The sequence below is a fragment of the Stegodyphus dumicola genome, chromosome 1 (genome assembly GCF_044657685.1).
Source record: "Stegodyphus dumicola isolate Sdum_Otavi_A_Nest chromosome 1, ASM4465768v1".
NCBI lineage: Eukaryota > Metazoa > Arthropoda > Arachnida > Araneae > Eresidae > Stegodyphus > Stegodyphus dumicola.
In genome coordinates, this window is record NC_140768.1 from 14,333,164 (window position 1) to 14,477,342 (window position 144,179).

General features: G+C 34.3%; 1 protein-coding gene across 1 annotated transcript; it reads right to left on the reverse strand.

Moving 5' to 3' along the window:
* Positions 1 to 17,484: 17,484 nt before the first annotated feature.
* LOC118181021 (uncharacterized) lies at positions 17,485 to 119,442 on the reverse strand. The gene is made up of 2 exons (XM_035350094.2): positions 118,844 to 119,442; positions 17,485 to 18,519 (listed from the first exon to the last, which is right to left on the reverse strand). Exons 1-2 carry the CDS (start codon positions 118,873 to 118,875, stop codon positions 17,898 to 17,900), a joined length of 654 nt encoding a protein of 217 aa, XP_035205985.1. The 5' UTR covers positions 118,876 to 119,442; the 3' UTR covers positions 17,485 to 17,897.
* Positions 119,443 to 144,179: the final 24,737 nt, after the last annotated feature.

Consider the following 144,179-nt stretch of genomic DNA (forward strand, 5'->3'; position numbering starts at 1 on the left):
TATACTATTATATTTTATCTAGAATGCTAATCTATCACAAAATATAATCAATAATTAGTTACAAAGGATACAATAAGAATAACTTTAACAAGTACTTAACAAAATTAGTTTGTTAAATACTTGTTATTCTTGTTGGTATTATTTTGGTACTATTTATAATACCGAAGATATTATCGATTAACTCATAGAAGTCAGATGTTTTCTGATTTCCTGTGGGGTAGAGTATACCTTTTGCGGTACTTTTTGAAAATAATGTTTTCTCTGGAGCGACTTTTTGTCTCTCGTTTCCTTTGACCATTAAATAATTTGGTTTTAGTTTGTGACACAATTTGATTTCTTCTCAATCTCTATTTAAAACCTCTTTAATAATATCAAAATTTAAAACAGTTACATCTTCTAAAACAAATCCTCTATCTAAAACGCGGTTTCTCAGTAATTTGAGGCAGAGTGCGAAATGAGACCTCTGATTAAAACAAGCTGCACATTTTGAAATGAACCAACTTAGTTCAGTTTAGAGTCATAGCAGAGTTTTCAATCTATATGTATTTCGTCGAAACTGAGAACGCATATTTTTTCTACAGAATACAAATATTCGCCTCTTTCCTTCTTTAGAGTAAGAACATTACTTTGAATTCTTGGACTACACTAAAATTTAGAAAACTCTAAAAATATAAAATAAACACCATTTCTTTAATTTAATAATACTATGTAAAGATATTCCAATTTTTTTCTTTCCAAAGATCATAGCTTTAAGATGACAGAGCTCTTATGACGATGCAATATATTAATATACGTCTTTATAAAAATAGGCTTTAGACATTTTTCCAAATTCTCTGATTTGTGCTCCCCCTCCCCAAATTTCGCTATTTGAGATTTTAATTTCTGATACCAATTTCTGTTTAGATGTCGTCCACCTTCTTTGTCGCTGAACAAACATTCTAAAATTTTTCTTTTCTCTATTTTTCAATACTTTAATACAATTTAATACGATTTTCTAAGGATATTATTTTGTTCTTCAAATTATCAATGCATTCTTGTTTATCCTTAAACATTCAAGATGATCTACGTTTTCATTTGGGAGTTTTATTTTAAAATCATTAAAATTTGATTTATTATTGTCATCATCAATTTCGATTTATTATTGTCATCATAATTTACTTTCGGCACAGCATTCCATTTCAACAGTTTCTTTTTGTGGCTATCCAAACAAGCGATTTTTCATATCATCTTCATAAACACTGCATAGAAAATGTTCGCTGCAGATTTTTCCGCTCTTCACATTAATAGAATCTTCTCTTTGACATTTATGTATCCATTCTTTCGTCAAAAGCAAACTCTCATTTGGATCCTTTGGTCCCACGAAATAAAATATCTCATCCTTTCATACTTCTGTAAGTGCTACGGCACGTTACTGCAGCGCAAAAAGCCATATTACGTAAACGATACTTTACAATATAGAATTTAAAATAAAAACTGACTAAAATTAGATATATAAATTATTTTAAATATATACATTATTAGAAAACAGATATATATATTATTAAAATTAATTTGGGATATGTAACCTCTAGAAAATCGTCTCGCAGCTCAGTGAAACTACTGTTTTAAACGCGGGAAATCAGGACAGGTGGCATCACAGTGACGTCAGATTATTGCCTGTTACGTCTCCCCATTAGGCTCGCGTCGGCGAGGAGTCGAACAAAGAAATGAGCTAGCCCTTCTATTTATCCCTGACTTTGGAATGTGTTTCACGACTTAGAAAATGTACATGAGAAATGTCTTATACAATCTCCTGTTAATCTAGTTCTTGGAAGAAATTTTCTAATCATGTTATTAGTAATAGCATTCAATATCGATGCCATCTATATATTACTTTTCAAGGATATCAACAATTTTCTGAAGAGCTTAATTTCTGGTAACATTTTTTCGTTTTCGTATACGTGCGAACCTACCAATTCTGTGATATATTACTTTAAAAGAAACTCTTTTCGTTTGATTTCGGTTGTATTTAGTTATTGTACTATTTTTTATTATTTAATTATTGCACTTGTGTTTGGTTGTATTTAATAAGCACTCTAGGGCTATCGGCCTAACGTGGAGGACTTTGTAAGGCTAGCAGCTGGCTTGTTTACACATTACACATGCGAAAAAACACGAAAACGTTCTTTCAGCCATCCCGGTCCCTGGGTTTCAAATCCCGGACCGAATTACCAGTGTATAGAGAATTTACCGCTCGGTCGCTTTATGCGCGAAACACTTAAGGGAAAAAGGATTTCTCAGGATAGATAATTAGCAATCACTCGCACTTTTCCTTCCTGCGTGCGACTTGTCATAAGCACATTAAACCGGTTATCATACAGACTGCTTTTTACCAGGTTTGAGAAATGTCCAAATTAGCTACTTTTCTTGCCGTTTCGGATGTTTCCCCTCCTTCATGATTAAGAGTCTGGTCTGCAATTGGTTTATTGGTCCGAAATGCCCAGCTGCGGTAAGATAGCTTCCCCACAAGGCGGGTTTAGGGTTGCCAGAGAATGGCAAAGGAGAGCAGAGTTCCCAGATTTGGTGTGAAATCTCCCATTTGCCGACAAAATTGTCGATATGCCATAGACGGATGAAGAACATTCTGGAACGAATTCTTGCCAGTAGTTTGGCCCAGAATGTTCTCGAAAGTAGCCCAAACGCTCTATGTAAACCCTTTCTGTACGCGGAGTCTATCGAGTGTCTCGTAGATTATCGAGTCGATCCCGACTCTAGCAGATATCGACAGTGTAGGTCGAGTTGGCCGTCAAGTGCATCGCGAGTTTCGGCGTGGAGAGTCTCGATAGTAGAGTTCTGAGAACGACCGAGTCGAGTCGGGGGCTGTGCTCTGGTGCTTTGCCGTGAAGCTGTCTTCACCGTTATAGCCCGATAGCTTGAAGTCTATGTTGCTGATTGTTTCAGCGTGTTTGTCTTAGTTTTTCGACGCCGTAAACGACTTTTGGAACTGCCGTGAGTAATACTGGCGAATAAATGGTGTTTTTTTGGATACTTCGTCATTTTTGTCTTCGTTAATCACTCCAAATCCGCGAACCCGTACAAAAACGCAACATTAGTCTACCGTTCCTTTTTTACGAGTAGGATCCCTGGTGAGAAGCTGCAGTCATTTGAATGATTTAACTGAGTTTAACATTCGCATGATACTTCGGGTCTCTTGATAGACTTCTTAGATACATTTAGTAAAGCTATTTAAACTGCTGTCAGTTTCTTGTGAATTTCTGTAGCAATTAATTTGAGGGTGCTTTACGCACCTATGGTTATGAAATAGCCTCCAATCAATGATGAGCTCTGTAGTATTTTTCACGCCTTTTTAAACTGTTATAATAGTAATAATACGCGTAGTGATTGATGTGAATAGGAGTTCTTGTTTAATGAAAGGGATGCTTTCGTGGGACTTTAAAGGACTTTCTAAGGGCAGTCAGTTTCTAAGCAGAGTTCTTGCAGAAGAGTCGAGATACTGGGAAGCAAGAACGCTTATTAGGCAATGACTTTTTTTCATAGTTCTTTTTGTCACAGTTTTTTTTCTCTTTTTTTCATAGTTCCATTGTTTGTAACCACTGTTTACAATATTTTAGTTCTTTGTAATTTTTTGCTTAGCCATTGGAAATAAAAAAAAAAAAAAAAAAAAAAAAAACTATTATACCTTTTATCTGAAACATCTTTTTTTTTTTTTTAAGAAACATGGTCTATGATTGGAGTATTCGAAAAATAACTATGTAGAATTTTTTCAACTTTTTTCTTCATTTCTGTCGCTTAGTAAAAGTACTTGGAGTTGAGCTCACTTGTATAAATATTCCCTGGAAAGTCAGATGATTTGGTTTATTTGACTCTGACAAAGCCCACTAGGGCTATAAGCCTAAGGAGACAGATGCCTTCGTAAAGGACTTTCCAAGGGAAACTGGCTCGTATACGCGTTACACATGGGAAAAGAAACCAGAACGCCCGTAAAACAAGCTTTTTCGTCTGGATTGGTTTATATGGTAAGGCAAAGCCTCGAGGGCTATCTGCCTAATGGGAAAGATACCTTCGTGGAGGACTTTCTAAGAGTAAATGGCTTGTATACACGTTACACATGGGGAACGTGCAGGCAGCGCATGCAGCCCATTCGCGGATTTCGAACCTAGTACCGAACTACCAGTGTTCAACGACTTGTGTTTCGATACGACCGCTGGTGGGCTTTTTCGTCTGGAATCGAAACCGGGTTGGAACTACCAGTGTTCAGTGATTTTACCACTCGTCTGCTGCTGGCGAAAAAGTAAGAAAAGACTCTGCTAGTTTTCTTTGTCCTGAGGACTTAGTAATTAAAATTATTTCTCAGACTCTAACATCGCTGCTTAAGATTTATTTTTACATACGTAATAATCCCACTTTCCAGAGTATTAAAATAATGATTCAAAGCTTTTAAATTATCTTCACATGTTACATAAATTTTAGTTGAGAAACAGTTTTAAGCGAATGAAGTGCACTTTTTCGATTTTCCAGGAATAGACTGTCAAAAACAGCATTAATTCCAAAAATAGCATTCCAGAAATACACTGGCGTGCACTTAGAGGTTTGCTTATTTGTTATTGGCTATACGTGGGAAGATTTTATCTACGTCATTACGCGTGATGCATTAATCGATAGGTTAGGCCTAGATAATAATAATTTGATGTTCTGGATATCACAGATCCGTGTCCGATTGATAAGAGTAACTGAGAGACTAAATAAGTCATAAAATCCTTTTTACCTTGGTAAAGCTATTGCCGAAAAAGTGTGTTTTGGAAAAAGACTTTTATAACAATTATCTGAGTAAGTCTTAGCCTTGAAAGATATTTAGGCAGAAACGAATTTTGTACACTTGGGGAAAAAAAGAGCGCACTTTTTAGATATGCTTAGATGCATGGCTAAGTATCACCAACATGGCGAAGGTTTTAGAGAGTATTTTTTGTCGCCAAGCTTGGCGACATTTTGGTCTGTCTCCTGTGTAGCTGTAATAGATATTGTAATTGAATAACTAAGTGATGCTATGTGTAGCTGTAACCGTACCCCACCCTCATATGACTTATAAAAACATACAAGACCGGAGAGATTATCAGTTTGGGAGTAATAGCTGTTTAGTTCAGTGTGAGTTCGGAGTATAGGGATATCTCCGTGTTAGCTTCACTCTTTAGATGCTCTCTGCATTCCATTGTGTTTAACATTCTTGGTAGCTTGAAGTGTAACTACTGATAGTACTCTAATACTGTGAACACCTGTACGTGTATGTGTGTGATTATGGCAAATCCTCGAAGGCTATCTGTCTAAAAGAAGGAATGCTTTCGTGGAGGACTTTCTAAAGGAAACTGGCTCGTGTACACTTTACACATGGGGAAAACCACGAAAACGCCCATGCAGCCAGCCCGTTCGCGGGATTCGAACCTGCTGTACGTGTATTTTTATGGACAGCTCCAAAACTGGTCAAGTGTTTCTTTTGGCAAAAATAAATTTGATCAAGCTGCCATTGGTTCTGGGGTCATTCATTTTATTAAGTACTCCTACGTATAGAACAAATTCAACATTTGATTTGTATTGGAGATAACTCCGGTTGCGTAACAATAGGCCGGGTTTCTAACTGATGGGACTTAATAAATTTAACGTTTAACATTGTATTGCAGCTAATTCCGCTTGAATAACCGTTAACACTTTGTTGCATACAAATAGCCTTTAACACTTTGTTGCATAAAAATAACCTAGAGAAGTAAAACGAAAATGTTTGTATTTTTTCTACTTAAAATAACCTTAGTAATAATAAAAATAGTTAAGTTTATTCAAATTTCGTTTTAAATAATTGCTACGGTTTGTTCACTACAGTGGACAGTATGCATATACGTACATGCATACAAATCTCTTCCCAATGATTTACGGTCATTGCATTTGAAATCATTTCCTGTCTTGTTTGCAATGACCATTACCATCTTTTAAATGGTAAATCTACAACTGACATGTACATACAGATCCCCCAAAATACCTTCATTTCGTCGATTGGGATGGAATTCATTTTGCTACGATTTTGTAACCTGTACCTATTGGATTCAAATGTCAAATGTTCTAGAAATTCCTTGCCAAACATAAACATTTCCAGTGGTGTTTTGGCTTGGTAAGCGGTTCATTTGGGTTTCAATTCACTCTTTTCGGTAGATCTTTATCGACTCACTCCACAATTTTTCAAACTGACATTTAAAATAAAATGTCTAAAATGACTAATTATGGATAAAAAATGGCAGTATAAGAAAATGTAAGCAATATTATATAATGTTTACTATGAGAAATTTTACTAACTCCGAAACAGAAGTAGCAGCCATTTTCCAAATAGCAATGCTTTACTTAGTGATGCTATACAGCCATCTATGATCGACAGTTGAAAGTTCTAATAATACAGAATGAATAAACACAGGAATGGAATGTGTTAAGGCATTTACTGAAGAATAAACAAATTTAAACTTTTGTCTACAAGAGTGGACATGATGCAACGAAGGATTGAGACTTTCTCCTTCCTTCAGCATGCCTTCGTGGTGTAAAGGTAGCACACTCGCCCCGTATTCGAGAGGCCAGGTTAGAGTCCCAGTGAAGGCATTGCCCAAATTTTAAGTCTCTAGCACTGAGAAACCTAATGACTTTACAGTGACCCCTGACTTAAAAGGTGGTAAACAATAATTCGTCACCACCAGGATCTGGTGAGTGGGTCTCCTAATCTCCAGTCGCCCTTTAAAAGGGCTCTCTCCTTCCAGCATGTCTACTTGGTGTAACGGTAGCACATTTGGCGCGTATTCGAGAGGTCTAGATTAGAGTCCGGCAAGGGCATTGCTCATTTTTCACGTCTCAAGCATAAAACACCTAATGACTCCACTGTGGATTCTTTCCATTGTTATTTTCTTCATTTGAGACTTCTTTCTTGTTTGCAATAGTAGGGTATCTGTATTCAGGTCTGGTATCATAATGCCAATTAGATTACAGAGGCTGATCACACATTTTTTACACGATGTATATTGTATTCACAAAACTAAATTACATAAAATTCTTGTGTTTTAAATGTTCTATTTGACATCCCTTATTCGGAACTATCTTTCGACACCGCAGTTTACAGGATAATAATGCCTTTTGAAGTGGCAGAAGAGGTATTCTATCCCTTTTCTCCGGAACAGCTTTCCAGAGACCTGTTAGGTTTTGGGGACAACGTTTGGATAATGCAGTTTTTAAAAGTCCGAAAGCACAACAATCCATAGGTGACACATCGGGAGGTTTAGTAGGGATATCAGTGAAGGGTATGGCCTTAATACCAGTTTTTTTGTTCCATTTCTTTTAGGAAATTAACAGTGGATTTTGATGTGTGACTGCTAGCTTTGTCCTGATGGAGTCTCACAGATGGATGGCACTGTGTGTAAAGCGATGGTATTTCATTCTGAAAAATTGGCGATAAAATATGTTCGTGATAGTATTTGGAGTTAAGCTTGACATTTAGTTGCACTCTCTTTATTTTTAATTTGCCATTATAAGAAAAACCAGCAACAATCATGAATCCCATAGAAAAACTTTCTTTCGATTCTTTGAACCATGTACTTAATTTCTTGTCACCCCTTTTATGATAATAAATGGCTCTTTTTTTGTTACAATCATTTAAATACACCCATGCTTCATCTATTGTGACAATTGTTTTCCCTTTTTCTTTGGATAAGTGTTTCTCATATAGAATTCTGCAGCGTGTCCTCGTTGAGCGATATGCTTTGGAAGAAGACGATGCACATTGCGTTTTTTCGCTTTCTTAAGATTTAAATCAACGTTTATCATTGTATTTACAGTATACCCCGAGCATTTTAATGATTTTGCAACTATCCTCTGACTAGGGGGATTTTCTTTTAACATTAAACAACGTGCCTTTGCAATAGTCGAAGATGTCCGTTTTTTTCTTGGATACTTGTTTGGTATTTTTGTCTCACTCGAGGCTCCAATTTGACGGGTTTTTTTTTTTTTTTTTTTTTTTTTTTTCCTTTCTTGTTATGATATTATCTATCGACGCTTTAGATATCACAAAACCATGACTCTCACATCGTTTTTTTATAACGGAGTATGCATATTTCTCTTCGGAAAGAGCGTAAATGTGGTCTTGGAACCAGTGCTTTGTTAAATTCGCCATTTTGAGTAAAAACAAAACTTTCAAGCCACAGAGGATAATTTTGACTTTTTAAAACATAGTACAATTGCAATTACTTCTTTTGCAGCAAACGATATTTTATTACTGCTTACGAAAACCGTCTAAAAAATGTACGAACTCCCTCTGTATTGTATTTTGATTACTAACTCTGAAAAATGCAGCCCAGGCGGTATTGTGGTTAGGTGCAGGGCTAAAGAAAAGGTGGGTTAGGTGAGCCTGCTACGGTGCCGAAGGGTTCGAATCTTGGAGAGGGTAGCATGTTCCTAAAACGTACTCGCTGTACCCCCTGCTGAGAAAATGCTGAATCATTATTGGCTGATCGGCTTTCTAGTAAAAACGTCACTTGTTTGGTCACGTGACAAGCCGATTGCATGGATTCTAAAGAAGTGTTATGGGTAAAATGTAACTTCCCGGATAAAACGTAATAAATATTGTATGCATATACAATTCCGAATTAATAAAACAGGTACCATTAAGAGGTACAGTGGTAAAGAATATAGAACGCAAAGCTCTTCAGACAGAATGCATGAAGTATTTTATTTGGACGGCATAAGATATGATTACGAGGAAGACAAATTTCGTCAAACGAAATATATAATTATGTAAAAAAAATTTCGTTACTGGAGCATAAAAGTATTTATTATTATACTTTATATTTTCAAATAACAGAAGTTGTGAAATAATGTAAGAGATTTTTTATTTAAGATAAGAGATTCAATTTCGGGGGTGACATGAAGGGATTTTTTTTTATTTATTTTATAATAAAACAAGACTGGTTTTGTATTTTTGAAAATTTTTGGCAGAACGTTCTAATATTTCATTGGTATGTTAATATTTTCTAGAACCAAAATTATAAAGTGGAGGACTGTTAATATTTACAGTAATAACCGATATTCTGAAAAAGAGTATTGTTTTCGATCATTTAAAAATATAGAGCAACTTCTGATGATGTCCGCCTTTTGAAAAGGTACAAAAAGACAAATTAGAACATTACTTTGTCATTGTCACCAATAATGTATCAAAAATCATTGTTTCAGTTTTGGATGTGCGTATTCTGTTGCATACTAAGTTATGTAAATAACCGGAAAAAAATAAGCATTCAAAAACTTGGAAACAGTCATTATGATATTTCTAGGTAGAGTTTGGCATGATGAATTAATAATTTTAAAATGTTTTGTAGTGGATTTGTCATTCAGAAAGCACTTTTTAAGTTGGAATTTGCTCAGAATATCATGTTATGCCTTGAATAATAATTTGAAATGCTTACCAGCAAGTGTCTGAATTCGATAGAGCCAGGATTTTTGCCTATTGAGAGTGTGATTATCACTCTGTGATAGCGCCTGTTGCACCAGTCAACATCCAACCACTGTTATGCGAATATGGCATAAATGAAATGCTGAGGATTATACTGAACGGCATGCACTATGACTAACGCCCGAGAGGGCAGCCCTGTGAAATTGACAACCACATCACGGACCATTAGTCAGAAAATAGGCATGTTTGCAGCCCGCCTATTATCTGCTTGTATGGTGCATCAACGTTTGCATCAGCATGGTGTCCATTACTTTGGCTTCCTTTAACAATGCAACATAGAGAGGGACGGCGACTCTGGTGTGCCCAACGACAAAGCTGGATATAGGAGTGGCACAATGTCGTCTTTTCAGACGAGTCCCGGTTCTGCGTGCAGTATTCTGATGGCCGTATAAGTGTCTAGAGGCTCCGAGGAGACTGCGCATTGCCTGGTTGCATTTGATATCAATATAGAAAACCTGGTGTGATGGTTTGGGCAGCCATTGGGCACATGGCACATCTCTAGTTCGGATCCACGATAATTTGAATGCAGATCAGTGCATTTCTGAGATCTTACGTCCAGTGGTAGTGTCTTTGAGGCCTGCCAAATGCAATCTTCCAACAAGATAACGCAATACCACACGTTACAAGTTGTGTTTTCACCGTCCTCAATACACAGTGTATTTGATTGCTGCCCTGGTCTGTACCGTCTCCAGCTCTGCCACCCATTGAAAACACCTGGTCATGGTTTGCTGAGGACTGGCCCGGCACCCCTCTCCATCTAATAGGGTTGATGAAGTGTGGCACAGACTTGAAGCAACATGGAATGAGATGCCGATTTCTGTCTTTCAAGCCAAATTCTACTCAATGCCTAATTGGAAATGGGCCGTTTTAGCTGCCACGTGTGGCACCTGTTTCGACTGATTTCGCATCCCTGTAAACCCTCAAACTGCTTACAAATTTAATCATTTTGTCTTCATGCCATACTGTTTACATAATATATATATATATATATATATATATAGGTATTTGCTTTTCTTCATGCTGTTGCAATTTTAATTTAGTGTATTATTGATTAACACTTATCTAAGAGCCTTCAAGAGTAAGTCATTTACATAGTTCATATACTATTGAATTTGTCTGTATAAAAAAATTATGGTACTATTCTGTTTTGAGGGCCGTAAAAAAATTGCAGCGAAAATGTATGCGCAAAAGCGCCAAATCTAGCAAGCGCGCCCATTTAACAGCGTGCCAAATCTAGCATACGTGCTGATTTCAGATTGCGTAAGTTTATATAGTTCTATATTTCGTAAGACGCAATTGAAATACTGGTATATTTTTTAAATACTTTTTTGATTTTAAATCCTTTTTTGATATCCTATGGATTTAGCAATTGCCCATGACGAAAAGTCGGCAATAATTTTGGATAAAGTGCAGAATCATCCACTGCTTGACGCGTTTTTAAGAACTGCTCATACTCGGTATCCATGTGCACATCGACCTATTTTCATTAAAAAAAAAACCTAGAATTGCACAAAAATGGCACTGCGCATACCCTTGACATTATCTATGTACACATCGACCTATTTTCACTTAGAAAGTAAAAGAAAATTGACAAAAATCCAATTGTTTTTACCCTTCTAAAAAGCGGCGAAAAAATAAGTGAGCGATTCTGCACTTTACCAAGAATATTTTCAAAGAAAAGGCATCATGCATTATAGAAAATTAAGTTTGAACAACCAACGAGATGAAATTATGCTTTACCGATAAGTCGGTAGCGAAATAGAGATGCATGCATCCATTCAGTTATGTTTAGCAATTTTTGTATAAATTACATTAATGATCTGAAATAGTTATTCACTCTTATGCTTTCATTCAGTCATGTTTAGCCTTTTTCATATAAATTATAATAATAAAAAAAGTATTATATGAAATTAACCTTTCATCTAAATCAAAACATCAATCTTCATTAGTTATTTACTATTATACTTCTTTTCTTGCCGCAATTATTAGGGTTGTCGCAATAATTTTTGGCAGCATTGGCATCAACAATAGTTTGGCAATTTTTTACGGCCTTCAACTGAATAGTACCAAAATTATTAATACAGGATAGATAGCTCCTCTGAGTCAAGTGCAGAATCGCCCACTTATTTGTTTTGCACTTTTTACAAGAGTAAGAAGAATTGGATTTTTGTCAATTTTCTTTACTTTAAATACTTACTTACTTTTTAAATGAAAATAGGTCGATGTGTACAAGGATAAATTCAAGGGAGTGCGCAATGCCATTTTTGTGCAATGCTGGGAATATTTTTAAGTGAAAATAGGTTGATGGATACCGATTTTGTGATATACTTAAAAACGCGCCAAGCAGTGTGTGATTCTGCACTTTCCCCAATTTTCTTTTATACTCTTCCCACCCACCAGTAGATTGCAATTAAAAAACGAAGTGACTTACAATTACAAAATAGCCAGACTGTCCTGAAGTAAACATTAGCAATATATGCAACGCAAAAATAATTATATTCGCATCAAATATGTGCATGATACTTTGTTACTTATCAATATCAGAGTGTCTTGGATCAAATTATTATTTTAACAGATGGGAAATTAAGTTCGACACTATGATAAGCAACTGCAGTTTTTCATTATCATAGTGGCAGGGATATTGTTGAGGATATAATAAATGGCATCATGTATGCTCATTACAACAAAGTGAAGTATAGTAAAACCACCCGGCTACTGGACAGTTACAGGATAGCTAGATATGTCTACAATAGTTCTCTGTTTCGAAATCAAGGAAATAAGGAACTGTCTATTAATGGGGTATATCTGACAATGTGAAGTGTCCATTGCTGGAGGCTTGATTTACATTATCATCTTGTTGGTTAAAAATTTTGCATCATGATATACTTCATGTGCATGATAAGATACATAAAACTGTTTTGAGCGATATCAGCTGTAAAATTAGACACTCGGTACTTCCTCATTAAAGTGGCTATTCCACAGGTCTCGGGCATTGTGTAAGATTACATAAAGCAGTCAGGTTGATTCGTTATGAATTATTAACACTATCTTAGATTTTATTATACTTATGAAACCTACAGATCTGATTTAATAAAAAGCACCAGAAATAATCATTGTCTTACTGACTAACCATTTATTCCTCCTCATACCATTTGCAATTGTGCATAATGATAGTATACATACAATAATCAATTTATGGAAATGAACTAGAAACTAAAAAATTACCTCGCATGTTACATACATTTTATGAACATTGATCACATAGCACACTTCCAAATGGCTATTGATTTGACATTTTTTGTACGAGTTTCCATACTGCATCATCTATCACATTTGAAGTCTTCCATTATGCAAACATCAAGGAGTACATTTTTATACATAATGTACTGTTAATACATTATGTACAAAATGCACCTGGTGCTCACATAACACAGCAAAACATTTGTTGTACGTAATGAAAATTTGGATAATTTCTCATTCTTTACTTGGATTCAATCATTATAATATGCATAATATTTTCGATATTAGAATTTTTAAATGTGATAAATCATTTACAATAGCCCTAAACAATGGCGCCTGTTCAGCTGCACATTAAACATGGAGGCTGTTTTTTGGGGGGATGTTTAATTTATTTGATTACAGTGTAGTAACTTGGCTAAGGGTAGAGATACTTTCATGGAGTACTTTCAAAGAGAAATTAACTTATACATATTTCAGATATGCGGAAAACTATGAAAACACACGTGCAACCAACCTGTTCGCCAGAATGTAAACCCAGGTCGAATTATCAGTATTCAACTACTTTACTGCTTCGCTGCTAGCGAAGCCAGAGCTAGACATTTTATCACCTAATAGAATAACTGTTGCTTGCAAATTATGCCTTCCAGTTCAAGCCAAAATTCTATAAATTTTGACGCTTCTATGTCTTGCTGCCCATTGCACTCATACAGGTTGCCCTGGCCACCGATGAGCATTAAACGTGAAGGCAACTGGAATGTAATGGACCATACGATTACATTTGGTTTCAGACTTGTATGAGGATGCATAATGCATGACATAATGTGGTATTTTTTTTTATGCAGACCATGGATGTGATCCTTGATGGTGTTGATGTATTAAAATTCATCTGGAAAAAATAAATGTATATTATTTATCCTTCTGTTTGTAAAGTTCTATGCACAACTATAGCTGTAGTCACTTATAATGTTCTAACGAGGGTTTGGTTAGGTTACTTGAACATGGCAAAGCACCTAAGGGCTGCTTATTTTTTCTGCCAAAGTCAGCTGAAACAATGGTCACTTTAAGAAAACTACTTTAACTTCTTGCTATGTAGCACCTACTTAGTACTGAACTGAAAAATAATATAACTGTAACAGCCATACATACAGATTATGTTATATTAATCAATGAGTCAAACTAGTGAGTTCATTCAACAGCTTTAGGAAAACCAGATCAAGTAGGATAGTGCTTTTTTTTTTTTTTTTTCCCTTTTAACATAATTAAGTATCAATGTGCTTTAAAAATGATAATTCAAATTGTGACAAAGGTACCTATTTATTATTAATACATCTCAGATTTTTAGAGGTAGTTATTTCCCAGCAATGTCTGTGCGTTTTCTTTGGTGGTAAAGTAAAAATCTCATAGATTGAAATAGTAATCATTCCAAAAGCATATTGCAATAGTAAAGTTCTGATATATGCAAATAAATCATTATGTGGAAGAAAGGAAATTGGTTTGAGGGAAGCACATCTTATTAATTTTTGTTCATCAGAGTTCACAAAGTGTATAACTTACTCAAAATAATTCTCAAATGATGAATTTTGGTACTTTCTAATTTTCTGAACCTCACCAGAATGCTGTGAAAAAGTATTGATGGTCTAAACCATGCTGCGAAGAAAAATTTATGTGGCTACATATTTCATTAAAAATCATTTATATGGCTACCAAAGTATACACAAAGCATTCTCCCAGACAGCACTTCTCCAGATGTTTTCACCAGTGTGGTTGCAGATTATGATCCCTCCTGTGGGAATTTCAGTACTTCAGCATTCGGGTGGACCACATACCACAGTTTGGTTACAGCCGAAAACATCGCGGCAAAAACATCGCGGACGAAAACGTCGCGGAGAAAACAACGCAAGGCGAAAACGTCGTGCTACAAAACATCGTGGGAGAAAACATCGCAAAGAGAAAACATCGCAGTTCTAAAACATCGTGCTACAAAACATCGTCGTCGAAAATAAAGCGGTTCAAAAACTTCGCAGTTTAAAAACATCGCCGTCGAAAATATCGTGGTAAAAAATAAAGTATCTACAAATCATCGCATGACGATAACATCGCAGACATGCTTTTTTCAGGCTTTAATAACTGTAAATAGATATTCCCATGATTTGTGAGCGCAAGTGATGTAAGGAAGGATAATTTTTACTTTCACATTTTTTTATTAACTAATAAATTTTTGCTGAAAAAATAAGAAGGAAACTTAAGCATGGAAAATTAAATGCAACTTAATAGATTATACTTTTTATGAAAAATTACCAGTAAAAACTTTATAAAAAATGATTTATTAATGGTCTTTGTTAGTTAACTATGTCGGTTTAAAATTCTATTAAGTGCTATAAGTTGCATTAATTTTCTATGCTTAAGTTTCCTTCTTATTTTCTCAGCAAAAATTTAATATTTAATAAAAAATATGAAAGTAAAAATTATCCTTCTTTACATCTTGCGCTCACAAATCATTATGGGAATGTCCATTTACAGTTATTAAAGCCTGAAAAAAGCATGTCTGCGATGTTATCGTCATGCGATGATTTGTAGATACTTTATTTTTCACCACGATATTTTCGACGGCGATGTTTTTAAACTGCGAAGTTTTTGAACCGCTTTATTTTCGACGACGATGTTTTAGAACTGCGATGTTTTCTCTTTGCGATGTTTTCTCCCGCGATGTTTTGTAGCACGACGTTTTCGCCTTGTGTTGTTTTCTCCGCGACGTTTTCGTCCGCGATGTTATCGGCGGACACCCCACAGTTTCTGTTGTCTCTGGTAAAATCTTTGGCGATGTAGCTTTCTGCATGCATACAACATAAAAGGCATCACATGCCTCTCTTTCCTTTCTCGTTTTAGGATTCTGGTGCCAATTTTTTACTAAAAAGATTTATAGGGAAAACAACGGTGAAAAAAAGCCTAGAATTGTGCGTGTCTTGTATTGAAGAAGAAGAATGTAAAACAATAGGTGGTGGTGGATGCATCGTTGAAATAAATTTAAAGGTATGCAAACAAACATCCCTCTCCTAACTCACCAACAAGTTTGCAAATGCTCTTCAAAGTTGCCAACGAGTTCATGACTTTTCAGTGCCAATGAATTCATGACTTACCACATCTGTGGTAAGAGTTTAAATTCCATATATTTTACGGCTCTTGTTAAAGATGGAATTAAAGACAGGAATTTTAATTTAAATATAGGAATTTTAATTTAATAACTTATATTTTATCTTATATTATTATATTTGTTTTCCTTAATGGGAAAGCAAACATAAATATTGGTGCAAAATGTACTTTAAAATATTAATGGTAAAATTTAAATACATTCAAACTGCAATTTGTCACACTAGATCAATCCCATCTTTTTTTTAAAAAAAAGGTAATGAAGTAGAAATAGATAATGGAAATGACACTGTGTATTTTAAAATATCAATGAAAATTTAGGATAATCCAAGCAATGTTTATGTGTCTAAAAAGTATATCCCTTACTACCTAATGCATACTAAAGGTTACTGATAGAATTAACTGACAATAGTTACTTTTAAAACAAGAATAATATTAAGAGCGATTCAAAGGTAATATTTAATTTAATGGACAGTATGCAATGTAGGCATATATATTTTGCTGTAAATTGACTGGCAAATGTTATTCAGTAAAGGAAAAGATCCCACGTGTGCTTTCTCTATATCACTACTCTGATTTAGTCCATCATTAACAATATTTTTCCTGGGATTCCATCTCAGAGTGAAAACTGAGATAAATTTAGGTGTATAATTGTACACTTTGTAATCTTGTTCTTAAAAATGTGGTTGTATCACGATAAAAGATTAATAAACTATGTTAAATATTGTTTTTCCAACATTCCATTAGCAAAATACAATATTGATATAACCCTCTCAAGCAAATAACCCATTTTCCTTCCTTTGTAATGATCCGGTATTTCTCAAGTGTGTATTGCATAAAGTGAAAATATATATTAACATATGAATTAATTCAGTTGTACATAAAATCACCTCTGACTTCTTAACTGATTTTTTTAAAGGATTAAAACATACTCGCTGTACGCCATAAAAGGTTATTTTACGAGAAGTTTTACCACGTGACAAAACAAATGACGTCGAAAGCTCTATGTTACGTCTATATTCTTCTAACCAATAGCAGCGAAGCAGTTCTCACAGCAGGAGGTACAGCGAGCATGTTGAGAGGGTATGGTTGTTTGCATGGATAGTGTCAGAGGCATGGGGGGCCAATCTAAATATACAGCTAGCTGAAACTTCTCTCGTGTAGTTTGATAGAAGGGGAGAGGGTTAGGAGACCCTCGAACCCTTCCCCCCCACACAGCGGAGTGCTAACCCTCAAAATTGGGTTGGACGTAGACGTCCTTGAGGCTCTGGCAACCATTATTCCATGAAATATATAGACAGTACTACAAATGTGAAAAATTAATTAGTAACTGATTTTCTGTCATGTGTAACACTAATATGAACCAGGTTAGTAACTATTCCGCGATAGTAGATATATAAATCCTCTTCGTGTTTTGCATTAATCAATCATTTTGAAAATTAACTATAATTTCTTTTTATATATCTTAGTGGATTAATTTTTTAAAAACCATAAAATACATAAAAAGAAAGCACTTAAATATACAAACCACGAAAAAAAAATCTGCATAGAATACCTAAATGAAACAATACAAGGAATTCATCAATAAAAGTATTTATTTCAATGCAAATAAATGTTAAGTATGAAAAAACAGGTTACTGATACATTAAAGGGTTACTGATACATAAAAATTTTAAACGTTGTACCTTTACTTTTAAATTATCTAGTTATACATTACTTTTAATTTAAAATTTATACATGATCACCGTACTTTTTTTTTTTTTTTTTTTTTGGTTACCGGAATTTAAACACGAATAAAATTATTTCACATTTAAGAAAGGATTGCACGTTGTGAATCATCTCTCTTCTTCAATAACTTTATTTCCTCAGTTTCTTCCACCGGTAAGATATTTAACTTTCAGTCCTTTACTTTGACCACGGGGATGTACGAACAGACACTTAAGCAATTATCAGATCATTTTACATTCAAGAAGAAATAGCAAATTACGAATCATTCAGTTTCATCTTTTTCGATGGCTTTATGTTCTGTTTCTCCCACCACAAAGATACGTTCTAATTCCTTCTCATCCACCTCGACAACAGGCGTCGGATGAATTCTTCTAAGTTTCCGAAATTTTCTTGAAACTGTTTTTCCAACGGCTGTTTCCTGTTGATTCTTAGCGCAGCCATCTTGAGGAACTACGGTTTCTTTCGGACGAAAGATACTGTTTGGTTCAGAACTTCCAGCTTTCACCTTACAGACTGCTGTCGGCCTTATTCTTCTGCAACTATGGATCTTCAGCTTTAATAAGTAATCCACCTCCGCTTTGTAATCTCTTCCAGAATAATTCGGCAAAGGGAATTTTAATACACGTTTTACGTTCCTAATAATTATCTTTTCCATTTCGTCTCTTCTCACAGAGGTATAATGTATCATCTTTCCTTGAAACATACGCTGGGATTTGAACAAACCAATGGCTACATCCTCTCCTGTTTCCAATGAAACAAATGCATGTTGACCGTTTATAAATATGCCACCTTCTGGGATTTGGAAATGCCCAAAAACCTTCCTAATATCTTTATGAGAAGCTGATTCGGGTAAATCTTGTATGTAGATAAAACGTGGAATATCCCTGCAAATGAAAATGCTTTCATAAGGAAATAAACAATGTGAAAATTAATGAGTATGAAGAACATGTACACATAAAATACATTCTTAACGAAATCATTAAAGGAAGATTGCGTTTTCACTCAAGTATAAACATTTAAAAAATATCTTGTACTAAATGAGGTTACTGTAGTAGTTTGAGTGTTATTTCAATAGACATATTCTGGAGCTTGCTTGTATCTCACACATATTGTAAGGATCTTAAGTTTTACTAACGTTTATTTTATTTTAAATCTTTACTATCACTTCTTATTTTCTACTTCCGGCCAGAATTATAAGCGTGAAGGAGTTTATGCAAAGTTGTCTGGCGAACGCCAAGTATTTAAGTGTGGCCTTTTTGCCAAGCAGAAGAGAGGAAGCCGTGAGTTCGAAGCAGGCCGCTTACCTTAGAAGTTACGCAGTTGCTACTTTGCCTTCCAGGCCAGAGGTTTTAATCCTCTTGATAAATTAAACGTATTGTAGTGTTCACAGTCTCTGTGCTACATACGCTTCCTGTTATTATAAGGCCAATCTTATTCTAAAGTTAAATTAGAGTTTAGTTTTATTTTGATATCTTTTAAGTTAGACCCCGAGTGGAGGGTCATTGTATTCCGAAGTACGGAAGTCATTGTATATAAAGAAAAAAAATAAAGGGTTTTGTATACCCTTCGTCTGTATCCTGTCTACTTACTACAATTAGTGAACATAGCTTTAGTAAGTTCTCTGTTCTAGTCAGGTCATTGTATGTTTCCGAAGAAGGTTAGAAGAAACATTGAACCTGATAATATAAGTAGAATTATTTGATCTGTCAGTTATGTTTCTCCAGCTATGTATTTATTAGCTCAAAAGGGCATTAGCTGGAATGGGATATTATTCCCCGCATTTTGTGTAGTCAAGTTTAAACGGCGAATCGCTTTTTTGCCACCAAATATTATCTCCCTGTATTAAATAATGAAAAAATTAAAATAATGAAGAATCTGCATGAATGTACCCTTATATTTTGAAAAAAACGACGGCAATTAGTTATCAAATTCTGAATAACGTAGTCCTCCACCTGAACATAGACACCTGGAAGCCTGAGTTTTGATTATTGTTTATTTCATATTTTCTAATTTTTTTGGGTTATTCAATTATGGCAAAGCACACGAGGCTTTGCCATAATCTAATCTAAAGGGAGGGATGCCTTCGTGGAGGACTTTCTAAGGGAATCTGGCTCGTATACACGTTACACACGGGGAAAAACCACGAAAACGCCCATGCAGCCAGTCCGTTCGCGGGATTCGAACCTCGGACCGAACTACCAGTGTTCAGCGTCTTAACAGCTCGGCCGCTGGTGGATCCTCATATTTTCTAAAACTTTAACGAATTTCTAATTAATCAACTCGATGATCTGAAAGGTTCCCCAACTTATGATTTCAATATCTCTGAAATTGTTGCTCTGCTGCCATTGCTAAGCCTCTTAATATTCAGGGCGGTGGCACAACCTGGAAAATGATCAGCGACGATGGGACCGGATTCGAATACTGAAGAAGGCTTGGATGTTTGTAAATATATAGTACTGTGCGGAATGAGGGCACTCTAAATTTGCGTCTAGCCGAATGTTCCTTCGAGAGGTTGTTGGCAAAGAAAAAAGGGTGGGAGATATTCCGACCCGTCCATCCGAGTGCTCTCCGTCACAATAGGGGGCGCGGAGGTGAGCAAAATCGTGCTGTCCCCTGTATGGTGCTCAAGGCTATTGACAGGCACAATGTTATACTCATTTTGACGATGAATTTTGTCTGCCTGTTCGGATGTTACTCTCAGACAAGTGATATAAGTCACAAAACAAGACACATATTCAAAGGGGTCCTTTTTTTTTATGGGAAGTGCATATGGAGGACTGAAATTACGATTGCTGGTTTCAATGAATGTCTTAGTCTCATGGTCCAACCACATTCACATCAATAATTACACGTATATGATTAAATTTATTAGATTCTGCTTGTAATGGTTGGTTGGATGGAGATTTTTGGCACAAAAACCATGGGGCTTATGTTGCGCCAGACAAAAAGTTGTGTATTTCCAAAACTTAAGATAATAGAGAATACGAGTGGAAATTTAAGACAGGTATGTATAAAACAGCAAGCAATAAGATCAAACACATAAAATTATTTTATGAAAAACCAGGATATTGTTGCGTTATTTTCTGACACCAGTTGTTGCGTTGTTTTCATCCTTTACGTTACGTACGTACGGTGTTTCGAGTGAATAACGACAACAGCACTCGATGAAACATCGAAACACACTTTACTGGCCAGTATTTTCAGGACAATACTGACTCGTTCGTTCTCGGAAACTCCACGTACTCTCGAGACTCTCCACGCTACAACTTGCGATGCACTCGACGACACACAGAGCACAGCTCCCGACTCCTCGGCCCAGTCGTTCCCGGAGCTCAACACACTCTCTCGACAATGCACTAACCGCGATACACTAAGAGACTCTTTCGATGCATTCGACGACCCACTCGGCACTCACTGTCCGGCTGTCAACTCGATCGGTTCCGCACGGGCTGACTGACTGACTAGACACTAACTCTACGCGTACAAGCAGGGTTTATATAGCTTTTGGCTTGTGTTCGAGAATATTCTGGGCTAAAGCGGTAAGAATTCGTTCCAGAAGGTTCTCCATCCGTTCATGCCATATCGCCAAATGTCGCCAAATGGGCGATAGCTCGCCAAATGTGGCAACCCTGCATTTTATGGCAACCTTAAGCCTGCTTTCTGGGGAAGCTATATCACCGTACCTGGACATTTCGTAACAATATGAAATCCATGAAATACAGATAGAAAAATGTATAGTTAAATGATAAATTTTGATGATATGAATAAAACTAGATACGGGGTAGATTTTCTGAAACCCATATTGGTGTTGGTGTTGGTGTATTTAATTATGGCAAAGCACACGAGGGCTATCTGCCTAAGGGGAGGGATGCCTTTCGTGGAGGACTTTCTAAGGGAAACTGGCTCGTATACACGTTACACATGGGGAAAACCACGAAAACTCCCATGCAGCCAGCCCGTTCGCGGGATTCGAACCTCGGACCGAACTACCAGTGTTCAGCGACTTTACCGCTCGGCCGCTGGTGGGCCCGAAACCCATATTGGATTCAGGGCATTCAAAAAATATGGTAAAACTTTGTAGCTTTCAAAAAGTTAAAAAATGTTAAAATGTGGTTCTTTACCAACTAAATCTTTTGCTGAAATTTAACAAGTATACAAATTTCGAAAGCGATTAAAATTTGGACAACCAATTATAAAGTGTTTAACGGTTAAAATAGTGTTGCATTCAGATTATGCTTGTTAATTTTTTTTTAATAAAAATTTTACCCAAAAGTACTTTTACTGAGATCTGTGCTGGTACCCAGAGCCGAGTTTAATCGTGACTTTTTAATTAGGCTTACTCTCTTTAATTCTTTCTCAAAAAGAGATGGAAAAGACTGATTTCTAGTAAATCTGCGGGGTGTCTGCGCACCCACAAGCGCGTCTTGCGTGAAAGCGTCGACAAACGAGGACAAATTATAGGACAAAAGCGCCCTGTAAGTCGACAAACTGCTAATGTTTTGACAAATTTCTGCCAAAAGTTTCTGCCAAAAGTTTTCATCAACAACCAGCACATTTTTACAAGCGACACCGTAAATTACAATAAATAAATACGTAAAGTTTCATATTATAAAAGCATAACAACATTATAAAATGTGAAAATACACATTTATTATAGAGAAGTAAAACATCCGCAACAATAGACTGAGAAATACACACAAAAATGTGATGAGAATAGTTTATGAGAATAAATAAACCTTACCAAAAACAAATATAGGAATCTAGAAATCATACTTGAAAGCTAAATTTCGTTATTTGTCAAAATTTATTTTTTTGTTTAATTTAAAATTGCCAAAATATGAATATTTGCCATTTAAAATTCTGCTGTAATTCGAAGTATATGACTATGACCAGCGATTGCGAAACTCAAGGACGGGTAAGGATTTTTGAGCCACTACGGTTGGTCTACATTATTAACTCTTTGAGTACTGAATTATTTCAAGATTTTTATGCCCATGAGACGGATTTAATTTGTCGCTATATGGATTAATATGTAAAAGTAATACATTTTATTTAGAATATACTTGTGTTGGTGATATAATCAAGCACAGCAAACATCAACGCCTGCTTCTTAAATTCAGATGACGAGTCAGACTCGTCCACCGTTACTTCGTCCAAGTAAACATATGACGAGTCTCACTCGTCAAATGTACATAAAGGGTTAAGGCAAAGCACTCGAGAGCTATCTATGGGGAAGTATGCTTTCTTCCCTTACAAATTTCTATCTAGAACACACAGAAATTATATAAGCTGTTTATTTTCACGCCTGTCGTAATTAATTTACATCTATTCATTACCGTGCACTGGCAACACTCTTTCGCGTGGTCGAACTTGGAATATAGTTCTGACCTGTAACTGTTAAAATACTTAAGAATACTTAGTTTTCATGGAAATGTGTTATCGGATTTTTATTAGATGTTTATGTATGGATATTTAATTATTATTTATTTACAATCTGATTTGTATGAAATGGGAATATACGAATTTATTAAAGAAATATAAAAAACAAAAACAAAAAAGTCATATTTGTATACGCCTACTTTTGGATCATTAAATACTTTGGAAAAAAAAAAAATCTGAAAGTTTTGAGATTTTTTTTGTATTACGCCCAAAGGGGTTTTTTAACGTTTTCTGTGTTACCTTTATTTATTAAATATCATTTTCTTTGCACTTACCCGTCAGAAGTCGCAACAAGAAAAGTTACAAGAGTTGGAACGTGGGGTATCACATACCCAATATTTAAAATACGATAAAAATAGTTTTATTAGGTTTTAAAGCTGTTTTTCTTGTTCTTGTGTATTATAAATACGTGAATAATAATTGGGTTTCAAAAAATTAATTTCCAAAATAATCTTACAGTTAAAATTGCGATAAATGAAAATAATAATAAAAAAAATAAACATCATGCCTCTAAGTTTCATTGCATCTCTAATACACAATGCTTATGTTATTTCTTCACACTTTGAACGAAATACATTCATGCGTTCTTGGCACAGAATGTTTTCACATTTTAAACATTGCATTCACGTTTTTCTGTCCTTGGCGCGAGGGCAATTTATCACATCTTTCATACTTAGTTGTTTCGAATTTCGTGTATTTGTTTTAATTCTTCGTCGAAACTTCTGCTTTTGTTTTGCATGCAGTACGTCAGTTTCTTGGTAATCTCTGATCTTTGTTCAATACTTTTTTTCATTAATTGTAATGCTAAGTCCTTCAAAAACAGACTTCTGATTCTGGTTGGTGGATTAGCAGTTGAATGTAATATAATTCAAGCATTTATTACAGCAGCATTCAGTGCAGGAAAGAAAATTACCATTGGCCACCTCCTTAATATTCTGGCAATTGAATAATTGGTTGACATTTCATCCCCCATACCCACTGCTCCTTTAGTCATATTATTAAAACATACAATTCCTGACGTTTTATTTTCTCCAATAGTATGATCGTTATATAATGTTGAAAGCATAAGAACAGTTTTTCTTTTTTTAGGAACATCAGGAATTAATCTTTTATTTTTTCGAAACCAAAACATTGTAGAGAATATTCTTAGTTTCATCTTCATTTAAGAATATAATGTCAAGTACTTTAAAATCACTTGCCAGTGGAAATATTTTTTGTTACACTCTAGAAATAAATTTCTGAACTAAATATTCAGTCAGAAAAACACTTAAGCGGACAGGCACGTGGGGTGTGTCATACCCCAGTTCCAACAAAATACCGATAAGTTTTTTTCTGAAACACACGGGCAAAGAAAGAGCGGTTCTGAAAGTCAACCACAACTAGAAACTCAGTTACTGAATGTAGCACAAAATTTTAGGTTTACAAGTTAGGAGTATTCCACTTTTATGTAGCGGTGGGCTATGACACACCCCACGCGCTTTCCCGAGGGTTAAAGCCATAAAATTCAATTCAACACCAATATCACAAAAAAAAAAAAAAAAAAAAAAAAAAAAAAAAAAAAAAAAAAAAAAATATTATATCACGTTAAGGAATAAACGTGATTCTCGCATGGAGACCATGTTGTTCAAGTTTTTCTAATTTTTATTCGTAATACATAGATCAGTTAGACTGAAATTTAATCAAAGTATAATTAATCAGGTAGTCCGAAAAATAGAATAAAAAATAAGCTAAACTAGTAAGCGAAAAATACCCGTTACATTCCGAAGTCTAAATATTTGTTTACATAAACATTTATCGCAAGGCCTGTTGGGAAAAAAGATATCAGACAATTGCAAACGCACGATCGCCGTAGATCACATGTTCATTTAATTTTCAACAATTTTCAAAAATGCATCGAGGCAAAATGCCAAAACGAAATTAAGCCCTTCTGGGCAAAGTTCTCCTTCGGGCTAACAAAACGATCGCAGGTAGTTAAATACAGGCACTTATTATATGATAAAATTTGTTACTCTTTCAATTCGAAGTCCAAAAATAAAGCTTCCAGACAGTACGCAGAAAGCAGATTATATACTTGGTTTTAGCATAAATATATCTGACCCTTTTTGCGATCTTTGAAAACTGAATAGAAAGGCAGACGATGAAGGTTTAACTCCTTTCAGAGTAACTAAAATCCTTATTTACATAAACTACACCAATCATTTCTGCGGAATAGACCGAAGGAAAGGTATTCCCTTCCATCTGTAATTGCTATTCTGTAGCTTCGCAATTTTCCGACTTTGTTTCCCAAAATTTGGAGATTAGAGGAAAAGAGATCAAAATCTAATTTAAAAGCCTACTTTGGGCAACAAGCAAACGTTATTGACAAGCCATTCAGAGAAAAGGCTTTTCTCTAAAAATACCCCCTTTAGTTTCTCCTAATTGCCATGACGCGTGCGGTTACAGTTTCCTTGGAAATCGTTTCCTCTGTTGCCACTGTCTCTTAGTAAAAGAAAAGAGCTGGAAACTGAAGTTTCTGGCAGAAAATAATTTGGTTCGGCAGTGTTTGTTCTCCTTCGCAAATCAATTTTAATTAAATCCGAGAGCTCTATCTTTGCGATCAGCGAACATCGTGTTGCTTGTTTTCAAAAGTTACGCGAGACAAAACGTTTCAAGAAACCGCATTTAATGTGACGTTAAATCCAAACTAATAGGAAAGAAAAACCGATTAAATGCAATAAGGAATGCAGTTTTCCACTTTCATTTTCGCCACCAGACAAAATTAAAAAGAGTTTTGAAATACCATTTCTTCCTTTTTGCCAGTGTTGCTGTTATTTTGAGTTAGTTTCCTGCACAACAGTGAAGCCGTAATGCGTTTTCCACCATGGAACGAAAATTACTTCATTTTCTTTTTTAGTTTTCTTTTTGATATTCATCTTGCGCATTCAATTTTGGTCTTTCGGCTACTGAAGAGCGATGATAGCTTTCCAGTTGCTAAAAATAAACCACGTAGTATTTTAGAAGATAAAATTCAGGTTAGAATTTTGAAGTTACGGAGTATTTATTTTAAGCGAGTCAATTCTTTAACCAGTGCCGAGTGAATACTTAAGGTTCAAATTTAGCTCAACGGTTTCAGCATTGCTAAATTCATTTATAAAAAATCTGATGTATACACCACGCGACTTTCTTGTACGGAATATTAAATTATACGCATTTTTTCCGCAATTTCATTTAAGCGCATTTCCTCGAATTTCATTAGAGATAGTTCTCTCATTCAACAAATTTAGTTCTCACTTTGCGACAAGGAAAGATATTGGGTTGGCAACTAAGTAATTGCAGATTTCACTTGAATTTTTAAGGTCACAATTCAGTTGAATTTTTAGGGTTGCAGACGTAGTACAAATGTAAAACACACTGTTATTCGATAGTTGGCAATTCAGCTGTCAATCAGTAAAAAACGTTTTTTGGTCGGTTGCGTAGTTTTCGTTTGGCGTTCGTTTAAAAATGAAAAATCAACATTTTCGTCATATTTTGCTTTCTTATTTCCGCAAAGGGAAAAACGCATCGCAAACTCATAAAAAGTTATGTGCTGTTTATGGTGACGAAGCATTAAAAGAACGGCAGTGTCAAAATTGGTTTGCCAAATTTCGTTCTGGTGATTTTTCACTCAAAGATGAAAAACGCTCTGGTCGTCCAGTTTAAGTTGACGACCTAATCAAAGCAACAATCGATTTGGATCGTCACAGTACAACACGTGAGACTGCAGAGAAGCTTCATGTATCACATACATGCATTGAAAATCACTTAAAACAACTTGGCTATGTTCAAAAACTCGATACATGGGTTCCTCACGAACTGAAAGAAACGCATTTAACGCAACGCATTAACAGCTGCAATTTGCTAAAGAAACGTAATGAAAATGATCCATTTTTAAAACGACTGATAACTGGCGATGAAAAATGGGTTGTTTACAACAATATCAAGCGGAAAAGATCGTGGAGCAGGCCAGGTGAACCAACTCAAACAACATCAAAAGCTGATATTCATCAAAAGAAGGTTTAGTTATCAGTTTGGTGGGATGACAAAGGAATTGTCTACTCTGAACTCTTACCACCCAACCGAACGATCAATTCTGATGTCTACATTGAACAACTAACGAAATTAAACAATGCAGTTGAAAAAAAGCGGCCCGAATTGACAAATCGAAAAGGTGTTGTATTCCATCATGACAATGCAAGGCCACGCACATCTTTGGTCCACACACATCTTTTGGTCATCTTTGGTCACTCGGCAAAAATTATCGAAGCTTGGTTGGGATGTTTTGCTACATCCACCATATAGTCCTGACCTTGCACCATCTGATTACTTTTTGTTTCGATCTTTACAAAACTCCTTGAATGGTAAAAATTTCAATAATGATGATGATGTCAAATCGCACCTGATTCAGTTTTTTGCTAATAAAAACCAGAAGTTTTATGAACGTGGGATTATGATACTGCCTAAAAGATGGCAAAAGATCATTGATCAAAATGGGCAATACATTACAGAATAAAGTCATTTAGTTCCATGAAAAAATTGTCTTTGATTTTCTAAAAAAAATTCGCAATTACTTAGTTGCCAACCCAATACATAAAAATCTAAAAAATACCTTTAATAAAAATTGTAAAATATGGAAAAAATAAAATGGAAAAATAGTTAAAAGCGATAAAAAACACAATTTTTATAATTCAGTTTCATACACAAACAATTCAGCCAGCGGCTAGAAAGCGGATTTTTTGGTGGACAAAACTAAGAGGTTCCTTTTGGTCCTGCTTGGAAAAAAGACACTGAAGATGCAGAAACTTAATTCACCACTCTACCAAGTTTCAAATGTAAACAAATATGGCAGCTATGGTAAAATATTAGGCTTAGCCGGACTTAACTTTTTAATTGTTCATAACTCTACAACTATTGCATGCAGATTAACTAAAGCATAAAAATCTTAACCGGAAGATAAGAACCGCAATATTCAATCATTTTTAAGCAAAAAATGCACAATTTACCAGCACGTAATAATAAAAAACTGACCTGATGGAGCTGAGTAACAAACTAGGTACATATACAAGACTTGTATATAATTATATAATTCTTGTGCGGCCGATTGCAGCCGAAACGAGTGGTGCACAGCTACATGTTATTGCAGTCCTGTATACAACATTTCAACGTTCTAAGACTACTCGCTTTTGAGTTATGCGAGATACATATATATGTACGTACGTACAGATGTTACGAAATAATATCTTCTGAATCCATTTTAAATCCTTTTTGCAACCAGTTTTGGGAAAAAGAGTCTTTTATTCTGTCCTTATGTACAGGTGCCAAAGAAAAACATAGTTAAATTGCATTCGATAGCTGTCAGAAGGGATATTTAATTTGAAATATGATAGTCAATTTCATGTTAATCGTGGACACATCAGCATTAGATCTTCATGGACAATAATGTTAGCATTAAAAGTTCACATAATTTCTTTATATTGTTGGTAAAATAATTACTGTTAGAACTCTCAATTCAGATACGTCTTCAAATGGAATTAAATGTTACTTTTGGAAAACCGGTAAAAACGATTGGGTACGAAAGATAAAAACTGATGGATTATTTATTAAGAATTGCCATGGTAACTTCTTGCTATGATGAATTCCGTAGACTTGGTCTGATATCAGACATGCGAAATTAGTCACAACAACTTTATGAACGTAAAAACAGTTCAGCAAAAAAGTAATTTATCGTGGTCTTTTCGCTGGATTAGCAAGCTTTTCAGACTTAGTACGTGTGATCGTGATGATATTATCAACAATTCTAATTTTATCATAGGCAGTATTAGTCGTTATATTTATGGTATAGCCTACTAAAATGATACAAAGCTGTGCTAAGCGAGTTCCCAAATTCTACCCATTGCCTACATGCAAACTAAGGATCGGATGACTTACATAGAAATTAACATAGAACGACTGAAATATTTCACCAACAAAGCGTGAGTGAATGGGATATTAAAAAATCTGATGTGTACACCACATGACTTCCTTGTACGGAATATTAAATTATACGCATTTTTCTTGCATTTCGTTTAAACTTATTAGATTGAATTAAACCTACTTCGCCGACACCGCATAAACCACAATAGAATAAATGCATTCTTTAAAATTCACTTTGTTTACCATAGCGACACTCAGGCGCTAGGTTCACTTAACTGTATTATATTTGGTTCATATTATAACTCAGAATGCACAAAATTTATATCATTTAAAGAATTATACAATCGTTGCCACGTGCTCTATTCAAATACTATAATAAAGCTAGAACGATGTATAAAAGAAATTAAGCAAACTAAACAAAACAAATCAGAAACAGTTTTTCACAGACGATTGAGTATTTCTCTCTCAATTAATTCAGTTTTCACTTCGCGACAAGGCAAAAATACATAAAAACTCAAAATATTTGTATTAAAAATTACGAAGTAAATCTTAAACACTTATTTCCTCGAAAAAATTCCAGAAAGGATTAAGCATGATTTAATTCGCAATAATAAATGAAGGCGTTATTTTTGTTGTTGCGAAGCTTACTCTCTCTAGATTGGCAACAAATCTACAATTCTGCTGTTTCAAATGTAAACAAATATGTCCGCCATGTTATATAAAATTTAACCGCACTTAAACAGCTTTTAAATTATTGATAATTGTAAAAATGTTGCTTCCAGAATTACGAAAGGCATAAAAACCTTAACCGGAAGATAAGAACAACATAATTCAATCATTTTTAAAGCAAAAAATGTAGAATTTACAAACATATAAGAGTAAAGAAACTGAGATCACTGTGACGAGTAACAGAGTGGATATATATATAGTATTTATATACGTTTGATGCGGCCGATTGCAACCAAAATACGAGGTTCACATCTAAATGTTATAGCAGTCCTATATACAAAATTTCAACGTCCTGAGGCTACTCGTTTTCGAGTTATGCGAGATACGTACATACGTTCGTACAGACGCCACGAAAAATTCTCTTCAGAATTCATTTTAAAGCAGTTTTATAATTTTTTTTTGAAGGAAAAAGAGTCTTTTATTCTGTCCTTACGTACAGATATCACGCAAAAACATCGTTAAATTGCTTTCGATAGCGGTCAAAATGGAGATTTTCGTTGAAATATGCTGCCTGAAACTTTTCGCGATTACAATACTTTCATTTTTGCTTCGTACAATGAAGTAAAAAGTAATAAATAAATAAGTAAAAATAAATAAATTAATTAAATAAGGAGGGCAGAGGTGCTTTCTCAAGCCAGATTGTCATGTGGTGTATAAAGATTTGATATCTATTTCCAAATTATATTCAAAAAAAAAAAAAAACTCGCATCGCGTCTCAATGCTCGTTTCTTGTCGTTTCAAATTCACCTTACCTGTAGGTGTTTAGTATACATCAGAAACCCTACTATGTCAGAGAGCCCTTTGTATAGAAGGTGTTGCATCAGGTTCTTCTATTTACAATAAAATTAATGTAAAATTCCTTACCTGCTGCATCTTCAGTGTTCTCGACGCCAGGCTTTCTCGAGATTTTTCTATAAACTGGATCATCTCGGATTCTTTGTCAAAACTGGCAACAACGTTATCTACGTAGAAGCTACGCAAGAGTTTAGCTATTATCTCCGTATCATATGAAGAATTTTTCATGTACTTTTGTAGATGGAATTCTATAACAGCTGCCAAAAGGAAAGGACTACTCTTAACCCCAAATACTACCCTAGTATGACGAAATATTTTCGTTTTCCTTTCTTCCACATCATTCCACCAGAAAAACCGAAGCCAGTCTCTATCTTGAGGCCTTACACTGATCTGTAAGAAAGCCTTTTCAATGTCTGCTATAGCAGCAAACTTGCCTTCCCGAAATCTCAACAAAAGAGATGGAATTAGTTCTATCAAATTTGGTCCACACTCCAAACACTGATTTAGAGAAGGAGACGATTGTTTCCTCGCAGACGCATCAAACACCGGTCGAATTGGTGTTGAGCTATTTTCTTTGATCACCGGTCTATGCGGTAAATAATGTCCATAGTCAACTGCAATATTTTCTTTAACTTCTTCGATCACTCCTAAGTTACACCAGTCATTAAAAACTGCATTGTATGAAGAAAATAAATTTTGAGATAAAAGTTTCTGGGTGGTAGATTGTAGACGTTTCAACGCTAAATCCTTGTGGGTGGAGAGTGGTACATGATTCTCCGCCCACGGAAGTGCGACTTCATAACGCCCTTCTTCGTTTAGAGATACAGAATTTTCGAATTGCAATTTTGCTTGCAAATCCCTTTCCTCTCTAGCCTTTTTTGTAACTGGATCTGTTATTCCGATAACATCAAGCCTCCACAGTTCTGACAACGTGGCATCAGAAATATGTAAAGATAACGAAAGCGTGGAAAAGGAATTTTCTATTTCATAATTGTCAGTGTTCGCTTTCCCCATGACTGTCCACCCAAGTCTTGTACTTACAGCAACTAATCTTCCCCAAGGAAGAACTTCGATTTTACCTGTAAATAAATTTGCAGCAACATCTGCCCCTGACAACAAATGAATCTCTTGGGGGTTCTCCTGGAATAATCTGCAATTTCCATTTTCAAAAACATCACTGACGTAAATTCCTCTTCTTCTAAGTTCCCCAATCCAGTGTATATTTTTGATTTTAGGGACCGAAGAACATATTTTTCTTTCATCCAATACATTGATTTCGCAATTATACCGTTTATCTACGCTACCCAATTTTATTCTATAACGTTTATGTTTTTTCGAAACTTCTATGCCACCGAAAAGTCCGTGGGTTACACTTTGTTCACCTAAGCTTCTTAATTGTAACCTTTCTGCTGCATACCTGCTTATGTATGAGTTTTGACTTCCGGTGTCAATTATCGCTCGAACAAATTGGTTATTCCCTCTTCCATATATGCGAACAATTAAAGTTTGCAAATATACTTCTGAACATCCTGCTTGATTTGAAAGTACTTTATTTTCTATCTGTTCGTCTTTTTTAATTTCCGAAACCTCGACAGAAGGATTTTGTTTATTACACATAATAGTTGCATGTTGTTTTTTACAAATAGAACAAGTTATTTTTGTTCTGCAGTTTTGAGCCAAATGGTGTAATTTTAGGCATTTATAGCAAGCACATTTTCTTTTTAAAATGTCCCTTTTTTCTTGTAATGATAAGCCGGAAACGAAACTACAGTCATAAGTCTTGTGAAATTGATTACAGAAGACGCAGTTCATATCTTCCTCCCTGCATTCAGATTTTGTAAACAAATCTGTAGCGGTCGGAATCTTTGGTTTATTATGTCTATTTGAGAAACCATATGCGCTTTTCGTTGCAGGGGGGAAAGAAGACTGTCGCCGATCGGATACTTTTTGCTGTTGCGAAACCGTTGACCTTGTGCGTTCGCGGGATGAAAGTTCTGCGTGTAAAAATGACATTAAATCTTTTATGTTATAATCTGTGCCAACATTTTGTGTTCTATGAAATTCAAGCGTTAATTCTGAAGGCAATAACTTCAAAATCATCGGACACAGCAAAGCGCTGTAAGATTCCGATACAACATCTAACGCTTCGAGACATCTAATCTGTGTTTGTACTTTATCATACAGGTTACGAAATGTTTTTATGTCATTCGCATTTTTTAATGATTCAATATTCAGCAAATTATTCATGTGCGCATTAATAAGAGTGTCTCTCCTTCCAAAACGGTCGTGTAAGATTTGAATTGCTGAATCATAATGTTTTGGCGATAACGGAAATCCTTGAACGCAGCTAGCAGCTGTTCCTCCTAAATATGCTTTCAGGTAATTAAATTTGTCTACTTTGTTCAATGATTCGTTATTATGTATTGAGGACTCAAAACTATTCCAAAAAGTAAGCCATTGACTACTGTTCCCATAAAATACGGGAATCGAAAGTTTTGGTAATTTAACATTAGGTGTATCTTTTATATTTTGCTGTGTGTTCGGTGCATTTAAGTCATGATTAAGTTCCTTAATCCGTTTCTTAAGCCTGAATTTCCATAACGTTATCTTCTCGCGATATTGTTCTGTAATTTCGAATTCATTTTCGAATTCATCTACACTCAGAATTGGTTCAACTTCCACATCGGCATTAGATAGCGTTTCGGTTTTAGCATTAAGCTGTTCTAACAATTCTTCGAGCTCATTAATACTACATTCAGATTTATTTAATTCACTTTCGATTTTCTTAAATAGTTTTGTAACGGCAGTTCTTAAGATACTTCTTTTCTTTTTTAATTTATCTACTTCAGCCATTATCTTTCTTAGATTCAAACACTTACACAAAAAATATACGTCTCATGAAAAACAAATATTTAACTCTTACTTAGAAAACAAAATTATTCTTTTGCTGAATACTTCAAGAACAAGTATTAAAATCTTCAATTTTAATATTCAGCTTTTGAATTCACTTTATTAGAACTTTTCAAAAAACCTGGCGTCCCTGTTCGGGCGCCATAAAAATGTTGCATCAGGTTCTTCTATTTACAATAAAATTAATGTAAAATTCCTTACCTGCTGCATCTTCAGTGTTCTCGACGCCAGGCTTCTAATAATCACGTTTTCCAGTAAGAGTTTCTATTACAATTAGCAGGCCATCTTGTCTTTTAATTATTTATTGAAAAGAAAAGCTAATATACACTATTTACAAGGTAGGTGATAATTATTTTAAGACAGTACATTTTTAGTTCTGAGTCTTTACGCTCCTCCGAGCGGTTCCAATCTCGACTGCTTCTCGGAACTTAATTACAGCAAAAGTAAAGGAAGAGATGCCCGCCACCTAGTGGCAAGAATGTGACAGAAGGGTTTGATCAAAGCTAATATAGGGAAACCCAAGGAATTTGTTTCTAGTGACAGAAAACACCGGACATCGTCCCAGGAATTGAAAAGGTGTTTCCTCTTCTTCTCCTCAAGCGGGGCAGAGAGGAGATTCGACAAGACCACATTTGTGGAGATGCTTGGCCAGATAAGCATTTCCGGTACCAATTTGAATCACCTGGCGTAAGTTAGTTCTACTGAGGTGTATTAGTTTACTTGATAAGTTAAGTGTACTGAGCACCAATTTAGAATGAGCGCAGTCTGGTAGCATAGACCATATATCATCATGTTTGTTTTTTATCCAGCTTCTTACTTCTTTTTTAACACTTTGATATGAAACTGGGTAAAATGGTTCTGGGCCAGACATGGGTAGATGTGATGCATCTTTAGCTACTTTATCAGCTAGTTCATTTCCAGCAAAATCGCGATGACCTGGGACCCAGACTAAACTAATGGTGTTATGGGCCTGAGCCAGATAATTGAGATCCTGAGTACAGTTCAAAACACAGTTTTGTAACTTGACACGATTGGCTGATTGGCTGTCAGAGAGAATAGATATACTCTTATCAACTGTATTTTTAGCTAAGAGCTCCCTGGCGACCATATTGATCGTCAGTACCTCTTCTCAGCATAGTCACATACATAATTTTCCATGCTGCCAAACCGGTTTTATGGTTATCGTCGCTGACTGCTTTACCGAAGGGCCCGGGTTTGAATCCCGTAGAAGGCATGGATGTTTGTAGATGTATAGGTTCCGTGCGGCATGGGCGCTCTAAATATGCTCTAAATATGCGAAAGTCTTCACGAGAGGTTGGTGGTAGAGAAACAAGGGTGGGAGACGGGGAGGACGGGTCCGAGGGAGACCCGGAGGCTCTCCATCATGATTGGGGGGGGGCGGAACTGAGATAAATCGCACTGTCACCTGCATGGTTAGTAACAACAATAATTTTCCATTGATGAAAATTTCCAAATAAAATTTAGTGAAAATTCATTGATATAAATGCAATTAATGTGCTTTTGTTTTAAGAACGCTTTTGTACATACACATGCTCTATTAATGCTCTTAAAACTGCAAAATAGTAGCACCATCCGAGCCAGTTTCCCTTAGAAAGTCCTCCACGAAGGCATCCCTACCCTTAGGCAGATAGCCCTCCTGTTCTTTACCATAATTAATTAAATACACCACACCATCAGTTCGTCAATTGAAGGCTTAATATTTCCTCTCGCTTTTAATGGTGTTCTCTGATATTAGTGTGAATTTCTCTAAAACTGGCAAACTTGTAATGGATTTTCTAACGAAGAAGCATTACTAGTAAAAAAGAAAATATTAGTAACTAATGTCAATTAACTAGAATTGTCAAATGGAGGGAAAAGTTACGGTTTAATTTATTAAATCACAGCCTTCGAAAAACATGAAAACTTTATAGTCAATAAGAATAACTGCAAAATATATCCATCTACTGTGAGGGCAAATCCACCTTTTAACCGGTTGTTATTCTAGAGATAAAAAAACGCTTCTAACTTTATCCAGACTTTATGATATGACTGCATACCTCCGACAGAAAAGCTCTGCATCAAGTTATTTTCTTTCCATTTGTAACTTTTGTTTTTAAGAGACGATAAAACATTCACATAATGCTCTGAAGCCAAATGTTTTCTTTTAAAAGCCCTCAGGCACTTCGAACACATTTATGTGTCTGAGGTGTTTGAGGGTTTTCCAATAGTTGCATTTATTTGCTCATAACTCTAAAAGAAATACAACATTTTATAACAGCAATGCTTAGAATGACATGAATTACGTAAAAGCAAAACTGTATATGCTTAACAGAAGCCTCATTGGTGTGTCTGTGCATTTTCTATTGAAATCCATGCATATTCTCATTGTGTATAAATAATTAATAATTTATTCTCTGTGCGTATTTCACACTGAAATGTTCTCTCCTTGCATTTAGATTTGGAATAAATTCACTGGACTGTAAAATTATGTATAGAATTGTTCAGACGCATTTAGAATTCATTGCTGCGCATTTATACCATAACGTTTAAAAGAAGTATTAAAATGTTGGTTTTTGTAGTGTGTGCAAATAAGGTTAATCATGATTGAGAACTCAAACTCATATGTATAGACAATAAAAATATGACATATATATGTATGTTTGTAATAATAAAATTCTATAGTCAAGAATATGGTTAAAATTCTAACTGTATGTTCTTTTCATTTTTAATGGCGATGTTCTCCTATTTGAAAGTACGTGGAATTAAATTCACAGCCCCGTAGTCAAGTTGTTTTTCCCACCTTTTCTACACGTACAGTTTTAGAATGTTCTGGAAATATTTCAAGCGAACTGGATTGGCTGACGTCATTTCTTGGAAGCTCCGCCTTTCCAGAGGCTATAAAAAGACTCGTAAAAGAATATCGGGGCTTTTTTTCTTAAATGTCACGATGCAGTAAACTTCATACAAAAAGTTATTAGTAATTCTTTTTATTTACTCCGGATATCTGATTTTTGTAACTGCTATTACTCCTGAATAATAATAAACGGATCCTCTTTGTTAAACTTATCGTCTGATTATTTAAGTTACGACTACATCTTCACAAATCTATTTATTCTGGACAAAAGCTGATACATCACATATATATATATATATTACAAAGACTTGGAAAACACCCACAATTTAATATTTTGCCACTTAAAAATATCAATAATTTTTCTTCGCAATTAATTAAACAAAATTTTTAAAACAAACGATTTGTATGATTTTTTTTTTTTTTTTTACGAAACAATTGTTTTTGTCTTTACCAAGGCTTACTATTAAGTATGTGTAAATGCTTCACCTATTTCTTAGTCAATAAAGAAAAGCAGTAAAGCACAAAAAATAAAATAGTTAAACTTTCATGTAACTGTCATTATCAGGTGGTGTCTCTTGCCATCCAGCTGCAAGTGTATTTATCCATCACACATAAAACTTCTGTTTTAGAGGCATGAAAATCTGGTGAAGCTGTGTTTACATACTTTAGATGATTTTTGGAAAGTAATTGTGTTCTCCAATAATCAAATGAGATGGTCGTCTGGAAAAGCATATTTGCTGATACTATATATTTGGTGTCAGTTTGGTATCTTATCTATTTATTTATTATTTACCTTTCACGGGAGTTACCATTTAAAACCTTTGATTTAAATGATCAAATGGCGGAAGAGCAATGGGCAACATTGCCTAAGCTCTTTTCCATCTTTTCATAAGAAGGAAGCGCCACTAATTTTATGTTATATGCTGACATGGACGTTTTCTCCTTTATTTATCATTACAGAAAAGGAAAATAGAATCGAAATAAAGTTTTATGTTCTTTAGTCAAGGTATTTTGTTCTTTAATGAAGCTTTAGTTCATTTCGTTTAATTAAAATATTCTTTCTATTCTATTCTTCGTATACTGCGATTAACAAACCGAAAAGTTGAAGTATAAACTAAATTTTATACTAGTTTCTTTACGATATTCGAAATTAAATTAATAACCACAAGTGGAATGATTTTCGTCTTCGGGAATTACATTTAGCTGGCTTAAGAACACTTATCCAGAATACTATATTGATATTTATGTCTCCATAACTTTGTATTTGTATGGCTTCCGGAGCAGCTTTCACTTTAATGATTACTGTAGATTATGGATTTGATTTAGTTTATTATGGCATAACACACTAGGAACAACTAGCTAAGGGAAGGTATGTCTTCTCGGAGGACGATCTAAGGAAAACTGGCTCGTATACACGTTACACAGAAGGAAAACCACGAAAACAGCCGTGCAGTCAGTTCATTTGCCTGGAATCGAACCCAAGTCGGAACTACCACTGTTCAGCGATTTTACCGTTCGACCCCTGTTGGACGCATTATAGATTTATGTTTGATTCAAAATATTTTCGAGACACATTCAAACTCAAACTTTATTCAAGCTATCAAAAAAAGCTGTTTTAGTGTACGATCACTTTTAATTTTAAAGAAATAATTCACTTTTAAACTTATTTATGATGCAAAGCCCTCTTTCCTTCACTTGATTTAATATTTCATTCCAAATCCAATTTATTCTCGACACATTACTAAATGCAAAAATGAATATTATCTAATTTTTATACATATTGTTATTTGCATTACAAGATATGTCTAAATTCTTGGTTCATTCGTAAGAGCACTGCAGTTATGTTCGGTGTGTTGAACATTATGACGCGATAAAGCGTGTTTTGCTCCTAAGCTATGCGGAACATATTTTGTAAAATTTGATTTATATTGGCATATTTGGGTTTTGACACATACTTCTCAATTTCGTTTCCTTGTAGACAAGGGTTTTTAAAATACATTGGTTTCTAGATTATTTTTTATAAAAAATTAATTTTTTAAAAATTTAATTTTTTAAAAAAAAAGTTTAATTTAATACTTGACTTTACTTGCTTGTTTCTCAAAAGACTTCATTAGTATTTTCCTTTTAGAACTTTAATTCTTAAATGCTAATTTCTAAGGGTACCACTTTATTATTGGTATTTCTTTTAGGACATTCTTCACTTTTTACTTTTGGTTTTGACTTTTACCCTTGCCTGCATGAATGACGAAACACGAATTGAATGATTGGAGAGTTAGGTTTGGAGGCAACTTCCCCTTGATAAGTCTGTCTCCTGCCTGCTCAACAGTCATTCACTTATGCAGTTTTAAAAAATTGTTTGGATTAATTTTAATTTGCTAAATTCGTGAATTTATTTTCATGGATTGTTTTTGCACTTGATTTGCTTATGCTTCTGAATTTAAATGATATTGTAGATTAGTTCGAGAATTAAATCTTTTATATGTTTACTCATTTTATTTTTATTTATTTATTAACTTTTTTTTGGCTTTAAATTTGCTTTTTTACTTTTATACGCGTTTGTTCAAATTTAAATTTAAATTTCTTTAAATTATTTAATTGTATTTGTATTTAAATTAAATTTAATTAAATTCAATTATAATACAAGACTTATATATAGATATAAAATATAAAAAATAGGACGGCTTTGTTCTTTACGAACCAACCAGCAACCTTTAATTAACTTTCTGCAATTCTTCGCCCTAGACAAGTACTTTCCAGAACATTCGCGCCTATTACGTAACCGCTACTATAAATAACGAATGCGCGCCATTTTGCGGAGAGAATCTCCTTTTTCCCTCTGCTAGTAAGATCTAAGCTGCTCCGCTTCTCAACTTTCTTCCCTTTGTTAGAATAGTTATGACATCAAAACCCTATATTTCATCGTATTTCGTTTGAAACACTATTTGATATGCAATTAGGAGAATTCCATTTAAAGTAAATGTTATCTGCCATTGGAATTGAATAAAGATGTGACATTAAAAGCAAAATCCTTCTGCGGCATCATTCTGCTGCCTTAACACTCAGCCACAGCAATACCCGGACGCGTAATGGCAAACCGCACATTGAGTTGATCAATGTTAAAAGAATTTCGCTTACTGCGCATGCGAATTTGGCGCAATTACGACTTTGGCGCTATTTTAAAAGATAAATGCAGTATGTGGTTGATATTGTGTTATCTGGGCGTAAACAGTTCGTGGTTTTAAAACTTGCTAGGCTTTAAGTTGCTTCATTACTTAGAGTGTAAATATCGATTGTAAATTAAGCAAATTTTCCCTTAAGAAGGATTACAAAACGGAAAACATTATTAAAAGATATATTAGCTGAATGTTTATTGATTATACTTCTGATGAGTAAAATCAGTTGAGTATTTACCATACGTTACATTCGTATATACTTTAACAAGGAATAAATCCAGTTTAAATTACCAGTTTAAATCAAAGAAATTAACTCAAAGAAATTATTATAAGTAGCTGATATTAAATGTAACGTTTATGAACAAAACAATTAAGCAGAAGTACATGCAATATGCACACACAAATATCCGTAGTGCTACTGCAACTGTAAACAGTCGATAAGACCTACATGAGTGACAGGCTTGTGTAGGGTTGTTTATGCTCAGTCGTCGAATGTATTTCCTCCCAGGCCAACAGTACACTAATGAGCATGCGCAATAGACGAAATTCGTTAACATTGATCAACTGAATGTGCGGTTTGCCACTACGCTACCTGGACTTTAATGCCAAGCTTCGTCATTTCATGTCTACGTCTGCTGAAATATCACATATATACATAAAATCATAATTTATACAAGAAATACAAGAAATTTATATAATTAAGCCCAAAACAAAACGTACTCATTGTATCAGCAACGCCACGAAAGCATGCGGTAAAGAAGAGAAAAAAATCCTTACATTCTCTCCCACTTAAAGAGGAGACTGATCAGACATGATCGGCAAATCCAAAGTGGTGATGAAATATAATCTACCATATTTCAGGTTATCATAAATTAGGTATTCTGTTAAGTGCATCAATCTTGCTGCAAACTGAAAAATTCTTGCCAACATAAATTTTAAATTTTTCGTTAAGTTTCTCGCCAAATTTTATAAAGTTTAATATTTAATATATATAAATTAGCTTAAAATTTATTGTACTCCAAATAATACTTTCTGTGCTTGAAGAAGAGTCACGTTACACTTTCCAAATACACATTTCTTTACAAACTTCTCCCAAATTACTGTCAGAAGTTTTAGTTCATGAAAGCTTAGATTTCTGTTCTATTTTGGTTCAAAATAATATGTAATTTGACACGAACAAGGAAACTGCTCTTGTTGCTAAAATACTGTAGCTTTGTTTTATCAAACTGTTCATATCACAAAAGGGAAGTGATTTAATGTAGAAGTAACGAAATTCCAGCTAAGATATTAAACTGACTGCAATGGTATTTAATGTCAATTTAGACTTCAGGTTTAACTGCAAAGTTGTATTTTCTTAATTGTCTTAGACATTGCATTTGGCAAAAATGCTTGAGAGAAAATTTTGTCCTGCATATATTGGAAATAAGTAGGATCTAGAAACTGCAAGTATAAAGAAAAACAAAAATCTGATTTATTATTGATTATTTACACTGTTATAAGACTTAAATGAATCCATTAAAGATAAAAGAGGAGGGTCATGAGGTTATACTACGCGCAAAGGAGCTTTATTTAACCTTTACTGCCTTAACTTTATTTATTAAATATCATGTTCTTCGCACTTAAACATTAAAATTCAGGTGATCAACAATATCGGAAAACAATTTAAAAAGGGCTTGTGTTTATAATTTCTGATACACAGTCCTGCGCGCTGGATATAAAACTTTTTTTTTCGTACAGTGCTGCCATTTGCTCACACTGAAACTTTTGACTTTGTTAATCATAAACGCTTTACATTTGTGTGTGTGTGTGTGTGATTATGGCAAAGCCTCGAGGGCTATCTGCCTAAGAGGAGGGATGCCTTCGTGGAGGACTTTCTAAGGGAAACTGGGTCGTATACACGTTACACATGGGGAAAACCACGAAAACGCCCATGCAGACAGCCCGTTCGCGGGATTCGAACCTCGGACCGAACTACCAGTGTTCAGCGATTTTACCGCTCCGCCGCTGGTGGGCCCATAAACGCTTTACAAAATATGAAATAGATAATAAACACATTGATTTCAAATTGGGTCTTCCAGATGCCCATATTCGGGTGGAGACGTACGCTATTCAAAACTGGATGGATCTGGTGTTGGTGTATTTAATTAAGGCAACGCACACGAGGGCTATCTGCCTAAGGGGAGGGACGCCTTCGTGGAGGACTTTCTAATGGAAACTGGCTCGTATACACGTTACACATGGGGAAAACGCCCATGCAGCCAGCCCGTTCGCGGGATTTGAACCTCAGACCGAACTACCAGTGTTCAGCAACTTTGCCGCTCGGCCGCTGGTGGGCCCTGGATGGATCTAGATACCGTTGTTTTATCACAATGCGAGAAGCGTGCATACATTTACGCAGATTCCTCTTTATTTAATTTCATTAAATATAACACAGGGAGATAATATTTGGTGGCAACAGTTCCAAAAGTGAAACGGATATTATAAGCTTTCAAGAAAAATGCCAAAACGAAATTAATAGTCCTTCTAGGCTAACGCCCTTAGGGCTAAAAAAATACATAAAAAAAGAAAATCTGAAAGGTTTCAGATTTTATATTACGTCCATTACGTCCAAAGGGTCTTTTATAACATTTTGTGTGTTACGTTTATTTATTAAAAATCGCGTTCTTCGCACTTAAACCATAAAATTCAGTTCAAGAGCAATCTCGCAAAATAATTTTAAATTGAGCGCATCTTTAGAATTTCGAATACACAGTCTCGCGCGCTGGAGATAAAAATGTTTTTCCTGTACAACATTACCATTGCAAAAAAAAAAAAAAAAAAAAAAAAATGAAGAGCACAGGGAAATAAATATTCTCCTACCATTCTTCTGCTTCCGACAAGACATTTGGAGAGCAGAATGATTGATAGCTTCGAGAAAGTTTCAGAAATATTGCAAAATAAGAGATACTTTATAATGTTATGGAAGACCAATCTAAATTCAAAATATTTGCATCTATTAGAGATATGACGATTATTACGCTTATGAAAATAGGTGATGATATAAATTTGACAGACGAAAAAAATAACAAACAAAAATCTGAAAGATTTCAGATTTTAAAATACATCCAAAGGAGAGTTTTTTTAACATTTTGTGTGTTATCTTTATTTAATAAATATCATGTTCTTCTCACTTAAAGCATAAAATTTAGTTCAACAGCACTATGCGAAATAATTTTAAATTGGGCTATCTGTAGAATTTCCGATACATAGTCTTACGCGCTAGAGATAAATATGTTTTTTCTGTACAACATTGCCATTGCTCGATTTGAAATCCTTGAGTTTGTTAATAAAAACATTTGCTAAAATTTTTCGAAATATGAAATCGATAATAAAACAAATTTCAAATTTGGGCTTCCAGATGCCCATATTCGCAAGAGGATTACGTCATTCAAAATTCGATGGCACTATGTACCGTTGTTTTATCACCATGTGAGAAACATTCATACATTTATGCAGATTCTTCATTATTTAATTTCTGCAAATATAATACAGGGAGATAATATTGGGTGGTAACAGTTTGAAAAGTGGATTGGATTGGATTATTGTAATTTGGCACAAAACATGTCAAGGTTATCTGCGCCAGACAAATGGTAACAATGCAATTAGTCATTTGTAAAAACTTCCAGCTTAGGTAAGAAAAGACAGATTACAGTCTATGATAAGAACTGATATCTTTTAAAAAAACAGGTTAAAGTCTATTATAAAAGCCAATATCTTTTAAAAACAGAAACAAATTACGATGATGTGCTTTTCCAATTAAATTTCCCAAGTCCAGTTCTGAACAATTAAAATGTTTTTGGCGAAAGTAATTAAAACTCTGGCATTCCACCAAGATATAGGTATAGGTAACGGGGAGCACGGGCACTGTCCCTTTACCATAATGGTTAATCGGTATTGCACGGTGCCCACCACTGTCTAGAGCCAATGTGTAGGAGCCACATTTGCGCTCAGCACCAGAAGCCGAGGCCCGACGCTCGGACCATCCAGAAGGCAGTCAAACGGACCAAAAGCGCCCTCCACACAACGCTCACCCAACCGTCCAGGCATTAGTACAGTCAGACCCCGCTTAACGCGGGGGATACGTTCCATCGAAGTAGAGCGTAATGCGAAACAGCGCTAAGCGAGGCTATCTTAACATGTAAATAATGGGGTTAGGGGAAGGCGGATAAAAAATGGTCAGGCATTAAATTTAATAATATTTTTTTTAATAAAAATAAAATTTTTTTTAATAAAAATAAAATCAAACATTTATTTCTTACAAAAATAAAAACAATATAAACGCATATACTTTTAAAAACAAATAAAATTCTCAGTCAGATCATTCAGTCTATTCTGGGTTTCCAATTTTCTGCCTTTTTGTTAAGAAGGCATTATGATAGATTGACTTAATGGCATATTGCGTTCAATTTCGTCGTCAATCCATATAGACAGTCGTTTTTCCATTTCCTCTATAATGTTATTTCTAGAACGGGTAATTCTAGTTGCAGAGCTTGACGTAGTTGCAGTTGCCGATGACAGTATTTTTTCTTTATTTAAGAATTGTCCTTATTGTTGAAGTTGCCAAAATCAATGCAGCACTAATTTGAGATTGACGTTCACCAGAATCTAATCTTCTAATCACTTGCATTTGAGTTTCCAGTGAAATGCTTTTTCTGGTTGCTTTCTTTTCTTGTTTTTTATTATCACCCATGATAAAAACTAAAGATCATAATATTTGTCACTGTATTAATCGTTATAGTATTATACAAATTTAAACTTACAATAATGTCAACAAATGTTTCAAATGATAAAAATGCGTCCACCAAGCAAGAAACACAATTACACTGTTTCGGATATGTTATTTGGAAACCTAGCGCTGCTAACCGAAACAGCTTCGGTTTAACGCTGCTAAACCGAAACAGCGCTAAACGAAACAGCGTTAAGCGGGGTCTTACTGTACATATGATAGCAAATACTGGGACTGTCAGATCTGCATTGCAATTTGGGCAGCTGGGATTCTCTTCTCCCTTCAGAAGATACTCATGGGTCAGGCGACAATGGCCAATTCTCAGTCGAGTCAAGAGGACATCTTCCTTTCTATTAGCCATACATGGCCAGTATTTGAAAAGTGAAACGGACATTCAGAGTGATTCGACGCAAAATCGCAAACCGAAAATAGTAGTCCCTTACTGACAAAGACTCTTTGGACTAACGAATGATCTGCATAAGGGTTTTCCCTGGCTTTAGCGTTTTTGTCTCAAATAGCTCAAAATGCATTTACTTAAAAATATTTTGTGCTTGCCTGTTAAAAACCGTAGTGATATAAAGCGGCTGCAGCCTATCAACTTTACAGTGCAATCAAAGTCTTGTGTAATTGCAAAATCAATGAGTGATCAAGCGAGAATTGCCGCCTATAGAGCACTTCATGCCCGAATTATAATTACGACAGAGACGATTTCTGTGAGGCTTCTCTTATCGGTAACGCTTGATTATCGATCAGTTACGCACGTTCGAAACCCCTGCGTCTTTTGTTAGGGGTGAAGCCTTACGCTTCCATAACATTGCTTGTTTAATTACTTTACAAAACTTACGCAATAGAGGAGAAATTATTGTTCTCATTCTAAATTAAGAGTTTGCCCGCCAATTACGTTTGATGATAATAGCTGAGAAGTATTCTAACAGGAAAGGAATAAGGGGCATTGAAGGGATATATGAACTCTAATGGACAAAACGCTCGGAGAATTGAGAGGATTGCAATTTTCTATTGGGGGGGGGGAATATTCAGCGAAGCGATTTCTCGACAGTATACAGGAAACAAATGAAATGAGAAATCTCCCATTATGCTTTTATTAATACATCGAAAACTGCCATCAAAAAACAACAGTTTATGAAGAGCATTGAATAAGATACGTTCAATTACATAAGAGGTTTCTTCCCCAATATTGTTATAATTTAATATTTTATTTCGCAAAGAAGCTTCATTGACTTTCGTTTAGTCATTTCCTTTGAGGTGTTGACTTCTATAATAATCTCTTATACACCATACGATTTCCTTGCACGGAATATTAAATTATACGCATTTTTCTTACATTTCATTTAAACTTATTGGATTCAATTAAATCTACATCGGTGATAGCGCATAAACCACAATAGAATAAATGCACTCTTTAAAATTCACTCTGTTTGTTTACCAGAGCGACACTCTGGCGCTAGCTTCGCTTAACAGCGTTACATTTCGTCCATATTATAACTCAGAATGCATATAAATTTATATCATTTGAAGAATTATCTAATCATTGCCACATGTTCTGTTCAAATACTATAATAAATCTAAAACGGTGTACAAAAGAAATTAAGCAAACAAAACAGAAAATAAACAAATTTTCACAGACGATTCAGTATTTCTGATTCAATTAATTCAGTTCACTTCCCGACAAGGGAAAAATACATAAAAAGGCAAATAAATTTCAGAAGTGATTGGCCATTTAAAGTGGATTAGTGGATTATTCAGTTATGGCAAAGCACACGAGAGCTATCTGCCTAAAGGGAAGGATTCTTTCCTGGAGGACTTTCTAAGGGAAACTGGCTTGTATACACGTCACACATGGGGAAAACCACGAAAACGCCCATGCAGCCAGCCCGTTCTCGGAATTCGAACCTCGGACCGAACTACCAGTGTTCAGCGACTTTACCACTAGGCCGCTGGTGGGCAGCAACTAAAAAGGAACTTGCATATTATAGCAATACTATACACAAAATTTTAACGTTCTGAATGTACTCGTTTTTGAATTATGCGAGATACATACATACATACGTATGCATGTAGAGACGTCACGAAAATATCTCTTCTGATTCCATGTATATTTTATCATGTTTATTTAATTTTAGTACCACTATTTTATTTTTGAACTTAATTGTTCAGTTAAAGTGTTTATTTTTATAAACTGGCGGAAGAAAGTATAGCTATGCCTGGAAAAATTCCTTTTCTCTTTCTCTTAATGCAATCATCCTTAAATACTCACAGCAAATGCTTTCTTCTTAACGTTAAATAAAAAGGAAAATTTAAGTAAACCTCTTTCATATTCGATGATGACATCTTTATTGTTTCATATGCAGGCAAAATGCGGTCAATATATTTTACGAACTCAAAATAATATAGCTTTTGCACGTCTAAAACCGATAAGAAGACTTTTTAGCAAATGCTCAGGTGATAGCTACATTTTTCACAAACACTGTGTCATAAAAGGAATGTTTATGGCTCTTTAAATTATCCATTTTAATCGCCCAACAGAATCATGAATACCTAAAATGCGTGGAAGGAGATAAAAGTATAACCATTTCCTCTGTGGTCTGAAAAATGAAATAGGTTCAATAAACGTGAAAAGGTTTTATATCGAAAATGTCTTTTTCTTATGATTATCGCGCCACATAAATATTTATGATGAAAAGTATGGAGAAAAATTAGCTTTAGCTCATATTATGATAAACAGCCAGAATCTGACTTACTGATTTGAAAACAGTTAAAGTTTTAGTAATAAATTCTGCTATCCATAATGAATTATATTACAGTAAATAGTTTTTATTATAAAGGATATATCATAATTAGATCAGTAAAGAAGAGACGGAAGTAAAAATGTTCGTTTTTAAATTTTAAAAAATCTGATGTGTGCACCACATGACTTCCTTGTACAGAATAATAAATTATACGCATTGTTTCTTGCATTTCATTTAAACTTATTGGATTGAATTAAATCTACTTCGCCGACAGCGCATAATCCACGATAGAATAAATGCATACTTTAAAATTCACTCTAGTATTTGTTTACCATAGCGACACTCTGGCGCTAGGTTCACTTAACAGTATTATATTTCGTTCATATTATAACTCAGAATGCACAAAATTTATATCATTTAAAGAATTTTCTAATCGTTGCCACATGTTCTATTCAAATACTATAATAAAGCTAGAACGATGTATAAAAGAAATTAAGCAAACAAAAAAAAAAAAAAAAAAAGTTTTTCACAGACGATTCAATATTTCTCATTCAATTAATTCAGTTCTGACTTCGCGACAAGGCAAAAATACAAAAAAACTCAAAATATCTGTATTAGAAATTACGAAGTAAATCTTAAACATATATTTCCTCGAAAAAATTCCAGAAAGGATTAAACATGATTTAATTCGCAATAATAAATAAAAGCGTTATCTTTGCTGTTGCGAAGCTAAGTTTCTCTAGATTGGCAACAAATCCACTATCCTGCTGTTTCAAATGTAAACAAGCAATGGCCGCCATCAAAAAAAATATTAGGCTTAGGGGCACTTAAACAACTTTAAAATTGTTGATAATTCTAAAAATACTGCATAGAGATTTACTAAAGGCATAAAAACCTTAACCGGATGATAACAACAACATAATTCAATCATTTTTGAAGCAAAAAATGTACAATTTACAAACACATAAGAGTAAAGAAACTGAGATCACTGAGCCGGGTAACAGATCCATTTAAAGTGGACGATTCAAATATTCAAGACCATTAGCATTTTTAGGCTAAAATTTAGTACGATGCAATGCTAAATTACTCAATAAAATAATTTAATTAAAAATTTTTAAATAATTTTTTTTTTCTGTAATTAAAAATACAGAAAGAAATTGCGAAATTTCAAACAAGTTTCCAATCGCTTTCCTTTGTTAAATTAGGTTCTGGTTTTCGCACAGTGCTTTCGATGCAAGCGACTTATAGCAAAAAAATAAAGGCAAGAATACTAAAACATAATACAAAAATCATTAATATTTATCGCTTAAAACACTTAAATTTATGACACTATATAACGTAACTTATCACTTATAAGAACCTGCAAACGGTAAGCATACCCTAAATATAAACCCGTCTTGTGGCTATACAGTGGCCAAAATTGTGGACACTTTTGGAAATTTTTACGTTTTTGAACTTTGTATGCTTATAGAAAATGTTACGTTTCGCAAAATGCAAACTTGTATATATCATTCAAAGAGAATTTATTACTGAATTCAATACAAAACACAAAATCCTATTATTTGCAATACAAAAGAGTTATATGTACTTTAATATAAATAAAAAACACAATTATGAAGTGGTTTGTAACGTCTAGCTTTCCTGGCCAATCACTGTTCTTGTTCTGAGAAACAATCAAATGTTAGTAACTGCCAGTAGAAGCTGACATCATGTAACAATTCATTATTTCGCTTTGTTCTGTAGAAGGAGGACCTGCTTCTTATACACTGCAATTACAAGTAGGAATTTTTGTAAAAAATTTTCATATGTAGTCAAGAAGCAATGACATCAAATAAAAGAGTAGATTGGACACCTAGAAAGAGATGTAATATTATTGTGCTACGAGAAAGTGGTCTTTGCTATGCTGAAATTGCAAGACAGGTGGATGGTTCAGTGACTACATCTGGAGTCCGAAAGTTTTGTTTACGATATCAGGAGACAAATTCAATAAAAAAACAAAGAAGGAAAAGGCCGAAAAAGGTGCACCACATCTATTGATGACAAAAGAATAAAAAGACTCTGTTTCCAAGATAGAAAAATGTCATCAGCGGCCATCAGAAGTGATCTGAATGATGCTGGTGTTTCTGTCAGTTCAAGAACAATCAGGAGAAGATTAACAGATGTTGGAGTGAGAGGTAGAATTCCACGAAAAAAGCCTTATCTTAATTTTCAGCAACGAAAAAAAAAAAAAAAAAAAGACTACAGTGGGCAAAGGAAAACATTAATTGGACAGATGATCAGTGGTCACAAGTTATATGGAGTGATGAAACTAAGATATCGTTATTAATCGAAACTAAGATATCGTTATTCGGTAGTGATGGGCGAAAATATGTAAGACTTAGAATAGAAGAAGAGCTACATCCTGACTGCATTCAAGCAACTGTGAAGAACCCATGATTTGGCCATGCATGTCAGCAGATGGTATTGGTCGCCTTCATGTCATCGATGGGACACTAAATACCAGAAAATACATTGACACTATTCTAGAACCAAAACTTCTACCTTCCATCAGAGATCTCTTTCCCAACAATGCTTCGTTTATTTTTCAGCAGGATTCTGCTCCTTGCCACGCGGCCAAAATATCGAAAGAGTGGTTTCGTACAAAGAACATTAAATTGTTGTCATGGCCAGGAAACAGTCCTGATCTCAATAATATCGAAAATTTGTGGCACCGTTTGAAAACTGTTGTCCGAATGAGGCGCCCATCAAATAAAAGAGAACTAATTGAGGCTATAAATGTTTCCTGGCATCATGTAATAACGAACGAAGAGCTTAAAACTCCATGTCAGCTCAATGAAACGCCGATGTGAAGCTGTAATCAAAAATAAAGGTTACCCTACTAAGTACTGATAACTCACTGCAATTATCACTATCTAATGTATATCGATAACTATTATCGTTTAACTTTTTGTATTGCAAATAATTGAATTTTGAGTTTTGTATTCAATTCAGTAATAAATTCTCTTTAAAATGATGTATACAAGTTTGCATTTTGTGAAACGTAACGTTTTCTATAAGCATACAAAGTTCAAAAACATAAAAATTTCCAAAAGTGTCCACAATTTTGGCCACCACTGTAATGCAAACAAGCGAAACTGTACACAAATTATTGCGAAGTTAAAAATTTATAATTAATTAAGGAGTTCAACCAACAAATTAATTTTATCATACAACATTTGAAAGATATACGTAATTTTTAATAATTCACTTATTTCGAAACACTCAGTGTCAGATTTGATGCTTACTTGTAAAAAATAAACATCAAATCAAAGTAAAATATATTAACTAAAAAAATATAGTAATTCATTAAAGACAAATTAATATATCAATTTAATATTCAAAGTACTGAAAATGAAAAATGATAATGACTGAATGATAAACGAACATTTTAATTTACTACAATGAAAAATATGAACAAAATTTTAAAAAATCTGAAAACAGAATAACCTGACAAAAAGCACAAAATGCAAAAATTGAAAAAAAACATTGAAAGTTTTCAGATTTTATATTACGTAAACAATGGCTTTTTTTTTAACGCTCCGTGGGTTATCTTTATTTATTAAATATCAAACCATATTAAACTAAGTTAAGTGGTTTAAGTATTGTTTTAATTAATATTTTAAAAGAGCGCATTATTAGAATTTCCGATACACAGTCTTGCGCGCTGGAGATAATTTTTTTTTTTTTTTTTTTCGTATAGTGTTGCCATTGCTCGGTTTGCAATCGCTGTGTTTGTTAATCAAAAATTCATTCAAGTTTTACAAAATATGAAAAAGATAATAAAACAAATTCCAAATTCGGGCTTCCTCATACCCGTATTCGTGTGAAGACGTACATTATTCAAAATTTGATTATTCTAAGTACCATTGTTTTGTCACAGTTCGAGTAAAATACATATATTTATACATATATTTCAATTTAATTTCTTTAAATATAATACAGAGCTCTTTTAATTTATATTTTATTTAATTTATATTTTTATTTATTTATTTAATTTATATTTTTTAATTTCTTTTTTATTTAATTAATTTTCTTTAAATATAATATATTTTGTGACCAAGAATTTAAAAAGTTATTCGTCGTTTATAGTGAATCAACGCAAAATGCCAAAAATGATTTTGACAAGTAAAATGAATTAACTCCTGCCTCGTGCTTCTCAAAAGCACGGAATCTACAATATGCCCAGCCACGTGCAACTGTAGTATACTTTATATATAAAAGTATACTACAGTGCACGTGGTATCATTAAAATTAAAAAATAAAATTCAAATTTAAAATTTTACTTACGATTCTTGCATGTTTTTCTAGATGAGAACACTAGTCAACTCTAACGGCTTTGTATACGGAACTGAAAAAAAAAAAAAAAAAAAAAAAAAAAAAAAAATGGTTCTTATCACTTCGAATCGGGGCTGCGCAGAAGTTCCAAATCTGAGTTCCTGCACATGCTTTTGTCCTACGCCGTGATGACAAGCCAACAGCTGGCTGAATGAGGGTGACGCGTCTTAACCTGAGGGGACGTCAGTGTTTACACTTTGTGACGGTAGCGTCAAGTTGCAAATAGAGAATAAACGCTCTAAGAAAGTCCAGTTCATTTATTATGATGTATATTAGCATTCATTATCCTGACTTTTAACAAAAACTGAAAGAGGCCATGTGCCATATTTCGTAATTAAAAAAAAAATGGTTAAAATTCACTTTCTGTGAAACTCGACAGATAAATAGGAAAGTCGTTCGAAGATCTCGCTGGATTGAATGGGATTTTTCTCCGTTTGCATTTTCGGAAATGTTTTTGCCTAATGGTTAATTCTTAATAAAATTCGAAACTGTATTTTACTTCGTATTTCTCGTTTCTGGTTGCGTTTGCATCAGCCTATTTTACCTCTGCCAATAAACTGAATAAAACGAACATTTATGTTAAGAACGTATTATTAAATTAAAAATATTTGATGTCACTGAAATTTAAGACCTCAAATCAATGAATAGAGCTAAGAATTTAGAAAACAAAACACAAAGCTTTCTTCTGCATATTTTTTAGTCCAAAGGGATTTGAATCCCGAAGGACTATTAGTTTCGTTTTGGCATTTTGCGTCGGACTCATAAATGTCGGTTCACTTTTCAAACTGTTGCCACAAAATGTTAGAGTCCTGCATTATATTTGAAGAAATTAAATAATGAAAAATCTACATAAATGTATGTATATTTCTCGTATTGTGATAAAACAACGGTACATAGAGTCATCGAATTTTGAATAACGTAATCCTCCAACGAATATGAGCATGTGGAAGACCAAATTTGAAATTTGAAATTTATTTTATGATCGATTTCCTATTTTTTAAAACTTTGACGAATTTTTGATTAACAAACTCAAGGATTTCAAAGCGAGCAATGGCAACGTTGTGCAGAAAAAACATTTTTATCTCCAGCGCGTGAGTCTCTGTATCGGAAATTCTAAAGATATGCTCGTTTTAAAACTATTTTGCGATATTGCTGTTGCACTGGATCTTATGGTTTAAGTGCGAGGAACATGATACTTAATAAAGTAAGGTAACACACAAAATGTTAAAAAACGCCCCTTTGGATGTAATTTAAAATCTGAAACATTTCAGATTTTTTTTTTTTTTTTTTTTTGTGTGTGTGTGTATTATTATTAGCCAAAATTATTCATACCCCAGAAGGGCTATGAATCTCGTTTCGTCATTTTGCATCGAATCATTATAAACGGCGAATCACTTTTTAAATTGCTGCCACCAAAAATTATAGTCTTGTATTATATTTAAAAGAAATTAAATAATGAATAATCTGCATAAATGCATGCATATTTCCCGCATTGCTATAAAACAACGGTACCTAGAGCCATCGAATTTTGAATAACGTACGTCTCCACCCGAATATTTGTACCTGGAAGCCCGAATTTGGAATTTGTTTTATTTTCTCTTTCATATTTTGTAAAGCATTTATGAGTTTTTGATTAAGAAACACGACTATTTAAAAGCTACTTTTTATCTTCAGGGAGCGTGACTGTGTATCGGAAATTCTAAAGATATGCACTTACAATATTATTTTGTGATATTTCTCTTGAATTAAATTTTGTGTTACGTGCGTAGAACATGATGTTTAATAAATAGAGGTACCACACAAAACGTAGATACAGCCCTTTTGGGCGTAATCTAAAATCTGAAATTTACAGATTTTTTTAGTCTAAAGGGGCAAGTTACACAGAAGGACTATTAATTTCGTGTTGGCATTTTGTGTTGATTTACTACAAGCGTTGTTTCACTTTTCAGGTTGTTACATTCAATAATATTTTCGCCCTGTATTATATTATATATAAAGAAAGTAAATAATGAAGAATCTGCATAAATGTACGCATGTTTTTCGTATTGCGATAAAACAACGGTACCAAAAGCCATCAGATTTTGAACAACGTAATCCTCCTGCGAATATTGGCATCTGGAAGCCCAAATTTGCAATTTATTTTATTATCTTTGGTGTATTTAATTATGGCAAAGCACACAAGGGCTATCTGCCTAAGAGGAGGGATGCATTCGTGGAGGACTTTCTAAGGGAAACTGGCTCGTATACACGTTACACATGGGGAAAACCAAGAAAACGCCCATGCAGCCAGCCCGTTCGCGGGATAAGAACCTCGGACCGAACTACCAGTGTTCAGCGACTTTACCGCTCGGCCGCTGGTGGGCTATTTTATTATCGATTTGATATTTTGTAAAACTTTAATGAATTTTTGATTAACAAACTCAAGGATTTCAAAGCGAGCGATGGCAACGTTATACAGAAAAAACATTTTTATCTCCAGCGCGCGAGACTACGTATCGGAAATTCTATAGATATGCTTATTTACAACTCTGAACAGACCGGCGATTGTTATCTTAGCTAGGAGTACAAGACTGCGTGTGTCTTTGGAATGAACCTTGAGCACTGTATACAAATGACTGTCTAGTTCTGCTCTATTTTTAAGGACAGCACCGAGCAGAATGAGTCCTAGTTTCTCCTTCCTTAATTCCCAACCCACAATGCATTCGAAAGAGATTTCCGACTTGCGGAATATTTTGAATGCTCCCATGCCACACAGACACTATCCACATACAAACATCCACGTCTTCTCCAGGATTCGAACCTGGGCTCTTTGGTACTGTTAAAAGCATCACCATATCATCTAGACGGCACGAGCGAATGCAAGTTTCTTGAATAAATTTAGTATATTTTTAAAAAGTGTGTTTTTTAAAATAAATTAAGTTTAACAAGAAAATATATTTTACATTTAAAACAGAAACCACCTATTCAAATTTAGAGTATTGTCCGTAAAAACAGACTGCCTTCTGGGAATATTTAATAAACGCATTACTGGAAATGTTAGAATGTAGCTTTAGAAAATTGCTAGAAGTAATTTATTCACTTTTAAAAGAAACCGATAGGATTTATTGAACTATATATCTTATCGTGATTGACCGAAATTAGAGATTGTCAATACTCTCCGGTGAATGCAGACACATACCAAATAAGTCAAAGCCTGGAAATTTAATTCCATTATTGGAGAAGCCAAACAAAAAAGAATCAGCTTTATATTTGTAAATTTTGCTAGACAAGTTTGGATGGTTTAACTACAGAAATATCTTCCTCAGCTGCCTAAACCCAAATGAATGAATGTTCATTCATTTGCACTTAGGCAGTTGAAGAGGGGGGATGTACAGTTAAACCATCGAAACTACTCCTGCAAAATTTACCGCTGATTCTTGTTGTTTAGACTTCTCCAATATTCATAATCCGGCGCTGTATTTTAAGCTAAATTTAATTATATTCTTATACATGAGGAGCTTTGTTGGTATATGTCTACAAGCACAGATAAGATCTTGTTGGTATCAAAACCACAAGCTGAGAGAGAAGTGTGAAAAACGACAAATCCTTTGTTCTGCCGCGATTAAGGCCCCCTGACACAAAATATTCTATCTTTAATAACGTATATTCTAATAGTTAGTTCTCCTATAGGTATAGATATTTGTAGTTGACATTAAATTAAAGGCGTTATTTATAGTGCTTTCTAACAAAAACAAAACAGTCATTTAACATCATTCAACCAAGTAGCATCATTTAATTCATTTTCTAGCGATATTTAATAAGCATTTAGTTACTTCTACTTTTGACCTTGTCCTTCGCATTGAGCTTACCTCATTTTTATCGTTCACGGGTAACATAATACGGTAACAATTGAATCTCTCTCTCTCTTTTTTTTCCCTCTTATACCAAGAAATGCTGCATAAAGAATTCAGATGCTGCTTTCGCACTGATAGTCCATGCTTCAATTCCTCGTTTTCTAAGAACATCCAGTTTTTATAGAATATGTGTATGTAAACTTCTTCTGAAAACCACAAAAATGAAAAACACGTAAAAATAAGAATACGTTTTTTTGTGTGTGTGATTATGGCAAAGCCTCGAGGGCTATCTGCCTAAGAGGAGGGATGCCTTCGTGGAGGACTTTCTAAGGGAAACTGGCTCGTATACACGTTACACATGGGGAAAACCACGAAAACGCCCATGCAGCCAGCCCGTTCGGGGGATTCGAACCTCGGACCGAACTACCAGTGTTCAGCGACTTTACCGCTCGGCCGCTAGAGTGCTATTTTAAGAACCGAATATTACATGACAATGCATTAACATTGAATTTTAGAACTAAACAGCTGGCATGTCACAGTTTTACTTTAAAGTGATTTTACAGTTCCGAAAGTCTCGCATTACACATGTAGCCGGTTTATTCTTATGCTGTATGTAAACTGAAACTTTTGTCGTTGTCCGAAAATATTGTAAAGCCACTGCTCCTTCCTTTAATGCTCCGCACAATGCAGTTTTATTAGAACCCATTTCCCAATGTTCACAAAGAAAATTCTCAATAGTAAAGTTTGTTAGTTTAAATAATCCTATCAAACCGTTTAACATTAAAATACCCAATTTCACTCCATATTCCACTCACATTAACAAAAGAAGGAAGTTAGTTTCCTTTTTCCCATTAATGTAACCGCGCTAACAAAGGCCTTTGTAAATAACACGGCTTGTTGAAGCAGGAGACGATTTTGAGTGTTGGGGAGGGGAAGATTTTGACCTCACACACTTGCCATGACCTTTTCACCTCTTCAGTTACTCAGCTAACAGAATAGGATACAATCCTCCAGATAACTCCAGATAACCCTCCAGAAACCGGGAGGAATGAGACAAGCAAATGGCGTTATATCACACCCGCTCTTTTTGTAAAGAAAGCATATTAATACTTATCCGCTCGCTACGGATTTTCGTAAATAAAAATGTATGAGGTGTATACCACATGAATTAATTGTACGGAAAATTAAATTATACGTATTTTTTCCCACATTTCACTTCAGGTGGCTCATGTGACTGTTGCATGAATTGGGATATTTTATTTATTTTAAAAGCAATTACTTCCAACTTTTTTACAGCTGCCTACATAATATAGCTGATTTCTTTACCATTATCATTATTATTATAAGGACATGGGCCTTGATTCTCCTAGCCGGCTAGGAATCAAGGCCAAAAATATCTTTGACCCGGGATGACGGGTGTGGGGTGTTTCGGCACCCCACGCTCAAACAAATTCGCTGGCAATCTCCCCCTATAATCCGAAATGCTTAGCTCCATCAGTAGCTGACTTCAAAGTCATGTTCTATACATCTCGTAAGGAAACAGCAAATTCCGAGCACTTATTGTTCTTTTCTTGAGTTTGGCCTGTGCCTCCCATGGAGGTAGGAAAGGGAGGAGGGGCCATTCCGCGCTAGAAGTGAAGCACTGCTTTGAAGCTTGGATCACCAGACGGGGTGTTCTTTGTTTACATTCAGAAGCTCGCTTGACAAGATTCTGATAGTATTTCGACACACGACAGTTCCATAGAAATCGAAAAAGGGACACTCTCGCATGAAAGAAACATTCATAGTGTGATGGATAATAGCAACTTTATATAACTTTGTATAGTTTACTGATATTTACGCAAAAATCACATCTTGGTTATTTTTCGATAACTAACAACAGCGATTTTGATTATGAATTTGTTTTATAAAATTCTAAGCTGTTGCACTACAAAAATATAGATTTTAAGAAAATTGCTAAAAGAGATCTGCCAAAATTTATTTCCTAGAAGATTTGAAAAGTTTGAAACTTGATGGCTAAATGTAAATATAAAATTATGTATGTTAAAATATTTGTAATTAGGCACATAGGTCAGATTAAGTTTTTATTAAATAGAGTAACGCATGCAAGGGCTATCTGCCTAAAGAGAGAGATGCCATCGTGGAGGAATTTGGAAGAAAAACTGACCTTTGAGTGGGTATTAAAAATAATACTTATAATTTTCATTCAAATTATATTCATATATATTTTTTATGTAAAACTTTCGGGTGTATGCTAAATTAGTGTAAATTACTTTACACGAAAAATATAGTGAATGCACAGAAATTAAAGATTTGCACATGCCGGAAATGATAAATAGGAAATACATGTATGGGTATTTATGAATGTGCTTGCAAAAACCATGTATCTGCCTTTGAGAAAATACTTAAATATTCATTAAATTATTTATAAATGTATTTGAAATGAAGAATTTATTCACTTATAAACAACTGTGAAAGTACTGTGAAGAAATCTAATGATTAAATGTATCTAATTTATAATGATTATAAATGTTATCTATATATATAACCTTAATATTGAATTGTAAACATAAATTGAAATCCTGTTGACAAATACGTTATAAAACTATTTAAGCAAGAATTGTTCGTATTGGAAAGCAATCTGTTAAAAGGTATTGTAAAGCAAATGCTATGAGATGCGCACTTAAGAACGTAATAAAGAGTTTTTGGAATATGTATTCTTGAAATGAAGAGTAAAAAAAAAAAATCTGATAAGTATAATTAAAAGAATTATTCCCTTTACATTTTATAATAACTCAGTTACAAGTTTTAAATAATACTTAAAAAAAAAACTTATTTTATTCCCTTTCAGAAATGTTCAGAGAAAGTCAAATACTATTTAATACCTATTTAATTATTAGGAATTAGCGAAATACTTATTTAAAGTATTTCGCTAATTCCTAATAATTCTCTAATTTAAAATGAACCGAACAGAGCATTAATTATAAATTGACTTACATTTTTCGATTTAAAAGAAGCCAAAAAATCATGTCATATTTAAGAAAGTATTTTAGGAAGAAGCTCTATAAATAGAAAAGAAATAATGCATAATTTTAATATTAATAATACAATAAACTTTGATCTTAATTTTTGTACCTTAACCGAATAAAATCGAATTACCTTAATTTTTTTTTCTAATGTAATTAACGAAAAGTTGTGAAAATATTTCATTCAAATTAAACCATTCTGAGAAAACTGTCCTGTGAAAAGTATAGCACTTAATTCCGTTCAGAATGAATTGTTGTTTAAAAATATGTTGTTTTCACATACTTAGGATTCTGAAGTGTTGTAGAAAAAGAAAATATATATATTTATATGTATATTTGCGACGTCATTACAAAATATTTACACCCGAACGCGTCAAATCCCATAGAACTCAATGGTAAACGACCCAATGTTTTGGTCACCACGTAGGGATCGCCGGTGCTTCAGAGCAGGGTACGGAGAAACTTGTTTAGGGCGACTCCATCTTACTTCCTACCTCCATGGTGCCTCCTAGATATAAAGCCGTAAGGACTGGTCTGTGACGTCACGAGCACTAGGCCGTAGAATATGAAACGGCGGAACTTCCGATAGCGATTTCTCCGTGCATAGGAGTATGAATTTGCGTTAAATAATGAACTCTCAGAATAATCCAGAAACTATATTTCCGCAATAAAAAATTTATTTTACTATCGGAATATCTTTGAACATTACAATGCAAGAGCAATAAAACTCATTAAAGATGTATTAAAATTTCATATGTAATGTAATAAGATTTGATACTTACTAGCAAAACTTGACCTTAAATATCGAATTTGGCTGTATAAAATGATTAGTAGAAGCTGAATTTTCAAATCATTCAATTAAAAATTTGTTCTGAAAACCAAAACTTTTCAATATCTTAAAAATTTCTGATATGTTGTTTTTATCTCATCTATAGACATAATATCATGTTTTCATAAAATCATATTCCTTGAAAATCAGAATTTAAAATTTCAGCAAGGAAAATTTACATTTATTAGTCTTAAATATACTCTCAAATATGTGGAAATTATAACATATATATATATATATATATATATATATATATATATATGACATAATTAAATACTCTAGCTATGTTAAGAAAGGATTGGTGGACAGACTTCTTGATTTTCAAGTAGAGGATCATAAGGCAATTTTCCATACATTAAATAAGATTGCGGGAATTTTGCAACACAATCAGGTGTATTATTATATTATTCAGTGACTTGAGGTAACAATTTTGTCCATGCAATATTAGCCTGATAAGAATTTAATTTACAGTTTAATTATATTTGTTTGAGTAACTCGTTCAACTTTACCATTAGTTTGAGGCCCGTTAGTAGTTAATAATTGTTCTACATTATGATTTCTTAAAAAAGTGCTTAAATATGAAAGAAGCAGCATTTCTATCAATTAAAATTTTCTTTGGTACTTGAATTTGAAAAATTTGTCGTAAACTATTTATGTAACTATCTGTAGTTACACTTTTAGAAGCAAAAAATCCATATTTAATGAGTAGCATGATCAATAATTAAGTGAATATACATTTTAATATAATTATAATAGTTTAAACCACCAACAGTATCAATAGATAATAATTCAAAAGGTTCACATTAAACCAAATCTCTTTTTTTTACTTTTCTCATTAAACTGACAGACTTCGCAATGTTTACAAAAAATTTTAGCATCTTGGACAGACAATTCCTGACCAATAATATTGACAAGATTAATATGAGCCTTTTAAAGTAATTTAGTACAAAGAGAGATTGCTGTTATGATTTTGTATAATCCTTGCTTTTTAATAGTTAACACATCATTAATTTCTTTATACTTAGGATTATATACATTATCTAAATTTTGATGCTCTTTAATTTCTTCTAATGAGAATAAATTAACTTCCAAACTTAAATGTTGACAAATAGGATTTCTATTTAACATATCAGCTTCAATATTAGTAGAACTATTTTCATATTTTATATCAAAATCATGCATAGATAATTTTAAAGACCATCTAAATAACCTACCTGTAAGATCTTTAATGTTCTTAAGCCAAACTAAAGCAGCGTGATCAGTGTGTACAGTAAAATAATTACTGAGTAAGTATTAATAAAATTTATCTGCATCACCAATACAAAACATTCTAATTCAGTAATTGCATAATTTTGCTCATAAGACCTTAATTTTCTAGAATGAAAACCAATTTGGATGTAGGTTCCCATCCTGGTGCTTCTAACAGCTTCTTCAGATGCATCTACAAACACATAATTACATATGTAAGATATAATAAAATATGATGGCTATGTTAAGAAATAATTGGCGACCTTAAAATTGACTATCCTAAATTTTATGATGATTTTAAAGATGGAGTAGCAATTATATAGAATTAAGGAAATGTACCCTGATGGCCGAATAATATACCGAATTGTACTCTGATGGCTCTTCCTTTTACTCAGCTGATTAAGGAAAAAATGTATTTAAATGGACAAGTGAGATTCCACGTGCTTTAATATCCTTAGTAATGAACTCTTAAAAGGAATCCATTTTAACTTTACCTAATTTCGACAGATATTTTTCTCTTTGCACAGACGCTTCCACAATTCAGCCCCTTAGGCGCGGTTCTCTGTCAAGAAGATGACACTGGATTTTTGCATCCAGTTTGTTATGCAAGCAGGAAATTAAAAGTGTCCGAAACCGCTATTTTGACTGCTGTCGAATGGCATTTAACGATGTTTTTGCATGACATCTGTACGTTACGCCAAAATAAAGAACTCTTTCTCCCCAAACGAATTACAAAACTGATTTAAAATGGATTTAGATAAGAAGTTTTCGTCACATCTGTACGTATATACGTATGCATGTATCTCGCATAACTGAAAAACGAGTAGCCTTAGAACGTTGAAATGTTGTATATAGGACTGCTATAACATGTAGTTGTGCTCCTCCGTTGCAATCGGCCGTACCAAAATTATACGTAAATATATCCACTTGGTTATACTCGGCTCAGTGAGCTCAGTTTTTTTATTCCTATATGTTGCTAAATTGTGCATTTTTGCTTAAAAAATGATTGAATTATTAAGGTTTTGGTTAAGGTTTTTATGCCTTTAATTAATCTGTATGTAATAGGTGTAGAATTATCAACAACTTAATTGGTGTTTAATTGTGGCTAAGCGTATTTTTTAAAGCATAGCAGCCATATTTGTTTCGATTTGAAACTTGGCAGAAGCAGATTGAGTCTTTCTGGACCTCCAGTGTCTTTTTGCCGAGTGGGACTAAAAGGTGTGTATTTAATTATGGCAAAGCACACTCGGGCTATCTGCCTAAAGGGAGGGATGCCTTCGTGGAGAACTTTCTAAGGGAAACTGGCTCGTATACACGTTGCACATGGGGAAAAGCACGAAAACACCCATGCAGCCAGCCCGTTCTCGGGATTCGAACCTCGGACCGAACTACCAGTATTCGGCGACTTTACCGCTCGGCCGCTGGTGGGCGGGGACTAAACGGAACCTTAGTTTTGTGCACCTAAATATCTGCTTCCTTGCCCGCTGGCGGAATTGCTTGGTTTTGCGTAGAAACGTTAATTTTATTTGTAACGTTCTTAATTGTTTTAACTATATATGGTGTTTTATATTTCCGTATATCTTTCAATTTTTAATGAACATATTTTTAGTTTTTATGCATTTTTGCCTTGCCGCGAAGTTAGAACTGAATTAATTGAATGCGAAATATAGCTCTAATGAAATTCGAGGAAATAAGTTTAGAAATGAAAATTTGCGTATAATTTAATATTCCGTGCAAGGAGGTCATGTGATGTACACATCATATTTTTTCTATTAATTCATCTAAAATTTTCACTTGCGCAATTAGGTGATTCTCTACACATCTCGGATACTAACAGTCAATCAAAACATACCGAGTTTCAAATTCCTTTGCTCTGAAGATGACGCTTCTCACAATAAGAAAATTTCTGCCTCGACCATCAAAAGTATTTCGGAACATAATAGCCTTGAAGATACATTCTGCCGGAAAATCTGAGCGTAATTATCCAATACGAACGTAATGAAGGCTCTAGTTCAGGTAACGTAAAACTCGTGCTTCGTGCTGCCTCGTATGACGTCTTCGATATAATGAGATCATTACTGTGGAACTAAGAATAATGAGGACAGAACTTCTGGACGAGTAGATGCTCTGCTGTCTTGTTCTTTTGGAAGGATATCATCAGAATGTCTCATGTAAAGTAATTAATAGTAAAGCTTAACCAGTAATAATTGAATTTTTTGGATCACAGTCAATAACACCTATATACGCATTGCAGGTCGCACATCGGACTTTAAAAGAGACGCGCAGATATCATTAATCAAATTATTGAAATTGTGTCAGTTATCTTCGTTTCAACCGCCGTCAGTTATATATTTAATTCTTAAAAATTTTATTTAATGATATCAAATTCACTTATCTATCCGTAACACCTGTAATACTTGTAACACCTAATCCTTAACACCAATAAATAACATAAAAGAAACCAAAAAATTCTGAAAAGCAAAGTATAATTAATGATATTTTATACATTTTCAAGAAAAAAAAATTACAATGAAATAAGCTATATCTCTTAATACAAATATTAATTATCCTAATAAAAAATTAACCAACTTCCCGTTGAAGAAAAAAAATCAAAAAACTTTTCAATATCTTACAAACGGTGAAATAAGCAAAAAATAACATGAAAGCAACTCAAAAAACATAAAATTCCGTGCAGAATTTTACTTTGCAGAACAACTTTATCAAAAAAAATCAATAAAAATGTATTATACATATAAAAAATGACAAAGAAATATGCCAATCTCTTAAAAACAGTGACATAAGAAATACGATGAAAAATTGTTGCCAAACCCATATTTCTAAAAGAATGAAACTATTCAAAATGATGCGATTTCGTCAAAAATCTATCAACAACAATAACAAAGGAAAATTATTGCCAAAATCACATTTTTAAAGATGTGAGAAGTGTACTCGGAAGCTTCATTTAAAAAATCTTTTAAAAACACAAAATATTATCATTTTTCTAAAATTCTTTTTGTAAAAGCAGTCGCAAGGATGAAAGTTTAAACGTGTCCAAAAATCAAAGAAAAATAAACTGTACCTTTTTAAAAATAAACTTTTTTAGAAAAAAATCCCATTGAAAAGGTGTTAAGCTCCCTTTGTTAAATAAATTCGTATTGAATCGATTTATTGAAACACGAAATTTATTTTAAGTTCGCAAAATAGCTGAGTGCCTACGTTTCATAATGATGTAAAAATGGAGTGTGTAAAATCTCGCCTACCTATAGCCCATTATATCTCAAAATGACGCGATTTCGCCACAAAACATAAAATAAAAAGATTCGAATTCGAATTTCGAAAAAAATCGCTTCGAGGTGCACTGGCTCTTGTCTAGATGCACCTATGTACCAAATTTCGTAGCCGTAGGTCTATTAGCTTAGGCGCAGCGCGAACGAAAGACAAACACACACACACACACACACACACACACTCTTTGTTTTATTATATGTACAGATATTTTACACAATAATGTTCTTGAAAATTTTCATTTAGCAACATTTAGACGCCTAGCTGTTTCCAAGCAATTATTTTGTGTCTGAGAATGCATGTCACTTAATTCTGAATTCATCGGGTTTGAATTTTGAAGGTGCCATAGATACCGACACTCTCCCGACGGGCGGTTTGACAGCTTTGGCCGCCAAACTTTTGCCATTTAATAAATTCCACTTAGTTTGGCGATAATTTGGAAGACTAAAACAAAACACTTTCGAAGCATAGCGGCTATTTTCTCAACGTTTCAAGAAGTACTTCATACATATACTTGTGATGTACCAGCTTAGTCGTAACTTAAATTATCAGACGGTAAGTTAAAAAAAAAAGATCTATTTATTATTATTCAGGAGAAAATAGCAGTTACAAAATCAGATATCCGGAGTAAATAAAAAGAATTACTAATAACTTTTTGTACGAAGTTTACTGCATCGTCACATTTAAGAAAAGGCCCCGATATTCTTTTGCGAGTCCTTTTATAGCCTCTGGAAAGGCGGAGTTTCCATGAAATGACGTCAGCCAATCCAGTTCGCTTTAAGTATTTCCAGAACATTCTATAACTGTACGCGTAGAAAAAGCGGGGAAAACAACTTGACTACGGGGCTGTGGATTTAATTCCACGTACTATCAAATAAGAGAACGTCGCCATTAAAAATGAAAAGAACATACAGTTAGGATTTTAAGTGTATTCTTGACTATGTAATTTTATTATTACATATATATATATATATATATACAACCCTCTTACATTCCATCACTCTTGCATTTCTTACATTTACATCCTCTTACTTTTTCAGCAATTTCGTTTTAAATTTTTGCAGACAATTAAGTTAATTTTAATGTCCTTCCTGAGTTTGAGCTTTAATTGTAATCAATTATTAAATTAACTATTTTTATTATTCTTTAATTAAAAATTACTTAAATTTTGATCTTTCGATTTTGAATTTAACTTTTTAATATTAAAAAATGTATAACTTTTAACTATAACTTTTGATTTGGATTTGAAAATTGGAGTGACAGAGAATATTTCTTCTAAGGTAAGGATCTCGTTTAATTATATTCTTCATAAGCAACTTAAAATTTAAAAGAGTGTCTTACTAATTTGATTTTTTATGAAAGTTCTTCTGGCTTAACCTTTTGAAGATGGGATGGCCATTATAGTGGCCATAGTAAAAACTCTCTTTGAAAAGACTGGGTTGTCCACTTTAGTGGCCATGTCTTTTTCCTCCGTTTTCCAGGCTGAAAAGTGGACTGAAATGTCAAATTTGACGTCTTCTTTTAACCACTTATCTCTTTCAAAGGTCTTCCTTTTGCGACATAGATGCACCCCTCTGAGAATCCATTAAACTGCACACAAGAATCTTTGTTGCAAATAGGAGATGATTTCTGAAAGGGGGGAAAGCATTCGGTTCAAGATTCCCCGTCCTTTGGTAGCTTTTACTGCTACCACAGCCCCGGCCTTAAAAGGTTAAATGGACTAATGTTATTCTACCGATTGAGTATTGTTCGTGATTTGTGATATGCTTCTAGTAAAAGAATAATAATTTGGTCCTTACATGGAAGGGCGACGAAACACTCTCACTTAATTTAGTTGTTGTTAACTGATGGTAGATTGGTTTGTTCCCCTTGACAAAATGTCAATTAATCTGCGGTCAATAACTGGGTTGCTGTGAATTACTGGAGTTTCAACTAGGCAGAAGTTCTTCCGTGTTTGTTTGGTGAGCCGCTACTGAAGTCTGAGGTTTCAGCGTGTTCTTCGCCGTTCGCCAGCCAACTTGATGTTTTGATAAAGAAGTTCCGGTCAATATTATGACTCTGAGGTTTCTTGGGTTCTACACTTGGGGAACATCAAGTCAATTTACAATCAACTATTTTTGAACGACGGAACATACGTCTTTATTTAGCTCTGTTTGAGCATCAGGCTCGCAAAGCGAATGTAGGCGGAGATTAAATGTTGCATTTTATGCCTCTATTGCCAGTGGACATTATTACAGACGGACATTTCTATTATTCTTCGGAAACCGGAAGCGGAGCTTGATAACTACATCTACGTAAAGAAAACCTTTTAACAACGTTTTAATTTGAGCCCGGAGGCTTTTCGTGTCAAATTCTTTTAGTACCAGCAGCGTGCAAGTGTTGCTTTTGAGCTGAAAAGTTACCTGGATGGGTAGTTGAACGGGCTGGAAGTGTGAGATTTTGATTCGCTGAAAGACTTAATGTTGACAGAACAATCTAAACATCACGTAAATGGCGAAATTTGCGAACATTTCGTGTATGAATGGCCGAACGTAACATCTTCTGCTGAATTAGTCAAGAAATTGGACGAAATATGGAGCAATACGTAGGTCCATAAACACCGACAGATTTGGTTAGATACACCAAGCAGGACTCTAATTATAAAGAAATGTGAATCTATAGATCGAATACGTCGCGATGATAGGAGTTCCAAAGAAAAGACTGCCGAGAAATGCAAATCAAATGTCTTAACGTGAAAAACGGAGAGAACCTAGATGCTATGAATGCAGTCCAATGAACATCTCCGACCCCTCCCCCCCCCAATGCCCACGATTGAAGGTTGCGGCGGAATCTATCGAAAACGTAAACAATTTGGATTCACATTTTTGGTATCACCAACAGATGGCTTGACTCATATATTAGTACTGTGAAAGTTAATGATCGAAGGATTAAACTGTTTAGAAATACAGGATGTACTACTGACTTAGCAGTAAGGGATCATGTTACATCGGAAATTTAATGGTAATAGAAACTGTCTTGAACAAGCAACCCTTGGATACGTAACCGATTCGGTAGCTTCTCGCACAAGCCGAACTCGAAGCAAAGAGGCTTGGGAAGATAATTACCAAAGCAGACGTAGTTATTCAAGACCTCAATCAAGAATGCTATTTATTGGAAAATCGAACATCTCAGTTAAGTGAGCGTAATATAGAGCTCTTTGGTAACGAAATGCAGCTTCCTCACAAGTGAAGACGCCCCGGTGGGATGCAGCCGTTAACCTGAACGAAGGAAGTAAGGCGAAAGTCAGGGAAACCATACAGATGAAAAGGGGAAATCTTCCAAATGAGTTAGCAAACGCCCCGCCCGAAGCAAAGAAGGGGGCGAAGTATCCTCAACGTTCAGAGTGTTCAACAAGGGGCAAGCAATAGACAAATCAAGATGACAAAAGCGGGCTCCATTAGACTTTCCAAGATAGTGGAGCATTCCTGAGGAAGAATGTTTGTCTGAAACCCCGGAAGAGAGAAAGAAATAGGTCCAAGAAGACCCCGGAGGGTTTTCATTCAAGGTGTATTACCCTGGAATCGAAAACTGAACATGGAAATCGAACAGACAATTAGCAAATCAGTTTAATTAAACAAAACCAAATAAATTGAGGTTACATCTGAATTAGGTCACGATGGAACCCGAAATTGTTTTCAGTACAATATTTCTTTGGTTGCCTTTCGTATTTGTGTAAAGTGTGCTGATTATATTGGGATTTATGGAGGATTTACATGTTGCTTAGTTTTATAGTACAGTGTAGCAGCCTTACAAATTTGAGGTTGTTTACAGCCCAGGCGAGCTACATAAAAATGCCGATGGCCTGAGGTAGTCTGGAAACGAGTGAAACATTCTGTTTTGAAAGTGTGGTTGTTCCCGTCCCTTTATCGCGTATATATTTGTATAATGTTTAATTATTTTACTAGAAGTTATTTTGCTGTTCCTGTGTGCATATTGTGATATTTCTGTACACACACACATATATATATATGTTAATGAATTAAGTTCTCGCCTGTAAGGGTGATGCCTAATTGGCATATATGTAAACTGTCTATTGATATTATTATTATTGAATGCAACTATGTCTTTTTATAAGTCTGCTTTGAGGTTATTATTTAGAGGACAGAGGTATTTATGTCCTGTCAGTTCTTTTTGAGAAATAGTGCAGCTGTGAACTTTTTGCTCATCTCTACTCGAAAGTTCTTCTAAAGGAGGAGAGGAATATAGCATTTAATTTAAATTTCAAATTCTAACATTATTAAATTTCAGAACTTATTTTTTTCAAAAGACTTCTCATGACTCGAGTATTTAGTCAATATACTCATCGCTAATTGTCTTTGCTATAAAATGTAATTTTGGATGAAATGATGAACGCTTTCAAAGCAGTTACGAATAAAAAAAGTCGCTCAAATGACAGTAATTTGTAATTTTAAACTGTTTTGGTAATAATCCAAGTATCCAGATATCATGTTTAGTCTATTGGCTTTATGAAAATCTGTAAAAAATCATCTCTCCATTAATATTCATAAAACTTAAGCACATTTTAGTACAAAAGATTTAATCACTTCGCTAAATTACTGATTGTAAGTTTGACAATGTCATAACTTAATACGAGGGGTATTCGAAAACTAAGTACCGTTTTGAAAAAAATAGTAAAACAATTTTTTCGAATCCAATTTTATTTTTACATGAAAATACATGTCAAACTATTTTTCAGCATAGTTTCCGCCAATGATCAAACACTTGTCATAGCGGGTGACCAGTTTTTGTATACCATCGTCAAAGAAACTTCCCGCCAGTTTCCATAACCACGACTCCACAGCATTTCGGAGTAGTGACTTGTTTTCTCGGAGAATGAGTGTGTCTCCACTCCATCGATTGTTGTTTCGATTCTGGTGTGAAATGACACACCCAAGTTTCATCACCTGTCACAATTTGGTTTAAAACGTTTTCTCCCTCATCACTACACCGCGTGAGAAATGTCAGGGCACTACCAAGTCGCTTTGTTTTGTGAACATCAGTGAGCATTTTTGGAGCCCATCGGGAACACAGTTTGCGTCAGACGCAATTTCGAACAAAACAGTACGTGAAATTCGTGGAAATGCCTCTGAAAGAGTTGTCATTGTGAAGCGTCTGTTCTCGTGAATTGCTTCATCAACTTTCGCTACCAAACCATCGGTGATAACAGAAGGCCGACCACTCCGAGCCTCGGCGTGGACATTTGTTCGACCAGCATTAAACATTCTTACCCACTTTCTCACCATTATCGCGTATTCACCATAAACTTCTGTTACTTGACGATAAATTTCGGCCGGTTTAACATTCCTCGCGTTCAAAAATTTAATCACGGCACGAATATCACAGTCAGCGGGAGAACTAATTGTCTTAAACATTTTGAATGTGCACAGCAAACTGAAAACACAACATAGAGCAACCAAAATGGCGACAATTGAAAGTCAGTGAACAAGAAAGACTAGTGCGCATGCGCGGGACGCCTACCACAACGCTGTCGACATATACCGGTGAGGGTCCGAACGTACAAGAATGTAAAGAAATATTCGATCTTTCACCGACGTATTTGGTGAATGTTGACATTCTCCGGTGAAAGTCGACATTCTCCAATTTTGGTCTTTCACGGTAACATATACTTAATTTGCAAATATATTACGCCATGTGTAATATATTTGTATAATAAAAATAAATATTTTAGTTTTCCTTCAAATTTTAACAATTTTAATAGCCTGGTGTTTAGTTGGAACAATAAATATTTCGCTGTCCAAAAGCAGTATTTCAAAGAATTTCTTTTATATAAGAAATAGTTATTTTCCAAATAGTTATTAATCAACGGCAAGAAATTGAACTTACTGGATCAGAGCTAACCAGAAATTTGAATGATACGTCTGGTTACATTTCTAAGACTATCAACCAGATTATAAACTTCAAAATAGCTGCACAGCTTTGTTCAGTAAGAGCTGGAAAGGAATTATTTTTTTTTTCTTCTTTTATATTCTCAATTTTAACGGCCCAGTCCGCTGTTAAATGACCCGCTGCTAATACATTCACCAGCTTTTCAACTCGAGCAAGGTTACATTCAATTAAAAACATTCGCTTCCTTGCGGAAAAACATTACCCACGCCCTGCCCCATAAACACCCAAAGTAAACGGAATGAATCTTTTTTCTTTCCCAGTCACAAATATATCCCAGAGTGATTTGATTATATATGTAAATTTAATTACATCTTTGCGTGCTTCGTAAACGTTTCCAAACAAAAATAATCGCAGAAAGCAAGCCCGTTCAGAAATAGGTGTTAAAGGAATGATTCTTTTCCATATCCCAGCGAGACAGAGGAAGAGAAAACAGAAAGAAATGAATTGCTTTCGGCGGCGAAGCATTCAATCCAACAGCCTTTCACTAAAATTGAACTGACGCACGATTTTCCTATTAACGCCTTCGTGTTGCCACACCCAAAATCGAAATTCTTGAAAGAAATGGCTGAGGCAAAACTTTCTCCAGTTCGCTTGTTTTTGCAGTTTCCTCGCTTTTATTGCTCCTTGTTCCGTAATCAGTGGAATTTGTAAGATAATCTAAAGATTTTTCAGAACGCCGCAGCTCGCTTTTATTTAAATTTTGCTTCGCGTAAATTTCGGAATTAAGTTTTTGAAGAGCGAAAGTACAGTCCGTGTTCTTAAGCGTAAAAAGAGTAAAGTTTATGAAAAAACAATTTTCAGCTTCAAGTTTCAAACTTTATTTCTTTTATTTCTAACGGCGGTGACTATATTGAAGATTTCTCTTTTATAACGGTGACTGTATGAAAGATAATTTAATCTCAGAAACTTGAGGACAGGTACAGGAATATCTCTGTACATAAACACAGTAATCCTGTTCCAACAGAAGTACGAAAATTCGTTTATTACGCCTTAATAGAAATGCGTTTACTAGGGAACAATTTAAGCAGAGTTGCTACCTTTAGTTTTAAGAGATAAGTATATAGCAGTCACAAAATAGTGGCATATAATACAGGAAATTGATAATCCATATAATTAATTATGAGTTAAAGCACTTGAGACCATTCATAAGCATGAATCACTATTACAATTTAATTGACGCACCAATGAAATTTAGAAAGGTCATTTCGCCTTCTCTACCAAGTACTATAGATTTCTAAGCAACTTGTATTTTTAGTTCAACTAAAAAAAAATTCTTAATTTATTTGCAGGTTTCTAATTCTTTCTACAGTTTATAATGAGTAAAAAGGTATAAAGGATAAAAAAGTATAAAACATAAAAAGATAAAAAGAGATTTTTAGAAGAAAACCTATTTTCTTTTACCATTAAACATTCATTTTTCAAACATTTTTATTTAATTCTTACATATTTATAAATTTCAAATAAACTTTATTTTGTCAATAAAATACATGTAAAATACATCAAATGTATGAACACTTTTGAACACCCATTCCAAAGAAATTGATTTATGGCAAATGCGAGATTAATTTTGTATGACCTTTAATGTTATGCGATTTTATGATGATCATTTTGTTAATAGAGATTTCTCAAATTAATTTCAACCACGGTGTCACATACGATGTATCACTTATTACCAATTCATATGTTTAGACCGAAATACAATGCAATAATCAACATATAAGTATAATTTCAATAAAATTTTATATGCAGTTTCGGAATATTGAAGAAATTTTAAATGCACTCGTAAATAAATAAGTTGAGGAGAGGGTGAAGGGAGTTACTATGGTGATATTATCACTATCGTAAAATCATTATCTCAAGAATAAAAAGGGAAATGTCATTTACTGCAATACAGTACATATTTTTCTATACTAGTTACGCAAACACTAGTACAGTGGTTCTCAACATTTTTTTTAGCATACATCGTTGCTCTGTGCTTTCCAATACTTGAAAATTACATATATAGATTTATTTACATTATTTTCTATTGCGTTTTACAAATTAAACAAAAAAGTGTTAAAAATAGGTACTTATGTAATAACGCAACCACCTTGACGTAATTCCTCGATTTCATACAAATGAAAAGGTAGAAGTAAATTATCGTGTGCAAAAGGGCGAGTTTCGTGAATTGTTTTTGAAATGATTTCCAAGTAACGATACTTTTTGTAAGTTTGCAAATGTTATCAATATATGAATAGAAAATGTACTTTAGTAAAGATAACAAATTTTAATTACTAAATTAGTATTACGTAATACATTAAAATCATTTTGTAATTTTTTTGTGTTTATTCCTCCCAAATACACAGCGATCTGTTTCTAGTACAAAACAGAACTGCAGAGATATATCATCGCGCATACTCCAATAACATCGGCTATCTACCAAACACATTTCCTCGTTGCTCCAATTAGAAATTTTGTGTCAAAATTCTGTATTCCTGAAGAAACTTACCGCAGTTTCTGGAAACGTTGGCAAATTCCTCAAGCGCCATTTTAAAATCAAGGCACGAAACAACGCGATCTATTTACAAAAGCCGTTGGAAATACTGCAAAAAGCATGCATGAGAAAATGCCATCGTTGATTGACTGAAGGACTGAGAATCTTTGCCTGACGAATCGTTTTTCGCCAGGTCGCCAGATTTTGCCACATTTCCAAAGTTTTGGTGAGATTACAAAGGTGCTTCGATAGCACGTAAATTCCAGAAATTGTTGGGAAACACTAAAACTTGAATAACTGTAGTTTATGTTCATAAACTAAGCCCATCCTAAGTCTGGAAAGTTGCAGGACATTTTTTATTTCTGAGTTTGCAGTACTGAAAAAGACCCAAATGTTTTTGTTACCTGGTATGTATTCTCACTTAACATGACCTTGGCCATGTTTCCGAGCAAACTTACTAGGGGTCAGGATCGTACTTAACAACATACTCTTCGGATTGTTGACGCATAAGGTATCTGCCTACGTTAAAAACACGATTTCGGCGAAAAAATTCGATTTTTTTATTGCCCAATTTGAAAGGTCAATTTTGTAGGATTCCGAAAATGGTTCATTTTTACGTTTGTGATAATTAGAAGAAAAGGTATAGCCAATTAACTGCACTGGAAGTGAAAGCAGAAAGACCGGAAGTGCCATTTAAAAGGCTCAACTTTAAGGTAAACAATGTTGTTATCCGTGCTTTTTTTTTTTACTGTTTGTGTGTAAAATTGTGCTAAAACATTTCATTTTAATTCTGGGTACTTTTTTTTTGTTTCTGGCAATAATTATTTGCCTTAATTCTTTGAACTGGGACTGGCAACATTGCGATTAGGTATAAAGACTATGTTGCTGGGTGCATATATAGCCGTTTTAATTTTTAATTCAGGGTATCTTGGATTACTTCCTGTGTTTGAACATTTAGGCATATCAATTGAACAAGAAATGATTAAAAATTACTTTGGAATTGATAACGAAAGAATAAAGAACTCGAAAATTCATTCGTCGCTCATTTCGAAAATAGCCAGAAAAAAATTAAAATCAAATAGGAAACAAAATTACTTAAGTATAAAGATATGGAGGTTGTGATGTACAAATGTGGAGAATTTTAAGTGTGTAAATACAACAGAACAGTTTTCTGTTAATGTGAAATCTTTAAATGCGTTTTCTGAAAAACTAATTTTTGTAGTGTTTTTTTACATACAAGAAATGTAATTACTCAAAATGTTCTAAAGATATCTCTATTAAATTTCACTAAAATGTTTTCTATATTATTTATTAGGTTTTAAGCTACAATCTAAGTAATATTTATTAATTTGATTGTTTTATAAGTATTTCTATATAAAACGATAAAAAATATTTTACAAAAACTGTGTTTTTTCATGTAATTACACATATTTTAGTAAATTTTAGAAATATCGTATATATTTTAGTTCATAACACAAATAAGTGTTGTAGTAGTATACAGTATAAAAAAATTGAAATATATGCTGTGAGAAAAAATATACGGCATTTAACGTAAGTGTTAAATTCTCCTAAAAATTTGAATAAAATTGCATATATTTCAAAAATTTATAAAAATATTCCTAAAAATTTACCTATTTTCGTGATTTGATATCATATTTTGACTAAATAAATATATATTTCATCAGAATTCTATGTTTTTAAAAAAAAGTGCTCCGAACGTAGGCAGATACCTTAAGGTTGTCCAATGGATGCTGATTGTGAGCAAAGAGCTCACATTAAATTCTGCATTAAGCTAGGGAAAACTCCTAGTGAGAAGGAGAACACGATTAAACAAGCATATGCAAGAGTGACACGTTCAAGAAGTCGTGTTTTCGAGTAGCACAAGAGGTTTCGTGAAGGCAGAGATTCAGTGCAAGACGCTCTTACAGCTGGTCGCCCGTCTACAGAGCATACCGGTGCAAACGTGGAGCGTATAAGGCAGTTATTGCAAGAAGACCGTCGTATAACAGTGCGTATGATATCAAGAAACCTTAATTTGAATGATGACGTGTGTCATGAGATCTTACGCCAAGATTTAGGGAAACGGTAACATAATGCAAGAATCGTCCCTCATTTACCAACAGATGAATAGAAAGAGGAAAGACGAAGAATTTCTGCTAAACTATTGGATAAAGCCCAGGCGTAATTCCACATTAGCGTCAAATATTACTGTGATTTTTCCTTGTTTCCGCGAGTGAAATGGTGACTGAAAGAGAAGCTTCATCAAGATTATTGCAAACATGTAACGGGCTGTGACAAATGAGCTTGCAAGCATCGCTGTTGAAGATTTCCCTGCTCGCTTCTAAGACCTCCTGAAACATTGGCAGTTGCGTATAGATAGCCAAAGTGACTACTTTGCTAGCAGCTAGGATCATTACTTGTTAAATGCAATTTTGTATTTTTTTATGACCTTTGTGTCCTGGAATATTTCTGGCAAAGGATATACTCAACAGAGAAGTAAAACGCTAATTTCATTTGCAACTCTTCCCCGGTTGAGAAACGCTGTAAGGGTACAAACTAGAGGAATTAAATCCCTTGTAGTTAATTACGATCGTGTATGCAAGACTGCTTAATTTATTATCAATATTTAAGTGCGGCGAACGGACTGGCTGCATGGGTACATTCATGTGTTATTCTAATAGGAGCCAGTTTTCTATAACAGCAATTATGCAAAGAGATCCTGTGCAATTAGTCATAATCCTATAAACGTGTTCAAAAGCACTTATTCATTAAGGTATTTTTCTTTTACAACATCCATTATGAAATATAATTGTCGCCTTCCAGAACAAATTTTTCGTCAACTCCAAACGAGCCCTACATAACATCTTAACGGCAATATACGTATTCTCTTCAGAAAATGTTTCACAGATTTGCTATTGCTTCCTGCAGTATTTAATGAATGGATGTTCTTCATCTCAAAATAAACAATCTGCAACGTTTTCATAAATTATAACACGAAGCCATAGTACAACTTCCCGCATAAATGGAAGATCGCCAAAGACAAAGGTTGACAGATTTGGTAGCGTTGTGGTATTTTGGAATTACGCCAACAGCTTTTATAAATCACAGTCGGCAATCATAGATTTTTTGGAAATGAGGCATGTTACGGTGTTACAGAATAAAGCGCCATAACCGGTGTGCGTTCTGACCATAAACGTTTGTGTTTGGATTTCTGTGGAGTACACATAAACCCACGGAGTGACTATTAAATAAAATCGCGATACAGTTTTAAATGATTTAATAGAAAATAAATTAGCTTTATCGTTTGAGTAAAGCAACATTAGTGGTCTTATCTCTCTTCGGGTTGCAGAGACTGGCTTAGTATTTTACTAGCGGCTCTTGAGGCAAAACAATACAGACAGGGTTCTTACAGATAGAAAACGCAGCTTATGCTGTCCCAAACGGTCATGGCGTCAACCATCCGAGTGGGTAGTGCGACGGCCAGATTCTTCAATACCCTTCCCTGGCTTTCGAGGTATTGGCTCGCATTGGAGTAGCAAAGCTGGGTTGAGCGAGGAGTCTTGAGATATAGTTCAAAGTTTAGAACTCCGCTGCAGAGGAGTCTGATCACATTGCAATCGGTTTATGATTACGGAATAAGGACTCGCGCTTGAGGCTTTTGACGATTTCCTTGTCTCCCACCTATACCGTCCCTATAGTGCCTGAACGGAGGACACCAAACTTAATTAGTGGTTTTATCATTGCACGGGCGTGCGAACTAAATTAATGCAAAGCTGTGTGAATTGCAAGAATAAGTGTACAATTGAGAGTTCTTCTGCATCGGAGCACTGCGAAATTTGATTTTTATACAAGAGTTTAATGTTATCTGAATTAGGTAATTTTAAAACTGGAAAAAATCTTTAAAATTATTAAAATGGAAAATCTTAAAGGCGGACTGCGCCTGAGTTAGGTGAGCAGGTAAATGAGAAAATATATGTTGTTCAGTTGCTCTCATTTATGATAATGCATATATTTACATCAGATACTGAACTTGTTACAGAATAGTTTAATTCAGTTGCTGAAAATCGCAAATCTAATATAAGAAAGGAAATTGAGCTGGAACAGCCTAAAACTTGACAAGAAAGTAATTTAGGTTTTTTTAATATGAAATAAAACTCAGTTTTTTTATCTATAAAAAATTAATTTAAGTCAAACAGATATTAATTTAGAATTCAATTCAAAAAAAGGAATCCTATCCAGTCAGATATCTCCCGCTCTATTCGATGACCTTTAGACACTTTTCTCATAAATTTCTGAATTCGCGAGCTCATAGAACTTCTGGTCTTTTATCGGCAAAACCTCAACCAAGTGCGATTTGAGGTCATCGTTATTATTGAAATTTTTACCATTTAGGAAGTTTTGTAAATGATATCCGATGATGCAAAACGGGGGCTATATAGGGGACGAGACATCACTTCGTGATCAAGTTCCTAGTAATTTCGTACGTGTTGCTAAAGTTATGTAAGGCCTTGACTTGTAGTGCTGGAACACGATTCCTTTGCGATTTGCCAATTCTAGTTTTTCCTCTTTGATTGCTTCCTGCAGTCGTTATCGTCAGTAAGCATCTGATTTGATCGTCTGGTTGCTTGGAAGCAGCTCAAAATACACAGAACCTTTGTAAATCCACCACATTTGGCAGCACGATCTTTATCTAATGCAGTTTAGCTTTGCATATGATTTTTGCCGATTCATCATACTCGGGCCATGACATTTTACGGTTGATGTTATTGTAGACGATTCATTTTGCAACGCCAGTTATAATTGGTTTCAAAGAAGAATCGGCTGTATTACGTTTGAAATGCGTATCGCAAATATTGATTCGTTGTGTTAAGAGAATTTCTTTCAATTCGTTCGGAACTAAAATTTCGAGCATCTTAGAAACTCCAAGGCATCTAATGCTATTTTTAATTATTTTGTGTGATGCATTTAACCTTTTTTCAATCTCTCTCACAGTTATGTGACGATTCAATTGAATTAAGGCTAAAAAATTTGTCGTCATCGACTACAGAAGGTCGACCAGAACGCTGGCCATCTTCAAGTGGAAACCCCTAGAAAATTATACTAATTTTTTGCTGCATTTCATTTAGACTTATTTCCTTGAATTTCAGAGATAAATTTCTGATTCAATTCAAGTTCTTACTGATTCAAGCTATTATACTTCCAGGCAAAACCAAAAATACATTTACACTTTTAAAAATACATTTGACTTTTTACTCAAAATATCTTCATTAAAAATTGCAGAATACAGAGAGATATGAAACACCAAATACAGTTGAAACAGTAAAAAAAAAAAAAAAAAAAAAAAAAAAAAAAAAAAAAAAAAAAATACAATTACAATTAGATTTTCTAAGCAAAAAAACAATCGGCCAGAGAATAGATAATCGGCCAAGATATCTATCGGCGAAGATAAAGAACAATCGGCCAAGATAAAGTTCGGCCAGAGGGCAAGAAGGTAGATTTTTCGGTGCACAAAAATTAAAGTTTATCTTTGGTCCCACTCCGCAGAAAGACATTGAAAGTGCAGAAACTGACTTAATTCAGTATTCCATTGGGTTTCAAATGTAGACAAATAGAAGTTCGTTAGACTCAACTCGCCACTTAAACTTTTACATTGTTGATAATTCTACAACTATTGCATGCAGATTGACTAAAGGCATAAAAGCGAGGATGATAACGACGAATATAAAAATTTTCAAACTGAACTACCTCAACATACTCAAAGGCTTTTGCGTGAGCAGAGAAACTTCAAATTTAAAACCTTCTCGAAGCCAGGGATGCAGATAACGATGTTTTCCGGGCTATGAGCTTTCTCCGAAGAACAATAACACAAGAGAGAGATAATAAGGCAGTTCAAACAAAATTAACCAACTTCTTTTGTACTGCACATAAATAAAAAGTAAAAAACATAAAATATAGTAACAATGTATGAATTTCTAAAATGATTTTTTTGGTGAACCCGTTTTTTAAGAGTTATGTTTTTTACATACACGCGAAAACAGAAAGAAAAAACATACAAATTTATGTTTAATGTATCTTCTTTCACTCTGCACTGGTATTGTATCTGCTGTTTATACGTGTGCTTTTTATTGCGAACGTAATTTTTTGCACCACTGGCATTTCCTTTTTTGTTAACACTATTTTAACAGTTACTACACGCACTCTGCACTTACTCCCCCTCAGGCTTGCAGTCTTTCTCTCACCCTGTTTAGCTATTGGTAGTTCGGCCTAGCGCTTTATCTCTCTCTCTCTCTAATGCTCTAAAGATAGTGCTACAAAGATAAAAATAAAATAGAAATAATATATCTTGGCCAACGTATTTCGTCCCTTTTGAATTATGTCATGGTAAAGCACATTATTACCATCTTCTCCTGGGAGGGGGGATGCCTTCGTAGAGGACACTGGAAGGCAAAATAGTTCATATTTACTCTACACATGGAGAAAATCATGATAACTCCCATACGTCCAGCCCGTTTATGGGAGATAAGAAAGCCGAATCGAACTATTAATAGTCAGCGAATACACCGATCGACCTCTGGCGTCACCATCGAGATAGATAAGGCCTGCGCACTGAAACGAAACTGGCTTGTGACGTCACGGTTAAGGGACCTCAGCAAACTTTTTGTTGGCTTTTATAAGTTGTAATTTTTTATTCATTATGTTTTAAGAATTGAATTTATGTTTACTTTTGACATCTGAAGCATCATCCCTTGTAATAATTACTAACACTAGTAATATAAAAATTGTCAGCAAAATTTATGATTATTTAATTGGAAACTAATTTTATATGAAATAACTGTCCTAAAGGGTTAAAAGCATTACACTTATTTCATTACATAATATGTAGAATATCAAATGAAGAGTAAATTTGATTCTTGACAGAGTACTGTGTTTTTAAATTTAAATATCAATGTTTTTTGCAAATCGTTAAATATCATTTTATCATGATGAAACTTAAATGCATATGTTTAGCTAATATAGCTTCTGTTCACTTTTATATATGTTATTATCATGCAATCAGTTTGCTTAAAATTTTTATGCAATATAAATCTTTCTGAGAATGACAGAAAAGTTTCTGAAGTAATGTATGTAAGATTCATATTAAGGTAATTAAATTGCGAAACTGCAAAATGAAATTTTAAAAATGTACAGTTATTGAAGAAGCAGTAGTAATTGAATTCATATGTAGACATACTTGTTTTCATTGTATTTCAATTCAATGCAATTTTAAAAACAATTTTTTTAATTATCTTTTAAATTACAATCTTTAATTTTAGTACGTGGCACCACCAAAAGCTATGTTAGTTAAGTTAAAAAATTGCTTACATTATACAGAAAAGTTTTGAACATGATGTTAGGATTTATATTTTCTTTTCATGTGGATATTAATAGAAAAAAATATTTTCAGAACAGAGGTAACGCTTATAGTTAAATAGGTATGATGTAAATATTTGCAAGAAATTTCAGTTTCTAAAAGGTTTTTTAAGTATTTTGTATATTTTAAAAATACTTTCAAAAAAATTGTGTATAACTTTATTTAAAAAACTTTTTTCCTGTCTTATTTGGAATTTTAATATTGATAGGCTTCAGAGCTATGTAATAAACATTATCTCAATTTAACTACAGATTCTGTCGAATAATTATGTAGCATTAAGAGGAAAACATTAACTGTAATCTGATTAACATACAATATGTAAGTAAGAAATAATTTTAAGACTAGACTATTTAGTAATTTATTACATTCAGAAAAATTTTCTGACTGATATAGGGCATTTAAATGTTAGTCTAACTATTAAGTAGTCTCTTGCATTCGTTTGATGTTTTATAATCTTGCTACATTAATATGATAGATATAAAAAATATGCAATAATTATAGAATGAGAGATAACATGTGTTCCCACTGGCAAACATTTTGTTAAAGTAGTGGGTGAAACAAAAAAATTTGATGCGGTGATGAGAATCAACGAGAGACACAAGGACAGTGCAGAAAAATCAAAGTAAAAATTTTAGCTACTTGAATTTTAAAACCAATTTTTCTTCAAAGAAATGATTTGCTTTTAAAAGCACCACACCATTCTCAAATAATTTTGTTTTGATAATAAATACCAACAAAAGAAAATGAAAATATTTCATATTCGTATAAGCTTTGTAAAACATTATATTGCCGCTTGTAATTTTGTTTTAGACTGATTTTATAGTATGAGATACCAATTTCATTGTTTAGCAAGGAAGCTAAACTGCGCGAAGACCGGTCCTCTAGCAGTGACGTAGTAACTCAGCGCGCAGGCCTTATCTATCTCGATGGTGACGCCTCTGGGCAGCCAATTTATCTTATGCATTAGTCACGAATACTTTATCTTTGATAAGTGTGGACTGAATGCTTCACAATGTACAGGTTATAATTTTATTAATTTATAAATCTAATTAAAGAACTACGATAATGCAGAGAAAAATGACTAAATATTATGTATATTAAAATAATAACACTTTAAAGCTAATTTGTGGAATTCTATTGGTACCTCTAGAAAAATATTTCACACACGCCCAATCTTTGTACGCTTGATCCAACTCCCACTTCCTGCTCGGGACTCCAAATCAAATGTAACAGAAATTCAATATCCACAACTTCGTCTCCATTCACATTTGGGCAATAACTGAAATTCCGCTGTCATCATACCAAAGAGGATGTTTAGATTTATAAATCCGCATTTGTAGACTCCCTCCGTCGTCCATCACCAATGATTATCGATGGACAGTTCGCAAATTATTGGCGGTAAACTCCTTGAAGTTTCCGGAGGAGTTGAAGATAAATTGCTCGGGACTTATGGTTTCCTTCCTGGTAAGCGGAGATGAAGATAGCGAAAAAAAAAATAGAGGATTTTTCCTTTTCCTGATGCATTACAGCTGTTTATCATAAGGGATATATAAGTTGGGGGAGATGTGATTTTATTTACGAGACTCATAGAGGGCTTAATGATTACAAATGTCAGCGTTAGTCAAATGGATCCACATCAATCATTCTGATGAACTCATCTAACTTTTTGGAAGGCGATTCTGAATTTCCGTTAGAAATGAAAGCATTCGAGGCCATTTCTAATTAAACTATTTCATTACTTTTCCAGTGAATCCCATTTCCGAATACCAATGTTGGAATACTGGAAACTTTCCTTCGTGTACTGTGTTACCATTGAAATGTTTGGAGAATATGGAATGACTAGAAAAAGATGCGGAATATGAAGATGGAATGTAGAATAAAATCTCGCTTCGGTGGAACCCAAACATCAGCTTATGATTTATGTTATCTTCGATTTTAAACGCAGTTTAACTTCCAGATGAACATACATAAAAATTGTGTCTATACTATTAACATCTCAGTGCGTCTAAAAATCAGACAATATATTTATTAAAAGCTGTGGAAACATTAATTTTCGCAATTGGCAACAGTCTGGTTCGCTGGAGATATACATCAAGGTCATTCTCTTTGAAGGGAGCACTTTTTTGTTTTAGGTTAGAATAACTGTCACGATATATTATTGTCACGTAAATTCTTTTATAGATATTGAGAAAATTGTTGTTGTTACATTAAATTTAACTCATGATGTCATAGGCATACTTGAAGTGTTTTTGTTTTCTGGCTTGGCAACCAAAAGAATTATTTACGAATTGGTTGTTGTTTAGAAGAATGAGATCAGAAAACAAAAAAAAAAAAAAAAAAAAATTACTGACTTTTTTCTTTCTATTTCAAATTAAATTAAAAAAAATATTACAAAAAAAAAAAATCTGAAAGGTTTCAGATTTTAAATTACATCCAAAGGGGCTATTTTTTAACGCCTCGCGTGTTACCTTTATTTATTAAACATCACGTTCTTCCCACTTAAACCATAAAATACAGTTCAACAGCAATATCACAAAATAGTTTTAAAATGAACAAGCATATCTTTAAAATTTCCGATACAGAGACTCACGCGCTGGAGATAAAAAAGTTTTTTCTTGTACAACGTTGATATGGCTCGCTTTGAAATCCTCGAGTTTGTTAACAAATATTCGTTAAAGTTTTGCAAAATAGGAAATCGATAATAAAACAAATTCCAAATTTCAAAGTTGGTCTTATATATGCCCATATTTGGAGGAGGATTACGCCATTCAAAATTCGATGGTTCTGTGTACCGTTGTTTTATCACAATGCGAGAAATATACATACATTTAACCAAATTTTTCATTATTCAATTTCTTTAGGACTCTAACATTTGGTGGCAACAGTTTGAAAAGTGCAACGGACATTTATTGTGATTCAACGCAAGGTTTTTGATTATGCCGTTTGAGCTAAGGTATCGTACATCGTATATGCACTGTTGTATTCTCACTTGTACCTAGCACTGGTAGAATAAAAATTTCAAAATTTCTGATATGCAAAAAAAAAAATTTAAAATACTTTTTAAAGATATTATTGTACTTTTTTAAAATATTTTTAAGATGTTATTTTATGTTAAAGGTAACTTTACATACGGTTACTTGAAAACGCTTAAAAAAAATTGATTCTTTGCACAAAATTTATATACTGGCTCATTTAGAAACATTGCTGAGATATAGAAATTTTTAATCTAGAACTTATTCTAGAAATTTCTAGTTCTTATTCTAGAACTTTTCATCAATTCTCTCACTATGAAAACAAATTTTGCTTTCGAATGTGATAAAAATTTCAAAATGTCAAAGTTCAATAGAATAATTAGGCCTTTGCGAAGCAGAAGAGACGAAAATGTGCACTGCCCTCACCGAATCTCGAACCCTGGACCTCTCGAATACGCGTCATGTTTGCTTCCAATTACATAACTGAGGCATAAGAAAAGGAGAGAAAAAATACCTTATATACTCCCCCTTTTCAAAGGCAACTAGGGAGAGGACTCAGTTGCTAAATCCTGGTGGTGGCGTCCACCATTTTTTATTTCGGGCGCGCCAGTTATAACGTCATTAAACTTTTTAGAATCACGTGCCATGAAAAATACACAGCGCCCTTGCCGGGATTTTAACCCTGAACCTCCCGAATACGTGTCAAAATATGCTTCCAGTTGCACCACGAAGGCATGTGGAAAGTAAGGAAAAAATACCTTATAAAATATTCACCACTTTTTTGATAAACTTTCAAACAAGGCTTTTGTTTTCTTAACCCTTCACCTTTCGAAAATGCTATTTAAATTTAATCACATATCTAGATGTTTGAAACACAATTTTATTAATGTTCTGATCTTTCAGGAATTTAATCGGGCCGATATCTGTAATTAAATTCGAATTGACGATGCATATTCTTCGAGATATAAATTTTAATATGATGCACATGCATAAGTTTCTTTGATACTAACAAATATGTAAATTTAGGTTCAATCCAAACTCCCTAGAAGCAAATTTAATGAAAATCGGAAAAATATGTTTCCTCCTGTATAGAGTATTAAATGTATCTAATACATTATTTAAGTAGATTAACTTCTTTCTTGAATTTCTTATATAGAATCATAATCGTAAATTTGCTATTCATTCAAGAAATAACATATTTTTTCGCGTCGAGATATCCTAAATTAGATATTTAGTTTTACCAAAAAAGCATTATTCAATTATTCTAAACATTGACATTTATTAAACACTGGAAAAAAACGAGTAACTAAAAAAACAAAGCTTGTTTTTATTCAAATTTTGCATGAGATAATTTCTGCTTACGAAATATTTTAAATGTTCTTCGTTTTCTATTTATGCATTCTGTAAGATGCTATTTAATGACTTAGTAAAAAATTCCTATTTTTGTATTTAATTCCGACCCAGTAATTTGATATTTATATCTAATACTTTATCCCGTTTGATCCTACTTAAATATCAAAACATATATAAATTTTCTACATAAGAACACTTTACTCAATGCTAGGAAATGTTTATAATATTTCATCATACGAGAAAACACTATTCCTCAACAAAATAACAGTTTTGATACCTGACACTCAAGCTAACTTTAGGAAATGTATATGACAAGAGAAGAACAGATATTAAAAACAGACTAAATTACTTAGTCCATACAATTATATAATAATTTAAAGGATTAAATGCGAAATTTAGCTTTGTTGAAAATTTTACAAGTAGCTTTGCCGAATTCCAAATAAAATTTAACTAGTAAAAATTTTAATGAAATAGCATCTATTACTGCTTGTAATCTTGCTGGCATTGATTTAATTAAATTTTCTGTAACAGTAGGGTCAGTATTTGACCATTCTTCAATAAGGGCTTGTTTAAGGGCAGATTTGCTTGAAATCTTCCTTTTTCTTATTTTTAAATCCAAAGAATTCCACAAATTTTCCAAAGGATTTAAGTCTGGTGATTGTGGTGAAGTGGCAAGTTTTCTGGGTCCATTATAAAGCAACCACATACGTGTGTATACCGGCAGTGTGCTTGGGATCATTGTCTTGCTGAAAATAGTACGAATTACTGATACCCAATTTTATTGCACTTTGTGGCAAATTATCTCGCAACACATCAATATAGGTTCGAGCTGTCATATTCCCATCAATGAAACGCAAATTACCAACTCCTTTGCTAGCCATGAACCCCCCAAATCATAACAGAACCTCCTCCATGTTTAACTGTAGGTAACACATTTTGGGTATGAAAAGCAGTACAAGTTTTTCTCCAAACTAATTTCCTGCCATCTGATTTAAAGATATTGAACTTACTCTCGTCGGAGAATATGACATTTTTTCAGAAATCAATTGGCTTATTCATATATTCCTTAGTGAATTCAAGTCTCTTCAGTCTGTTTCGTTCAGTTATGAGAGGTTTTTTCCTTGGTGATCTCCCATAAATGTGTGCATCGTGCAGGACATTTCGAACACTTTGGGCACAGATTTGAACTCCAGATGGTGAAGCGACATCATTGGTTAAAGTAATTGCACTAACAAATGGATTTTTCGATGCTTCTCTTATGATTTTTCGCTTCATTCGCAGTGAAAGTTTCCTTGGGTATCCAGAGCGCAAATTATTTGATGTAGATCCTCTTTCTTTATGACGTTTTATAATATACCGAACAGTAGAGAAGCAAACATTTACTTTTTTACCTATTTCTCAATAACTTAGGCCATTTTCACGTAGAGAAACAATTTTTTCTTGCAACGAAATCGGCAATTCAGATTTCTTAGATGCCATTACAATTTGAAATCGACAATCAACTGCCAACGTTTCGACAACACCTCCTTTTACAGTCGTCTGACGTATGTTATTTATTGCGGGATGACTGTCAAATAGCATAAAAATGCAAATTTTCTATAGTTGAGTTGAGTGTGCAAATACTTTTTTGACATAAGCTATTTTAATATGGTTGCAAAAAATGTTTTTATTAATATTATTGTATTTTTTGTAATTAATTTAAACGAATAAGCTTATTCTATTGTTTAAATGCCAATTTTTGTATTTCTTAATGCATTTTCTTAGAAATTGTGAACAAAAATGTATGTGTGCAAATACTTTTTGTACCCACTGTAAATATCAGCCATATAGATTTTTGTCATAGAAGGTCTCTTTATTATTATTATTATTATTATTATTATTATTATTATTTGTCTGTTTGAATGGACAGAACAGTAATTATAAGCCATAAAGTTAGTCAGAAAATGCTTTCACCAGGTCACAAATTTTCCAGTGAGCCATAAAATTTTCATTGAAATGCAGACAACAGAAAATACACATAAGCGATGTGTGATAAATAGACTTATCCAGCACATGTTTTTAAACTATTCTCAGTGTATACAGAATTTGCCTATTACTGATGCAATTGATTGCTATAAACAGAAGTGCGTTTATCTGTTACATGAAGTGCCAGAGTGGAGATCAAAGTGATTAACTAGATAGCTATCACCTTTCTATTATCTTCCATTACTAACAATAAAGTTTAAAACGAAAAGCGTGTGAGCGATACAAAACAACACGAAGAAGCGAATGTCACTTGAAAGGAAACGTCACTTTCGCCAATCTGAGCGATAACTGATTTTTGTTTGGCTTTCAGCCTGTTTACCAAGTGAAGATGGTAACCCTATTTCGCCAAAGACCGTTTCTCAGAACTGTTGCTGCAAACGTTTTGTTCCGGCAACAAACAGCTAATGTGATAACGCTTTAAAGAAACATCCAAAGATGGAACTGAATTAGTTGCTGATAGCAAACCTATAGTTGTCAAGATTACAATTCTACAGAGTTTGCTCCTCCATGACTTTACTGCCGAAGTCACACCCTGCTCAAAAGCAATTATTTCCTATTTTCATTGTGTCTTCCTTTCTTATTTCTATACTTCCAAGTGACGTCATTGACCTCAAGCGCTGGAAAGGGCCTGACCTATCCACTGACCTTTGTAATTGTGCTACAGTGAACGTGAGCATGCGCAGCTTTGTTCGACTAGGAGTAAATATATGTGTAACATTCCAGCAAGCATATTCGGCCAATAAATATCCATAAAACCAAATATTAAGCTCGAACAAGTTAATTGGGTAAGCAAAACAAAATTCGACTCTACGAAAAGGATTCAATTTGTTCCAGTGCATTAAAGTTTCATACTACTTTGGATGATTTGCAGTACATTTCTGTTTTAAAATTAGACAAGTGAAGTTTAAATTTAATTAAGATTGTGTAAAAAAGCGTTCTGCAAGGAGAACTGTTTAGAATTGAAATTTAAATTTTTTTATGAAAACCATTGTTTCGATCCTCTCCCTTTTAGACCATTTCTTACGGTGCTATAGTTAGCGGAGACCTGATTCGAAGGTTTGGTTAACTTTCAGATCTAGAAAAGCTTGCACGAGACCTACATAACAGAATGAAATTCTTTCTTATTTCGTGGAGAGTTTTTGAAAGAAACCGACTTATATAGGGTGGCCCAGAAGTCACTTTACATTTTGAAAATTAAATAACTTTTTTTCTATTAATATATTTCTTTTTCTCTTTTCAGAATTAAAAAATATAATCCCTGGAAATTTTTGGCATGGACAAGTTTACAACAGAACAACGAGTGAAGATAATTGAATTTTACTTTGAAAATGGACGGTCAATTGTTGCAACGCAAAGATATGCGCCATTTTAATGTTCGACATACCCCTAGTAGGCCTGCAATAAGGAACTTAGTGACGCGTTTTCAAGGTTCAATTAGTGCAATCTTTAAAACCAGCAGACTTTCAGAAACGAGTAAATTATGCTGTCAGGTTTCAGAGAACTGCAAGAAATGACAATGAGTTTATTCACAAGTTGATCATGGGAGATGAAGCTCATTTCCATTTGAATGGACATGTGAATAAGCAAAAAATAAAAAAAGAATTAATTAAATACAGTCATTTAATAAAAATTTATTTAATTTTCAAAATGTAAAGTGACTTCTGGGCCACCCTATATTAATGTCACAGGGAAGCAAATGCCAGTGAAAGCCAGCTACACCCTGGCTTCGAATTCCGGACAATGCATAGACGTTTGTGACTGTAATATTTGAGAAGAAAACAACTTAAAATTCGCCAATTGGAAGGTTTTCTTGTAAGCCTGGTGGTAGACGAAAAGGGATAAAGATTTTCGGAGGCGGGAGTTAGTGGTGGTTTTCAGTTAAAATTGGAATGAAACTTATACCTTCGTGTTATCTTAAATAATTCATTTTCTCGGCTTCAAAAAACGAAAATATTCCAATATTCTGTATTCAAGACTATGTTTCTTAGGTGTAAATACTAAATTTTTAATAATGGTTCGCGAAAATTTCTATCTAAACAGCCATTGAGTGTTAAGGTATCTTAAATAATCCAATACGAAAACCTAGCGAATTGCGCGCGCCTATTTTATATCTCACCTTAATTTCTCACTACATTTTACTCAATCCGAATTTCACATAAATGACAGTTAAATATTGTCGCGTAGATGATGGGATCCTACAAATGAACAGGCAAGTACAAGTCTAAACTCAAGACTTTAATTTAAGACTCTAAACTCAAGACTTTCTTATTAACTATAACTGAATGAAGAGCTACTTATATACAGCTGGTGAACATGCTGAAACTTTCCAGACTTGGAATGTTCTAGAAGAATAAGAAGGAAATTTACATAAATAAGATAACATTAACAACAAGGATATTTACATAAAAACCAATTATCGGGCATCTTGCCGTTGATGGGTTTCGAACCCGGTACTTTCAGGTTTCGAGACCTGCGCCTTCTCCGCTAAGCTATGAAGAGCTCGGTTGAAAAGAGCGATTTTCGCTACAATATTTACGCAGCACTTCCAGCAAGATATAAGACTTAAATTGAAGTGAAAAAAATATTTGATATACACGTAAATAAGCTTATTTATTTACGTTTTATCAACACAACAGTCGGGGAAAATTACAAAAAGATCTAAAATAAGCATCTTAAAAACAAAGCTGCGTAAAAATACTTTAGATGTTTGAAACCGTAGCGGTGGTGACTTTGATCCTCAAGAGAGGTAGCGGCGTATTTAATCAAGATGTCTAACAAATTTCGAATGAATAAACTCTTTCCCTCCCTCAATAGAATTCCAAAATAAATTCTGAAGCATTTCTAATCAGTTGACGCATGAAGATGCACTGCATGCGCTCTTTTACCATTTTGTAGCAATACCTCACTCTTTACGAAACTGATAAATTTGCATAATTTATTTATTTCCAGTAGTCAATGAAAATTCATCAAATTAAGGGGGGTTTATGTAAATCAGGCTAGACAGGCAGTGGGTTTACAAGCTATTCGAAACTCTTTGCCTAATGACGTAAGGAAAATTGGCTTCTTATGAACCTACACCAATTATGATTTAATAAAACAACAGGTTAGGTTAGGTTAGGTTAGGTTATTTAATTACGGCAAAGCCTCGAGGGCTATCTGCCTAAGGGGAGGGATGCCTTCGTGGAGGACTTTCTAAGGGGAACTGGCTCGTATACACGTTACACATGGGGAAAACCACGAAAACGCCCATGCAGCCAGCCCGTTCGCGGGATTCGAACCTCGGACCGAACTACCAGTGTTCAGCAACTTTACCGCTCGGCCGCTGGTGGGCTTAATAAAACAACAAAAAAAATTGGTTTGAACATTTAAATTTTAACCGTGTATAGAACGTAAGGGCTATTTTGTCTACAGAGAAATGTTTGCATGACGAACACACTAAAACCTGACACACACCACTAAATCTTAATGTTCACTAGGTAAAAGCCAGCGTTAGGATGTTCGGATGCAAATTAAAATAAATCTGAAAAGATTCAGATTTTAAATTACGTCCAAAGCAGCGTACTTTTAACATTTTGTATGTTACCTTTAGTTATTAAACATCATGTTCTTCGCACTTAAACCATAAAATTCATTTCAACGTCAATATGGCAAAATAATTTTAAACTGAGCTTAAATTTAAAATTTCCGATACACAGTCTCACGCGTCGGAGATAAAAATGTTTTTTTCTGTACAACGTTGCCATGGCTCGCTTTGAAATCCTTGAGTTTGTTAATCAAAATTTCGTTAAAGTTTTACAATATATGAAATCGATAATAAAACAAATTCCAAATTTCGGCAGTGAAATTACATCATTCAAAATTGGGTGGCTATTGTTTTATCACAATGCGAGAAACATGCATACATTCATGAAGATTCTTCATTATTTAATTTCTTCAAATATAATACAGGGCTATAATATTTGGTGGCAACAGTTTCAAAAGTGAAACGGCTATTCAGAGGGATTCGACACAAAATCCCAAAACGAAAACAGTCCCTTAGGGACAAAATCCCTTTAGACAAAAAAAGGGCATTCAAAAATCAGCTTTTTATTTCCTTGGATGAAGTAAAGGAAGTATTCTAATCACGAAAAACTTTGTAGATCATATTTCAAAGAAAATATGCATTTGGACCTCTCTCGAATCCATTTGAAAAATTTTTTGTATGTTTTTTTTTTTTTTTTTTTTTTTTTTTTTTGTATGTTTTGTTTTAGATCTGTATGTACGGATGAATTAAAGGAGTTTTTTCCCCGAAAGCGATTGTAAATTGGAATTAAAATGGATTCATGAATTCAAAATAGATCTTTTCTTGTCGTCTGTACGTACGTACACACACACACATACATACATACATATATATAGTATCGTATAACCCAAACACGGTTAGCTTCAGAACGTTGAAATTTGGTATACGAGACTGCTGTAACATGCAGTTGTGCACCTCCCTCTCTGGTTGCAACCGGCTACACCAAACGTATATATACTACCCATTCTGTTACCCGGCTCGGTGAGTTCAGTTTTTCTTTAATCTTGTATGTTGGGAAATTTAATTTTTTGCTTTAAAAGTATTTGAATTATGTTGTTCTTATGTTTCAGTTAATGGTGTTATGCCTTTAGTTGATCTGCATGCAGTAGTTGTAGAATTATCAACAATTAAATTGTTGTTTAAGTGCTACTAACCCTAATGAAACCGCCATTTGCTTACATTTGAAGCCCGTGGTAGAATAGTGAATTAAGTCGGTTTCTTCAGCTTCAGTGCCTTTGTGCCAAGCGAGACAAAAAATAAACTTTAAATTTTTGAACACTGAAAAATCAGTTTTCCTGTCCGCTGGTCGAATTGTTTGTTTTTGGTACAGAAACTACAATATTTGTTCAACTGTTTTAACTGTATTTTGTTTTTCTGTATTTTACAATTTTTAATTACTTTGAGTTTTAAGGGCCCAAAGGTGCATTTTGTAACATTGAGTTACCTTTATTTATTAAATATCATGTTCCTCGCACTTAAACATAAAATTCAGTTCAAGAGCAATATCGCAAAATAATTTTAAAATGAGCAAGCATATCTTTAGAATTTCCAGCACACAGTCTGGCGCGCTGGAGATATTTTTTTTTTTTTTTTTTTTTGATATAGTGTTGCCATTGCTTGCTCTGAAATGATTGAGTTTGTTAATTAAAAATTCGTTAAAGTTTTACAAAATAAGAAATCGATAATAATAAAACAAATCTCAAATTTCAAATTTGGGCTTCCAGATGTCTATATTCGCAGGAGGATTACATTATTCAAAATTGGATGGCTCTAGGTACCATTGTTTTATCACAATGCGAGAAACATGCATACATATTTATGCAGATTCTTCATTATTTAGTTTCTTTAAATATAATACAGGGCGATAATATTTGGTGGCAACAATTTGAAAAGTGAAAATACGCTTATAGGGATTCAACACAAAATGCCCAAACGAAATTAATAGTCCTCCTGGCAAATTGCCACTTTGGATTGAAAATTCTGAAAGCTTTCAGATTGCTACCGCCGGCCTAGCTGGATAAAGCACCAAATTCCTAGGCTACTAGTTCGGCTCGTTATCAAACAAACCCGCATCTGTATAAGTGTGGTATTCAATTATCTTATTCGCCATGTTACTAAATGTGTACTTTTCAAAAATGCATAAGCCGAAAACAACAAGTAATAAAATTGCTGTTTTTTTAACATATCGATAGCATTTGTCCTTTTGATATCATTAAGTTGTAAATCAGTGTTGCAATATTCAATTTTTTAGCCATAATTATGTATAAACTGAAGTAAAATTCTGACTAAGAAAATTAATTTGTCATCCTTACTTGGATATTTTAGACCGAATTTGCTAAATAATATACATGTCATAACATTAACCTATGATGTTCATAAATATACTAGTATGAAAGGTCGAAAAAAATTAAATCTTGTTTATTTTCGTATCGATTTCTTGTTTCCTGATTGAAAATACTATTTCTAAGGTAACCTATTAAAGAAAATTCATTTTTCCGGATTGCTTTCCCGCACAATGGATGCAAATCCATTCATTTACCAAAAGCTCTTTTAAAATGCGCACTATTTCATCAATAATCCTATCGACAACCGGAGCTATTTTTGAAAAAAGGAACATTTCTATAAACGCAGACGACAAAGCCATCTAAACAAGAAGCCTTTCGATATTATTGGGAATTCGCAAACGAGCTTTCAACTCGTAGGACAACAATAGCTTGCAAATATATTGGTGCTTGAATGTTCACCTTTCGAAGCAAATAATAAACTTGAATTGATTCAATGGAAATAAAGAACGTGTTTGCGATTCTTTACTTTCATAGCTATTGTACTATCCTACCGAACAAAGTGCTTATTTCGAGACAGAAAATGGGAAGTTCGATATTAAAAAAAGAACATCGCATTTTATGCTGCTTTTGAAAAGCACAGAAACTGTATTGGAAGTAGCACAGCTTCAAAACGTCAGTTTAAGTTTATTGGAACGTATCGTGTTTAAATGCTTATTATTCCTTACTATACAGACTTCCACGGAATTTTAGAGGTTAAAAGGTCATTTTTATGGGCAAAAATTTGTAAGTTCTTTATGTGATTTAATATTTAAATTTGCAGTTTTTGTTAAGTTTACTGTATTGTGAATTTTAATTTGAAAATGATTTACATTACAATAAAAAATTAGCGCTTCTGAAATCTGGTTGATTGCAGTAATGTTTATTTCAAAAGAGTAATTTAGGCTAATGTTTGCAAGGAGAGCCTATGGTCGTTCCATTTATAGGGTAACTCGCGCTAGATTATTTTCTACAGAAAAATAAGTACGCCTGACCTTGTCTTTTGAGTACTGTTACCCACCCACCCACTGGGGTCGGCGTAGAGAACTCCGCGAAGCTACTTGCTAGGATCTGTACTTACGCAGTCTCGGCTACCGCTGTATATAATAACGAAAGTAGTGGTTCTAAAGGTCCTGGAAAGATCGCTTATCGGTCGGTCCGTGGGTCTGGCAGGTTATAGAACTTATGTGCCTATCACATATGCTTCGGCTACGCGGGAATGAACATCGAAAGGAACATTTCTCAAAACCCGCACATTTCCACGAAACCTACATAGCTAGGTTACCAATTTCACTTATTAAACAGACTTGAAACGCCAAAGAATAATCGGTTTTAGCTCAGATTGGTATCGCGTGATCCTTCAGAAGTAGAACTTTCGTCCGATTGGTTCATCTCTACCCGGGACAGAGCTGCAGACGGAACATTTTAGGCGAAGTTTCAAAATATCCCCCGCGTATCCGGGACATCGTTTCCGTAGCTAAGCGGGACTTCGTTTCCAGTGGAGCTGTTTCCTGGATTCCTCCCGTTAAAACCAATACTACCAGAATCCAGTTTCTCAAAAAGTCCCGTCTAATGGGGTCTGTCGCTAGATGTGATAACCCCTTTAAGATTCTGTAGTCCGGGGTGGCGACCCGGGTAGCTGCCTGGCGGTGGCGCTCAGGATTTGCTGGGTAATGTCTCTGGTCGACGGGCAACCCGTGTGACTGGGCAGGTAGCAAATTTTGGAGACCAGTGTCGGCATATGGCAATGGTGCCTATCCTCTCCAACGTGTCAGGACAGGGATTGGACCCCTAGGCCTGGTTCCGCGGTTCGATTGGCCGCGTAGTGTCATTATCGAGGGTTCGTGTATGCCCATATTTTGTCTTGTTTTGGCTACTGTTAAATTAACTGTATCGTTCTTATCTCTTAACCACTTGCGCCACGATTAAACTTCACGGTTGCGGTGCCGTGCGCTACAATACAACAAGCGGTAAAGTGTCTCATTTACGCCGTTCCGCGTCTGCGAGTGCAATCCAGAGCTGTAACTCGAGAAATAAACAATCTTGTTGTTAGGCGACGTGTGCACCACGTTATTTTCATTTTTGCGATAAATGCCTATCGACGTGGTGTTCACGTCGCTTGAGGTTAGAGACAAAAGCATCTCGACGTGCGTGGCACGTCTTTTTAGCACAAGTGGTTAAATAAATGCTCTTGTTTTTGAAGTTTTAAAGTGCGTCGTTCTGCAAAGTATCAAGACTGAAATAATCATGTTAAATGAGCAAGCATTTCCCAATGGATTCACTGAATATCAAATCTATGAACTATCCAGTTTCTCCGTAATACATATGCCACTGTATACCTAAAGATAGCATAAATATAAATGTGACTACCGAGAAGATGGAGCTAACATCCTTCCATTCTAGTTGTGGTAATTTTCGTCCTATTTCGCTCTTCTTGATTAAAATAATTTAAGTAAGAATTATTTACACTTTTATTTCGTTCACTAATCATTAAATGAGGTAAATATGAAAGTATCATTATGTTTCGTTAATGTTGACCAATCCTTAGTTGTCTGAAATATTATAGTTCTGGAATTTTTTCGAGGAAATAAGTGTTTAAGATTTACAAAAATTTTTAATACAGATATTTTGACTTTTTGTGTATTTTTGCCTTGTCGCGCAGTGAAAACTGAATTAATGGAATGAGAAGTACTCAATCGTCTGTGAAAAACTTTCATTTTTGTTTTGTTTGCTTAATTTCTTTTATACATTGTTCTAGATTTATTATAGTATTTGAATAGAACATGTGGCAACGATTAGATAATTCTTCAAATGATATAAATTTTGTGCATTCTTAGTTATAATATGAACGAAATATAATGCTCTTAAATAAACCTAGCGCCAGAATGTCGCTATGGTAAACAAATACAATGAATTTTAAAGGGTACGTTCATTCTATTGCAGTTTATGCGCTGTCGACGAAGTAGATTTATTTCAATCCAATAAGTTTAAATAAAATGCAAGAAAAAATGCGTATAATTATACGCATATACGTATAATTCGTATAATGCGTATAATTATACGTATAATATTCCGTACAAGGAAGTCAGATTTTTTTAAATATATTACATGGCAATAATATTTGGTGGCAACAGTTTGAAAAGTGAATCGACGCAAAATGCCGTTTTGGAATAAATAACTCTTGTGGTCTAAAATAAAATCTACATTTTCACATAAAATTTAGCTAAAATTATCTTTATTCGTGTAAAGTTCGTAACAGTATTTTTTCTGGACTTTGAATTTATTTTTGTTTTTATATAAAATTAGAGTAAAACATGTCAGATAATTCTTTAATATATATATATATATATATTTTTTTTTACTTTACCACATGCAGTGTATTAAATCGTTTAAACGGGTGAAGTATATGAAGGTGGGCGGATAACTCACTGAACCTCAACCAGTCTCACACAGGAGACTAAACTGGAAAAAAAAATTAAACTCAAGTATGTCGAAATGAAAATTTCTTTTATGAAATTAACTGAATAGAATAAAAACCGCTGCCTAGAATTTCAGTCAATACACAGGTGAATATTTTACCTTATTTTAAATCTAGGAAAACTCCGAGCCGAAATTAAATTCAAAGTTATCAATGTTCAACAAAAACCTTGTTACACAACTACAAGTAATTGAAAGAGAGCTAAGAACAACGAAAAATTAAAGTAATTTTCCATTTTCTGCGACCCAGCTAAAACTTAAGTGCAGTTTTCCTCTATCACATTCAAGGTATTCATTCGTTTTTCACTCATGAAACGAATACCACCAAATGTTAATTAAGACCTGAGTTACATAATGCTAGGTAAAAGTCTCCAAGGAAATATAATCTTAACATATAATGGCTTGGCTACTGCCTTGTGTTTCACATTTTCTTTTTTAATTCCTATTTCCCTACCTACCACTGTCGCTATCAGTTTAAGGTTTCATTGAAGTGAGTTTCATTTTGGCGATCTTAATTTTCTTCTATGCACTGGGAATAATTTCCTGAAGAATAGTTTCACCATGTAATTGATTCTGAAACACATTAAAAATGCTGAATGAAACGAGGAAAATGATTAAATACTCTCTATAAAGGTTGAATTCAAATTCCGTGTTAGCTATCGAGTGATTGCTTGGGGCAAAGATTTTTCACGTCATGAATTGAGGGTTTCCTTCTTCCCCCCTTCTTCTCCCATTTGGTTATGAGATTAAACTGCGAATCTGAAGTATATTAAATGAATGGCCTTGAGTTTAAATTATGTTTTACCATAATTCTTTCTACTTTTCTTTTACCGAGAAAATTGTCATAGAAGGGCGACATACATTACGATTTTAGAGCCTGATCACTCATCCGAATAACATCTTTGAATTTAGGCTAAAATAACACGCCGAGCAATGATTATTTTAGAAGTTAATAAAAATCAGCGTTATATTTGTAAATTTCCGAGGACTACTGACAACCGAACCATCAAAACCAGTCCTGAAAAATTTGAAAATATAACGCTGATTTTTGTTGTTTGATTTCTAAAACAACATCTTCAAGCTCTACATAAAAAAAAAAAAAAATTAAAACATAAAATAAAATCTGAAAGGTTTGAAATTTTAAATTACGTCCAGGGCTTTTTCAAAGGGGCGTGTTTTAACATTTTGTGTGTTATCTTTATTAAATATCATGTTCTTCGCAGTTAAACAGTAAAATTCAGTTCAAGAGCAATATCGCAAAATAATTTTAAATTAAGAGATTAATTAATTAATCGAATCTTTAGAATTTCCAATACACAGTCTCATGCGCTGCAGATAAAAATGTTTTTTCTGTACAGCGTTGCCATTTCTCGCTTTGAAATCCTTGAGATATTTAATCAAAAATTCGTTAAAAATTCACAAAATGTGCAATCGATCATAAAACAAATTTCAAATAAATTTGGGCTTCCAGATGCCCATATTTGAGTGGAAACGTACCATATTCAAAATTGGATGGCTCTAGATACCGTTGTTTTATCACCATGCGAGAAACATACAGATTCTTCATTATTTAATTTTTTCAAATATAACACAGGGCGATAATATTTGGTGGCAACAGTTTGAAAAGTGATACAGCCATTTATAGTGTTTCGGTGCACAATCGCAAAACGAAAATAATATTCCCTCAGGGAGAATTCAGAAACATTCTTAACGAAATAAGAAAAATTCAGAAACATTCTTAACGCTATAAATTAATCCAAAAGTTTTAAAATGGAAATTGTACATGACACCACGGAGAAGTTTTGAGATAAATGCATTAAATGCGTTGAAGGAAATCAATTGGGTATACAACTTTTGAACCACTTGTAGAGTAATGAACAATGCATTTTTGGTTCTTCTTTGTTGCAGCGATCCCCAACCGTATTTGGCAATTTTTAATTTGTGCCAACATCTTAGCTTCACCAAAACCACAAAAACACCCATGCAGCCAGCCCGTTCGCCGGATTCGAACCTCAAACCGAACTACCAGTGTTCTATGACTTATCAACTCCTTATCAACAGAGGAAAGAAAGCTATTGTTTGTGCCTGTACGCGTGGTTTAACGTATCAACAGGTGCAGGAGAATTGGATTATTAAATTATGGCAAAGCATACGAGGGCTACCTGCCTAAAGGGAGGGAGGACTAAGGAAAACTGGCTCATATACATGTTACACACGGGGAAAACCACAAAAACGCCCATGCAGCCAGCCCGTTCGCGGGATTCGAACCTCGGACCGAACTACCACTGTTCAGCGTCTTTACCACTCGGCCGCTGGTGGGCATGTGCAGGAGGACTTCGTCCGCAAATACAGGAAACAAACCCTTACCAAAGCAACTATTAAAACCTTATTAAACACATTCAAGTGAGCTGGTAGTGTTAAAGATTAAGATCGTACTACCCGTAGCTCCTAGGCATCTACACGGAGATTCAGTCGGGGGGGGGCTCGGTATTTCGCAAAGCACTGTTTGGAAAACTCTACGTTGTCATTTAAACAAGGATGCCTACCACATTCAAACTATCCATAAGCTTAAAAGACGAGAACTATGCAGCTCGGAAAGATATTTGTTATGATTTGTTGGAAGCTGCGTATAATGAGAACTTAATTGAGATCGTTCTCTTTAGCGACGAAGCCACATTACAAATCAGCTTCCATGTTAATAGCCATAACTGCCGCATGAATGTTGATGAACAGCCAAACGTGTTATACGAATCTCAGGAAGACACAAATAAAGTTAATTTATGGATTGGAATAACTAAGCTATGTGGACCATTCATGTTTGTAGAATGCAACATCACTGGAGAAATTTATCTCGATATATTGCAACAATATCTCGAGCCACAGCTTCAGTTGGCGTTACCGACACTTGGTCAGTTGGCGACCAAAAGTTGTATATCAGTTGGCGACCGGCGTTATCAACAGGATGGGGCACCTCCCCGCTTTGCCATTTTTGTGCGTTATTATCTTAATTAAAATTTAGGTGAATTGGTCGCGGCTCTCAACGGCTTTCGGCTGCACAGTAAACAGATTTAATTCTCCTGGACTTTTTCGTATGGGGTTTTGTCAAGTCCAAAGTGTACCGGCGAAAGACTGGTAGCATTCAACAATTAAAACATTGAATTATGGCTGCAGCAGCTGAAATTACACCAATAACTTTACATAATGTGTTTCTGAGTGTAATGGAATGGTGGCAATGCAGGGGGCCACATTGAATTGTACTAATTTAGTGTACTATTATGTTGCATTCTCATGTAAATAACTTATATTTCAGAATGAATCCTTTTAAGAAAAAATGTGTAGAGACTTTATACTGTATTTTATATGCAACTGGCAAACAGGTGTTTCTGATTTAAAATTTCGTTATTTTACCTTATCTTTTAAGAACTCAAGTAATAGTAAAATTTGTCATTGATAAATATTTTAACCCTTTCACAGATAGCTTTAGTTATATGTAAATCCATTAAATGCTTCATGGGTTATATTTAGGCATCCACTAAAATTGTCAACCTAGCTTTCATCAATTGCAGTAACGATACTTAAGTTGGATACCACGCATTTAAACAGCGCACCCAAAAAAAATTCTCACATGCGTAAAGTACATAATTTTACTAAACATTCATTAGCTGGTAGCTGTTTTTCTATCCGCTGTATTTTCTATATTTGACAAGAAAATGTGTAAAGCGTGTCAGAAATAGACATTACTCGTAGAAACTTCTAGGAACGACAAAACCTTTGAGTAGCTAATATCCTAGTAGTTAGTTTCGTTTTTAACACCTTCGCTGCCAAACGACATTTTCAAAAACCGTTCCACCACGCCAACAAATTTTAATTAATTGTAAATAAAAATACAAAATATGTATTTATGGGAAAGATATTGAATTTAAATAACATTTAATTGCTTTATTAATTATACGAGTAATACAGTGGTCGGTTTGGGGGATAAAATATTTTATGATAGCTTATAACAAGGATTGATAGTTTCTAAAACAATTATTAAAACAAGGATTATTTATAATAAATTGCTTGATATTAGCAGTTCATTTGTTATTCCTCCCGTGTTACAGTTCCGATGTTATTTACTTTATAATTACTTATATTAATTATAATAAATTTATTGTATTGCGCTAAATTGTTGTGCTTTTTTCTAATCCCTAAAGCTAGATACCTTCAAAGAACATGAAAATACAACGAGTTTGATCGTATGTGACGTAGGTAAAACAAAATCGTTCTACGAATTAACTCGTAGCTGGCGCCTAAACACAAACTTCGTCCTACAACTCGTGGTTGGCAGGAAACGTGTTAATGTGTTTAATTAAAATATTTAAATGCACGGGGAAGCTCGGATGTTGATGCCTTGAATGCTAATTGTTCGTCTTTAGAAAAATAAAAGACAGCAAGACATGATTTTACCTGATTTGAAACCGATTTTAGCTGATTTGAAACAGATTTTACCTGATTTGAAACTGATTTTAGCTGATTTGAGGTGACGTAGAATCCGAAATTTCAAAACAGTTATTTAACAAGTTTCTAACATAAACATTTTGGAATATCCGATTCTGCAAGTGTAATTAACATAATTGTTGTGTAAAACTAAATAATTTCAATATTGCATGAAAAATTAAGGAGGAGGGAAATGTACCCATAATACGAGTCATACTTAACTGTGTATTGCCCCATCACAGTTGGTTATGAAACTAAGAAAACAAAAATGATCAGCGAATTTCTTAAATAATGTAGTCAAAACTGCATGCACTGTAGTGAAGACGTGTGAATGTATTTTAAAGCATAATTATGCGTCAAATATCTATACTTGGGTGTTTATACTTTGCTGGAAATGTTTTCCATATTCTAAATGATAAACGTGTGCAATATACGAAACGGGATATTCTTCTGTTACCAGGACCGGATTCAGATATCAATGTACGTATGTGTGCATGTATGTGTGTACACACACAGATACATACTAAGTACGTACATATACCGGGTGATCAAAAAGTCAGTATAAATTTCAAAACTTAATAAATCACGGAATAATGTAGATAGAGAGGTAAAAATTGACACACATACTTAGAATGACATGGGGTTTTATTAGAACCAAAAACAAAAGTTCAAAGATACTGTTATCGGGCCTTCTTTTTTCGAGGAATTGCGTGATTCTGGTATTGTAACTGCTACCGCGACGGGTGAGAGGTACGCCGATATGTTACAGAATCGCATCGTCCCCAGCCTGGCTGATAAACACCTGCTGGAACGTGCGATTTTTATGCAGGATGGCGCTCCACCCCGTATTGCTAGACGCGTGAAAGATCTCTTGCGCGCGTCGTTTGGTGATGATCGTGTGCTCAGCCGCCACATTCGTCATGCTTGGCCTCCCAGGTCCCCAGACCTCAGTCCGTGCGATTATTGGCTTTGGGGTTACCTGAAGTCGCAAGTGTATCGTGATCGACCGACATCTCTAGGGATGCTGAAAGACAACATCCGACGCATCCGGACATGCTTTACAGTGCTGTTCACAACATTATTCCTCGACTACAGATAATGTTGAGGAATGATGGTGAACATATTGAGCATTTCCTGTAAAGAACATCATCTTTGTTTTGTCTTAATCTGTTATGCTAATTATTGCTTTTCTGATCAGATTATTGCTTTAATTGTTCCTTTTCTAATAAAACCCCATGTCATTCTAAGTATGTGTATCAATTTTTACCTCTCTATCTACATTATTCCGTGATTTATTAAGTTTTCAAATTTATACTGACTTTTTGATCACCCTGTATGTATGTAAGAAAAATAAAGAATATATGAAATATTAAATTAGCAACGTAAATTCCCCATCTCTATTCTAAAAATAGTAACCCCTCTCTGCACTGCGTCATTTCGAGACTGTAATATGTTTCTCACTAATTACGATGATGTAAATTGAACTAAAAACTCAACCAGCCAATAGTAATTTTAGAGCAATATTAACTGTCCAATCAAAATGAACCAAAACTTACTCAGTCTGACTTAGGATTTCATCGTGAACATTACGCTTCTCAGTTTGAATTTCTTACATATAGTGCATACATGAGCACATGTATTTCTGGAGACCCGGTATTGATAACAGAACAGTACCCGAACGTGTCTCATTTCCCCAATTTACGCAAGTGAGATTACAAAATTATACAATTCTCTACAAAATTATACAACAATGTAAGATTCGCATGCGTAAATATTATGTCATAAATGTATTTATTTTCCAATAGAAATTTAACATTTTCTAATCTTTTCCCCAGATTCGATAAGACAAATAAATTAAACCAAGAAAAAGTAGATCTAACTCGACCGGGGAATAGCAATGGTGGGAAAATGTTCCTCCTCGAACTCATTTCGAATTTCTTAGGAGGCGATAAAAACCACGAGAGGCCAATAGGAGCCGGAGCCCTTGATGAGATCTTGGTACTTTGCATTTTTCCTCTATTTTCACACTTCATTGATGCTGCATTTCCATCGGGGTTCCCAAGAATAAGCAGAGAGGAAGTTTAAATGGGAAGCTCTGGATAGCGGTAAGGGAGATCCCATTATATTGGAGAGAGGCAATCATTCACTGAAAACGAATGGCTATTTTTCCTCTCTTTCTCTAACCCAAACTTCCCCATTGCTACAGGATGCGATAACTTTTACGCACCTATTTTGCCATTTAAGATACCTTCACCACTTTTTGAACGCATATCAAACTCGAAAGTTGAAGAGGAGGGGCGGGTTGCTGTTGCCATGGCAGCAGAATTTATAAACAGAAGCATTTTAAAGACTAACTCTATGAAAATCTGAAGATAAGAAATTATAGCAACACCATGCACATTATTATAGTTACAATCATCATAGTAACAATAGTACTAATTATCATGGTAAATACGAAATTATCACAGTATCAATATGCACATTATCATAACTACAATTATCTTAGTAACAATAGTACTAATTATCAGAGTAGATAAGAAATTATTATAGTTGCAATTATCCTAGTAACAATATGCAATAAGTATGCATGTGGACTATTCAAATAAGAACTAAAATTGATACTGTTCTGTTATCAGAACCGGGTTCAGAAATGTATGTATGCATGTATGTGTTCATGTATGCAGATATATATATATATATATATATATATATATATATAAGTAAGAATGTAAATTTTGTATTTGAAGAGATATTGTTAAAATTAATTATTACGTATTTCCAAACTTGAGTTAATTTAAAGAAAACGAGGCAATTAATCATAATTAAAAATAAACTTAGTTTAGGACTAAGGACTTTTAAATATTTTTATTTCAACGGATTATGAAACTGACCCAAAACGACGGAAAAAAGTATTTGAACAATACAAATGTATGCAATAATTTTATTGCAAATAGTGTAACTTAAATTCTTCCATAATAACTAGTTCGCATAATTTATGTATAAATAAAAAATAGAGGGTTTTTTATCACCCATAACATACAAATATCAAGATATGTCAATATCAAGTACAATCGTGATATGTACAAATATCAAGATTCAAGGGAGAAAATGTATTTGAATTAAATAATTGTAGCTTAAAATTCAATAAAAGCAATACTAAAAATAAAATTTAATGTTCCGTAAAAGCCCATTGTTGTCTGTAATAGCCTGTAGTCTTCTTGACGTTAATTCTACTCACCTTTTGGTTAGATCTGATCATATATTTTCTTGTGTTTTCTAAAGAATATTTTTGAGGAGGAGGAGTGTGATTATGGCAAAGCCTCGAGAACTATCTGCCTAAGAGGAGGGATGCCTTCGTGGAGGACTTTCTAAGGGAAACTGGCTCGTATACACGTTACACATGGGGAAAACCACGAAAACGCCCATGCAGCCAGCCCGTTCGCGGGATTCGAACTTCGGACCGAACTACCAGTGTTCAGCGGCTTTTACCGCTCGGCCGCTAGTGGGCCCAGAATATTTTTGAATTAATTTTTATTTAACAATTTATGTTTTCTAGCTCCTTGATCCAAAATATACCACCAATTCCTAATCGAATTGAGATCAGGTTATTGAAGGGGGGGGAGTTTTCAGTGTATAAACCATAAGGAGGTGTGTGTGGGGGGGATAATGGCGAAGCCTCGAGGGCTATCTGTCTAAGGGGAGGGATGCCTTCGGGGAGGACTTTCTAAGGGAAACTGGCTCGTATATACATTACACATGGGAAAAACCACGAAAACGCTCTTGCAGCCAGCCCATTCGCGGGATTCGAGCCTCGGACCGAACTACCAGTGTTCAGCTACTTTACCACTCGGCCGCTGGTGGGCAAACCACAAAGAGGAAGTAATTCTTTTGTGATCCCAGCTGCATGTTTAGGATCATTATCTTATTTCAACCAGAAGTCATCTTAAATACCCAAGTTTGATATGCTTTGAAATTAATTATCTCGCAATATCTTTATGCATTTTCTCGCATTCAGAACTCCCCCAAGTTTTAATCAAATTACCCGTTCTGTTCCAGCTTATACTACCCCATAGCAAAATGCTGTCACCGCTATGCTCTATGAAACTGACCCATAACGACGGAAACATGACGGACATACAACGACGAAAACAACGGAAACAACGACGGACATACGACGGAAACAACGACGGACATACAATTTTAGGCTTTAGATCCGTTCTACTTTTTCTTCAAACAGTTTCGTTGTCAACGCATCCAAACAAGGAAAATTTACTACCACTAGTGAAAATAGTCTTTTCCTAAAATTCTAAAGGTTTATTGATAGATTGCTACAGAACGAAGCATTTAGTTACGAGTTTGTTTACTTATATACAGTATTTTCCGTGCATTCCTGGCTTCATATACGAATTTACGTAGGTAATTTCTTAGTGTTCGACGTGTAGCACAAAAAAAGATGCAAGCTTTTTGGGCATTTCTACACTTACTAATGAAAGCTTTAATTTTAACTGACCTTTTAATTATTCTGCTTTCTCTCTTGCTGTAAGAAGTTTTGACGCCTCTGACCTATTCCGATCTCTGATACTTCCAACAGATTCATATATTTACTTATCATATAATCAACAGTTCAAAAATTTAATCTTAAAATTTTTGCTATTTAACGATAAGTAGAGCCATTATTTCTTAAATTTACAATTCTATCATGCTTTACTTAAGTAAATTCTTTCTGCTTTTTGCACATTAAAAAATAATAGATTTGTAATTAAAGAAAAGGGGGGAATTGGAACTGATAATACAAACAGAACGTTCTAAAACAGATTGCATTTAGTTTTCTTTCACTTTCGGTATCTGAAGTTAAGATTCATCCTTTTTCATTAAATGTTCAAACACAATTGCAAAGTTTAGTTTTTTTTGACGTTGCGACAAGATTACGTAATAATTACTTTTTGTTTATTAAATAAGCTAATTTGAATTAGTTTATTATATAAAAATTTAATTTACACTATTTGCAATAAAATTACTGCATAAATTTATATTGTTCAAATAGAAATTTAATAATATTAAACAGAAATACTTATTAATATTAAATAGAATTCAAATAAATTTATTCCTCCACTGTAGATAACCAATTTCTTCCAAGTTTTTTATCATTAGCATTGTTAACGCTGTGTGGGATAGTCGTGCAAAAGAACTTTCAGCGGAGGGGCTTTCAGGCCCTGAACACTGGAAGTTCGATCCCTCGAGTCCCTGAACACTGGTAATGAGGTTCGAATTCCGCGAACAGGCTGGCTGCATGGGCTCTTTCGTGGTTTTCTCCATGTGTAACGTATTAATACGAGACAGTTTCTCTTAGAAAGTCCTCCACGAAGGCATACCTTCTTTCCTTGTAGTGCCTTAGGGCGAAACTCGTAAATAATAATAAAAGTGCTTTACATTTACTACCGTTGGGAAATGTCAATCAGCTCTCCGAATCGCGTTTAGCGGGGGAAGGGCATATCATGTGATTCTTATTGGTACATATACCTTATACGAAATACAACAATTACGGAAATACTTCAATGACTATTTATCTGAAGTTAGAGATTGGTGAGGTGAGGTATTTAATTATGGCCAAGCACACTAGGGCTATCTGCCTAAGAGGAGGGATGCCTTCATGGAGGACTTTCTAAGGGAAACTGGCTCGTATACACGTTACACATGGGGAAAACCACGAAAACGCCCATGCAGCCAGCCCGTTCGCGGGATTCGAACCTCGGACCGAACTACCAGTGTTCAGCGACGTTACCGCTCGGCCGCTGGTGGGCCAGTTTTGAGTTTGAGAAACAAAAATAAGTCTGCGGGGACCAAGTCAGGAGAGTACAATGGAACATTCGCAAACTCAAAACTGTGATCAAAGCATCTCTTTGGGGATGTTGAAGACATCAAGAAGAATGAATGTGACGTCGACATTGAAGAAACTTCCGAAAGAGGACTTGAAAAGGTTGTTTCCACACGTTATACAGCCGAGCACAGATGCGTATTCCGGCAGATGGGTATCGAAACATATTAAAAGGTTACGTTTTTCACATCATGTGTTCTTGTGTTATTTGAGCAGTCCTGAAAATTAATAGCCGCTCTTGTATTTATTAACACATGCGAAAACTATACGGTGTTCCAGATCAGTATTAATAAAATACTCGTACTATAGAATGACTTCTTTTTAGATAAATTAGTTATATTTAATCAAAAAGGCTTGGTTAAAAAGGTTCAACATATTTAAAATTTGTTCATGTTTTACTTACGTTAAACTCTTGCTTTAACGCAGCGAAAATTTCATTCATATGAAATAACTGGTATAAAGACGCTTTAAGGTTGCGTTTCCAAACATTACAATACTTATAATTAAATACGTGATAATCAAATGTAATATTTTTGCCAAAATATTACGAAGACTTGTGCTACTCTCTATCATTAGATAATCAATACAGAGGCTATTCACGCATTTTTTAGACGATGTATATTGTATTTACAAAACTAAATTACATAAAATTCTTGTGTTTTAAATGTTCTATTTGACATCCCTTATTCTGAACTATCTTTCGACACAACAATGTTCAGGATAATAATGCCTTTTGAATAGGCAGAAGAGATATTGTATCCCATTCCTCCCGAACAGCTTTCCAGAGTCCTGTTAGTGTTTTGGGACAACGTTTGGATAATGCAGTTTTTAAAAGTCCGAAAGCACAAAAATCCATAGCTGACACGTCGGGAGATTTGGTAGGGATATCAGTGCAGGGTATGGCCTTGATACCAGTTTTTTGTTTCATTTCTTTTAGGAAATTGACAGTGGATTTTGATGTGTGACTGCTAGCTTTGTCCTGATGGAGTCTCACAGATGGATGGCACTGTGTGTAAAGCGATGGTATTTCATTCTGAAAAATTGGCGATAAAATATGTTCCTGATAGTATTTGGAGTTAATCTTGACATTTTTTTGCACTCTCTTTATTTTTAACTTGCCATTATAAGAAAAATCAGCAACAATCATGAATCTCTTAGAAAAACATTCTTTCGATTCTTTAAACCCTGTACTTAAATTTTTTTCTCCCCTTTTATGATAATATGATAATAAACAATCATTTAAATACACCATGCTTCATCTACTGTGACAGTTGTTTTCCATTTTTCTATGGATAAGTGTTTCTCATATAGAATTCTGCAGCGTGTCCTGCGTTGAACGATATGCTTTGGAAGAAGACAATGCACATTGCGTTTTTTCGCTTTCTTAAGATTTAAATCAACGTTTATCATTTTGTTTACAGTGGACACCGAGCATTTTAATCATTTTGCAACTGTCCTTTGACTAAAGGGATTTTCTTTTAACATTCAACAACGTACCTTTGCAATAGTCGAAGATGTCCGTTTTTTCCTTGGATATTTGTTTGGAATTTGTGTCCCACTTGAGGCTCCAATTTGACGTTTTTTTCCTTCTTTTTGATGATATTACCTATCGACGCTTTAGATATCACAAAACCATGACTCTCACATCGTTTTTGGATAACGTTTTAACATCGCATATTTCTCTTCGGAAAGAGCGTAAATGTAGCCTTCGAACCACTGCTTTTTTAAATTCGCCCTTTTGAATAAAAACAAAACTTTCAAGCCACAGACGATAATTTTGACTTTTAAAAACATAGTACAATTGCAATTACTTCTTTTGCAGCAAACGAATTTTTATTACCGCTTACCAAAATCGTCTACAAAATGTGCGAACAACCTCTGTACAATAACTGCACATGAAAGTTCAATGAATATAAACGACAAAACTCACTATATTCTGACATTATTTACACTTTCCAATAATACGACAATAATGTATTTTAGCTCTGATACAATGAAAAAAACATTTTTTTTCTCATTTAAAAAAACGGATACTTTGGTATTATCACAGCCACCAGGTGTCAGTTTAGAGAATTTTTGAAGAAAAGGAATGGTAATTACAAATCGAAGAAATTTATTTCATATCATGAATGTTATTAGCTACATATTTTAAATTTTAGTTCAATATTTATCCCGTAAAACAATTTATAAAACTGCTTACAAAATAGTGTCATTCGTGTGTAAATTATTTAATCTACCAGTCTTACAAGTCATTTCTAACTCTTTCGAGCAGAATTTAACATTCATTATTTCTTTACTCCGGCAGTATACGAATCTGATGGCTGTAAATGCTAGACGACCGTTCTCGAACGAATTACCGCTTCGAATGCGACGTGTTTGTTACACTCTTTCACGTTGCATTTCCAAAAATGTTGTTTTCCAAAATAAATTATCAAATGCAAAACTTGTTTTCACCGTCTTGATGGCAAAATAATATATTCCTGTAAAACGTTCACAGAAATTTTGGTACTATTCGGTTTCGAGGGCCGTAAAACAATTGCAGCGAAAATGTACGCGCAGAAGCGCCAAATCTAGCAAACGCGCCCATTTAACACCGCGCCAAATCTAGCGTACGCGCAGATTTCAGATTGCGTAAGCTTATATAGTTCTATATTTCTTAATTGACGCCATTGAAATACTAGTTTAATTTTTAAATATTTTTTTTATTTTAAATCCTTTTTTGATATCCTATGGATTAACAATTTAGGAATTGCCCATGACAAAAACTCGGCAATAGAATTTTGGGTAAAGTACCCACTGCTTGACACTTTTAAGAACTGAACATACTCGGTATCCATGTGCACATCGACTCATTTTTACTTAAAAATCCTAGAATTGCACAAAAATGGCACTGCGCACACCCTCAACTTTATCTATGTACGCATCGACTTATTTTCACTTAAAAAGTAAAAGAAAATTGACAAAAATCCAATTGTTTTTACCCTTGTAAAAAGCGGCAAACAAATAAGTGGGCGATTCTGCACTTTACCGAGATTATTTTCAAAGAAAAGGCATTATTCATTATAGAAAATTACGTTTGAACAACCAACGAGACGAAATTATGCTTTAGCGATAAGTCGGTAGCGAAATAGCGATGCAGGCATCCATTCAGTTATGTTTAGCAATTTTTATATAAATTATAATAATGATCTGAAATAGTTATTTACTCTTATGCTTCCATTCAGTCTTTTTCATATACATTATAATAATAAAAAAGTATTATATGAAATTAACCTTTCATCTAAATTAAAACATCAATCTTAAATAGTTATTTACTATTATACTTCCTTTCTTGCCGGAATTATGTTTGGCAGCATTGGCATCAACAATAGTTTGGCAATTTTTTACGGCCCTCGAAAACGAATATTACCGAAATTTCTTCGTTTGCAGTCAAAATCACACAAACGCATATTTCAAAATTCGGCTGAAGACAAAAAATATCGCAGTTTGCTTTTAAAGCTTCGAATACAACCAGAACAGCAACGAAAAGGGCGAAATTGTTTACTCAAACTTATTAGTTATCGATATAGTCAAGAATTGTTATAAGGATAATGGCCATAGTTGGACGACTTATGAAAATTTGGCGATTACCAATGTGGTTGAGATAATTACCAAAGAATACAAAAGCGTTGTTTTAGAACACTTGATTCTATGCCATTTGCTCGTTCTTACTTAAGCAAATTCTGGTTAAATGGGACTTTATTTTAGTATATATTTATGTAGTATTATAGTTATAAGCTTAGAAAAATGCATATTTTGAATTGTGGAACTATTAATTTTGATTTAATTTGTTGTACTTGTATTGCCATCATTTGTTTATTGAAGTATGAAAAATATATATATATATAAATTCCTGCATTCAGGCTCTTACAAAACTTTAATCTCCTTCATTACATTTGGCCCTTCAACACTAAGTTACTAGGTACTAAAACGAACACGCAGTTTTGCATTCTAAAGCATTTCTTATTATTTTATAATTTCTTTAAAAAAAAATCACTCATTCGGGTATTCTTGAAACAAAACTTCCGAAATGCTGGAAAGTCACTTGCATATCATCATGTTTCATTTCCCTCACATTCATAATTTATCGGCTAATTTTATATCACGATGTGTTTCACAATGACCGTTCAAAACAACTCAAAACATTCTGTTCAAAAACATTTAATTTTCAATGTTATAAGACATTCCTAGTTGGAAATTACGCAGCGAGTCTTTGAACAACAGATTTGATGATTGCTTTGCTGTTTAATGCTACAGAACACCACGAATTCTTTTTAAAAATGAATCGCAATATAACTAAAATTTTATACCAATGAAATAAATGATAAGCTTACTTATTTCAGTAAAATTTGCATAGCAGGGAAAATCTTAATTTTCAGGCATTTAATTTTATTTTTGAATGTCTTTAAAATAAAGACCATCTTTTCCTCACATCCCTGATTTTCTTGCTTCCTTCAAGAAGTATACTATATAGTACGGGATGAAAAACGTATGAAATGCTGATTCTCAAATAGACAATTGACTTGAAAAAAATTTGACAATTTCTTGCGTGAATGATAATGCAAGAATTCTGTCTTTGGAAAAGTTTCGGAATTTTTTTCTAAAGCTCTTTAATTCGGGATTATCAAAATAAGATTAACAGAACTGAAATTTTTAAACGGCATTCGCTCGAAATTCGTATTGATATATTTTTTAATTGAATATTTAAATTCTTTGGGCTCCACATAGTATTTATTACACAAGGGTTACAGAGATAAGTAAAAGAAAACAAATACAACAAAACAACACAAAATAAAATGAACTTACAAATACATGGATGACACGTAAGATATAAATATACAGAAGAGAGAGAATGTGATTTTATCTTGAACAAATACATGAAGAGGGGGATGAAATGTAATGTTCACAGAGTTCGACTTAAAAACGAGTTCTTATCGTAGTTCCGTAAGTTTTGAATAATAAAACAAATGATGTTCGACATTTCGCACTCCCTCAAAGCTGCAGGAACACAAGTCGCATAACAATGGCAGTGTTTTAAACACAATCTCTTCAGATACGAGTTGAAATTATGCTGTTCAGTTAAAATTTTTTTAATTTCAAGATTGCAGAAAAAACATTTATTGTTCAGTCTGTGAGGAATGGAAGGAAGAAATAATTTAGTCAAGGAGGCAGTAGTAGAATTTCTGCATAATTATTTCACTTCAGTATTGTTGTAGTTATCAGTTGAAAATATTTTTCTCCTAAGTATCGGTATGGCATAGTGTTCTTTGTTTCAAATTAAATAATAAATGCACTAAAACTTGAAGCTACTTTATTTAAATTCAGCTCTCAAAAGGCGGATTTTAATTGTTAACCTCGAATAATAATATATTAGGAAAAAGTTTACGTCAAATTAGAAATGACTCCAAGGGAATACAGTGGCTTTATTATAACATACTGTCTTCAAAATTTCATAAATTTCAAACACTGCAATTTTTGAAAAAAATTAAAAATTTAGCTCCATTTGAAATGTTACAAATTCTGACAGCAACCAGCCTCATATTTAACTCATTACATATATTTTTTATCTGTGGAATTTCAACTAAGATTATCAGTGCACCTACAATATGAAATTAAAAATTTGCGCAAGTCTTAAATAATTTGTCTAGTAAGAAAATACTGAGAACAAATTTAACATACAAGTCACCGAAATATTTTAGCAATAGTTTGGATACTGTTAGCTTAGGGAGAAAACTGTAAGCAAATCCGCCGAGAGTTTTAATTGGAACAACGCAGAAATATACGAGCAGTTCTTTTTCACCTACGAGAAATAATACGCTTCTAGCGAGCAGTATGCAACCTTGAAGTTTTGCCATCTCTTGCAGAAATCCTCTAGAGGTGCATGGGAAATGCTACAACACATATGAAAAAATTAAATATAGCAACAAGGATAAAGCTAAGGTCTAATCTTTGGAATATGTTAACAGGTAGTTTGGCGACATTTTGGTAAGGCGATTAAGGTTACTAGCTAGGACTTTAGCTGTGTACATGGATAAAGTCGAGTGTGCGCAATGCCATTTTTGTGCAATTCTGGGATTTTTTTTTAAGTGAAAATAGGTCGACGTGTACATGGATGATAACGTGATGTGCAATTCTTAAAAATGCGGTAAGCAGTTTGCAATTCTGCACTTTCTCCCAATTTCGCACCTAATCTTCGTCATGATTAAGCACTTTTGTTCCATAAAAGTTCTATTTGCCTTTACTTCGTGAAAACAAAATGGCGTCCAAAAGAAAACTAGCAGGTTGCTGTAGCAGGGTTGGACGCCAAATTTTCGCCAAAAATTGCCAAGTTACCATAATTCGAAGATTAACACAGAAATCCTCTAGAGGTGCATGGGAAATGCTACAACACCTATGAAAAATTAAATATTGCAACAAGAATAAAGCTAAGATATTTATCAAAATCAATGTAATTTCGATGGTTTAAACAATTTAAAGAAGGCCTTATTTCGTTTTCAAAGCAAGATAGTTTGGGTGATCCTGTTAGTGGACTGAACAAACTGCAGGATATACAAGGTTATTCCAACTTGTTTTTACAAATACTGGGGGTGATAGTACTCATCCAGGTGAGCAATAATTACCATAGAACACAGGATCTCATTCCACTCTGAGAGGCAGAAAAGATGAATACTAGAATCCCAAACTAAACTTACAACAGTGTTGGGAGAGCGAATGAAATACACCAAACGTTGCACAATCAGCTTAGTGAGAACCTCTCAGAGTGTGCACAAAACGGATAAAATAGATAACTTAGTGTCCATGTGTCTAGCTCAGACTTTGATGGCAAGCACTCAAATGCACATCTTTGGTTGGCAAGGTCTCAACCTCGCAAACGATTGCAACAAGTTAATTATCTAAATTATTAAAGGGAAATTATCTATTATGTGGAAAAACTGCTACCTGGATATCAAGTACCAAAAAGGTAGCACTTTTTTACCCTATTTCTATCTTCTATCCTGTCCTCCTGGACTTACTGTACTGCGCTCATTTTACTTGAAGAGCCCTTTTATGGGATACGAAGCATGAACACAGCGTGGACTTTTCATGCTGATCTCGGCATACAGTAGAAGATGGAGTTAATCGATAGTATTCAGCCCTTGATTAGATAATTGTTGCAATCATTTGCGAGGTTGAGTCCTTGCCAACCAAAGATGTGCATTTGAGTGTTCGCCATCAATGTCTGAACTCGAATTAACACTCGAACGCCAAGTTATTGGTTTTACCCGTTCTGTGCAAACTTTTTTGTGCAAGTTTTTAACTAAACTCATTGTGCAACCTTTGATCTTGTTCATTCGCTCTCCAAACACTGTTTATGTTGAGGTTGGAATTCTAATAATCCTCATTTCTGCTTCTCAGAGTGGAATGCGACCCTATGGTAATTATTGCTCATCTGGATGAGTACATCAATTTGTAAAATCCCTTTAGAATGACCCTGTATAGCCGTCTTCATCGTTTGAAATGATCGCCAAGTAAGTACCTGGCAGATATTGTACACATTTGTATCTCAGCGTATGTATCATTTAGCATGATCGTCTGCACATGAGATAAGACATACTAGTTGGGTTTGTAAACTCAACTCATAAACAACAGCTAGGTATCTAATGGTCGGTAGATATGTGTCGAGAACCTGGATGCGGGTCACAGCGATCCATATTTAAAGTCTATCCTTACTGCTGATGAGTGCTGATTACCTACCTCTACCACCCTGAACTCGAACAGAAAAAACACTCACTTAAGAAAAGGCCAAAATTGTAAAATCAGCGGGGAATGTCTGTTCTTTCTTTCTTTCAGTACCATGCTTTAAAGGCTTTGGGCATGGAATCCCTAAATATGCAACTGTTACTAATTAGTATTAAGTGATTACTTTAAAGAACCTAATGGAACATACTATACTTAAGATAACTTATACATACTATCAATATATACGGTAAAACACCGAAATCTGGAGAATGTCGACATTCACATAGTCCCTTGGTGTATGTCCGAAATATTTTCCAAATCCTGTTATTTCTGACTTACACCGGTGAATGTCGACATTCACCATGTACGTACTAATGGTGAATGTTGAACATATAAGAATATTATATTTCCTTCTCCGTAATTCATTCGCGAAAAAACGCACTTGAGACTCGGAATAAGAACTTAAAACACACAGTACATTCAAAATGAGAATGGAAATTAATAGAAGTTATAAACTTACCAAATTATGTGATTCAAATCTTATTTATTCCAACAACTTAAACTATTATGACACTTTGAACTGCACAAGAGGCCGTTGTTTTTACAACTGCATTTTATTTGTGGAACACTTCCTTTTGGAATGGCAGCGTGTACATATACTCCTCTCTTTTCGACCTACACCAGAGCATATCTGTGATTGTCGACATACACCGGTGAGGGTGCGAATGTACAAGAATGTAAAGAAATATTCGATCTTTCACCGACGTATTTGGTGAATGTTGACATTCTCCGGTGAAAGTCGATATTCTCCAATTCCGGTCTTTCAAGGTAACATATACATAACTATAAATATAAACGACAAACTTCAAGTATCTGGTATATATGCATGTATGTATTGATGTTTTCATGTACGTGAGTAATTATGCATATGTGTGTATACACATACATACGGCACATGGATACATACATTGTTCGGATAACAGAAGAGTACCTCTTTAATTTATCTTAAATTCGAAGCTACCAGGACTACGCTTAGATGCATCAAAGGCTGTTTTAAAGGTTGAATAAGACTGTTTTAAGCAAGAAGTGTTCCAAAAGCACAGGCATAGTAGGACAAGTGTTTAACACAAGGCTGTTTAGAAAAAGACTATGTTGATAGAATCTGAAGATTTAAAGCTTAACAAATTTATTCTCATTCTTTTTTGAGTACCTCTTATATATGTAACATATTTGTAGAAAATAGATATAATAGGTACTTATGTATTAAGGTGCAGTTTGACAAATTGGGTAAAGTGCAAAATCGTCCAATTATTTGCTTGGCACATTTTACAAGAGTAAGAAGAATTTACTTTTTGTCAATTTTCTTTGACTTTTTAAGCGGTAATAGGTCGATGTGTATGTGGATAAAGTCAAGGGAGTGATGCCATTTGTGTGCAATTCTGGGATTTTTTTTTTAGTGAAAATAGGTCGATGTGTACATGGATACCGAGTATATGCAATTCTTAAAAACGTGCCAAGCAGTGGGTGATACTGCACTTTCGCCGACAAATTTTTGATAAAAAAGAAAGTGATTTAATGGCAGAAACTAACTTGTTACATAGATATTTCACGTTTTAATTTGGTATCAATTTCGAAAAATCACTCAATAATCCTGCTGTTGCTTTAGTTTCTTTTCTCTTCTGGTGAGAATTTCGCGGCGAAGGTTTTTAAGAATAGTTTCAAAGATGGTTACATGGCTCGTTAAAACTGAAGTGTTTTTATACTCATATCTTATGAGTTTTGCGAATTTGAAAAATTTAGCGATTTCTACTAAGCAAATGTTTGCAATAATACACAAATGCTATGTGTATACCATATTTGTGTGTCCATAGCACACTTTCATAACAGTGCATATAGTTTCCCCCTCACCAATTAGAACCCTGCTTGTGTGATTCTGATCGAGGACTTTTGCTGCTTTCAGTATGCGCGAATTGAGAATTTCGCCTTGCAGGAAAAGGTAGTAATAACTGTTTCAGAGTATTTCGAATAATGAAGAGAAATCAATCAGATGATATCCATTTCTGGCCTTAGCATGCATGAAATTATCAGTTATTCAAACTTTTAGGTTACTCTAACAGAACCGTTTTTCTGGTTTGGATCAGATAGACACAAATATGCGGGAGTGGATTAAGTTTAACCAAAACTTTCTACCTTCAAAACATCACTTATTCTGAAAATTTAAGAATTTTCTACCGGATTATTTCTCTGTTTATTATGTAAAACAATTTAATAAGAAAATTAATCAAGGGCAACTTTTAACTACCTTTTGAACCATTATAGAGTTCTTTCACCTATTTTGAAAAATCAAATCATGTAGTAAGATTATTTCTCTGCTTAAACCAATTTGCTAAGAAAACTAAGCGAAGATAATTTGGCGAATTAAATAACTATGCATTATTTTCTGTAAATGCTTTTCACATTACTAAACATCAATATTTTAAATTTTGTAAAGCTATCGCTTTGAAGTGCCTATGAACTATTATAGAATTCTTTGGCTTATTCGGAAAAAATCTCGTATTCTTACACATAACATCCTAAAATCTACATACTAAATTTTCTTTAAACTCTTCACCACGCGAGGCCGTGTAAAATCGGGGTAAGTTTAAAATTTGCCGGGCAGAGTTAAATATTTTCACAACCTTATCAAGACTGGTAAAGACAAAAACATTCAAATTAGTATTTCAATATATATTCGAATTAAAATTATATTCAGTAAAAAGTGATTATTGAGGGCAGTTTTTCTCGAAATAAAACTATCGCCTCAAAATAAAACAATAAAGCCTCAAAATAAATTAAACCGTTGTATATTTCAAATTTGTTGTTTTTATTTATCTTTCCTTTTTTACTCTAAAACTAAAAGAAGGAGTTAATAAAGTATAAAATACTTGAAGCTCAAATCTTTGAGCTCCGAAAATGATGAACGCTTTTGTTAAACAATTGCTTGCCTTTATTTGCTATATGCTTATAGCATTTGGTACCCAAAACATGAAGTTAATTAAACATTAACCATTTTGTTACGAATTTGGATATTTCTGAAAAGTAAATTTCATAAACTAAACATTTTCTGTAACATATGAGCTATTTCCGAGTATAAAGATCCCAGAAAATGTTAAAATCTAGATTGTGCATCAAAACATCTGAAACAAGCATATAAATAATGTGAATTCTTGCCAAGCAATATCTTTTCGCCTATTAACACATTCTCGCAATTGTACAACGAAATATCTAAAACAGGCATACAAATAATAGGAATTCTAGCTAAGCAATATATGTTCAGCTATTAACACATTTTCTAGAAATCTGACGCCAATAATAAGAAGCTGACATTAAACGAAAAATTTTGGCACGAAATTTTGGGTCATCATCTGTATTACCAACTACAAGGAAATATACAGTATCTCACTGATACTGGGCGAGCTGCTATGTTAGGCAGAACTGCATATAGCCGACTGATAAAGATTGATAAATACATTCAGGAAACTTGCATAAAAATTATGAAAATTCATTAGTTTCACAGTGTTAATAAGAAATGCAAAACACTTTTAAATATTAAGAAAGATTTAATTTGATCTTTAATTTTATTTCGGATTGAAGAGTGAACACGGCTTTTTAAATATTTCACATTAGATTTTTCGCTCTGTGGCAAAGCTTCAGGAATTTGTATTACTATCACAGGAGCCATATTTTATAGTATTAAAAGATAGATAAGTATACATTTCCAAAACGTTAGCTGGCCTTATATAGTAGAAAAAATTAAATCTGAAAGATTTTAAATATAAGCAATCCAGTTTTAAATTCGCCTACATTTAATCGAAGCACATCCGTAAAATGCCATACAAAATAGTTTGGACGATTTAAAGCTGTACAAAGTATTTGGGATGTACAAAGATCAACTAATTTCTACTGAACTACCATTTTAAATGAATTTTCAAAATATTGCATTTTTTAAAACAAATCGGCTAATCTTTAGATTATGGTAACAGGTAGTTTGGCGACATTTTGGTAAGGCGATAAATTTTGGTAAAGGTTACTAGGCTAGGACTTAACAATAATCTGAGAAGTACACAGTTCGAATCGCTGATTATTTTGTCTCAGAGAAATGAGAGATCATGAGACATGTAATGTGACATTTTCCGGAAAATTCCAATCGGGATTTTAGCTATTAAGCACTTAGAAACAATTTCGCTGCTAAAGTGCAGAATCGTCCATTTATTTGGTTGGCGCTTTTGACATCAGTAAGAAAAATGGGATTTTTGTCAATTTTCTTTGACTTTTAAAGTGAAAATAGGTCGATGTGTACATGGATAAAGTCAAGCGTGTGCGGAATGGCATTTTTGTGCAATTCTGGGATATTTTTTTCAAGTGAAAATAGGTCGACGTGTACATGGCTTTATTATTCAATTCTTAAAAACGCGGCAAGCAGTGGGCGATTCTGCACTTTCTTCCAATTTTGCACTTAATCTTCGTCATGATTAAGTACTTTTGTTCCATAAAAGTTCTAGCATAAGCGTAATTCGGCTAGCAGATTGTTGGAAAAAAATGTTAAGAAAAAAAAAAAAAAAAAAAAAAAAAAAACATGCCTTTACTTCGTGAAAACAAAATGGCGTCCAAAACAAAACTAGCAGGTTGCTGTAGCAGGGTTGGTCGCCAAATCTTAGCCAAAAAATCGCCAAGTTACAATAATCCAAAGATTAACCTTTTATAAAATAAGACTAGCCCTTGACAGCGATTTTTGTATTTGACATATTCCAACAACTTTATTACTCTTAGTATGGATTAATTTGGAATAAACCTCATTTACGATAATAAGCACTATAATTACACTGATATTGCGTTTTGATTGACAATGCTGCGGATTTTATGTTTAAGGCAAATGGTTTAATCCTAGTATCCGGTGCACACGGGATTTGGCAACTTTATGATGAGCAGTAAAAACGGGACATATACAATGAGTAGTTAATGGGTCATTCATAGAAAATATATAGTTAAACATAGTATATACTATGTATATACACACATAGTATATAGTGTATAGTATATATATATAGACGTTCTTTTTTGGTGTTGGCGATAATTTTCAAAATCGCGTCAAGGCTGCACCGTATACTAGGATTTTACCACACAAATAACTCTGAATATAAATGAAAATTTGCACAACTATATTTGTATAATTCTGTTAGAAATTTAGCTATTCAACCATACACTTCTGCCTCGGATTCATGTCTGAATTCGGATAAATTACATATAATTTTGTACTTCCAAATTAAAACTGTTTCAAACTGTTAACATTCATATTGAAAAACCAATTATGATTAAAGATTCCCTGCATGATATTTCTTTGCAGGCCTTTTACATGCATAATCACAAAACAGTTACTTCTTTACATGTTCAAATACATCGTAATTCCAGAAACAAGACTCGCATTACTCAAAAAAGTAATCATACAGTTGAATTTATATTATATAATGACCAATTTGAATTTCGGAAGTTAGATCAGTTGATTTTTACATTCATTGCCTGAGCAGAAATACCCATCATAATGTAACAAAATGTTTTTTGGTAATAAATTCAAATCCACTTACCTTTTATCATCCGTGATTTCACCCAAAGTCATGATGTGATTGTGGAAAGAGTCTCTGGAAGGACAGTTAACATTCAATTGCTGAAGCAGCACATGCAGATTACTTTTGTCACTGTCACCAATACTAATACACTGTCATTGTCAATTACCAACATATTGTCACTGTCAAGTACCAACACATTGTCACTGTCACTAATACACCAAATTTCGGATATGAAATTTAAACAGTTATGAAGTATTTAAGCACTTGAAGTTACAAAATGGCACCAAAGCGAAATACGCTATCTTAAAAATCCACACTCTTGATACAATCTGTTGCATTTGAGTCTGGAACAGAAGCACGAAAGCTGCTCAAGAGTCCCTTTTGCCAAGGCACAGAACTGATTACTACGCAGTTAAAAATTCTGAGTTTTGTACATAAGTCATTACAAATGAAAAGTGATTTAATTTAGGACGTTACGACGTCTTTGCCAAATTAACACATACTACTCAAACAGACTGCTGAAGTAGTTGGATATTTCTGGCATGAAAATATCCGAAGATAAGAATCATTCGTATTGCTATGATTGCAACAGCGCAGTGCTCAAACTCTTCAGTCGAAACGAAGCAAAAGTGTTGCCAGATATCCCTTGATTTTCATTGGCTAGCGTATTCCAAAATGAAATGCAAAGAATGCAAATTTACATACCTTAAAACAGCCGTGCCCAACCTTGTGCTCGCCGACCGTTTTGTTTGTGCTCGCCAGCCCGATTAAGGCCCATTTACACTAGCGGAACTTTGAGGCTAAGAAACGCAGGCGAATTTGAAGACTCGTTTGAGAGCTTTTAAACAGCAATTTTTTCGTATTATGAGGGAATATTTAACTCTTAAACTCTTGAATAATGTTATAAGTTAGGCTGTTTATTTAAATGTGTACATATTCAGTTTCAGTTTAAAAAAAAAGAGTAACATTTTCGCCATTTAGTGAAGCTAGCAACTTCCGCGTACATTTCTTAGGCTCAAAGTTCCGCTAGTGTAAATGGGCCTTTTGGTACTATGAAAAAAAAATATTTTTTAAATAACCATACATTTATATTTCTTAATTGTTAAAATGTGGTAAGCGTTTATAGTCATAAGAGATATCTTGCAAGACGTTACAAAATAATTAATTGCTGACTGATCAACTTGATAGCCAGCATGGAATCTTATTGCTTCATTTCGACGTTAGATGGCTCAGCAGGCGAAAAGTACTTCAACGATTTGTAGAACTTCTTTCGCCAATAAAGCAGTTTTGGGAATCCGAAAATGAAAGTTATAAAGAATTGGACGATAATAATTGTTATCCGATCTGTATCTTCTCAAGGATATAACAGCTAAACTGAGCAAACTGAACGAAAATCTCCAGGGAAAAGAAAAAAAAAAAAAAAAAACTCTTTCAATTAACTGGGACTGTAACTGCTTTTCAGACAGAGTCAAATTTGTGGATCAATCAGATGAAAGAAAAACTATTTCACCCATTTTCAGAATTTGTCAAGCCATACTAACTCTTTGAAAACCGGAAGTTGTCGCTAACCTGTATGCATAAAATACCGAACCGCCCGAAAAGGTTTGAGCAATTTACTTCCCTCCCCATCCATTAATGCACAAAGAAGAGTGAAGTTTTCAAATGTCATCCTGTCTACTTCCCAACAAATAAAGATAAAAAACCACAAATAAATCCTTTTAGGACAAGCTGTTTGCAATAAACTGATACAATGCGTTTGGGAAAGCTGCACCTGCTGCTGCATACCTTAGGGGAGAGAAGAAAACAACATCGGAATTTCGGCCGTTTTGGGCAATTGTGGTCGTTTGAATGAAAGGCCGTCTGGGGCGTTATGGTCTTCAAAGAATTAATAACTACAAGGCAATTGAAACAGAGAAATACTCGGTAAACCTAAATGCACTGAAAAATAATTTTGAACTCCGCTTCCCTGATTTCCATAAAGTTCAACCAATATTATTATTCATCTCAAACCCATTTGGCGAAATTAATATTTCAGACGTATCACATAAGATTGGAAATATGCTTAACAAAAATGTTGATGTTTTGGAAATGTGCTCGCGATAAGCCAAAGGTTGGGCACTACTGACCAAAAGCTTAACTCTTTGAGATACAAGAACAGGCAATAATCGTTTTCAACAAAACTCTTGTTTTATTTATTATATAAGGTGTCAAAATGAAATTAAATGCGACAGTTACACATATTTTGTCCAAGACGTGTGAAAACAAATGACCACTTTTGTTGGTTAGTGTTAGTAACCACCGCCCACAGAAAGCATCTCTACAAATCAGTCTCTATGAACCTCCAGGGAAAAGAATGTAACCCTCTCCGGAATACTGGTTTACCGCAGTACTGTCCACGAGACTACCGGCTATTCCCCATCACAGATGCTCTTCGGTCGTTACCTTCGTCTGCCTTGTGATCTTTTGTTTGGTCGCCTTCCGGGTGCTCCTTCATCGCCTGAGGAATATATTCAAGATCTCCAGTCATGCAAACAATATTTCTTTTTGAAGCAGAGTGCAACTTTGCATGTGCTGCATTCCCACACTGTTCTTACAGGCTTTTTCTTGGTGGTGCAGAGTATACATCGTCGTGATGTTGTTTTGGATGGCTGATGTTTTATTTTCTTGAAGACGAATTGCTGCATCAACTACTGGCTCATGTTTGTTGACTGCCATGTAGCGAGCTATAAGGGAACTTCAGAAGCGGTCACTCTTGAAACCCACTCACACGAGTGAGTAAGAAGCTCAATAGAAAAGGTGGTTACTGTAGGTAACCACCGCCCTTCAAAGGGTTAGGGATAGAGATGAGATAATGGCTAGATTATTGGTAAACAGAATCTTTATGTACCGTACATTCCGGGGTACAACGCGAACATTCAATGCAAAAAATAAGATTGAAATTTACGGCTGCACGTTATACGATGGATATAAAAATGAAAGATTTAAAATAAGGCAAACAATCAGTATGCGAAAATTAGATTTTTACATGTACAGCTTCCACAAAAAATAATCTTATGTGTACACCACATGACGTCCTTGTACGGAATATTAAATTATACGCATTTTTTCTTGCATTTCGTTTAAACTTATTGGATTGAATTAAATCTACTTAAACGACAGCGCATAAACCACAATAGAATAAATGAATTCTTTAAAATTCACTTTGTTTACCATAGCGACGCTCTGGCGCTAGGTTCACATAAAAGTATTATATTTTATTCATATTATAACTCAGTATGCACAAAATTTATATCATTTAAAGGATTAGCTAATCGTTCCCACATGTTCTATTCAAATACTATAATAAAGCTAGAACGATGTATAAAAGAAATTAAGCAAACAAAACAAAAAAGTACAGTATTTTACAGACGATTGAGTATTTCTCATTCAATTAATTCAGTTCTCACTTCGCGACAAGGCAAAAATACATTAAAAACTCAAAATATCTGTATTAAAAACTACGAAGTAAATCTTAAACACTTATCTCCTCGAAAAAATTTCAGAAAGGATTAAACATTATTTAATTCGCAGTAATAAATGAAGACGTTATCTTTGTTGTTGCGAAGCTACGTTTCTCTAGATAGGCAGCAAATCCACTGTTCTGCTGTTTCAAATGTAAACAAGCAATGGCCGCCATCAAAAAAAGGATTAGGCTTAGCGGCACTTAAACAAGTTTAAAATTGTTGATAATTCTTAACATATTGCATAGAGATTTACTAAAGGCATAAAAACCTTAACCGGAAGATAAGAACAACATAATTCAATCATTTTAAAGCAAACAATTTACAATTTACAAACATATAAGAGTAAATAAACTGAGATCACTGAGCCGGGTAGCAGAGTGGATATATATATAAATATATTTATATACGTTTACGTTTGGTGCGGCCGATTGCAACCAAAATACGAGGTACACATTTACATGTTATAGCAGTCCTATATACAAAATGTCAACGCTCTGAGGCTACTCGTTTTTGAGTTATGCGAGATACGTACATACGTTCGTACAGACGCCACGAAAAATTCTCTTCAGAATTCATTTTAAAGCAGTTTTATAATTTTTTTGGAGGAAAAGAGTCTTTTATTCTGTCCTTACGTACAGATATCACGCAAAAACATCGTTGAATTGCATTCGATAGGGTTCAAAATGGATATTGTCGTTGAAATATGCTGCCTGAAACTTTTCGCGATTACAATACTTGCGATTTATGTGCCGGTTAAGGATTTTATGCCTTTAGATAATCTGCAGGCAATAGTTGCAAAACTATCAACAATTTAAAAAATGATTAAGGGGTGTTAGCCTAACGAGACCGCTATTTATCTACATTTGGAACTGTTAGTAAAACAGTGAATTAAGTCAATTTGTGCACATTTTTCAGTGTTTTTTTGCCAAGTGGAACCAAAAGTAAATTTTCAATTGTGCCCACCGAAAAATTCGTCTTCCTACCAAATGGCTTGTCTAATATTAATTACAGAAATAGTTTTTTAATTGTTTTTAATTGTACTTCGTATTTTGTGTTTTTCTGTGTTTTTCTGTGTTTTGTAATTTTGAACGGATATGTTTCCAGTTCGTATGTCTTTTTGCCTTGCCAGGAAATGAGAACTGAATTAATTGAATAAGAAATATGTCTCTAACAAAATTTGCGGAAATAAGTTTAAATAAAAGGCAGCAAAAAATGTGTAAAATTTAATAGGCCGTACGAGTAAGTCATGTTGTTGTCCACATTAGATATTCTTTAGCAGATATACAGTGGATGGACAAAAATATGGAAACACCTTGTAAAATGCATGTTTGAAAAGCAAGATTGATTTTAATGAAATATGTAGGTGGCGCTGGCGTTTTTGACTACTTACGTCACCTATACAACTTCGTAAATGTGCTAAACAGTTCAGTTGTTGTCGGAGTACTGTTATGTGAGGTTGTCATTGCATTATGTCAGAGTTAACAGACTTCGAACGTGGGCAAATTGTTGGAGCACGTATGGTAGGTGCTTCCGTAAGCAAGGTAGCCGAGGTGTTTAGTGTTTCAAGAGGTACTGTATCGAAGATTTATTCCGCATATTTGAAAAGCGGAAAAACATCATCTGCTAAATCACAGCGCGGACGAAAGTGTGTCCCGAGTGATCGTGACAGACGATCATTAAGGGCAATTGTGACGAAAAATAAGAAGACCACAGCTGCAAAAGTTACTGCTGAAATGAATGTTGTGTTACCGAACCCTGTGAGAACCAAAACAATTAGAAGGGAGCTTCATAAACAGGGAATTGCTGACCGTGCTGCAGTTGAGAAGCCACTCATCAGTGATGCTAATGCCCGTACCAGGAAAAGGTGGTGTTTAAGTATAGACCATAGAGCAGTGGAAGCGAGTAATATGGTCTGACGAGTCTTCTTTCACATTGTTTCCCACTTCTGGCCGAGTTTACGACTGGAGAACGTCATCTCAAGCCTATAATACAGACTGCTTGTTGCCAAGAGTGAAACATGGCGGGGGGTTCTGTTATGGTTTGGGCAGCCATATCGTGGTTCTCTGCTGGCCCCATGATAACTGCGTCAGGGAACATGACTGCCAAGACTTACGTGAACATTTTGGACGATCAAGTTCATCCCATGGTACACACTTTGTTCCCCGATGGTGTCTTCCAAGACGACAAAGCCCCTGTTCACACAGCTCACATTGTCCAGGACTGGTTTTCTGAGCACGAGGATGAGTTATCCCATCTCCCCTGGCCACCACAGTCACCAGACCTGAATATTATCGAACCTTTGTGGTCTACATTGGAACGGAAAGTGCGTTCTCGATATCCACCTCCAACATCGTTATCTGAACTTGCCGCCGTTTTGCAGGAAGAATGGTATAATATTCCCTTGGCAAACATACAGGAACTGTATTTATATATTCCGAGTAGACTGCAAGCTGTTTTGGATGCCAACGGGTTTCCTACACCATATTAAGCAAAGAAACATGTTTTTTTAAAGGTGTTTCCATATTTTTGTCCAACCGCTTATTTCACCCGCAGCACTAAATACATTTGAGATAATTATCCACTTGTTTTAAGAAGTTTTGCATTTGGAATTGCATGTATAAAATCAATATTTATGGAAATAATGTGAGTCACAACCTTTCTCGAATGCCCTGCATAATACATGTATAAATATTTTTAACTTAAAAATGCATAATAATCTCAGAAGGCGAAGATGTTAGAAACATTCACTTTCTATAACATCAGTTTGCATGCATAATGCGATGACAACACATTTATTTTATTTGTGATATAAAACTTAGACATTGTTAAAATGAGGTATGAAACGTTTTAAAATATTTTGCTTTGCATAACAGGCTGTAAAGGACGGAAAAATATTTTTGCCGCATTTATTTTAAGATGTTTTCCTTTCCCTTTATAATAGGCATATCAAAATAATGCCAAGCGTATAAAACATTTCAGTATATGGAAGAACATTTGCGTAAATGGCACTTGTATTATATGACCTTCTTAGCATTCATGGTGATAATGTGTCGCACAATACGAGTTTGACCTGGTCTCTGTTACCGCGGGAAAGAGGCAGCTTATTTTGAACAAGAGCGTTATTTAAAGAACGCCATTTTTGTCTTTCAAAAGCATAATTTAGGAAGGTAGGCGAATTTTAGAAAGAGGAATAAATCTGAAAGCGAAATACCTTTTTCAGACTTTGGATTTAGGTGAAGGTGTTTAAATGTGAATTTCATGTTTTTTGACTTGGTTATGGAGATTTGTTGTGCCATTCGTCCCTTTACATAATGAAATAAAACAAATGTAATTAAGAGAAATTTAAATTTTCCTCGTTTATTTTATGGAAAATCAAATAATTCTTCACCCTTTTCTGCAGATCTTATCAGGTATTTCTTCCGCCTTCTTAGCATGCCGTCGTGGTGTAGTGTTCAACAAGCTCGACGCATATTCGAGAGATGCGTGATTCGAATCCCAGCAATAGCATTGCTCATTTTTCATCTTTTCTGCTTTCAAAAATTACCTAAAGTCTCTACAGTGGCGCCCGAACTAAAACTTGGTGAATGATGATTTGGCGATTGGATCCCCTAAAACCCCAGTAGCCCTTTAAAAGGGGGAGTATATAAAGTATTTCTTCCGCCTTCTTAGCATGCCTTCGTAGTGTATTCGTTCACAATCGACGTGCATTCGAGAGGTCCGTGGTTCGATTCTCGGCAAAGGCATTACTCGTATTTCATCTCTCTTGTTTCGAAATAAGCTAATGTCTCTACAAGCTGTAGATGAAAGTTTAAAGGTCTAATTTTAATTTTCTAACTAAAGACTTTTCCTATCAAGCCTCGTTCCATTTCCCTGCCAGAACGTAAATTTACAGCTCGCGAGACATTCAAATTATGTAGAAAGAAGGTCATTTTTAAAGGAAGGTTTTGAAAGGTAAAATGAAAGCGTGTTCTGCCTGCTTGAACGCCACGTTCCTAACGTTGTTTTTCTCGATTAGATTAGAGTTCTGCAGAGTTGATTTATTCTTGCCATAAAGCTTGTTTACGCCAACTTCCGTCAGAGCCGGCTTGTGCGCTAGTTAAACTATGAAGCCGTTAAGTAATGTTTAAATTTCATTGTCTTTAGTTTATCCATACTTCTGATATAAAGCCAAAATTGCTGGCTTCTGTAAACACGAATTGGTGCCGTCTATTAAACAGATAATTTTACTGTTTGGATTTATTGTTTTAACTGTTTGAATTAATAAAAGGTTTTTTTTACACCCATCCCCTGTCTCTGTGGCACTTACAAAGCTACCGTAAAATATGAGCAGTTGCCTCGGTGGATAGATTGATTTTATTTAATTAAAATTTGAAAATACAACAACGCTTCTTATCGTAACAAACTCTCTATAATAACCGCTTTGGAAAATGACCCATTTTTCTTGACAGAAAGAATAAACATGTTTATGAAACTCTTTAAGCTTATCATCTTCTTAGAATATCAAAATCACCCGCAACCATAACTATTCGGTCAGTCGTTTGCTCATAGAATACCAGCATCATCTGAAGCCATATTTCTTTGTTCTGCAAATATCTTTAACCTTCCAGCTCACGCGTATGCGCAAAATTTACGACAAATTCAGTTTTTAGTGCACATTTTTCGCATATCGAAGCTGAGACGCCTGATTGTCATTTCTATTCCTCCTTTCTACCCTTCCCCACATCATGGAATGTGCCAACAGGAAGTTATTTGACTTTTTTTTTGTTTGCTGGGCATTTGCGCTACGTGGCAGCTTTTTCGTAAAATTTACGACACCCGCGTGCTCGTGGGTGAAAATTCGGAAAATATTTTTTTTCAAATATTTTGTAATTTTGTGTTATTTATTGCCGTGTATTACATTAATTTGAACATTTGGCTCTCTAAATTTTATATCAGTTTTCATGGCAAAAAATATGTGCAACCAGCTGATTTTGCTCGCATTCTTCAAGAAATATCTGCTGAAGAATAGGAAGACAAGGAAACTGGATAGGAGAACAATAGCGATTTCCATTCCTTATCTTCTTTTATTTATATTTTTATAAATAAATAAAAACATTAAATATAGTTTAAAGTGCATTTTTGTCACCAGTAAGAAGTAAATTTCCTTGCAGAAGTAAGAATGCTAAACTTTCTTTTATTCCTACCAAGCTGTTTTCCTTTTTTATTTATCTATACTTGCCTTTGATGAATATTAAAATTAGCTTCGATTTCAAAATATAATTCTTAAATAGTAAATTTAAAATGTTTTATAATGAAATACATCATTGCATTTCCATCTCACTAACATAAGAACTTAAAAATAAATTACTTATATCTTTGAATGTGATGATATTTGTATTCTGCAATAATAAGATTAATATTTTATTTCTTAATTTATTACAATATTCACTCATTTCTGTCGTTTTCATACCCCAAACGGTAAAATAACGGATGTCGTAAGAAATACGACGCGCGCATGCTCATGTAAAATTGCCAAGCGTGCGTGCTGGAAGGTTAATCTAAATATTCATCAAGTTATGTGTTTCCAATATTTATTTAATGATGCACTGAAATATGGCACTCAGAATGATAAAGAGAAGCCTCTTCAAAATCTCTTGAATTAACTACATTTCATTTTCTGTTAATTTAGCAGTGAAAGAGTAAGTTTATTATTTAAATTAAGTAGTTATTCATAATTTCAATCCTTACTATAACTTCGCTTTTTGGTTTCCTCCCAGAATGTCAAATTAGTGAGATAGTTTTATAGTATTTTCTCCCACCTTTCCCCACGCATTCGTGGTGAAACTGGAAGCATATTGGACGTGTACTCGCGAGGTCCTTGGTTCGAGTCCCGCCGCATTTTTCACGTCTTCTGTTTAAAAAGAAATTGTAACGACTTTGAAAATGGCGCCCAAACTAAAAGGTGGTGGACGATAATTCGTCGCCACCAGGTTTGGGCTCCGCATGTCTTAAAATACAATGTTTCTACGCAGTATTTAAACTGAGATTTTATTTATTGTAAGACAGAGCGTGTTTCTGCCTTTCCCGTGCAGTTTAGTTCCTGCCAGCCCTGATAAGTTGTAATTATTCGGCTTTGCGTTATCACTGCGGAAATTTGAATCTTAGAGTCTGTTAAAATTTCTGAAACAGCTTAGATTTAAAGTTTAATTGTGAACTCTTTGACTACCACTTTACGTTTTAAATTCGAATTGGCTGGCTCTATTAGTTGCATTATCGCGAGATTTAGTATGATTTTGTTAGCACAAAAACATCCATTTTGATTTTGTTAGCACAAAACAATGCATTTATTTTATAAATTATGAAATTATGTTTAAATGAAATAGGTTTACCTAAACCTTTATCAAAATGTCCCTTATTGCAGCAACGTTATTATCTTAAATTTAAATAATTTTAACAGTTATAATTCGCATTACGTCTGTTAGGCGTTTTGAATTAATTAACATTTACTAGATAAAGATAAACCTCATGAAAGTACAAAAATTATTATCACAATAGGCATCGAAAGAAAGGAACTGCGATTTTCAAGTACTGAAAATTATTTAAATTTAAAATAATAATATTGCTGCATTAAGGGACATTTTGATGTCCCTTTCATACTCCTTTCTCTGAGAATAAAATTCTGCACTTTACATGTCTATGAACATTACTTGACGACTGCAAAACGAACCGTTCAGCAGACTTAAAACTGTTTACTTTTCGCAAAGTATTCAAATTTAACTATATGCACAAATAATAAATTAAAAAGTTTAAAGGTGGGACAAGTATCAACTCAAGGCAAACACTTGCAATTTAGATATGCGAACTAAATTATACGAAAGTTAGTGCATCTACACTTGATGTAGCTAACCTAAAGTACACCGAAAGAATATTAATATTCATAGGATGGTTAGATAAGGACGTTTGCGAAAGAAATTTCTTCTTAATAGATTCAGCACTCTGAAAATTATTCATCATAAATATTCTTTCAACAACTTTTGCGACTACTTGCCCTGTATTCATAAAATTAAGTTGTTATGCATAAGGAGTATTTCGCTAATTATTTAAATTCAAAATGCTGCATTGCAAATGATCAGTGAATAGAAATATTGTGTGAGTAATTAAATGTGCATTCTAAATGCACAGAGAAAATGAATACTTATTTTGCACTCACAAATCAACAAAATTCTGTTTTACTTAATAAAGTACACTGATTTAATGAAACTTTAAGAGACCATGCTTAAGCTTTTATGCACTAACAAAGCATTTTGTGCCGATTAAGTAAGTATATGGAATTTAATTACCTATGTAAGCATTAAATTGAGTCGTTATGCATAAGGAATATTTCGCTAAATATCTAAACTCAAAATGGCGCATTGCAAATGATCAATAGAAATGCGTTGTGAGTAATTTAACGTGCATTCTAAATGCACTGAGAAAATAATTGCTTATTTTGAACTCGCAAATCAACAAAATTCTATTTTACTTCACAAAGTTTAATGAAGATATAATGAAAATGGCCATGATTAAAAATTTATGCACAAACAAAACATATTGTACCTATTAATTGTAGGGAATTTAATTGCCTATGGAAGCTTAAAATTGAGTCGTTATACATAAGGAATATTTTGCCAATTATCTAAACTCAAAATGGCGCATTGTAAATGATCAATAGAAATGCAGCGTGAGTAATTAGATGTGCATTTTAAATGCACGGAAAAAATAATTACTTATTTTGCACTCACAAATCAACAAAATTCTATTTTGCTTTATGAAAGAATACCTAAAAATTATTAAATGTAACCATCATTAAATTTATTAAGAAATCATAATTAAAATTTATGCTCTAGCAAAAAATTGTGCACCAGATAAATACAATGAATTTAGGCCGCCCATTCGGTACGGTGGTCAGGGAAGCTGACTGCGATGCCGAAGGGCCTGGGTTCGAATCCTGGAGAAGGCATGTCGTCCCTTCATAGGAAAGGCGATGGTAGCCCACCTATTAGGTGCCTCCATAATAAAAAGACCACCACATCCTGCCTTGTATAGATTAATGGACTGGGTTACATTCGTAACTGTTCACAATCCGCCATTGTAAAAAAAAAAGTACAGTAAATTAAATTACTTAGGAAAGTAGCAAGTGAATTTGAAATCTCAGGAAACAAAAATCTAAAATTCTAAAATTGTAAAAATATAGTCTTTTTAAATGTTCTTGAAAACGATATTAAGAAACTTTTAATGAAGTTTTCATTTCAAAGCGAAGCTAAGGTATTTTCTACCTTCTTTCAGCATGCCTTCGTTCTGTAACGATAGCATACTCGCATTGTATTAAGTCTAGGTTCGATTCCCGAAGAGGGCATTGGACAATTTTCATGTCTCCTGCAAAATAAAATTAAAAAAAAAAAAAAAAAAAAAAAAAAACGGAAACACTCTACAATGGCGTCCAAACTAAACTGGTGGAAAATAATTCGTCACCGCCAGGATTTGGTGATTGGGTACCGTAATCCCCACTCGCTCTTTAAAAGCGGGAAAGGGGGAGAATATAAAGTATTTTGTACCCCTTCCAGCATGCCTTCGTGATGTAACGATAGCACTCGAGATAACACGGCGCGTATTCGAGAGGCCCAAGTACGGAGTCTCTGGGAAGGCGCTGCATATTTTTTACGTTTTCTGCTTCAAAAGAGCCTAATGACTCTACAGCTTAATGCATTTTCTTTATGAAGTTTTTATCGTTTTCTCAGTCCTTCTCTCCCTCTTTCATTCGCTTCGACTCTTCCTCTCTCTTTGCCTCATCTTTCTTAGTCGTCTTTTTTGTTTTTCTGGCTTTAACTGTAAATATACACTATGTAAGTGCTGAAAACTTAAAACAACTAAAATGGAAAATTCTTAAAAAGAGGAAGAATAAGCTGCATTTTAAACTCGCTTGTTCGTCTGCGAGAAATGTAAAATTTTTTAAAAGTTTAAAAGGAATCGCTTCATTTATTTGCCTTCGTTCTTTGAAATTTAAAGCAAAAGTGAGCTGTAAAAACCTTTTTATTAGAATACGTGATAACATTCTCCGTTTCAAGCCCATATTTATATGAAAATCAATTATTTTTACAGATAACGCGAAACCTAAGAATATAAACAGAAAATATACGTAAAATCATATTTCAGATATTGACTTAAATTTCAAATAAGTTTTTCAAAGATAAATTTTGCTTTCTTTTTGAAATTTGTGTTAATTCATCACATTTTCTGTGGGTATTCTAAAATGTGTATTTGGTACTTTGATTTTGAAATTTAAAAGGATTTTAGAATTCTTGTTTTCGGCCCAAAGGGCTTAAGCCCAGACGGTTTTTTTTTTTTCGGTTTTGCATTTCCCGTTGATACCTTTAAAAGATTGGCCCACCAGCGGCCGAGCAGTAAGGACGCAGAACACTGGTAGTTCGGTCTGAGGTTCGAATCCCGCGAACGGGCTGGCTGCATGGGCGTTTTCAGGGTTTTCCCCATGTGTAACGTGTATACGAGCCAGTTTCCCTTAGAAAGTCCTCCACGAAAGGCACCCACCCTTTAGGCAGATAGCCCTCGTGTGCTTTGCCATAACTGAATAATCCAAATCCAAATCCTTTAAAAGATTGTATCATTTTTTAAATTGTTGCCACCAAATATTATTATCCTGTGTTTTATTTAAGAAAATTAAATAATGAAGAATCTGCATAAATGTATGCATGTTTCATTGTGATAAAGCAACGGTACCTAGAGTCATCAAATTTTCAATAACTTAATCCTCCACCCGAATATGGGCATCTGGAAGACTGAATTTTGAATTTGTTTTACGATCTATTTCATATTTTATAAAACTTCAACGAATTTTTATTAACAAACTCAACGATTTCAAAGCGAGCCATGGCATTAATCTATGGGGGAAAAAAATTATCTCGAGCACGCGAGACTGCGTATCGGGAAATTCTAAAGATATGCTCTTTTTAAATTATTTTGTAATATTACTTACTGTTGAACTAAATTTTATGGTTTAGGTGCCGAAGACCATTATATTTAATAAGTAAAGGTAACACACAAAACATTAAAGAATCGCTCCTTTGGTCGTAATATAAAATCTTAAAACCTTTGAGATTTTTTTTTTCGGTTTATTTTAGCCCTAAACGGCATTAGCTAGAATGTGCTATTAACCTCGACATAGGGAGTTGCCGGCGTATACTTTAAATGTCTGAATCTCTTTTCAAATTATTGACACGAAATACTATCGCTCAGCATTATTATTAAAGAAATTAAATCATAAAGAATCGCATGAATGTATGCATGTTTCTCGCACTGCGGAAAAAACGACTGTACCTAGGGCCATTAAATTTTGAGTAACATAGCCTTCCACCCGAATATGTGAACCTGGAAGCCCAAATTTGGAATTTAATATTTCATACTTTGTAAAACTTTAAAGAATCTTTAACAAACTCAACGAGTTGGAAGCGAACAGTGGCAATACTCTACGAATTAAAGTGAGTGTGTGTGTGATTATAGCAAAACCTCGAGGACTATCTGCCTAAGAGGAAGGATGCCTTCGTGGAGTACTTTCTAAGGGAAATTGGCTCGTATACACGTTACACATGGGGAAAACCACGAAAACAACCATGCAGCCAGCCCGTTCGCGGGATTCGAACCTCGGACCGAACTACCAGTGTTCAGCGACTTTAAAGCTCGGCCGCTGGTGGGTGCCTACGAATTAAAGCATTGTCGTTTTTAGCCCCCGAGACTGTATCAAGGATATTCTAAATATATGCTGTTTATAAAAATTTTGCGATTTTTCTGTCCAAATGAATATTATATACACTGGTGTGCAAAAATTAAGGACGAGACGGTTTTCTCAATATAACTTTGTACAAAAGCTTTCCAAATCCAACACATTTAATACCGTAAGATCCCCAATACGTAAGGACATGAGTGATGTAAGCAACACTTACTAAAAGAGAAATCAGAGGGATAAAAAGAAGCTTTATTGAAAAAGTAGCATGGAGCGCAATGCGACTGAAGGCCGAAACATCCCTGTGATGGGTGTCCAGCAAGAAACATCCGGTCTTTAATAGGGGATATGATCTCCCCTGACTGCTAGGCAGGTTTCACAGCGTCTGCCCATGCTGAGAATGAGGGTGTCAATGAGTTGTTGAGGCATTGCTGCCCATTCGTCTTGCAGCGCCAATTGAAGTTTCGGAATCGTTACTGGTGGTAAGGTACGAGCTGCCAAGCGTCTGCCTAGAAAATCCTATACAAGCTCGATGGGATTGAGATCCGGAGATCGTGCCGGCCAATCCATACGTTCAATATCCTCACTCTCTAAGAGCTGTTCGGCAGCTACTGTGCGATGACATGGTGGATTGTCGTCCATGAAAAGGAGCTGCGGACCCATAGCGCCTCTAAAAAGACGCACATATGGAAGAAGAATCTCGTTACAATAACGGGTCCCGTTGACTGAACCTGCGTCGAAGATGTGAAGGTCTGTACGACTACCAAGCATGATTCCTCCCCAAACGAGAACACCGCCACCTCCATACATGTCCCTTTTAATGATGTTCGAGGGATGAATTGCGGCTTCCCCGCTCTCTCCAGATGAGTATGCGATGAGAATCGCTACTCAGACTGAATCTGCTCTCATCTGTAAAGAGTACTCGTCCCCATTCATTGTCTCTCCAATTCCGGTGTTCCCGGCACCACAGAGAACGCCTTCTCCGATGGGCAGGCGTTAGAGGTACACACCGTACAGGGCGTCGTGCAAACAGACCACCACTGTGCAGTCTTCTGGCCACGGTAAAACGCGATATCGGTCGTCCAGTCGCCTGTGTCGTGTGTCTAGCGATTTCTCCCGCTGTCTGCCGCCTGTTTCTTCTGGCCCGTAAGGCAATATACCGGTCACCTGCGGGTGTGGTTCCTCGTGGACGACCACTACTAAACCCCCGGTTAGCTGTTTCTGTAGTTTGAAATTGTCTCCAAAGTCGTGAAACGATGCTGTGAGCAATTCCGAACTCTGCAGCCACACTTGTCACACTGCGGCCTTCCTCCAACTTCCCAATGATTCGACCTCGGGTAAAAGCATCCAGATGTCGTTTAACAGATTGATTATTCGCCATTTCTCGCTGAGGCAGCAACTCGGTGTGATTTTAACTGCTATACGGCGTGCAATCTCTTTGCCAGAAATACTGATCTTACACCGACAACATGCTTTATACTACTCAGACACTCCCCATTCCGTCTACCTGTATATCTGCGCATGTGCTACCGTACATCACCTTATTTAATCTCCTGATTGGTCTTTCTGTCCGCTCTGCCTCTTCGTTCAGCTGATATGCTAATTTTTCAACTTCGTCCTTAATTTTTGCACACCAGTGTAGTGCAAGCGCAAACAACATGATATTTAATGAGTAAATTTAACATATAAAAAGTTAGAAAAAGATTGAAAAAAAAAGTTTTGTATGCATGTTTACTAAGAAAACTTTGCAGTGATATCATAAACTGAGAAAATACTGGAAACAAATAGAAGAATAAATGCTAAAATCTAACACTTCATCGGGAATTTCAAACACGTGTTGCTTTTAAATTTTTTTTGTAATTTTGCTGTTGAATTGTATACGGCGAAAGTGCGAAGAAAATATTAGTAAAGCTAAAAAGACAAAAAGAAATGGAACAGCAGGAATGAATGCAGCAGCAGACTGCGAGCTTAGCGAGAGTGTAAAAAAACCTTAACAATCCCTTTTTGGGCGACAGTTAGAATCTGAACCCTTTCAAATTTTCTTTTTACTTTTAATATTGTACAATTGTGAAATGTACAGCTCTACAAAAAATTATAATTAGTTCATTTTCTTCTCAAATCAATAACAAAGATCACATTATTAAATATACAGATTATGATTTCATTTTATTGTTTTTTATGACGCTTTTAGTAGTCTTCCATTTCGAATTTTGTTTGCAATTCGAATCTTAATCCTTGCTTGATCTACATAATAAATTTTCGGTCCGAGGTTCGAATCCCGCGAACGGGTTGGCTGCATAGGCGTTTTCGTGGTTTTCCTCATGTGTAACGTGTATACGAGCCAGTTTCCCATAGAAAGTCCTCCACGAAGGCATCCCTCCGCTTAGGCAGATAGCCCTCGAGGCTTTACCATAATCACACACACACACACACTACATAATAAATTAGTTTTTTAATTGTCTTGCTAATTTTTTGTCTGTACTTCAGTTAGAAAGCTAGGGAAAAAACCAAGCTATTGATAGCAGAAAGAAACATTATATTGGGTTAGACCGCTTAATTATACTAGTGTTCTGCTAAACGTAAATTAATAAACGTAAAAAATTATTAAATGGCAAAAGCTAAAAGCTTATGCGAAGCACGTATTAAATAATGTTCTGTCAAAATGAACAATTTTGTACTGACGTGTCATAGTTAAACACAGTTTATTATTTAGAGCAAAGAAAAGGTTTACATTATAACGTATTTCTTCCGCCTTCCTAGCGTGCCCTCGTGGTGTAGTAGTTCTGCACGCTGGGCCGGTATTCCACAGGTCCGTGGTTCGATTCCCGAAGAAGGAGATTACTCATTTTTCATCTTTCCTGCTTCCAAAAAGTCCTAATGGCTTTACAAAACAACAACTCTATTGTTAACAAATTCTTATCCTCTCTCGTCTATTAATATCCGCTTTTACCTCTTTGTACGAAGTGAAGGAAGTACTGTAATCGCGTAAAATTTCAAGTATAACATTTCAGTGAAAATATACATTTTGACAGTTGGCGAATCCACCTGAATGATGTTTCTGCGTGACATCTATATGTACGAACGTAATAGAAGACTCGTTTTGCAAAAATGGATTATAAAATGGATTTTTTTCATGACATCTGTACGTAGAAATGTATATCTCGCCTGACTCAAAAACAAGTAGCCTTGGAACATTGTACTTTTGTACATGGGACAGGCATAACATGTATCTGAGCACCTAAACTCTTCGTTTGCAATCGGCCGTAGCATATGTATATATATAGACAAAAAGTTAAATTACTTTAATTATTTGCAATTTTCACACACAAAACAAATTTTCACTTGACGTTATTTGCAACATTTACACAATTTTTCAACAGAACACACATTTCACATTACAAACAGTTTACATTCATTAATTCCCAATACCACTTAACTCTATTTTACTTCAAGCAACTTACATCTCTTGATTGGCTCGGCTACTTAACTCCCTAAATAATTGATCGTTAAAATTAAAACTTGAATTACATACCTTTAGGATTTTTAATTTTTAATTTTAATTTTTCTAGATTTATTTTTATATATTTTAATATTAATGTTTGCAAAAAATTTTTAATATAACAAAGATAGCAGCTTGGCACTTAACTTTACCTACATAAGCGCCATCTATATAATTAATTTGAAGAACACACTTACTTCACTTTAAAAACACTTTTGCAGACCCCAATGCTCATATAGTAGGTAAGTTAGAATTAAAACTTACTATTTACTTGCTTTAAGTATTTTTTAAAAATTTTTTATGTAGTATTTCAGTATATTCTAGATATAAAATTATATTTTTAAGTATATATTTGTTTTTTAAAAATTGTGAATTAGTTCTTTTTGTTTCTTATTGTTTTATATGGATTATGTCTAGTTCTTTTTTAGTTTCTTTTTATTGATATGCATATTCATGTCGGGGAGGTTTCTGTAGACAAGGATTTCTAAAATACATTGGTTTCTAGATTATTTTTTTATAAGGAATTAATTTTTTTTAAAATTTAATTTTTTTAAAAGGGTTTAATTTAATACTTGACTTTACTTGCTTGTTTCTCAAAAGACTTCATATGTATTTTCCTTTTAGAACTTTAATTCTTAAATGCTAATTTCTAAGGCTACCACTTTATTGGTATTTCTTTTTGGACATTCTTCACTTTTTACTTTTGGTTTTGACTTTTACCCTTGCCTGCATGAATGACGAAACACGAATTGAATGATTGGAGAGTTAGGTTTGGAGGCAACTTACCCTTGATAAGTCTGTCTCCTGCCTGCTAAACAGTCATTCACTTGTGCATTTTTAAAAAAATTGTTTGGATTAATTTTAATTTGCTAAATTAGTGAATTTATTTTCATGGATTGGTTTTGCACTTGATTTGCTTATGCTTCTGAATTTAAATGATATTGTAGATTAGTTCAAGAATTAAATCTTTTATATGTTTGCACATTTTAAAAAAAAAGTAATTGAATAGTTATTAATGTTCTGTTTAAAGACTTTATTCCTTTAATTAATCAGCTAGCAATAGTTCTAGAACTATCAACAGTTTAAAAGTTTGAGTGGTGAAGACCCTGACGAGGCCGCAGTTTGTTTCCATTTCAAACTCTTAATAAAATATTGAATTTAAGACAGATGCTGCACAGACTTCAGTGTATTTTTTCCCTTTTGTGCAGTATAACCAAAATTTAACTTTTAATTTTGTGCACCGAAAATCTTGTCTTCAGGCCCGGTGGCTGAATTGCTTGATTTGGCTCCGAAAATCTAATTCTAAACAAAAGAAGTTGCAAAATTCCTTTTTTTCAAACTGTATTTGTGTTTTAAATTGTTCTGTATTTTACAATTTTTGAAAATGTTTGAGGTTTTATGCAGTTTTGGCTTGCTGCGAACTGAGAATACAACTGATAGAATGGGAATTATATCTCTAATGAAATTCGGAGAAATAAGTTTGAATGAAGTGCAGCAAAAATGTGTACAATTTAAAATGTCGTGCATGGAAGTCATGTGGTGCCTGTGCCCACATTAGATATTTCTTCCTGTAACACTGACATGACGGAGAATCTTATGATTTCTCTAGAGTGTAAAACCTCTCAGTTACATTTTAAAATCAATTCCAATTACGGGCACAAGTTTTTACATTAAACAAAAATACTGCTTACTCCAGTAGGATTATTTGATCAGAAAAAACAGGTATCATTTTGCATCTGAAACCATAAAAAATACACTCTTGTATCTAGGGGATGATTATATTGATAACATTCTCTACGAAAGAATTATATCCGTATTTTTCATTAAGTACTTTCAGTTTCGATTAAGATTTATTCGTAACCGAAACCATCAAATAAATTATATCTTCGACTAAAATTGCTGAAGTAGCTACTCTGAAGAAGAAAATTAAAAAAAAAAAAAAAAAAAAAAAAAAAAGGAGGGAGAAAGGGAAAAAAAAATTCTGCCGACTGTCTTCACTAAGAAGAGGGGGGGGGAGCCCACTGCCTTTTTCTTTGAACTACATTTCAGGCGGCTGGTTATGAAAATAAACTTATCTCTAATCAGTGATGTGGAACAAATGAGTTTCTTGCCCCAGATTGCTCTTGGATTTTGCCCAAGATATGCTGAGATTAATTTATGTAAATTTTCGGTCCGGATATGGAAATTAATGTTCTGTGAGCTGATGCGGTTTTTTTTATGGTAGACGATTAAAAGTTATTGAAAACCACAGATTTTACACTGGTTAATTTTCTTATTTACTTTAAGTTCCTGAGGGTAACGTATTCTTTTCACGAACATTTGGTCTCAAGTGCTTTTTAGGGGTCGATTGTTATTGACATCATTATGGAATATTTTAGTAGGAGGTAAAATATTAATGCATAGTAGATTAGCAACAAAAAGATATATCTTCGCTCAGCTAAAAGCTTTTGGTAATGCAAAACAACATAATATTAACTGAATTCGTTAACTTTCTGGTACGTAATGAAAATTCAATCACTGAAACTATTAATAAAAGTAGCGATTATAAGTTACTAGATATTTCTGATTAATAACAAAAATATTGATTTTTGTTGAGGATACAAAATGTTGCGAAGAGGTAACGTCAGTCAAGACCTGCCAGTTTTGGCTGCATGGAAATCTATGAAACATTTGCTATACAAAGGCACGATACTTTATTACAAAAAGCTATCGTTTGACTATCATAGCATTTATACCTTTTATTTCCATTTGTTGAATTTTTCCCGAAAATGCTATTTGTGGGATCCTTTCACGTTTCGCTTAAGGCTCAATTCTGAAAGAAAAATTGTCCAGCAACACAGTTATTATATGAAGATAAATGCTAAAATTTTCAGAAGATTGTTTCCGTGTTTTCAGCAATGCCACCGAAACACTTTATAAGGTATTTCTCCAGCCTTCTTAGCCTCTGTAGTAGTCAGCACGCTCTGTGCATATTCGAGAGTTCCATGATTCGAGCCCCGGCGAAGGCATTGCTCTTTTTTCATCTGTCCTGCTTCGAATTAACCTAATGTCTGTATAGTGGCGCTCGAATTAAAAAAGGTGGTGGACGATGTTTCTCCACCACCAGGATTTAGCGACTGGGACGACTAATCCCCAGTCGCCCTTTAAAAAAGGGGAATATATAAGGTTTTTCTCCCGTCTTCTTAGCATGCCTTCGTGGTGTAGTGGCCATCACGCTCGGCGCGTATTCGAGAGGTCCGTGGTTCGTGTCACGGGGAGGGCATTGCACATTTTTCAAGACTCCTGCTTCAAAACACCCAATGTCTATACAACTTCAATGTTACAGAAATCGCCAGTAAGGTCTACAGCAAGCTTATGAACTTTCCGTGCATTTGATTCCGTTACATCACTAAAATTTGTAAAATAAGTCCCTTATCATTTCTTACTTTTACTTGCACTCTATATGCATCGCAATAAATTTGTTCTGAAGGTCCATGTGATCCATATATTTGTTGCAAGTTCCGATGAGTCATTATGCTCTTATGAGAAGCAGGAGACATTAAAAATTAGCAATGCCCTGGCCGGGACTCGACCTTGGATCTTTCGAATAGTGCGCCGAGTGTACTACCATTACATCACAAAGGCACGCCGGAAGGAGGAAGAAAATACCTTATAAGTTTAGGTTGCTTTACAGATGTAGATTTGTTTTCTTTTCTTGAATATCTCTTGGCCACTGATGGTGGATGAACAGTATCAAAGTTAGTTGCCATACCTATGACGAAACTGCCTTTCCATTGAATGCCGTACTCTTCATAGGAACATAAAACGCCAAATTCTTTACTCAAAACAAACACGTTTTCCTTTGAAAAACATTGCATTAATGTCTACCAAAATAAAGAATCATTTGGTCATATATACGAGTAGAAAGATGAGTTGAAACAAATTCTTTTATTGCATGAAACTGGCATTTAAACTATTTATATAATGGAATATTAATCTATTTAAATTATTTATATATTATTATTATTATTATATAGAAGAACTTTAGAAAGTTTTTCGGCTTTATTCTATGCATTATTATCAGATAAACGCAGTTTCTGCTTGATATTAATATACGTAGAATGTGTCATTTCTGCGCATACTAATAGAATCTTTGACGACAAGCATCATGGCGCGCGCACAGGAGAAAAATTTTTTTACGTAATTTCTTTTTCTTTTTTCAGATGATGCAGAATTGGTTTGCTATTTTTGACGAATTTTCTACATTTTCGGATTCTTTAGATTGAAAAATTCTCGATCTCATCTGAGACATCTTCCGATATTGGCAGATCTCGATTTCATCCGAGACATCTTTCGATATTGGCAGATCTCGATTTCATCCGAGACATCCTTCGATATTGGCAGATTACAACCTAAATTATCATTATCAAATCATTCATTATCCAACACAATGCCTGGCCTAGGAAAAATCCCTAATTTGTTTCACATCAACCATCATCATCTGATGAAAGTTTTAAAACAACAATTTCTTCAATATTAAAAAGGCGTTGTTTTTGATATTCGCTAATTTAGAACAATTGCTTTGTTGAATTTGTAAAAGAAACAAACCATTTATGAAACCAATCCCATTTATGAAAATCTGTGCATGTTCATAAGAACACTGCTTTGAATTGAAGCTGCGTTTTCGCAATATTTACAGCAGCAAATACAAAATGTATAAGCTTTGGACGTCATTATAATATGTAATGTCTGTAGAATATTGAAGTGTCTTTATAAAATTAATTGACTGGTTGTGACCTTAATGAAATCTACTAAAAATTGAAAGAAAACTTTGCAAAAAAGTAATAAAATGATAATTTATTTTTATTAATAATTCTAAAGTGACGGAAGTAATTTTTGACCCGAAATAATCTAGAATATGCAAGAAAAAAGTTAGAACAAAATATGTACCGAAGGCGAAAACATATGTTTTGACCAATGTTCCGAAAGCACAACGTCAGTCGTTATTGTGACTTATCTCATTTGTCTGAAAGTGAAATCAGAACAGCCCACGAAATTCATTGTGGCAAGAAGTGCAAGATAGCACTGTCATTTGCAAGACTCTTGAGCAAAGCGTCAGCACGACTTTGCTTAGTTTCGCCTCCAATTTTGATGGAGGGGACGTGTGCAGGCAAGCCTCCACATTTATTCAACATCAAGTCTGTTCACTACGATCGCTCAATGACCGAGCGGAATTGACTATTACAACCGGTTTCTCCTCTCTCTGCTGCTGGGCTCCGAAGGTGTAAGACGGTTTTCTGACCGTTCTCACCGCGGATGACGCGTGTCTGCAATTTTTGTTCTTTTTCGTTCCTTTCTGACGGACATCTCCATATAGTTTGAAGAGAATGGATTTCGCCTAGAAAATAGAAATTGGTATTGAAGATTCAACTAAATGTATCTAGATGCTGACTTCTGCAGTAAATTAATGATGTTCTACGACTTGAAATATCCTCGAAAGGACTTCATGTACACGTGTTACACCTTCCTGATGGTACGGAAATTTGCCTTGAGTTTCTTCAAAATATACTGGAATAACCAGTCAACTCAATTTCCTCCGTAATAAAATTTGATTTTTGTTATCATGTAACTTTGCTTAACGAAGATGAACTGAGATTTACTTTGATTGGAATATTACGCATTTCTTGTACGAAAGGTTAGGATTCAAAATGGTAGAACTGATAATTACTGCAGCTGTATGATCACGGTTTATTATCTTCTGTCTGGCAATGTTTTCTTGATTTATGCTGGTATTAATTTAAAATTTGACGATGTCAAGATATAATAAATTTCTCATATTTCACATTATTTGAAGTGTCATCCTTCAGGGGTAAGTTACTTTAACCCGGCGGAAGTCGCACCAAGAAAAGTAACTAGAGTGGGCGCGTGGGGTATCACATACCCCAATATTTAAAATATGATAAAAATAGTTTTATTTAGTTTTAAAGCTGTTTTTCTTGTTTTTGTGTATTATAAATAGGTGAATAATAATTGTGTTTAAAAAAAATAATTTCCAAAATAATCTTAGAGTTAGGATAAATGAAAATAAGAAAAAAATAAGCATCATGCCTCTAAGTTTCATTGCACCTCTAATACACAATGCTTATTTTATTTCTTCACACTTTGAACGAAATACATTCATGTGTTCTTGGCACAGATTGTTTTCACATTTTAAACATTGTATTCACGTTCTTCTGTCCTTGGTGCGAGGACAAAAATTTAATCACATCTTTCATACTTAGTTGTTTAGAATTTCATGTATTCGTTTTAATTCTTCGTCGAAACTTCTGCTTTTGTTTTGCATGCAGTCCGTCAGTTTCTTGGTAAAGTATTAATCTCAGATCTTTGTTCAATACTTTTTTTCATTAATTGTAATGCGAAGTCCTTCAAAAACAGACTTCTGTTTCTGGTTGGCGGAATAGCAGTTGAATGTAATGTAATTAAAGTATTTATTACAGCAACAACTCAGTGCAGGAATGGAAAATTACCAATGGCCACCTCCTTGTTATTCTGGCAATTGAATAATTGGCTGACATTTCATCCCCCATATCCACTGCTCCTTTAGTCATATTATAAAAACATATAATTCCTGACATTTTATTTTCTCCAATAGTATCATCTATAGCATAATCATTATATAATGTTGAAAGCATAAGAACAGTTTTCCCTTTTTTAGGAACATCAGGAATTAATGTTTTATATTTTCCGAAACCAAAACAGTGTAGAAAATATTCCTAGTTTCATATTTAGTTTCCGAAATGCAGTCTTCATCGCTTTCAAATATTTCTAATAAATCTCACATGCATTACATCTCCAATTCATAGGGAGTCATTCTTTTTACCATAATGCGGTTAGAAATTTTTAAGAATTTAATGTCGCGTACTTTAAAATCACTTGCGAGTAGAAATATTTACTGTTACACTCTAGAAATAAATTTCTGAACTAAATATTCAGTCAGAAAAACACTTCGGACAGGCGCGTGGGGTGTATCATACCCCAGGTCCAACAAAATACCGTTAAATCTTTTTCTGAAACGCACAGGCAAAGAAAAAGCGGTTCTGAAAGTCAACCACAACTAGAAACTCAGCTACTGAAAGCAGCACAGAATTTCAGTTTCACAAGTTAGGAATACCCAACTTTTATGTAGGGTTGGGGTATGATACACCACACGCGCTTTCCCGCGGGTTAATTTGATATGACTTTCAGATCACACATTTCATCCTGCACGTTTATCAAGTATTTCTGGCTTATTGCCCACCAAATTTTTATTACAGGACGGAACCGAGGGTCTCTCACAGCTTTCCCCTAACCTCCAGTCTCTATAGAGGACAACTTATGGATCGCCGCATATTTAGAGTGCCTCCATACCGCACATCCACTATACATTTGTTGGTCTTGCAAGGGGTGAAACTGCCCGCCGCTCCGGGACCGAAACAAGTTCATAACAGGGGCCAACCCGTCAAACAATAACGGAAAACAGCGAGCCAGCCATGCACCATCAAATTATCCAAACAAATCAAAATCCCTATCGCTTTTCTATTCTGATTAATTCTTATCATAATTTCTTCAGCTACTTGTTTA

Excerpts from the sequence above, each read along its gene's own strand:
- LOC118181021 (XM_035350094.2), bottom strand. The coding sequence starts at position 118,875 with ATGACTTTGGGTGAAATCACGGATGATAAAAG. Across the intron at positions 18,520-118,843 it reads GAAATCACGGATGATAAAAG|GGATATTCCACGTTTTATCT; the intron begins GTAAGTGGATTT and ends TTTCATTTGCAG.